At 45.5% G+C, this 136,312-nt stretch overlaps 2 protein-coding genes across 2 annotated transcripts; one reads left to right on the forward strand and one right to left on the reverse strand.

Annotated features, from left to right (window-relative positions):
- Nucleotides 1-14,206: 14,206 nt before the first annotated feature.
- On the forward strand, nucleotides 14,207-92,532 carry LOC147628375 (protein FMP32, mitochondrial-like). Its single transcript, XM_086813458.1, has 8 exons — nucleotides 14,207-14,614; nucleotides 14,959-15,090; nucleotides 42,736-42,795; nucleotides 91,472-91,548; nucleotides 91,628-91,684; nucleotides 91,776-91,842; nucleotides 91,928-91,991; nucleotides 92,147-92,532. The coding sequence occupies exons 1-8, from the start codon at nucleotides 14,321-14,323 to the stop codon at nucleotides 92,200-92,202; spliced, it is 807 nt and encodes a 268-aa protein (XP_086669584.1). The 5' UTR covers nucleotides 14,207-14,320; the 3' UTR covers nucleotides 92,203-92,532.
- A 27,173-nt stretch (nucleotides 92,533-119,705) lies between these two features.
- Nucleotides 119,706-122,000, reverse strand: LOC147628376 (GDSL esterase/lipase At5g03820-like). Its single transcript, XM_086813459.1, has 5 exons — nucleotides 121,483-122,000; nucleotides 121,210-121,340; nucleotides 120,860-121,093; nucleotides 120,160-120,412; nucleotides 119,706-120,039 (listed from the first exon to the last, which is right to left on the reverse strand). Exons 1-5 carry the CDS (start codon nucleotides 121,730-121,732, stop codon nucleotides 119,846-119,848), a joined length of 1,062 nt encoding a protein of 353 aa, XP_086669585.1. The 5' UTR covers nucleotides 121,733-122,000; the 3' UTR covers nucleotides 119,706-119,845.
- Nucleotides 122,001-136,312: the final 14,312 nt, after the last annotated feature.

Consider the following 136,312-nt stretch of genomic DNA (forward strand, 5'->3'; position numbering starts at 1 on the left):
TTGGTATGTTGATGAAGACTCTAAGGAAGATTGAAGAGAGAGAGAAAATCCAATCTCCAATTTGTAGAGGATTTTTAAAGGATAATAGAAAAATATCATTATTTTAGTATAATACTGGCATGGTATGGTTCTCATATTTCTTTACAAAGGGCTAAGGATCTATTTATAGGTGAGGGAGGCATCTAACCAAGTCCAACTAGTTTCTAGAATTTTCTAGGTTCAGTTTGGCTAAATTTGGACAAGATTTGGACCTAGTTTGGCTCCCTTTTGATTTGGTTTAATCCAAGAGAGAGGAGAGATAAAAATATCACAATATTTTTGAGTTTAAAGCTCCACCACACATGTGAAATAGGCGCCTCCTTGAAGATCCCCCTTCTCCTTACCAAGGTGTCAAAATTGAATCATTATACCCAAAATATCTCAATTTCTTAGTAATATTCATAGTTTTTAACTAATAAACCTTGTACTTAGTAAACTCTTCATCTTAAGTGGGCATTTACTCATTTTTGGGTATTTTTCTTTTATAAATTGGATTTATCTTCTCCCCACACTTGGATTGATCCAATTGGCCCATAGGAATCTTAATTGGACCATAATCCAATTTTTTTTGAAATTCTAGACCCTTAGGCTAAGGTCCTTTATACTTATTTTCAATTAATTCCAAATGCACATTGGAAAGTTCTTTTTGAATTTCTGTTTCAAGGAAAACCATTTTAGACACTAGGAGGATTTTTATATCCAAAAATATCTCAAGTTTGGATTATCTCTCTCTAGATATTTTCTCTCTCTAGGTCAAAACATGGTAAAACAGAATCTTTCTTTTATTTCAAAGAGGGAAATAATTACAAGATCAGAAGGGGAGGTTCTTACACCTGTACACCTCAAAAGCTAGAGGGAGGAATCTTACATCCTACCCCACTTAAAAAACGTGAGATATCCTCATCTCGTATAGGTGGAGTATGATCTCTTTCATCATCATCTTCTTCTTCTTCTTCTTCAATCACTTCCAGCGTTATTGCCTTGGAAGTGGACGGCCGATTTAGGAACATCTCTCTTTGACTTCCCCTATTCTGAGGGCGGAGGTCTTGCATTACTTTGGATTAAAATTGTGGGTTGGTTAGAGGTCTACCTCTGGGATTTCTTTGATTTTGACGGAAAGAAACTTGATTACTCTGGAAGGAAGGAGCTGGAGTCTGGAATCTTGATCCCTGATTTTCTCGCCCTGAAAACCTTGTTCCAAAAGGAGTTGGGTAATCCATACTGCGATGTCCAAATCCTTGACAGTTATAGCATTTCACTCCCTTGTTCAAGGGTGGAACTTCTGAAGTTGAATTCCAAGGGATCGAGTTCTAGAAAAATGATATTTCTTCCATTCTAAAACTTCCCATATCCAAGGCTTGACTCTTATATCTCTTAGACAGTGGAAGGTTGGAATCACCTTCTGGAGCTAAAAACCTTTTGAAAGGTGATGGTGCTGGCTTTGACGGGACCTTGACATCAAAAGCCTTGGCGAAATCCTTCGCCATCCGCACTGCTTCCGCCATGGAAACTGGCTTGGCATTCTTCACTAGGATATTCAAAGGTTCGTTCAGTCTCCAAATGAACCTAGCCACCATCAGCTGTTCTTCATCTAGCGGTGGTGAGTATTTGAGGAGGAGAGCGAATGTTTAGTGATATACTTCAATAGTTATGCTCCCCTGGGTTAACTCCAAGAATTCGTTCATCTTTGTTTCCAAAAAGCTGGGAGGACAGAATCTCTTCCTTAGGTAAATTTTGAGATTCATATTCTTAACATAATAATGGTCCATCAGACCAAAAATTCCATCTGAACATTCCTCCATGGAAGTTTCAGTTATTCAGGTTTTTAATTTGTCATCCCATAACTGGATCCATTAGGTCAAGTGTTAACAGTAGCAATCTGTGAGCACAATCCACTAATCTCGTAGTGATTTGCTGAAGTCATTATCGTCATTTCAATTTACGAACATCATCACAGCGGGGACTCGTCCTATTCATCCTCATTGTCGCTTTGTTCAACTGATCGCTTTTCAACCAAAATTTAGGAATCATCTTTTTTTTTTTCAATCAAAATCCAAATCAACTCATCAATTCTCAACCAGAATTTTAAAATCATATCAACTACATTCGAAATCCTAATCTGGATAGCATTTTTACTTATAATTTCAAGGTCTTAGATTTACTCGTATATACTGCCAATAAAGAGCTGCAGTTATACCCTCGGTGTATACGAGTAGTAACGATCCTTCGAATTATAAGGTAAATACCATCATGACTAGGCCTCAAGCAAGTCAGGGATTTCCATACAATTGCGGTACATCATCTGAAGACCCACTTTCAGTTTTATGAATCTTCATTCTGAATATCAATTTATATGAATTTTATCGCACAATTACAATCTTTTACTGTTACTTCATAATTTTTTGACATTTTTGGCTTTTCAGTTGATTCTTTTTAGTCAATTTGCTCTGATAGCTGAAAGATCCCTGCTCCCTCTGTGCAACGGATTCGGGGGTGCTAGCAGCGAAAGTAGCACTTCTTGTGCAGGGCAGGATCCCTCACTCGGGGCCTCGCCCACCACAGATATCCGGACGAGAGACTAATCCCTTGGTTCTTCACAAAACGAACCCGAAAAAACTTCCCCTACCAGAAAGCACGGCGGGGGATTCCTCCAAGATATTTGTACTCTAACGTAGTCAGCTTCATTACTGACCAAACTGATCCGACCGAACTTGTGAGTCACTTGGTCAGATCAAGGAAGAAACTTGCACTTGGATCATAGAAACCAACGCTTTTTTCTCCATCGAGAGGAGGCACAGCTGTTGATTCTTTTTCCATAGAACAATTACTATCCGGGATTTACTTCATCTATCGTACTATAACAGATCTGAGTCTAATTTTAAGGATCCATCAGTCCAGGCAAACCCCATCTAGTCCCATGGATTAGCCAACCGCCCAACCACTGTAGTGATGGGATCCAATTAGGAATTTGGTTAGGTTTTGTCCCAAGGTACCAGGGAAAAGAGTTCCCAGGTCCCCTAGCTGGATATTCATGCAAATTTAACGCCAGTCACACCACTTACACACCCAATATGAAATTGCCTTTTTTTATAGATTCAGCTATCTTTAAAACAATCATTTAATGAAACCATAGTGTCACTGAAGTTGCCTTTTTCATAGATTCGGCTATCTTTAAAACAATCATTTAATGAAACCATAGTCTCACTGATCATAATACTCCAAAATATCCGGTTGAATTCCTAATTTCCAATCATTCCTTCATCGGTGTACCTATGGCATCATTGGCAACCAGAACACTCACCACCTATCCCTCAGGGGCCTTTTTGATAGTTCCTAGCTCATAGTACCCGACAATATATTCACTTATAAAAATCAAGATGGAATCTCCGTTGAAGATCAACAAGATCAATCAACAGATCCATATAAAAGAGCCAAGGACTCATCCGTTGAGGACCAACAAGGTCAATCAACCAGATCCATGCCCGGTTTCAGAAAACCACTCTTACTCCTTGTTCCAATATCTTCCCCGACGCACGTGTGGGTATCTTCGGTGAAATAGAGCCCGAGCACTGTATGGTCAGCACCCTCTAGGATCCTTCGCAGGTCACCTAGCGCTTCACTCATAGGCCGCTTCCTTGGTTCCTTATCCACCATACCAAAAGCTCACCATTTAAATCAAACCCAGGTTGGTCAAGACCTCGACCGAGACCTTGCTACACGAGACATCCTCCGTTGACTCTCCGTCGTCAGCTATTGCAAATTTATCAGTTAGGTCTCCACGACCTCATTCTCAAGACGGCCAAAATGCTTCCCCAGCATTATTGACATAAAACTGTCATTTAAAAACAAGTCATAAATACAGTTTCTATAATGAACTTTCGTCTTTCACATTGTTCCACATCTCTCCACATTGCTTAATCCATATCCAATTCATATGTATTCCTATTCTCATCTAATCACATCATTTTTTATCTCATGACATCTTTCCTCATTTATCCTCATCACATCTCATCCACTCGCATCTACCCATATTCACATCCCATCACACCTCATTAATTTACATCACATATCATTCATTCACATCTATCTCAATTTATATCTTATCTCATCACATTCATTTCACATTTCATCTCATTCATTCTTATCCCAATTCACATCACATCACATCTCATCCATTCACATCCCATATCATTCATTTACATCCGATTCACATGACATCACATCTCGTTCATTCACATCCTGATTCACATCACATTACATCTCATCCATTCACTCACATTGACATCACATCCTTTCACATACACATCCACATCCATACTTCCACATACACATTCACATCCATTCTTCCACATACACATCCACATCCATTCTTTCGCATACATATCCACATCCATTCTTTCACATACACATTCACATCCATTCTTTAAATACACATCTACATCCATTCTTTCACATGCACATGCACATTCATTCTTCTACGTACACATCCGCGTATCCATTCTTTCACATACACATCTATATCCATTCTTTCACATACACATCCACATCCATTCTTTCGCATACACATCCACATCCATTCCTCCATACATACACATCCACATCTGTTATTTCACATACACATCCACATCCATTCTTTTGCATACACATCCACATTCATTTTCATTACATCACATCTTATTTTCATCTTATCACATCCTATCACATCTCATACACATCTTATCACGTCCCATTAACATCTTATCACATTCTACTTTCATCTTATTACATCCATTCACATCTTATTGCATCCTATTTACATCTTATCACATTCATTCACATGTTATCGCATGCTATTTACATCTTATGACATGCTATTCCCATTTAGTAGCTTTTTCTAGTTTGATTCCGATAATGGAACTTTTTCTAAATTTCTACCAATTACTTGGCCTAATTAGAGGTTCCTTTTCTCGAACGACTATTTCTATATAATATGCTAAAAATTACACTTTTCTCATTTAAATATTTGAATTCCAATATAGTGGGAATTCCTCTTTCATCATTTAAATTTATCTATGCAAAAAGATAAATTTAACTAAAATCTTTCTTTAATTTTTAAATAAAATATACATTATTTTAGCATCCCAATTTTTCTCTTACTTCATTGGAATACATGGATTGTCATGGGGATTACTCTTTTAACATAAAAATAAATTACTAAAAATTCCTCTTTTTCTTAATTAACTATTTATGCATAAACATAAAAATCAAATTTTCCATGATTATAATGAGAATCATTCAATTAATCTAGGATGATTAATCCTAGAATATGGTAGGAAGTCCTCTTTTCATATTATGAATGAAAATGATTTATGTGTTAATTTTTTAGAAATTTTGCCATTGCTTTGGTGCTATTACTCATAATTCTCAATAATTTTGATAACATAAAGTTTAGTAATATCATACGATAGAATAACCATTAATTGGATCAATATCAAATTATGGACTTGATTCCTAATTTTTCCATGAATTAAATAGCATAGAAGCATTAAAAAGCCACTTATTTGGCCTCAATTTGACAAGCATAGAAATTACTTTTAGATTAGAGAATTGCTTCATGAGAAGCTTCATTTGAATATAGAAAGGTCAGGAATGACCATTCTTTGGGGGAGAGAGAGACATGCTTTAAAAAAAAACATTTAATTTAAGCATAAATGGAAATTTATGTGTTTTATCACTACAATTCATTAAAGAACTTCAATTGTATTAAAAAGCCATTCAATTGAATGCTTCTCAAGCTTGAGAGGGGTTAAGAAGAGAACATTTGGAGATTTAAAAAAAAGACCATAAACCACACTTTACCTCCTAGATTGCTTGATTCTTTAATCAATGTAGAGTCCCCCAACCAATCAATTGGTTTGGTATGTTGATGAAGACTCCAAGGAAGATTGAAGATCATTCTCTCATTCTCCGTGAGACTCATGAGCCTCTTCCAATTCCAATCCAACGCTGAGGGGAGAAAAGTCACCTAGGTAGCCCACTGGATATATATGGCTACTCTAAGAGGTCTACCATATTCATCAAGATCAAGTCATTCCACACAATGGGTTGCCTATTGTTAGCCTCCTCAACTGACCGTCGTGGGAGGAATATAAACCAAGAAGCTCCTCATGTAATCCCAGGCTCGTAGAAGATATCTCACCACCAAGGGTAAAGAAGGTGGTCGGTGCTCTACATCTAAGAAGGTGGTTGGTGCTCTACATCTAAGAAGATAAAATGTGGGTTGTAAATCCATTCGTCCTAATCGAAGTGCACCTCATAAGCTACTCTATAGAAGAGAGTCCTTCCAAGGTTCAATGCCAGGAAGAAATCCTTAGACTCTACCAGCTTACAAAGTAAAGCCTTACACTATACCTCATGCCAATGATGTTCAATCCTCCCTCTTTTTTAGGCATAATAATGGTATCCCAAAAACACTCTCACCCTGGTGTGTAGAGTGCCATCTAATCCTAACCAAAGAAAGTTTTGAATAAGCCAAGGAAGCTGACCAATGCATCCCTTATGAAAAACTCAGCACGATATGACAAACTAAGCAGTCGCTAGCAGCGCCACTTGGTTAGCTACCAAGGCTCTAGGGGCCAAATCAAGCTTCATGCTAGTCCAATGCTAAAGTTTGCTTTTAATTCTCATGAGCATATGAGCAAACTATTGTGCAAGCGAGATATGAATGCTAACCTGATATCCAAGGTATCTGCTATCCTCTCTCAATCCAAGTAAGTACCACATCCAAACCCCAATATATACCCCAATTTGCCACCCCACACTAATCCAAAATCCCATTGATTTGTGCCAATTGATGGTGGCACCTACTAATGCCAAACAAAATAACTCCAAGGTAGTGTGGAAAGCATAGAGGCATGCATGTGAGGCCTCCAAAAACAAAGCAGTATCCTCTGTTAACTATGAGTTCATTAACTCTTCCTTTATGCGAAGAGGAAGAGGCAGCCTGAGGCCTAAAACCCTTGGAGTAACCTTGAGAAACCTACTCATAGACTCCATTACTATAAGGTAAAGTAGTGGAGCTAAGGGCATCATTTCCATGAGATTTAAAAGTGCTCACCACGCTCCCTGCAGGCCAAAATTGTGCTATGGGTTTCCTATATATGCAAGAGACCCCTCTGAACCACTCATGGGAGAAACCCATCCATGCTATCATGCATTCCAAGAAGTCCCAATCCTCTCTGTCATAATCTTTTTCAAAGTCTAGCAAGAGTATGGAAAGGCGTAGTTGGTTAGATTTAGCCCACTCAACAACTTCCCATAATAAAAGATATTATGAAAAATACTCCTTCCTTAGAGGAAACATTCTCTGTATTATGAATAGCTCTTTGAAGAACAAGCTAAAGCCTCATACTCACTGCCTTTGCTAAGATTTTATAAGCAAATCCAAGCACAACTTTGGGCCCTCCCCTCCACTATTTAATATTGGTCTTGTCACCACCACTTGGGATAAGGTGGATACAACCCTCTATGAGAAAAGGGGGCATCATACCAATACACCACATCTCCTATAGAGTAGTAGTAACATAATTACTAATGTAATCCCAAAACCCCAAAAAGAAGTATGGAGAGATACCATCATCCCCATTTGCCTTTCGAGAGGGCATGCAAAACATGGCTCAGCTCATTCTAGGGCATCCAAAGAGGTGCACATATCATCTGTAATAAGCCTGGGCATGCGCTCCCAAACTTTCTTTTGTGCAACATCTCTATTCAAAGAGTGTGACTTTTAGTAAGATCTAATAAAATTTTGAGGCAATACTCCTTACCTTATTTAAATCAGTGTGAAATTCTCCCTGAGAATCTTGTAAGCATCTCAAACTATCCCTATTGTGCATAGGTCCATGTGCTGAGAAAAATAGTTTGTTACATCTATCACCCATATGTGTCATACGATTTTCATTTTTCATGAAAAAAACATGGTTTTAAGGGGTGAAAATAACAAGCTTCTAAGCTTATAGGCATAAAAGTCACTTTTTAGAGCTGTTTCTTGCCAAATCTTCAGGCTAGAAATTTCTATGAGCTTCACATAGAATTAGAAATATTCTCTTGAATTTTAAAATTTTCATTAATTTTTTTTACCCCAAAAAGCTTTTAAATTACCCCAAAATATATAGGAAAATTTTAAAGCTTCTCCAATAATTCTCAATGCTTTCCTTCACTTTTCTTGAACCTATACCATGGAATCTACTCCCAATTCTATTGGAACCACGAACATCAACACCAACAATCAAGATGATATAGTTCAAGATGGTGGATTTTCCAATTCTCCACTTTTGCCACCAACATTTGTTGAGCGAATACGACTTCTTGAGCAATTACTTCAGTATGAGCAATAAATAAAAAGTCTTGACCTCAAGCAATTACTTCAATATGAGCAATAAATAAAAAGTCTTGACCTTAAGCAATTACTTCAATATGAGCAATAAATAAAAAGTCTTGATCTCAAGCAATTACTTCGATATTACTTCTTGAGAAATTACTTCAATATGAGAAATAAATAAAAAGTCTTGACCTCAAGCAATAACTTGTCAATATTAATGAAGTTCCTGCTCTCGATTTCCAAGATACATGCATCACCAAGATCATCAAGGCTACCTTCAATGCTTAAGCAACTAAAATGACAATAAGATTAGCCGTCACACTTTTTATTTTATTAAATTTAATGGCAAGAAAGATGATCATCTTGGGATCTCATGGTTGAGGCTAGATGACTACTATGAGGAGACTTTTTTAGAAAAAGATAAGGTTAAGTGTGCTTTGATCATGCTTTAATTTGGTGGAATGTTCTGTAATAGTATGTGAAAGCAAGATTTTTAACATTGCAATTTACACTCAAAGCTCATCATACATGGGACACTTTGTCTTTGTCCAATCGAGAGACTATACTTCAGTACACCGAAAAGTATCGATAAACTCTCCTATAACTTTGCATGCTTGAAGTGGTGCTTAAACATACTATTCAACATCTATACGAATTTGGTCTTGAAGAAACCAAAAAAGTCAAGGTAAATATGTTTAAGACTACATCACTTGATGATGCTATTGCTTCAGCTCATGATGTAGAAAGAAAGAATGGCTTAAATATACATGTTCACCAATCTAATGCTTCTTACTCAAATAACCACCAAGTCTTGAGCTTCAATAACAATCGATAACCATTTCCTCATCCCTTCTTAGTGCTCCTATTAAAGCTCATTCTTTTAATGGTTTTGATGTAAATAGGAAGCCTTGGGTTAGAAATAGTAATGCCTGCACTCCTCTTGTTTAAAATGTAAAAAACTCTAATGGATCAAAGCAATGTAATTCATCCTAAGCCTATTAGTTATAACACTAATATTGACAAAAAGCCTTGCCCCCCCTACATGTTACAAGTGAAATTAAATGGGCCACTTTTTTACTGATCGATGTTGAAGAATTTCAAACCATCAGTTGCTCAAATACTAATAGGTATTAGGGTTTAATCACTAGGTTCACAACCGTGATTTAGCAAGAGGGGGCATAAGATGAACGTAAAGAGTAGGCATGCTTAATCATTATGAAAATGGTCCTTTATAGTAGAGAGCCCCCTGTACAAGGTGCATACATATGCTGCCACCACACATGCCAGGTGTCAAGGCATGATGCCAAGTATCCCTAAGAGGTGTCATCTTTACACATCATTCATTGCTTACATAATATCCTCTTAAGGGCATATTCCCAGACATAAATGAACCTACATTAGCTGTTCACACTAGAGTCGGTTTAACACACACTAGAGTCTAGTTTAGAAAACCACCTAGCATTAGTTTATTCCCACATTAATCACTATTAATATTTAACATTCTCCCACATAGTGAAAATGTGGCTAGAAAGCTCAATCATCACTGGCTAGGTTTGCTTTTTCTTCTAGCTACTGCTTTTTGTCTTTGGAGGTAGAAGTGGCAGAGTTTGCAGAGTCTTCATCAGCTTGCTACTTCGCAAGACTCTTCCAACGCTCTTTGATGTAGTGCTTTAGCTTATGGGAGTAATGACGCTTTCATTTCTTCTTCTTGGTGTCACCCTGTGATACTTTGCCTTTGTTCCTAGAGAAGAAGGCCTAGTCTCCTATGCTTGCATCACCCCTGGATCTGTTCTTTCTTGTCTACTCCTCATGGTGGAGAAGCGATTCAACTAGCTCCTCAGGATATAGGATTGCCTCCTCGTTACATAGAGAGATTCATAGAAGTATGAAAACTCTAATAAGACTCAGGCAAGGAGTGAAGAATGGTGGTGCCTAATTTCAAGTTTATCAACTATCTCATCTATATTCAAACGTTATTCATTTAGGTTTTTTACCTTGGTAAGGTGATTTGCAAATGGAATCACCCTTGTTCATAGTCAAGTTGTCCAGCTCCTACATCAAGTAAATGTGCTTCATTACATGACTAGAACATGGTCTCGAGGACCACCTAGGCAGCTCTATCAGAACTGCAAGATTGAATGTGAGGTATGCTAGACCGCTTGACTAAGAAAGTGATAATGGACATTACCTAGACATCATGAGAATCTCACCAACGTTGTTCTTAAGTAGGAGTAGGAGGAACCTGGAATTCTTATAATTCCAACAACCACCTAAGTAATTGTTATGGCTCCACCTACTACTACTAAGGAAGGATGGGGTTCATCCCTAGAACAATCTCCCATAAACCCCTGCTTTTCATCATAAAGCTCCACCATGAATAATTAGAGCCGACAATTCTATCCTCAATGGCCATATACCCAAAGAAATCAACTTCTCTCTATGCCATCTCTCCTTACAATGTTGGATTTCTAAAAGAAAATGCACTTAAAAAAGCCCCCCCCCCCCCCCCCCTTGAAGAGAACCCTTGATGCACCCTATATGCTTGTAAGAAAATATTGAACGATGACTATAATGTGTACACAAGACATCAAGATTGTCGAGATTTAGGATGATATCATTGAAGTATACCAAGAATAAAATGTATGTAAGCGGAGGTGAGCAACATGATCTGAATGGAAAGAGGCTGATCACTGGTATGTGAGGCTTGGGATTTCTATCTGACCTCACAAGGGGAGCTTTCTTGTACCATATTTCATGCATCTATATGGGAGAACCTTAAGCTAGGCATACTTGAATTATTATGAAAATGATACTTTTATGGGGAGAGATCCCCTTTACAAGGTGAATACATATGCTACCACCACACATGCCATTATCAAAACGGTCCTTTTATAGGAGAGACCCCCCTTTACAAGGTGCATACATATGCTACCACCACACATACAACATGTCAAGGCATGATGCAAAGTGTCCCTAAGATGTGTCACCTTTAAACATCATCACGTACATGAGATCCTTCTAAGGGGCTGTTCCCACACATAAATGAACCTACACACTAGTGGTGGATGCACACTAGAGCCGCTTTATTTAAACCTAAGATTACACACATGATTTATTCCCCATTCATCACTATTCATATTTAACCATCAACTTTACAACAATAATTTAACAATGATAGTGGCTATGCTCTAGAATATTGGTCCGAGGATACACTACATGATGATGATAATGAAGACCAAGCGATATGCCAGGTAACCCTAATTTAGCTTATTTATTACAATGGTCATAATATCATAATATTGTATGATGATGGGAATACCCAAGTTTTAATGTAATATTAAGAAGTTGCAATTAGAGATGCATCCATCTCTTATTTATAAGGTCAAGTATACATTTCAAGATACATGTTATAATGGCACTAAAGACATTCATCAATTAGAAGTCATAATTGGTCCTTATAAAAAGAAAAAAAATCTTAATTGTACCTTTGCACACTAGTGATACTAGCTTAGGCATGCCTTTCTATCATCACTTTAACCCATAAATCGATTATAACACTCACATAATGACAAAACTTTAACACTTAAAAGTGATCTTACACAATGTGGATTATACATAATGATGAAACTTTAACACTCAAAAGTGGATTATACATAATGATGAAACTTTAACACTCAAAAGTGGTCTTAAACATGAATTCCATCCATTACACACACAAGAAAAGTAAGCACTAAGAAAATGTGAAAAAACTTACTTAATTTCTGTGAATGAAATTGAAGTAACTCAGCACAAATGGTCACCTAGTTAGCAAGCTTTTCTCACTCAATTTTAAAGATTCTTTTGTTGATGATTTACCACCGGGCCCACTTGCCTCTCTTACCCAGAAGACTATACTATTGAGCTCATTTGTGGTAGTTAACCACCTCATAAAGCACCTTATAGACAAAACCAGATTCAACAAAAAGAAGTTCAATAGTAAATAGAAGAACTCTTAGACTGTCGACTTATCTGACCTAGTAGTTCACCCTTTGGCATGCTCAGTCCTCCTAGTATAGAAAAAGGAGAAATCCTATTGCATGTGCATAGACTATAGGGCATCGAATAATCTTTATGTGAAAAGCAGATGCTTATTTCTCATGTGGATGATCTGTTAGATAAACTTTGTGGTGCATGGGTGTTAAGTAAAATTAACTTGAAATTCAAATATCATCGAGTTTGAATCCATGCTTTTAATGTGTATAAATCACACATGAAAAATGATACTATGAATTCCTTGTAATGCCTTTGAATGTCACAAACACACTTGTTACATTTAGTGGAATGATGAGTTGCATATTCTTAAAATACTAGCATTTTGTCATTATTTTCTTTGATGATATTCTTGTAGTCAATCAAAATGAAGAACACAAACAACATTTAGTGCTTGTTTTGAGACTTTTGAAAGAAAACAAATTGTATGCCAATCTTGAGAAAAGTTTCTTCTTTTAGAAAGAAATCGAATATCTAGGTCATATTATCTCTGCTGTTAGAGTACAGCCCAAAAAGGTTTTAGCCATAAAAACTTGGCCTAGTTGGGATGAACACACCAACATAAATTCTTTGACTTGCTCAAGCATATCTTGATGCATGCCTCTGTACTATAATTGCCATATTTTTCTTGACCCTTTTTTCGTGTAATCACTTAACGCTAGTGGATCAGGCATCAGTGTGGTCCTTATGCAAGATGTAGTGTTGAAATCTCAAACCTTCTAAGACCACCTATAGCACTTACGAGATAAAAACATTATTGTTGTTGTTGTTCATACACTTCATATGTGGAAACATTATTTGACGGGATGATTAAATCTGATCAACGCATTTACTTAGTCAACCTTTGTTTTCTGATTGTCGTATTAAATGGACATCACTCATTCAAAGTTTTCATCCTCTCATTCAATATTAACCAAGTAAAGAAAATGTTGTAGTTGATGTATTAAGTACCACAAAGAAATCCAAATATATCTATAAAACACACAACATATACAAATTGTAGCTAAGAAGCAATTCATGGAGCACCCCCTATTTAGAACAAATGTAATGTTGCTTGCATTTATAATTCTCCCAATGCTACACCACAAGAAATTATTAAATACATTTACAATTCTCCCAATGCTACACCACAAGAAATTATTAAATACATTGAAGCAACTTTGTAAACAATTAAATCTTTAAAACCTTATATCAGTGCAAAAGATTTCAATAAAGACCCTATATCTCAAATACATAATCACAAGTGAGACAAACCATCTTTGTGGAATGTATCATACCATTAATGTATCATGTTTCTATGAAACATTTTGTGAAGAAATTATTCCATAAGCCTAATTATTCCAACAACTTTAGTTTGGCGAGTTAGGTACAAACCCCATCTTTACAAAGCACCACCTCAAGTGGCCAGCGTGGTTTGAACCTACAACCTCATGCATGGACTTCAAACACCCTAACAATTGGGCTATGTGCTTGGTGCTACACCCTTCGGAATTCCACTCATCTATTACATATTAACCATGGACAACCAAGGCACAAGGAGAGGAGAGAAGAGAAATCTTGGATTTCTAAAAAATAAGAGGAAAAATCCCTTCGATTAACTCTTTGTATTCCGACTTCCATTCTTGCATTTCGCTTCTTAATATCTTTTACATACCACAACAACGCGCGCATTGAGTACTAGTAATTCCAATCTACGAACTACTGACTCATTTCTCGAATTTTTGCCTTTGAGAGATTACTACTATACCATCAAAAGGGGAAGTTAAGACCTGAAGTTCGGTTTCAATTACGCGATACGTTGAAGTTAGGTTTTTCACCAATGGAAGTTGCTACATAATTTTGAAAGTGTGAGGCGCTGAGGTATTCGCTTAAGCCGTTGACGTGAACGTGTTCATGGCAGCTTGCCACGCTGCTGCAAAGAAGCTGTGCTTTCACCGCGCCATCGGCCTCTTCACCTCCCGTATCAGGCACAGACTACCCCTCCCGCCCTCGCCCTTGCCCTTGCCGTTGCCCTCGGAAAGCCCTCCTGCTTTACATCGCATCACCGCCACAGGCTTTGCCTCACCTGCTCAGTTCGCCTCTTCCAACTATGCCACCGACAGAGGCATCTACCTGCGCCAGATCTCGCAACTTGTATCCGCTTCAAAGGGCAGCAAGAAGGTCATGTTCGTCGATACACTTGCCCTGGTAAGAGATCGCATCCCCTCGCTTTGCCCTGATTTGTGCTGTGTGCCATGATCGATTTGGCGTACTTTTGCCATAATTTTCGTAGCATTTCTTTCCTAGCCCTAGTTTTTCTCATCTTCATGCAGTTTTTTGACCTTTTCATACCGTACTTCTGCCCTAATATGATTAGAACTCTGTTGTTTTACCCTAGTATAATCAGAACTCTTTGATTTTCCCTATTGTGTGCAGGACTCTTGGTTTTGCCGTTGTTTTGCCATAGTATGAACAGCACACTGTTTTGCCCTGTATTTTGATGTTTTCCAATGAACAATACTGAGAAATGATGTGTTGTTTGTTCACCTCAGGTCCGTAGGCTTGAGTCCCAAGGTTTGACTCCCAAGCAAGCAGAGGCTGTAACTGCAGCCATCATTGAAGTGCTCAATGACAGCATGGACAATGTTTCACAAACATTTGTGTCCAAGCCTGACATGCAGAAGGTATGGCCAACTTCCTTGCCATTATAGAGATTAGAGATAGCTGTATGCGTTAGGTATTTGCCATTATATAGATGGACTGAAATGATGCCAAAAGCTATATATAAAAACATTGAGGTGTAATCTGCATAAGGTATTGTCATAGCTATGCTCAACTTTCTTGCCATCATATGAGTATGCCCAAGCATGCTCAACTCTCTTGCTAGGCTTATTGGTTAGGTCTAAGGCCATATGGATCACCAATACCAAAATTGCCCTCACTACTTAAAAGAGGATGATATTGTATGTCGCCTTTTTTTGACTTGTAAACAGAGCTTAGAAATTATGGGGGACATGTAGGAAAGTACTCTACGGTGCCAATTTAAAGGATTGACGATGGCAACAACAGGTGTTACTATGTAGAGCAAACAAGGTCTTAGCCAAAACCATTTTCCAAGAAAGATACAGTTCTTGCTTTTGGCTTTCCATAATCTTCTTAGCCTCTCGATCATATGACCTGTATGCTTTTGATTCTTGGGTGTATCCAAGAAAGATACACTTCTAGCTTTTGGCTTCAAGCTATGTATAAAGCAATCACACCCAAATGTTCTGAAATGAGAAATGGAAGGCTTCTTACCCGAATAGGCCTCTTGCGGCATAATGTCCTTGAGCGCCTTTGTGTAAGACTGGTTGAGGATGTAAATTGTTGTGTTGAATGCCTCTGCCCAAAAGGAGTTTGGAAGCCTCTGTCCCTTCAGCATACACCTTGCCATCTCCATGACTGTGCGGTTATGACATTCTACAACTGTAACTTGGTTGAACACAATGCTAATCAATACACTTAAATACACTAAGATTTGATGGATACTTGCTCAAATATAAGAAGTAAATTCTTGAATTGATAAGAGACACACTATGAGCCGGAACGGTCGACCCCTCCCTCAAATAAAGTATATTGATCTTGGGAGAATCAAGTACATAGTGTCATGGGCATTTCTGACCAGATTTCTATGCCAATGCATATGAATACAGTATTGCAAACAAGTGGTTGTCGATGTAGACTTGCAATCCACACTACCCTCTCAAGTGCCCATGTTCCCTACCATTTGCTCTCTATTGTTCCACCAACACATGGTAGCAACAATCTGCAAGAGAGCACGTAGGACAAGAGAACACTACACAGGGTATGTGATCTTGTAAGCCGGTTCCTCCCTCCTGCTACTTGCTTCCATATTTAAGCATTAAAGCTTATCAATTGCAAGTAGAGTCGATGATAGCGGAAGTCTTCGCGGTGATGGAAGTCCTTGGAGTGAAGAGATCTTCGATTTGTCGCATTTCTTCGCGACAAAAGTCTTCAAGAGGATGAAGGGAACCTTGGGAAAGCTTCCCCTATGTTTCAACTTGAGAAAAGAGGGCTGAAATTAGGGTTTTCAGTTAAAAGACCAAAAATTACAGCAATAAAGAGAGCTGTTTTACTGAATTTTAATCATTGGGAGTGTGCAGGAGAGTGATTAGCATCCGGAAACACTCTTGGAAGCTTGAGAAACACCTTAGCAAGCTTGGAAATGGAGTTGGGAAGGAGAAAGTGCAGAAAATGCAGTGCAACCGCTCTCATGAAGGAGGCGCCAATCTCTAGGGAGAGGAGGAAGAGTGAGGTGGTGAGTTGTCCAGTGTAGGTGGCAAGCAAGTGCTTTGTGGAGCAAGCTAGAGTGGACACATGGCTGGTTACTCCCTTTCATAGTCACAAGAATATTGGGGATGGCAGCATCTTCCCGTTCCCATTCCCGTTCCATGTCACTCTATAGTCACAGGGAATGGTCATTTTCAATCTTTTCCGTCCCCGTTCTCCGTCCCCATTTCGCGTCCCATGTGACTATGCTCCCTTTGTACAAAGGGGATAAGGTTTGGGCGCGTGATGGACATTGGGTTATGCCCACCTTGGGACATCAGTGTGTGTGAACATCGGGCTGGTCATAATTTATAAGTGAGTTTTGGTTGCCCAAAACTTAAAGAAGTGTGTATACACTTACTTATAAATTAGTGCTAACTCCTAAGGCCAGGTTTATGACCAATACTTACCACCTATCACATGTCACATAACCATGTCAGTAGACAGTTTCACACGCACGGTTCGCGGGCGGGCATCCCCTTACCCGAAACTACACATTGGTCAAGCAAGCATGAAAACAGCATGCAATTTCAATTGCAAGCAAGCACATAAAGATGCTATGCAATGCAGCATTGGTATGGACAATCCCTGTTCATGAGACTCTACCAAAATAGACGTGCTCCAGGCAAGTACACGAGGTACCAGACCCAATGGAACACCAATCCACCAAGCATTTCCGGGCATGTACACGGAGACAAGTCCCAATGGAAAGCCAAGTCCACAGTATCACATGAGTGGCATCAATCCCCGGCATATACAACTGCCATGGACACCAGTCCAATGTACATACATGATGAGAAAGCACGGGTGGACCAATTGGGTGGCCAAATGGTGACATCTCCCCTGGCTTCGAAATAGTTGCCTACAACCGAAAAGCATCCAAATATGTTTGAAGCACATGCGGGCAATCTCTGAAGAACTCTTCATCTACCCGTTTAGCATCAATGGGAAGATAGTTCTTAAATTTCACAAGGAAACGCTTGACAACTTTGCGTGCAGTAAGCTTGCGTTCCTTGTGACACACAATCTGCTCTGGCTGCAAGATCTCCTCGAGCTCATCCACTTTTGGTGGATCCTCAATGACGGTTTCACTGGGCTCCGGCCCTACATAATTGCGAAGGAGACTCACATGAAAAGCATTGTGTATGTGCCAATGACTAGGTAATGCCAATTTGAAAGCCACTTCATTGATCTTCTCGATCACTCGAAAAGGCCCATAGTACCTGGTTGCGAGCTTAGGATATGCATCCTCTTTGCCAGGCCTTTTCGCAAGTCTTGCTTTCTCAAATTTCATCAATACCCAATCCTTCGTAGTAGGCATTATGCCTCTATGACCAGCATATGGAGGAGCATGGCACTCATCCAAAACCTTTTGCCTCATGTCAGACACCACACATAGGCAATTATGAGATAACCCTCTTTGATCACATATGAGGCAATTATCTTTCATGAGATAACCCTCTTTGATCACATATGAGGCATGTGCATGACCAGCCATCAAATCAGTCCAAATAGTGGCCAAATCAGCATCCATATGATACAAATCACGCATGGTAGACAAGTCTCCATGAGAGGCAACTGACATAGCTGCTACATACGGCTTTCGTGACAATGCATTGGCCACTACATTCTTCTTTTCTGGGGTGTGCAAGATCTGAAAATGAAACATAGAGAGGAAATTGCCATCCTCGTATGCTTCTCTGACAACTTAGTTTGGGTAAGAAAATGCCTCAAACTCTGGTGATCTGTCTTCACAGTGAAATCAGCCCCAAGAAGGTAATGTTTCCATATAGTAAGTGCATGAATTACAGCCAAGAGCTCTTTCTCATAAATGCCAAAAGATAGCTCTCCATCATGCAATCTACGGCTCTCATAAGCCACGGCATGTCTCTCTTGATTAAGGACAGCTCCTATGCAATTTCCAGATGCATCACATTCCACACTAAAAGGCTTTTGCAAATCCGGAATGACCAACATTGGACCATGAATAGTTGTATCTTTCAATTTGAGGAATGCATCCCTCTCTATATTAGTCCATTTGAACACGGTCTTCTTCTTTGTCAAATCATGCAAAGGAGAAGCAATCCATGCAAAGTGCTGAATGAACCTATAGTAGTAAGAGCATAATCGAGGAAAACTACGGATCTCATGCACCGAACTCAATTCGGGCCAATTCCGAATTGCATCAATCTTTGCAGGATCCATCCGCACTCCATCTTTGGACACAATATGTCTAAGATAATGTATCTCTGATAAGAAGAACTCGCTCTTTGCATTTATGAAGAGTTTATGCTTACGGAGTTCTTAAAAAACAATGGCCAAATGAGCTATATGCTCTTCTTCGGTCTTCGAGAGACTAGGATGTCATCAAAGAAGACACCTGTAAATTTTCTGTATCCACGGAATATGCGATCCATCATTCTATTGAATGTAGCCGGGGCATTTGTAAGACCAAAAGGCATAACAAGATACTCATAAAGCCCAAATGCTGTCCTGAAAGCAATTTTGTGTACATCCTCAAGCACTACACACACTTCATGATACCCACTCTTGAGATCAATTCGGCTAAAGCATGCCGATCCATCCAACTTGTCAAGGATGTCGTCTATGCGTGGAATCGAAAACCGATTCTTGATGGTAAGCTTATTCAAAGCTCTATAATCCACACACATAACGAAAGGATCCATCCTTCTTTTGAACCAAGAGGATGGGTGAACAATACGGGGAAAAGCTTGGCTGAACCAAACCCTTCTCAAGAAGCTCATTCACCTGCTTCATGATCTTCTCTTTTTGGGATGCACTTACACGATAGGCTGGCCTATTAGGTGGTGAGCTACCCGGCACGAGATCAATGCGATGATCTTTTGGTCTTACGGGTTTGGTAACTCATCAGCAAAACAATCATTGTGCTCTTGCAAAAATTTCAGCCTATCATTACTAAGAGTGCTTACATGTACATTATTTTCTTCAACATAATCTCGTACAAAAATCAAGTATGCAAAAACACTCTTTTTTATTACTTTCTTAATTTGTACATAAGATACAAGGGGAATGGTATCACCCTCACCAGCATCAATTACATGCTCTCGGCCTTTATGCATGAAGGTGATCCTGTTGGTCTTGTAAGCCTTGCACGGATCAATATGTGTATGCCAAGGGTTTCCAAGCAATACGTCACAGCTATTCAAAGGCGCCACAAGAAAATCCTCATGACCCACATAGCCTTGAATGTGTATGCGCAACTTGCCAGGCATGACTTGCACTTCTCTACCAACAAAGGCAGCCCCTGCTTCAATTTGAGGACCCATGTCCTCCACTTCAATACCCAAAGCAACTGTGTGGATATGAAATTTTCAGATGCATAATCATCAAATATGAATAAAGCGGGCTGATCCTTGAGCTGTCCCCAAGCTTTACGTACAACCCGTCTTTGCTATCATGTGAAGTGTTGCCCTGCACTCTCGGAACCGTATGCACATTAGGCTTTGATGCATTTACATTATCACGCTTCTTCTTGTTTGGGCATGCCTTTGCAATATGCTCGGTGCTACCACAAGTAAAGCATTTCTCCTCGCTGCTCCGGAGTGAGACCATAGTCTCTCAGTTTGAAGGGACGCTTCTTGGTAGTGTTATTTTCAACCTTTGGATCATTTTTATCTTGGTTTTGGTCCTTTTTAGGTGGCTGTCCATCATTTTGTAGGTTTTGGACGGCCCTCTCTTTGCCTTGAAATGAGGGTTTAGCCTTATTGGATCGACTCAATTTGAGTTCCAATTTCTCGGTGGCGGTGGCGGTTGCGATCAATTGGTGTAAGGTATGACTAGGATACACTTGTAGTCCCGCTTTGTACACGGGTTGCAATCCCGATTGAAACCTTCTCTTCCTTGCCGCCTCGGTGACATGCATAAATGGAGACACCTCCAAAAGCACTTTCCAAAACTTTTGTACATATGCATTTATCGATTCCCCCTCATTTTGCTTCACCCAATCCCACTTCATTGTTATCTCATTCAATGCATTGGGAGGCAAGAATTGAGGATAGAACCTCTCCTTGAACTCTTTCCATGATCTAACAAGATTCGGTGAGAGCTTCTCTGTGAGCCACCAATGGGCAGCAGTACCTTTCATGAACATGCTTACATATCGTATCATGGATTTCTGAGTGAAATCCTCATCACTGAAAGCAATATCAAACTGGGCAATAAAAGCAAGTGCCTTTGATGCGTCATATTCCCCATAATATGTGTCAAACTTCACAGATTTGTCTCCGGCTTTGAAGTCACGAGACTTTGATGCATGTGCTTGCATCTCAACATGTTTTCCCCCATGTTTGTCCATTGGGACAGCCCCTGTGATTGTGATTGGCATCATTTTAGGACCAAAAGGTGATGCATAAGGCATAGATACATGTGCCCTGTAAGCATGAGGCATGGCTGCTCCCTCTACATGCATTGATACATTGTCAGCCATAGCTTCTCCCTCACGAGCACACTCGAAAAGGCATGAGTGACATGAGAGATACGCGGAATACTTGCACCAACAGAAAATTGCAGCCCATGTTGCATGTGTTGTGCATGCACATTTTCAGCTGGCAATGGCATTTGACATACATTTTGATCACTGCCATAAACATTGTATCCTTCACGGGCTACATAAGGTATTCTTGTTCAGGCACTTGTGGGGATTCCAAGACATGTGGAATGGTTGCCTTTTCTGCATAGGCATCCTCGGTACGAGCCAAGTATGCACGTGCTGCATCCCTCGGTTGCATATGCAACTCTTGAGCAATCATTGCCAGGCACTTGTGGGGATTCCAAGACATGTGGAATGGTTGCCTTTTCTGCATAGGCATCCTCGGTACGAGCCAAGTATGCACGTGCTGCATCCCTCGGTTGCATATGCAACTCTTGAGCAATCATTGCCATTGCATGATCCATATAAGATTTAGCTTTCTTGGCCTTCAAACGGTCATGTACCAATGGATCCTCGCGGCGGCGGTAGAGATTCAATTCTTCTTGTTGTGCATGGAGAAGAGCCTGCATATGAGTAAGTTCAGTCCTTAAGACTATGGACTCTTCTTCTTGTATCTTCTCTTTGCCACGGGACGGCTGTCCCACATATTCATGTTCCCTATTGTACAACACATGAGTTTGCTCATCCTATAAAGCATTGGAAGCATGCATTTCATTGTCTCTGTCTCTTGTGTTAGCATCTCCAACATTCATTGTATGGTTGTCCATAATGTTCTAAGTGTAGAGATAGCTAGTGTTCACGGTGATTTTCTCTCACGATAGAAGTGAAAGAGAACCGTATGCTCTGATACCAATGTAACTTGGTAGAACACAATGCTAATCAATACACTTAAATACACTAAGATTTGATGGACACTTGCTCAAATACAAGAAGTAAATTGCTGAATTCACAAGAGACATACAATGAGCCGGAACGGCCGACCTCTCCCTCAAATAAAGTATATTGATCTTGGGAAAATCAAGTACATAGTGTCATGGGTATTTTTGACCAGATTTCCATACCAATGCATATGAATACAGTATTGCAAACAAGTGGTTGTCGATGTAGACTTGCAATCCACGCTACTCTCTCAAGTGTCCATGTTCCCTATTGTTCCACCAACACATGGTAGCAACAATCTGCAAGAGAGCACGTAGGATAAGAGAACACTATACAGGGTATGTGATCTTGTAATCCGGTTCCTCCCTCCTGCTACTTGCTTCCAAATTAAGCATTAAAGCGTATCAATTGCAAGTAGAGTCCATGACAGCGGAAGTCTTCGTGATGGAAGTCCTTGGAGTGAAGAGATCTTTGATTTGTCGCATTTCTTCGCGACAAAAGTCTTCAAGAGGATGAAGGGAACCTTGGGAAAGTTTCCCCTATGGTTCAACTTGAGAAAGGAGGGTTGAAATTAGAGTTTTCAACAAAAAGACCAGAAATTACAACAATAAAGAGAATTGTTTTGCTGAATTTTAGTCATTGGGAGTGTGTAGGAGAGTGATTAGCATCTGGAAACACTCTTGGAAGCTTAAGAAATAGCTTAGCAAGCTTGGAAATGAAGCTGGGAAGGAGAAAGTGCAGAAAATGCAACGCAATCGCTCTCATGAAGGAGGCGCCAATCTCTAGAGAGAGGAGGAAGAGTGAGGTGGTGAGTTGTCCAGTGTAGGTGTGGCAGGCAGGTGCTTTGTGGAGCAAGCTAGAGTGAACACATGGCTGGTTACTCCCTTTGTACAAGGGGGATAAGGTCTGGGTGGTGGACATTGGGTTATGTCCACCTCGGGACATTAGTGTGCCTGAACACCAGGCTGGTCATAATTTATAAGTGAGTTTTGGTCACCCAAAACTTAATGAAGTGTGTACACACTCACTTATAAATTAGTGCTAACTCCTAAGGCCAGGTTTATGACCAATACTTACCAGCTGTCACATGCCACATAACCATGTCAGCAGACAATTTCACACGCACGGTTTGCGGGTGGGCGTCCCCTTACCCGGAACTACACATTGGTCAAGCAAGCATGAAAACAACATGCAATTTCAATTGCAAGCAAGCACATAAAGCAAGCACATAAAGCAAGCACATAACGATGCTATGCAATGTAGCATTGGTATGGACAATCCCTGTTCATGAGACTATACCAAAATAGACGTGCTCCAAGCAAGTACACGAGGTACCAGACCCAATGGAACACCAATCCACCAAGCATTTCCGGGCATGTACACGGAGGCACATTTCCCAATGGAAAGCCAAGTCCACAGTATCACATGAGTGGCATCAATCCCTGGTATATACAATTGCCATGGACACCAGTGTAATGTACATACATGATGAGAAAGCACGGGTGGGCCAATTGGGTGGCCAAATGGTGACAACACCACCATTTTGCTGAGGTGTATGCGTAATAGTTAGTTGACGATTGATGCCATGCTACTTGCAGTTAATCATTGAACTCACTTGAAGCATAGTTGTCACGGTACGAACATACAATACCGTACGAGAATTTTTGGTATGATATGAAATTTTGGGATACTGTACGATAAAATATGGTTTTTATAAAACACTTACTTACAAACTATGGAGCTTCAACCTTGAATGTGAGGGAAGGTTTGGGAGGGAGGAGTCTACAGTGCTTGAGGAACTAGAACATGGAGATGTGTCTCTCCTAGTTGGATCTCCTGATTGTCTCCAAAAAAGAGCCTGCATGGGTAATGCGATACCAAAGGTCTCCCATTGTAGCGTTTATGACTAAGGGACCGTCCTTGCACAAATACGGATAGTGTATCTAGGGTGATAGGTTTAGGGACTCCTCTGTAGATCAAAATGGCCCTGTCCAAATCTTCTCCCTCGTACATAACTTGAGGATCTGACTGTCTAGCCTACCTATACCAGGGATCTCCAAGTGATGTAGCAAGATTCTCTCATTCTACCATAGTCACAGGGGACGGAAGCGACGACTGCTTGGAATGGAGGGACGCCGAAACGGGACGGACAGGCGACGGGAACGGCAGGGGACGTCCCCTAAGTGGCGTTTCTCACAGGGGATGGCGATTGGGACGGCTCAGGAACGGGGGACGCCGATGGGGGACGGTTCTGTGAGGGGATGGCAGAGAGCCGTTTGCAGCCGTTGCGCCCGCCGTTTATAGCCGTTGCGCTTGCCGGTCCATCCACGACGCCGGCACCCTCCATCTCCACGGCCTCTCAACCATTACGTGGCCCACGACAACAATCTACACTTGGGGAGAATCGGAACCCCAAGTTGAAGGAGGAGGTGGATATGGCGGTGGCCCGCTTCTTCTTCCACGACCACATTGCCTTTCAAGCGGCTAGGTAAGTGCAATCGATCATTGCCAATTCATCATTCATGTTTTCATCATCCTAGTCCCCTTCTCATTAGTAAATTACTTTCTTGAATAGGTCGGAATACTTCAAGGTCATGGTTAAGAAGATACACAAAGCGGCAATTGGAGAGGAACGGAGTCTCCCTCATTGTGGATGGATGGAGTGACACCCGCAAGAGGAGTATTCACGGCATGGTTGCATATTCCCGCGGCAAGATGTACTTCATCTCATCTCATGATGCATGCGGCACTGGGAAGAGCGCAGATGTGCTTGCGGTGGAGTGGGCTACCACCTTGGAGATCGTTGGCCTCGAGCATATAGTGGGCTTTGTTGCGGATGGGGAGCCTTCCAATAGGGCGGCGGCAGCTATTCTCCAAGGTATGTATGGACATGTCACGGTGTCCTTTTGTATGGCTCATTGCCTAAACAACCTCCTCAAGGACATCGGCCCTCGGGGCATTACCATGGATCAGCCCGCTCATTGAGGAGGCCAACACCATGGTCTCCTTTGTCCTCAACCACCAAAGACTTCGGCATGAGTTCAACAAGAGGTCCTGTCTCTCTCTCTCTCTCCTCAAATATTCCGACACTCGGTTTGCCTACAACTTTCTCATGTTGGGCCGGTTGAAGGATTGTAGCGGTGCTTTGAGGGGGCTTTTCCTTAGCGACGAGTTTGTCGCCATGCAAGAGTCCCATACAAACACTGGCCAAGAGTGTAGGCTACGGGCGGATGACGCCTCTTGGTGGGAGCGCGTGAAGACCACAGATGCTATGGTGAGGCCCATAGTCCACCTATTGAGGATTGTAGACGCTATGCAACCATACATAGGCAAGGTCTACGAGGCCATGGATCGCATGATAGAGAAGTTGAAAGACTTCGTGCTTGACGAAGACAGATACGAGGAGATCCATGCCTTGTGTCTAGGAAGGTGGAATTCCTACTACTCTCCATTGCATGCAGCAGCTTATGTGGTGGACCCAGAATTTCAAGGCAACAAGCAGGAGAGCGACCGGGAGGTGAGCGCTGGATGGAGGATCATCTTGGATCGTCTTGTGCCTGATGCATCGGTTAGGCGCAAGATCAGGGACCAGCTTTCGATGTACAGGTCATTTCATGGCTCCTATGGCTGTCATGATGCATAGGTTGACCGCTCCAAAGTTGGTGCTGCTCTATGGTGGGAGGACTTTGGTTCAGATGGACCGGAGCTACAGCAGCTTGCCATCCGCATACTTAGCCAGGCTGTCAGCTCCTCTTGCTTGGAGCAACTTTGGAGTACCTATAGCCACATTGCCTCTAGGAAGAGGAACGGACTCGGGGTAGAGTGTGCCAATGGCCTTGTCTTCGTCAGCGCGAACTTGCGAATGCTTTGCAAGAGCGTGACCAAGAAGGCAGATTCCTTCACCGAGTGGGAGATGAGTCAACAAGAAGAGCAACAAGAGGATGAGGTGCAGGAGCAGCATGCCAGTGAGGATGAGACTGAGGATGAGCTTGATGCTTCTTTGGCACAAGCTACCCATGATCATGAGGCGAGCACTTCACGTGGATGATCATTCATGGATCATGATTCATGGGCCTTACTACTTAGCTCTAGCCTCTAGCCTCTAGTCTTCAGCACTTTTTTGTCATTGACTCATTTGAGTCCGTCCATGTATTCTGCCTCCTTAAGGCTTAGTTCGGACTCCTGACTCTTGAGTCATGACTCATTTTGTATCTACTTAATTATTAATATGACTCAAAAGCTTACCATTTTAGTGTAAATTTGTGCTCCTTTTGATGTACTTCCAAAGTAGAATAAGTGTAGAGTAGAAAAATTAAAAAAAAAAAGTATTTTTTGAGTGCGGGTCTCTCCCCCGTCCCCATTCCCTACTTATGGCCGTCCCCCGTCCCGTCCCGTCCCGTCCCCATCCCCGTCCCCGTGCCCGTCCCCGGTCACCGTTCCCCGTCCCTTGTGACTATGCATTCTACCAAATCAAGTGTACACTACCGGTCTACCTTGTTAGATTTTTAAGATCTCTCTGTCAAATCCCCATAGGATCTCCTTGTAGAACGCTCGTGGTACAAGACTTGAAACCTGCAAACAAACCAAGCAAACGTGAAGGGGGTGCAGGCTTGATTCATCTCCCAACCTTGACAGTCGTGGGCAAGCCCACAAGTCTTGGTTGTCCCCACCGAGCCACGAGTTGAGCTAACTAGATGGATGTACCGACCAATCTCTATCTCGTGACGTCCCATACCGCCACGAAGCTATCCTCGTGGGTCTCGAGACTGCTGCCGGCCTCGGTTGCATAAAGCAGGTGCACGTCTGCACTAGATCCAGGCTCTTGACCATAGAGCTCTCACAAAGACACGCGAGACTTTATGAACTAATGACTAACCTTGGCCACCCTTTTATAGACTCTTGGTCGGTGCCCGCCCGTCCATACTTGGGTGCCCGCCCGTTAGTCTATCCCTAACTCAGCTCGCCAATCAGCTTGCCTATCTCCAAGCTTCCCCAAACCTCGAAGCTAGTCTTGTGTGCGTGTAGCACACGGTCAGCAACCCCATGTGGAATATTGAGCGGACACAGAAGTTGCGAAGTATTGCGGGCATTTGGGATCTTTGTTCAGCAGAATTCCTATCTTTTTTGAGCATTTGGAATTTTTTTTCTCAAGGTGGGGGGGTAAATAAATCATACCGTACCGTACGAATCGTAGGGTACGAATAGGTTCGTACCGGTACGAGAAACAACCTTGACTTGAAGTGAATTCTCCTCCTCGATTCGTGTGAAACTTCTTTACCTTCGATAGTGATGCTCCATTTCAATGCCATCTTAGAGATGTTTTGCTTAACTATCATTGGAGATTAGGGATTGCCTAATATATGTTTACTTCTTTTGCCATCATAGAGATGTTGAAATTAGGGTTAGGGTTGCAACAATACACACACACAAGATAGAGAAGCTTGAGAGCACACAAACTCACTAGATTAGAGTGAAAAAATGTGTGCCCGATATAAAAGATAAGTACACACCCCAAAATGAGTAGATAAGAGGGTGTACATGCGCTCGGGGGAGAAAAAACCTTCCTAGTGACGAAAAAAGTGCCCTGGCGGTCCTAAGTGTGTTCACACACATCACTACCATATAATGCTACAAATCTCTCCTGGAAAAATGATGCGAACATGTGCAGGGTATGGTCGATCAATCCTGAAAAGGTAGTAAGTGCAAAGCTTTACGAAAAGCTTCGAACTTTTTACGAGGAAGAGCCTTTGTGAATAAATTTGCCATGTTGTCATGTGTAGGCACATAGACCAAGCTGATCTCTGCTATAGAGAGTCTTTCCCTCACATAGTGGTAATGCACCTCAATGTGCTTAGTGAGCATGAAACACTGGGTTTCTCGCAATTGCTAATGTGCTCTGGCTGTCAGTGAAAATCGCAGTGCCAGACGATTGTCCAACACCCAAATCAGCCATAAGACGTTTAAGCCACACACACACACTCAATTGTAGTTGTAAAAGCTGCCCTGTACTGAGCTTCACAGTTGGAAGTGGCCATTGTAGATTGCTTCTTGCTGAGCCATGATATACATGAATCACCAAGGCGAAAGCAAAACCCAATAGTGGACACTCGTGTGTCATAACATCCAGCCCAATGTGAATCACTGAAAGCATTCAGTTGTGACTCATCTCCCTTTGGATAAAATAATCCAAAATATTGAGTGCCTTGTAAATAGCGAAAAACCCGCTTAACGGTCTACCAATGCTTCGTGCCTGGGCTATGCATAAATTTGCTTAACTATGAGACCGTATACTATATATTTGGTCTCATGTTGCACACATAAAGAAGGGATTCAACAGCCTGTTGATACAAACTAGCATCAAGAGAGTCTCTTGCATCTTGAAGAATAAGTCGAGTACCTGTCTCCATAGTGTAGCCACAGGTTTACAGTCTTCAAGATTAAACCTCTTCAATAGCTTCTGTATATATTTAGACTGCAACATAACAATGTCATCATTGCGCTGCAGAAACTGAATCCCCAAATAGTAATGCAAGGGTTCCAAATCTGACATCTCAAACGATGACTGCAAATTAGCCTTAATCTTGGGCTTTCACCATACATCGTGCCATCTCCATGAGAGACATGTTCTTCCTCGTAGCCACACCATTTTGCTGAGGTGTGTTTGGCACTGTACATTGATGCCTTATGCCTTTTTCAGCCATATATGCATGAAATTCCTTGGACATATACTCCCTCCCTCGATTTGAACGAAGGGTGTCAACTTTACTTTCACATGCATGGATACAAAGTGCCTAAAGTACATAAAAACCTCTGACTTTTGCTTTAATGGATACACCCAACTATATCTGGAGCATAGTTGCCAGGCGTTTCAGAAACGGCAGGTATGAAACGGGTTTCATACGTTTTGAAACGTTTCATAAAAGGTAAGAAACGGGTACAAAAAGGTTTCATACAAAATAGAAAAAACATGTATATTTTTAACTTGAAATATAGAAAAGAAAAAACTGTTGACATAACTTATAAGAGACCACATTGAATTCATTTCAATAAAAACAAAATACATGTAAGATATGATGATATCACAAATCACGTGGGTGATCACTGATGACTAAGCAGAAATCAAAAGGATCACCACGTGGGTGATGAGTCATGACTCAAAATCCAAGATCAAAATAAATAGCATGTCCAAAGTTCAAACTAAATAACATGTCCAAATAAAATGATACTGGCAGCAGCTGCTAGCTACTATCTGCATCCTCATCTGCATCCTCATGCTCATCCTCATCTGCATCTTTTGCCTTTGCAGCCTCACTCTCAAGGTCATTGCCGGTAGCCGAGTCCTCAAATGCCTCATCCTCTAGAGGTGCAGGTGCACCACTAGTACTAGCCTCTCGAGAAGATCGTGTAGTGCGAGCCGGAGCCATGATCTCCTCGTAGAGCATAGAATAGATGTCTCTCTCCTCCTGAGGAATGTCGGGAATCTCCTTGCACTTCATGATATCAATCTTATCTGGATTCACTTGGCGAGGCTCAATAGGATGACCCTTTTGTTCTAGCAATCAGAGATTGCAATGACAAAAGACAAGCCTCTCCAATTGTGCTGAGGAGAGTCTATTTCTCTTTTTCGTGTGAAAAAGAGCCCATGTACTCTAGTTTCTCTCACAAGGCCCTGAACTGCAATCCTGGGAGAGAACTCTCAATGCAATCCGTCTCTACATTGTACACAAAAAAAAATAAAAAAATAAAAAAAAAATAAAAAAATAAAAAAAAAAACAAAAAAAAAATTTGGATGATGAAAAAAACGCGTTTCATACAGGACGAAACGTTTCGAAACGTTTCGTACGTTTCGAACCTGTATGAAACGCGTTTCTATGCAACTGTGATCTGGAGTAATCATCAATAAAAGTTACGAAGTAGAGATATCCCCCAATAGATGGTGTCCTCATAGGACAACATACATCACTGTGTATAAGCTGTAATTTCTTAACAGCTCTCACAGATCCATCCTTTGGAAATGATGCCCGATGCATTATACCAAGAATACACCCCTCACATACATGTCTAGCAGGGGTCTCAAGATTTGGCAACTCAGACACCATATCATGTCTTTGAAGACGTAACAAACTGCCATAATTCAGATGGCCAAATCGTGTATGTCATAATTTTGCATCACTCATAGCACGAGTCGTAGAGACTGAGTATCATGCTACAACTTCTCAAATACATCCATCTTGTATAGACCATGAAACAAGGCACCTAAGACAATGATAGAATAACCATCATTTCTATCATGAACTGTATATCTATCATTCATAAATTTCACCATCAAGCTTGACAAGGCTAAGGTTGAAACTGACAGCAAGTTCTTCTTAATGCCTGGCACATTTAAGACTTTAGAAAGAGTAAATGCATCTCCATTTGCAGCAGTGAGCACAACTCTACCAACTCCTTTGACAGGATATGAGGAACCATTTGCACATGTGACGGTTCCTGCACTTGGGACAGATTCCAGAGATGAGAATAATTTTTTTTGTGAACTAATGTGCTTACTAGCACCACTGTCAAAGTACCAAGCATCTGATTTTGCCACTGACATGCATACATCATGAACAGAAGAGTCATAACTGCAATGTACAGTCCATGCCCAATCATCTTGAGCAAAACTTGCAGATTCCTTCTTCTCTGCACTTGGTGCAGATGTATCAGCCACAACCATGTCCGATTCTTTCTTTTCTCCTTCTCTAGTCTTTTTTTGCACTCACTTATGTAGTGCCTTGGTTTCCTGCAATAGTGACACTTGCCCTTCTTTTTAGGCTTATCACCTTCTTTCTCTGCATCCTTACTTGAGGATTTTGATTTTGGCTTATAGCCACCGTGCAAAGAAGCTTTATCTTTGCCTTTCTGATTGGCAACAAAAGCTTGGTCACTAACTCGCATAACATATCTGTTTTACTGCTCTTCTTGCAAGAGTACTGAAACCAGCTCATCAAATGTAAGGGCATTTGGATTTCCTTTCATCATGAGTCTAAGCGTAGAGGCAAAACTCTGATAAGAATCTGGCAAAGCATTGAGAACTGTGGACACCAATATACTATCAGGATATATCTCATCCACACTAGCGAGCTACTTCTTAAAATATTTGATCTTGGTCAAGAAGCTGTCCATTGAGTCTCCCTCATTCATGTGCTCAAACTCCAAGTGTTTGCGTAGATATGCAACACGTGTTTCATTGCGCACCTGGTATAACGTAGCAAGTGCATCCCATGCTTTTTTTGAAGTCTTACATGACCGAATATGAGGAATAATGCTTCGCTGCACAGAAAGTGCAAGCAATGTATGTGCCTGTGCATCTCTTCCATCCCATCTCGTTTGAGGAGCAGTGGGAGGTACTGGTTGTCACCAGCCTCGACATTTCCTAGTATGAAAGGGGTCTGATGGACTCCAGGATGTCTAAATATTTGGAAAGTACAAGCTTTGGGAATGGGGGATTATCCTAGAATACAAAGGACCATACTCCTAAAATTCAGGAGAGTTGCTATTTTTGATCCGACTTCGATGGAAATTCTGTTCGCGTCATTACATCTGGAATTGAGCAGATACCAAGAGTTGGCAAAGTGCCTATGACAGAATGTCTACCAGTTCGGATATTTTTAGAGATAAAGTTTATGGAAGGACCCATCTCTTAGATTGGGACATGTGGCAAGAAAGTGGACCAAAGTGAGACAAGTGGCCTGACACTTGTTAGAAAATGGATCAAAGTGAGACAAGTTGCGTCACACTTGTCAGTTCAGCTATTGTGTGGCTCTCCACTTGTCATTGTAGCCTTCTCTTGCCATTTTAGCTCATGGGAGGCCCAAATCTATAAATTGGAGCTCTCTCTCTTCATTAATGGAGGCTCTCTTGCTGCACACTAGCCTCTACTACCGTTACAGGCTGCCCTAATGATGGCTACTCTCTTTCTCTCTCTCTTGAAGGCTGCCCATGAAGAATACCGGCTGTTGGGGACTGTTTTGGAGGCTTCCATCGCGAAGAAATACTAAAGGCAAGGGCATTTAATCATTTATTATGATTTCTAGCCATTGCACTTGTTGTACCAGCCTTTGTACCTACTGTACCAGCCATTGTATTGGTTGTATCAGTCCTTGTACTTGTTGTACCACCCATTGTACCGATTGTATCAGCTTTTATACTTGTCGTACCAGCCATTGTACCTGCTGTACTAGTCACTATACATGCTGTACCAGCATTTGTACTTGTTGTACCAACCATCGTACCTACTACACCAGCCACCGTACCTACTGTACCAACTATCGTATCGATTGTACCAGCGACCACTATACTTGGTGTACCAGCCATTGTACTTGTTGTACCGGCTGAATGGAGAGTTGTACTTGTTATACCAGCTCTATTGCATGAAGACCCGTGGTTTTTGGGGAAGAATCAGTATCCACACGGAGGTATATGGATTATATTGTTGGTTTGCCATTTCTACAGCTTGTGTTCCGGCTTGGTAGCCTCGTGTTGGGTTGTCTTATGGCATTTGTATATGGATAATCCGGCATCTCCCGTGGGGAGAGTAAGGCCCTCAAAGCTTGTACATGATATTATTCTCCTTGGGTAATAAAATACTCCCGGGGGGGGGGGGGGGGGGGGGGGGGTGGCTCATTCCGGCCTCTATGTGGTGTCACACGTGCAAGCTTCATTTTCAGCATTTGTGGATGTTTTGTCCAGCTTTTATGTTTTATGCAAAGTGATGATGGATATGTGTTAAGGCTGTGGCCATGTTTAAGTGTTTTAATATGCATTGATGGTATCAACAAGTGTGTCAAAGGCCCTAGTCCCCTCGGGCACTTGCCGCGAGTCACACTGGTGGTGCATGTGGAGGAGCCACATCTGTATCAGATTCTACTTCAGATGTACTTGCAGCACCTGGTTGCACTAGTAATTGTGAAACAGAACGAGTTTCACTATCATTGGCCACATTCCAAAGGCCTTTAGCAACCAATACATGCCTCATCATATAGGACCACGATGGGTAGTTAGTCCCATCAAGTTTGTCCTCGGTAGACAACATGTTGAATACATCACTACTATCAGCCATGACTGTCTACCAAATGCAAAATCTTTCAACACACTGCAAGTACTCAATATTCATTGAATGCAACCCCGGATGGCTGCCAACTGACTTATTCACCTGCAAAAGTATGATGGTCAATGTTGTTGAAGACATTGTAGATGCTGCTGCACACGAAATCTTTGTCGCTGCACAGCCCAAACATCTAAGATCGAGCAGAACCAATCCAAAGTGACGCCTCTCCAGAACGTCTGCAGAAACCTTGCGGTGTCCAAAATGCACCCGAAACGCGCTTGCAAACCCCGAAAACTTTGTATACAACACATTATAGTATATACCTTTTTCTCCTAAGAGGGTATCTCAGTCGGAGACAGAAAAATAGGGTTGTGAGGAGGGAGGCAGACTACTAAATCAAGTGTCAAGGAAGCTAGCTCTGATACCAATTGTTGGAATTAGGGTTAGGGTTGTAACAATGCACACACACAAGATAGAGAAGCTTGAGAGCACACAAACTCACTAGATTAGAATGAACAAATGTGTGCCGGAAACAAAAGATAAGTATCCCAAAATGAGTAGATAAGAGGATGTACATACGCACAGGAGGAAAAACCTCCTAGTGAGGGAAAAAGTGCCCCGGCGGTCCTAAGTGTGTTCACACACATCACTACCATATAATGCTACAAGACATTCCACCATAGACCATGAAGTACATGTTTTGAATCTTGGTCATCATGTCTTCCATTGGCTCCAACATGCACATACTTGTTTCCTCCTGTCCCATGCGGAGTAGATGCATGGCGAGAAGGGACTGACACCTCTTCCGTGTGCACATAAGATCTCATCCGTTGTGATACTGGGCCACCATGCTTCAAACGTGGTGGATTCTTGAACATCAACTCCCCATCCTCTCCCTCTTTGAGATCGCCCTTTCGGATGAGATAGGAGAGTGCCAACTCCCTTGGGCCTTGGCTTCTTGCCCACTTCACGAGCCATGGACTCAAAGGTCATATTCACCATAGCATCGGCTTTCTTTGCTTCAATGACACTTTGTACATGAGGATCTTTGTGCGAAAAATTTAGCTCTTGCTCCTTTGTCTGCAAAAGCTTCTTCTTGTGTTCCAATTCAACCCTAAATGCATCAGGCTCATCCTAATGCATAGGACCTTTTCCACGGGATGGCTTTCCCAACAAAACACTGTCATAAACCCTCTCAAGGGACTTGTGTCTTCCCTGCAATGCATCAGAATCTCGCGAGGCACTTGTTTGACCCCTTGAATTTCACACTTCCAAAGGATTGCCTTGGCTGTCCATTAGGTCAAGTGTTTATGTGATTGCTTCTGATTTCAAAACACTGTGTCCCCTCTTGAGAAAGAGAGACGATTGGGCTCTGATACCAATGCAATTGCTCCCCACGGAAGACCAACCACAATCGGAAAACAAATGCACAAACTTAGATCACTTAATCTTGATAATTAACTACCAACATAAGCATCCACAAATCTGAAAATGACAATACACAACTTGATACCACTAGTGGGGCCGACACCCCCCCCTCCCTCCCCCTCAATACGAAATGTATTTCTTGGAGTACTTGATGATTACAAGTTTCATGGGCTTGTGAGCCAGATTGTCCAAAACATGGAGTGAATACAAGTACCAAAATAGTGTATGTGTCGGTGAAGAAGTCCCTTGATCAAGACCAATCTCGGGCAATCCTCAACACTTGCACGAAACTGGTGTTCCGGGATTGTGCACAAATAGGCACTCCCGTTCTAACGCGTGGCAAAAGTGCTAAACCACGGTGACAGGATAGCTGGTTCTCCTAGAGAAATACTCCTAGCTTCAATGCCGGTCTCTTGTCTCGTCTTCTAGCACCCTGGCTATTGTATCCTCAAGAGATCCACTAGGGTAAAGAGAGAGAAGGAACATTTGCAAGAGAAACTCTTCAAAATAGAATAGAGAGGATTAACTAGCATAGAAATCTTGCAAGACAAGAGAGGAGAAAACCTGGTTTTTATTGTATGAATGAACCACTGCCGTTTCCACATGGAGCTCAGCAATTCAGCGAACTAGCTGGTATGAAATCAGATATAGGCTGTCCATACATGGCCGGTTAGCTGTTTAGGACAGGTCCCGACTCCCATTGGTCCGTGGCTGATTTATGCTGTGCAAAGCAAAATTTACGGTGGCGTAGGTTGTTAGAAGTCATCTTCTGTCTTTATGTAGACACCAGGGCCTTTGTTGTGGGTGTGCCCGCCCTTGTAGGTGTTTTCTCATTTTTCCTCACTCCCCGTATTTTTCCCCATATTTTTTCCCATTTTTCCTGTGGCTTGGGTGGCATTTCTGTGGTGGTAGGAGGTCTTGGTAGGTGGCCGACTGTAGTTGTGAGCCTATTGGTACTGGTCGACTGGGTGCTACAGGTCGTGGACACCTTTCTCCATGTTGGCCGACTGTACACCACTGACCGACTGGTGTTTATGCTAGTCGTGGTGGACATGCCCCTATCGGCTGTCATTTAGCTGGCCGACTGCTGTATGGGGGCCATATAAAATGGCCCCACAGCCCCTTGCCAATCTTGTATCATTATTTCGGGATCTTCTTGTGTATATAGAGCAGAGTTACACGCCTCTATCTCTCTCCCTCTCTTGTGCTGTTTTTTTGCATTGCGGTTGCTTGTGTTCCCAGATTTGGTCATCATCTCCGCTGCGTATTCTGACATGGTATCAGAGCCCTAGGCTCATGATAGTTCTTGGGATTTGTGTGAGTAAGAAGGGGACTGTTGTGTTGCTGATTAGTGGACTGTACGGGACTGTTCGGGAAGAGGAGAAGCAAGAGAACGGCGGGCTGATTTGCTGGACAGCCACTTGCAGGTGTAAGTTCTTCTTTGTTCCCACCCACCCACCCTTTTTCAGAGTACATCCCCACAATGGCAGATTTGTTAGAGATGGCCAAGAGGCATGTGAAGATCCCTACACTCCCCACGTTCCAGTGGACCGTCTGTTGGACGGGAACAACTACGACATATGGAAGGTCATGATGGAATTTGTTTTAGAGTCTTACGACCTTGCTGATTTCATCGTTGTTGGGGTTCCATGGCCGGAAGTAGAGGAAGGTGAGTTAACACCGTCGATTCGTAAGGACCGGGAGGCACAGGCACAGTTGGGGGATCGTGTCAACACCAGGGTCCGTTCATTTATCTTCCTCAATTGCACACCGTAGGTAATCAATCATATCAAGCATATGACATTGGCCAGAGGTATATGGCAGCATTTGGCTTCTCTTTACAATAGGGTATCGCCCATGAAGAGGATTTCCTTGGAAGTACAGATGCGGGTTATGAGCCCTGCAAAGTCATCTACGATGCGGGAGCATATTAACAAGCCCGCAGGCTCTTTAGCAGGAAGTTCTCCAGGCTGGGAAGGAGATATCATCGGAGGACATGGCCATAACGTTGCTGTCGCATTTGCCCTCTGAGTACTGAGCATTCTACTTGTCTTTGATTACCAGTGGATGCTTCATTTTCTTCATGCAGGGTGGAGGTTGGAGGACTCGCTGGAACGGATACTTGAGAGTGGATTCTAGACAGTGGTGCTTCCAGGCACATGACTCCTTCCCGTTCAAATTTACAGGATCTCTACAGGTATTCTAGTCACATTCTTACTGGGGATACATCCACTATCCCAGTTCACAGTGAGGGCAGGTTGGAGATAGTTCCCGATGGCAAAGGGGGGAAGCATTCCTCCCCGATGTTGTATGTTCCGTCACTTAGTTTTCATCTGTTGTCAGTGCATCAGGTTTGCAAGACTGGCATACGGGTGGAGTTTGATGAGCATTTTGTTGCTCTCCAGGACAAAGCAACATGCCAGGTAGTTTGGGAATGCGGAGTGGAGAATGGAGTTTACAAGCTTTCAGCACTCTCTCCCAGGTCCTTAGTTTTTTGATGAGTGGCAGTTTGGTAATGGCCACTTAAGTGTGGATACGTTGCAGGTGCAGGCTCTCCGGGACCAGATGGAGGATAGCTTGCCAATTGATGGCAGCAGTTGGCAGGAACTTTCCAGTACTGATGTTGGTGGTTCTTGTGTTCGTCAGTCAGAGGAAACTAAACAGGTAACTTATCCTTTGATGTCTCGTAGCATTCGGGACAAAGAAACTCCTATAGATGAGGATGTTCTTTCCACGGGGACCTTCGGAAAGCCAAGCAGGTGGCAGTTGATTACTTGCAGAAGGAGGTGGATTTTCCAAGCTTTGTGGTTCCGGATTCAGAGGGGGTGGTTGACAGGTTTCAGAAGGCCTTGCGTGGTCTTCAGCAGGTTTCCAGGACTTGGCTTTCTACCGTAACTAGTGTTGATCCTTGTGAGCAGTGTTATGTCTCTTTGACTCGGAAGCAGAATGGTCCATTGATTTGGTTGATGGATACCGGATTGGATGGTTGCCTCTTGATGAGGCAGTTGAGCTCATGGTTGCAGATGACTCTTTGGGAGGCAGGATTGCGTATGTTGTATTTTTTGCGGCATGCGAAGGATCATGGACTCTTTTACACAGGAGGGGGATTGATGGATGGAGTTCAACTCCACGGTTGGAGTGACTCAGATTGGGGAGGAGATCTACTTCATACCTAGGAGCAGTTCTACGGAGCAGTAAGAGGCAGTCATCTTTTGCCTTGTCGTTGACAGAGGCAGAGTATCGGGCTGCTTGTGATGGTGCTTGTGAGGTGGTGAGGTTGCAGAGGTTGCATTGCAGGATTGGGCTTCCACTGGAGGAACCCACGGTCATCCAGAGGCACTTTGTTCGTGAACAGATCGTTGCTGATGACATCTTGCTAGAGTTCTGTTCGACGGAGGACAATACGGTGGACCTCTTCACGCAGTCGCTACCTCAGGCTTTGCTCAGGCGGCACCCCAGCTTTCTGTGGTTGGTTTCACAGCCAGGAGCTGAGAGGGGGTGTTAGAAGTCATCTCCTGTCTTTATGTAGACACCAGGGCCTTTGTTGTGGGTGTGCCCGCCCTTGTAGGTGTTTTCTCATTTTTCCTCACTCCCCGTATTTTTTGCCATATTTTTTTCCATTTTTCCTGTGGCTTGGGTGGCATTTCTGTGGTGGCAAGAGGTCTTGGTAGGTGGCCGACTGTAGCTATGAGCCTATTGGTATTGGCCGATTGGGTGCTACAGGTCGTGGACACCTTTCTCCATGCTGGCCAATTGTACACCATAGGCCGATTGGTGTTTATGCTAGTCGTGGTGGACATGCCCCTGTCGGCTGTCATTTAGTTGGTCGATTGCTGTATGGGGCCCATATTTTATATGGCCCCAGAGCCCCTTGCCAATCTTGTATCATTATTTTGGGATCTTCTTTGTGTATATAGAGCAGAGTTACACGCCTCTCTCTCTCTCCCTCTCTTGTGCTGTTTTTCTGCATTGCGTTTGCTCTCGTGTTTTCAAATTTGGTCATCATCTTTGTTGCGTATTCTGACATAGGTTGACATAGGTTGTGCAGTACAAGTACACAGTGTTCGAAGCAGGTACCAACAATGAATGAGACCTGTAGGTTGTATGGTTGGTAGAGGCTGAGATACATGCTGAGGTATAGGTGCACCGTGTTCGAAGCAGGTAGTCGCCTTCCCTTCTACGCGTGTTGGTCCCGGAAAAGAGAACTGAAAGTTGGCAAAGATCGCTTCAATACGCCTGGTGAGAGAAGAGTTAGGTTTGCTTCATCTGCCCCAGAAGAGAGAGAGAGAGAGAGAGAGAGAGAGAGAGAGAGAGAGAGAGAGAGAGAGAGAGAGAGTTTATTAACGTCTTCCAAAAGACTGAACTCGGCCTATGAGACAAATCGGAGTACCTGTATGGGGTATCCTCTGTCATCCCAACAAAATGAAAAAGCACTGAATAAAAAAAGCTGAATCTGGGTGTGCAGGGGATGGAGCTCTACTATTAGGAGAATGCAAAGTTATATGCATGGAGTATACAATCATGATATGCAACCTAGCTAGCTCCATCCTGTACCATACTGGGGGTATAAAATGGTATATATCAGTGAAGGGGGTGTCCACAGCTCCCTGAAGAACATGCCTGGGTGTGCTCTGAAGCGAGCCAGTCGCTCCGCACCCTCTCTGTGAAACTGAGCTCTGATCTCTGTCATCTCTCTCTGGTATAGGCGTGGTGTCCGAAAGCCAGGTGTCCTCTGTCTCCTGCGGGCTCTAAGTGTCTCTGCTCTCTGGAGAGTAATTCCTTGCCGTGTAGGGGCTGGGGGGAGAGAGAGAGAGAGAGAGAGAGAGAGAGAGAGAGAGAGAGAGAGAGAGAGAGAGAGAGAGTTGGTGAAGGTTCTTTCCTCCACGCCTTCCTCTAATGTGGCCTTCGTCCAGCCTACTTACGTGTAACAAATCTTCATGGCAAGTTCTATTTACACAAGACTTTGGGCACCCACACTTATTCTTACCCATTTGCCAATGGTTTAATGAATATGAACTCATAACCTTATAAATACAAGGGTTAGCATAAGTTAAAAAATATACTCTTAGAAAATGGGTTAAAAAAGAATACTTACCACCTGTTCACATGCCACACCAACGCGTCAGCAAACAAGCACACCCACGGTACACTGGAGGGCGTCCCCGTCCAGGGCATTGGCACGACATAGTAGGCAGTCACATGAAAACAAGTCCCGCGAAAGCAAATCCAGTATACAAACACGTGCACATGTAATGGATAGAATCTCCCTTTGGTGAAACTTGTACGAGACATTTTGGTCGGGCATGAATCTGGCGCGATAGAATGTGAAAACCCTGGCCTTCCTATGGAGTGGCCATAACATGGGATGCTCCTAATTGGAAGGAGAAAAGATTCTAGCTAATCCATATCAGCTTCTATGACATTGAGCTGCTGACGCACACATTGAATGAAGAAGCAAGAAGTACCACTGTCATTGTGCATTGCAAGCTCGGTGCCATGGCGGGTGGCAGATTGCACAGTTTGGAATACTTCCATGCCCATAGTCACTGACACTTTGCGGCCCATTGATCACATGTTCCAAGATTACCCCAAGACGACTTGCCTCACAAAATACAACTCTTAACATCTTAAGTGTACAAAACGAGCAATTGTCTACAGTATCCTTAAATGTGCTTACAAGCTTACAAGCAAAGGTACGAGAGACGGTCAGAAAGGACACAAAAGACACTATCTCAACATGGGTAGAAGAACATGCTTTAAAGCAGAACCCAAAACAGAAAACAAAACCTTTTAAACCCAATAAAGATAAGGATTATTTTTTAAGTTATATGTATGGATTTTTAGTATTTTTGGAAGTTGGTTAGCTTTGGGATTTTGGAAGGTAGAGAGTCGTGGGAAGTCTATATAGTTGGAGCCGTTTTGTTCAGTGGTACATGAATATGGTTCTTGACATATTTTGTGCTTCATCTCTTCTAGTCATTTCATTCTGTATTCTGTGTATTGAGAGTAGTGCAAGTGTAGCAGTGTTGTGTGAGACGTGTGTAGAGTTGTTGTGAATTTCGGAGTAAGATGAAACTGTGTTGGTTTGTCAGAGTGAGTGTCATTGTGAAATGTCAGACCTAGGAATGGAGAAGAAAACTGCTCTGCTCAGGCAACAATAAGCAGATGGCCAAATAAACCTACAGGAGCTTATTGAGGCTGATTTTGATGGTTGGAGGATTCAAGTGGAATGCCAAATTCATCAATGGGAAGTTGCAAAAGTTGTTGAGGGTCAAAGTTTTGGTTTTGAAGTGTCTCAATCTCTGATTTTGGTGTCAAAGGTTCAATCTAATCTTAAATATGTTTTCATTGTGAAGAAAGTTGGTGATCAAATTGACTATTTGGCAGATTTGGGTGATTTATTTGACGAAGGTTGTTTTGATAGCATTCAACTTGGAGGATGTCAAGTGCAGATATTTGATGGATGTGAAGCAAGTTTTACAAATCTGACTATGTCACAACAGGTGTGGAAGATTAGATCGGATTCAAGGCAGAATTATGTGGTGAAATTTTCAAGTGTTCCAGAAGTGTTGTCTAATTTGCCAATCAAGTTTCTTTCATTCAGCTTGACAAGGGAGTAGGTCCGATTTTCAAAATGCGGAGGAAGCAATATTTCAATGAACGGATAGGAAGTCAGATTAGCAAAAAGTCAGTAGTGCCGCAGATTAGTCAGAAATCAGTAGAGCATTATGATTCAAATGGAAAGTCAGCGGATATGCAAAATTTCAAAGAGGAGGATGTTCTGATGGCGTTTATGTTGATTTTGTTTAATCTTTGCAAGATTCTTTGCTTGTCTAGTTTACGGATCAAGGGATTGTGGGTCCGATGTCAGCCGTTGGCTCAAGCCACCGAGCTGTGCCAGGTGTTTGGGATAGACCTTACGCGGATTATTTTTTAAGTTATATGTATGGATTTTTAGTATTTTTGGAAGTTGGTTAGCTTTGGGATCTTGGAAGGTAGAGAGTCGTGGGAAGCCTATATAGCTGGAGCCGTTTTGTTCAGTTGTACATGAATACGGTTCTTGGCGGATTTTATGTGTATCTATGGCGGATTCTGTAATGACAATATAGTTGATAGATTTTGTGCTTCATCTCTTCTAGTCATTTCATTCTGTATTCTGTGTATTGAGAGTAGTGCAAGTGTAGCAGTGTTGTGTGAGACGTGTGTAGAGTTGTAGTGAATTTCGGAGTAAGATGAAACTGTGTTGGTTTGTCAGAGTGAGTGTCATTGTGAAATGTTAGACCTGGGAATGGAGAAGAAAACTGCTCTGCTCAGGCAACAATAAAAAGTTAATGTCTCAAATGGATGACAAGTGTGCTCTGGATGTTAATTCTCTGTCATGGGTTCAACAGAGATGGGAGGGAAAAAATCAAGTAGCGCTACAGAATCTCGAGAAAGTCCGGTCTTGGGCCAATCAATTGGCAATCATCGAAAGCAGTCTAGTGGATTACTATTCCCAATCAATTGGGTTGACATCGGGACTTGAGATTTGCAACTTGGTAGAGGTGGCTCCCTGGACTGGATTGATGAGTATTGGGAAGACCTTTAGGTCTTCTTTATTGGTCTGTAGTAAAAGCATCTTTTGTACTAATCCCGATATTGGGTTAGGTGTACTTGACTCTGAACTGTCTCAGATGAAACTATTTGTATTTCCTTTTTGAAAAATCGATTAGTATAAGTGCCTTTGTTATAAAAAAAAACCCATGGGTAGAGACAAGGGTGAGTTGGATAGATAGAGGATGCCTTTATGGCAAGATGGCAAGTCTTTGAGGTGGGTTGCTCTCGGAGCCCTACATATATTGTTGTATTTGGCTATCATTCATCAATAGAATTTGAGTGTGTTTTAAGCTCGATTAGTGTCTTCTTGTCTTAGCTATTCATAATCCATGTTAATTATGGTCTTTCAATCATGAGGTACTTTGCTTGCCATGATCCTCCCTACTTTTTGCAAATTCCAATTCCTTTTTGAATTTGTATTTTGTAGTTGACACATGCTACTATCCTTTTAGATTCATCATGGATTTTCTTTGGGCAAGGCTATTGGTTGCTTATTTTGTTTAACTTCTGATCAATGCTTTGCTTCTTGTGCTGCAGAATGAAATGACTCAGGAAGCTGCCTTGGCAAAGCTTACAGCAGAGATACAAAATGCTCAAGTAAGGTTTCTTCTCTCTCTCTCTCTCTCTCTCTCTCTCTCTCTCTCTCTCTCTCTCTCTCTTTCTCTCCCCCCCCCCCCCCCTACCTGATGTATCACATATTTCGCGCCCATCATCATCCACCCTCTTCACAACATCGACCATCACAACAAAGCTTCACAAAGGTAGAGCCAGAGATCACGAGGACCTCCACATGGAGCACTTGGCACATGGTGGAGAGGCCCGACGCCTATCCTAGCTCATCTCTTGAATGGGCCTCTTTGTGAAGGCTTGCTTGCCTCATGGACCTGCCATACCATAGTCCCTATTCTTATGCCTGCCTTCAAGATGATTGATCTGAGCTACACAAACATCAAAGGTGAGGCTCACAAAGCAGGATATGCCTTGGACCCCAATAACTGTTGGAGTATCATGATTGGTCACACATTGGCCAAACTTTAAAGGGCAATTTTGGGTAGAGGGACACAGATTGATAGCCATAGGTCAGGCAGGCTCCAGGAAGGATTACTCTACATTGGATCACATTTTCACCCTTCGGGCAGTCATGGCACGGAGGCAGCGGGTCTATTGCTGTTTTATGGATTTCAGGAAAGCCTTTCACTGAAAGGCTATTATGAGGAGTGATGGCATTATATGATTAAGGTGATCGGATGTGTGAGAGGACCTGAGGCATGTCAGGTGAGATGTGGAACACTATTGGGGCCAAACAGGCCTGCACGCTCTCTCCCACTCTTTTTGGGCTATATATTGACGAGATCTTAGATTTCACGGCCTTTTGTATATCGATGATATTGTGCTTATGTCAAAGTCAGCTGAGGGTTTCCAATGGCTGTTGGGTGCACTTCAGACATTTTGTGAGTGAATCTTGGCAAGTGTCATCATTTGGTCATTTATATGGTTTTCCCAAGGTTCTCATGCCCAAATGTGGCTAGTGTGGGGATCTGAGTGTTCTGGGTCCGAGTTCCGCGCTTTTCGATGTGCCAAATTCGTGCCCGAAAATGCCAGTGATGTACATGCTCCATGAACGGGAGATTTGTCCATAAATCAAGTGCACATGCACACATGTTCGCAAGCTTGACATTATTTTTGCGTGACTTATATGCTTGCGTTTGCCTGCTATGAATGTCCAGTTCACTGGCTTGGGCCGCCTACCCGTGAACCATGAGAGTGCCTTGTATTCTGACATGTTTTGTGGCCTGTGAACTGGTAAGTATGCCTAAAACCTTTGTTTATTTCGTTAAAATTTCTATGTAGTGTTATAACCTTGGCAGGTTCACATTGGGAGTAAGTGAGTGGGCATTTAATAAAATGTGTCTGGGACGCAACCTGGTGGGCACTCCCTTGGGCACCCACACCACCAAAGCATATGGGGAAGGCCTTTCACCTATACGTGGACCATCCACGTGTGGGAAGGTTGGTGGAAAACACTCAACATAAGCATGCACGAGGGGATTTTTCGAAAGGGAGGAGGCGATTGAAGGAGGTGTTGGTTTTTGGCTACTGGCTCTCTATTCGCAGGCCGACCCCTATAGGATGCTTGTCGGCTGATGGTCTTTGCTACAATTCATTGGTCGGTCGAATCACCTTTTTCTGCTAGTCGTTTCCCTACACGTGTTGCTGCTGGTCGCTTCTCTACACATGCTGCCTATGTAGCCAAATGTCTTGAGCACCTCATTTCGCTCATACTCTTGGGTATGGTTGCCCTTATACTTATCCCGGTTGACAATGGCGCCAATTGTGAGATTTGGAGTTGGAGAACTAGCAACACTTTGGGGGGTTGGTGTGGGAGGTTGGCTCACCATAGAAGCCGTTGAGGCGGGGGTGGTGGTCCGTGTTGGGGCCTTCTTAGGGCATGCCCTAGAAGTATGTTTTGTATAACAAAAGAAACAAAAGCCGTTGAGGCGGGGGTGGTGGTCCGTGTTGGGGCCTTCTTAGGGCATGCCCTAGAAGTATGTTTTTTTGTATAACAAAAGAAACATTGTCCCTCCTTATACTGGTCTTCCTCCTCAAAGCTGAGCTTACCACTTGTCTTGTCGGCCTGAGCCTTTTCGTTTGGAGTAAGGTGAGGTGCATTGTCCGAGTCTTGGAGCCAGAGGCTCCTGGGGTAGACCCCGATTGGTTTTGGTTTTGGCCCTTGCCATTGGCAGCTGCTGCCTTGGCCACTCTGGGCTGGGAGGTCTTCGGTTTTTCACTGTTGTATTTCATCTCAACACTTTGTGCAAGCGCAAGTGCAAGTGCTCGATTAAAGGTTTGTGGCTCAAACACCCGCATATCCCATTAGATTTACGTGTCCAAACATAAAGGAATTGTTCTGTGTTGTCTGTCACGGTCCTCGGAGTTCTTCAATCGTAACACTAGGTTAGTGACTTTGTTTGCAAATTGGAGGATTGGTTGTGCATTCTAGCACAAACCCCGGAACTCATCTTCAAGTCGCTCAAGATATCGAGGGGGTAAGAACCTTGCTTGAGGTCTTTGACAAGGTCCCAAGACATAGTTAGCAACTCCGAACTTGGAGCTTGCCTGGGCTCACTGAGTCCACCATGGAATGGGATGTACTAACTAGCTATTACCACCTTGTCCACATTTGGCTTCTTTCGTGCAACACTTGAGGAAGTCGCCGGTATTGTCCTTTCGTTGAGAGCTGCAAGGTATCTCTCATGTTCCATGTGTCTTTGTTGTTCGTTGAGTGCGGTGGCACGAGCTGCTGTGTCACGGTCCTCCTTTAGCTAAAAAGTACGTGCAATTCAAGTAGGGAAAGAGATTGTTGGGGTTCCTCCTTAGTGGAGGTAGTGAAAAGAGAATCTAGGGTAGGTGTCTGGGTGGGAATCTGGGTGGAAGAGTGAAGAAGAAATCGTAGCAAGAGTAGGAATAGGGGTAGAAGAGGTCTGAGGAGGTAACCGATTCTCTAGGGACCAGATCGAAGCCTGTTGCTCGTGTACTTTGGAAGCAACATCCTCCAAGGTCTTCATAAGAATTTGGAACGTGCTTGGTGAAAATTGTTCTCCATTGAGAGTTGTGCTCCCGGATCTAGTGCCTCCATATTCCGTTGCTCTCTCTCATCTTCCGAGGTCGCCTTAGTGGGAGTGGTCAAGTTTTTCCCCTGATCGTAAGTAAACCATCCATTGTGTGTGTGGGAGACGTTTCCGATTGCTTCCAGAGGCTATAAACCACCCACCCATCCTTTGAGGGAGGGGAAGTCACACTGGAATGGGGATTGCTATTGGTGTCGATAAACCAACCACACAAGCATTTTTTTTTCTTTCTTTCTTTTTGGGCTGAATTTCTTAAGCAAAAGTCAAAGCTCTAATACCAATGTCACATGCGTGGAAGCTTTGTGTGTCTTCTTTCAGCCCTAAGGAATTGAATAGGAACCTTGATGCAAATCACCAACAAACACAGAGAGAGAAGAGAGAGAGAGCTGGATTTTCAATATATTATATAGTACATAAAATGTACAACATCTGTGGCCTTTGGCCTTCCAAAAGGAATAATCTAAAGCCTATCTATGACCTGCCCCATCTGAGGGGTAGATGATCTACAATGAACACCAGCATTGCCTTTTATAGGCTCTTGGATGACATTATCAACTAGCCGACTGCCGGTTGGCCAGTTCTATGGACATGAAATATTACATCAACTATTGACAAGAAGTATACCACCGCCTAAGCTTGGACCCCAGTCCACAGATCCACCTTTCCTTGCTTGTCAAAGCAGCTACTGCCCTAAACAAAATGTTTGTTTGTTGCTAACTTCAGGGATTATCTTGGGAAAACCAGCCATGTCCATGTGTACACATGACAATGATCGCATCCTACATGTTGAATCAAAGGGAGATTGCCCAACACATTCTTATGCATGGCATACTTGCATGCTCGGAATTGTTTTCGCGTGAAATGTTTCATTGCCTGCAAGATCAATGTGTCTAGTTTACGGACAGGGAACACCCTCCAACGCACGGCAGGTGGTAGGTGTGACTCTAAACTCTTTGTTTAAGCTTGCTAGAGTTATAGCTCACACTGCTATTTTGCAAGTCCACACTTCATTAGAGTACGATGACGATCAAACAACTATAAGTGAGTTTGGGCATCCACACGTCATTAAAGCGTGGACGGACATGCTATAAGTGAGTTTGGGCACTTATTGAATGGTGGGCCGGCCAGGCTCTCATAAATCAAGCACTCTTTCAATTAAAAGAGTGTGGAGATGCTGAGCTTATAAAGTGATGCTCTAAAATGATGTAAAGTTATTGATGTGATATATAATACAATCATACTTCATCTCCAAAAAAAAAGGAGTGTGGAGAGGTGTGGCCTATGCTGAAGTGGCCCAATGGCCACCTTCTCTCACAGTGGAAAGGCTTATTCTCTCTCTCTCTCTCTCTCTCTCTCTCTCTCTCGGGTGTGCCTTTTTCATGAGGTAGAAGAAGACAATTTTCAGCATATCCAGTCCATACACATACTTTTTGGCATGGTTTCTTGCTTCTCCAACTGTTGGCTCAGTTGGTAAATGAGTGCTACACTGTTGTCCAGCCCTTGGGAGTCCTTTTCAGTTGCCATCTCTTGGATATGTACCTGCTGAAAATGCTTTGGAGCATTTCTGTTGCCGACAACTTGACCAAAAGCTGATTTCTCTTACAAATTCAGCGAATTCATTGGTAAGAGCTTCTCCAAGTTCTTTTAACCTACTCTATATCCACGTGTTTGCCCATTAGGGTCTTCTATGTCTTGGCTTGTCGGCTGAGTGCTGTGTCGTTATATTATTGTGGTTTTCCGCTGAGTTCATACCCTGTTTCGATACTTGAACTGTTTGTCTAATGTTCCGAGTCCCCGGTCGGTTACAACAAGAAACTAGTGCCTCCCACAGAAACATGTGCTATGCACACAAACTGGTGTCATTCCAAAGCACAAACCATGATGATAGAAAAGCTAGTTCTCCATAGTTCTGGCAATCCTTTCTCCCAATCCCAACGGTCCCCATGTTCAAACCTGGTGTGGAAACAATGAAGCACTCACTCCACAATACCAACACGAATCCATGTGTATGGTGGAGCGTTCATTGAATTGCTCTCTCACAACCCAACACGAATCCACATGTATGGCGAGATGAACAATGAACCTCTTGGCCTCCGTATGGGGAGAGTGTTTGCCTTGATACCTAGGAGTAACTTATTGTTCTAGAATATTGTTATTCGATAAGTGATTCAATCCAATATCACAAGTATACATTGGTTCTCCTAGTTTATAGGCATTTCGGCCAAATGAGAAACCATAGATATAATCCATAAAATCCTTGCCTGTTACTTGCGGAAGCTCTGAGATTCTTCTTTCAGCCCTAAACACCACTTACAACATGTTGATGCAAAAACGCAGACAGAAGGGAGAGTAGAGAGAGAGAGAGAGATAGTTGGAAATTCAGTATATTCATATGGTACAAAAAGGTACATCTAAATCTTGCAGCCATGGGCTGCCTTCCATGAAAAGGTAGAACACCTATTCTAGTCCTAGTCTAGACCCACACCCAAAGGGGGAGTGAATGAATAACACAATGAGCCATGAGTGTCTTATATAGGCCTTTGGACAAACTAGAGAGCTGAGCGACTACTGGTCGGCCAGCTGACTGGACATATTGCAAAAAACTGTACACAACTTGCCTTCTCTTGCAGCTGACAGCACATCATGCAGCCGACAGGCTTTTCTTTCATTCCATGCAGCCGACAGGTCATCTTGTCCATTCCTAGTCCAACACATTCCATGTTTTGCACTCCTTTGCTCCAAAATTTGGTTCTAACTGATTCTTAATTCCTTCTTTATCTGTTGCCCTTCAGGACTAGCCTCGGAGAATGTCCATGGCAAATCTTGCACATGACAATGCCACCATATAACCCAGAGAGAAATCCTCGATCCATGAGATATCCAAATATTTCTTCTTTATAAACTCAGGCAGATTCGTCCATAGAAATTACTTGTAAAGCCAATATCTATTGCCTAGGAAGCGCGGGAGTGGGTGTGCACCTCTTGATCATGAGCACAATTAAACATTTCGACATTTAATCACTGCCATTAAACAATCCACAAAGCTGAAAATAAAAGTTGCACATATAACACCACATTGAGCCCGGAATGGGCCGACCCCCCTTGGAGTATTTCATTATCCAAGGATAAGTATAACATGCACAAGCTTTGAGGGCCTTACTCTCCCCATGGGAGGTGCTGGATTATCCATATACAACTATAAAAACACTCGCACACAAAACACTTCATCACCCATGAGAACCTGGAAAAGGAAAACAAAAATGGGAGCTAGAATGCTCCTGCAAATAGTACAAGGACACCGATTGGCCCCAAAACGCAGTGGCGCTGTCATGACCCTGTGAAAATGGAACAGCACAAGTGTGGGCATGGTGGTTGCCGAGCAAAATAAATATTAAATGATTCATATTTGGGGTGCCCGGACAAAGGGAATGATGTGTGGACATCTTCAGGTGTGAAGGGGGACCAAGAACATCAATATTTTTAATGTTCTAACCATGGGTGACCCCTAGGCCTAAGTGGCCCAAATATTAAAGTAAGGGCCTTGGGATATTTTTGGAGAGAGGAAACTCCACTTTTGGAGTTACACGTCTCTCTCTCTCTCTCTCTCTCTCTCTCTCTCTCTCTCTCTCTCTCTCTCTCGCTTTTTGGGAGGCGTGCAAGAAAACCTGCGTGGAGGAGAAGAGAGCTTGGTCGACTAGCTGTGTTGAGGAGTGTGTGCTGTTGGTTTTGTTGTGAAGAGTGTAGGCTGTACTGATTACAGGCCGTACAGACCACGTGGTTGCAGGCCGTACAATCAGGCGGCTGCAGTACTATTGGTTACTGGCTCAGGCGGCGTTTGCAGGTACAGACAGCAGGCTGAAAACAATACAGACAGTACTGTACGAACAGAGCAGGTGGCTGCAGTTCCGTACAGCCAGTACAGGCGGCGTTTGCTGTCATACAGCAGGTACAGTCTACTGGGTATCATCTGGTTCAGGTGGCGCAGGTGACTAGAGTCCAGACAGCAGGCGGGCAGATTCAGGCGATTGTAGGTGCAGTCCGTACAGTCCTGTACAGACAGGTACAGTCAAGTACTGCTGACCTGTACGGACAGGTACAGGCAGAATCAGTTATGTTCAGTCCTGAACAGACTGCAGGCGGCACATCTCCAGCTGCTGCAGGCGGGACTTTATCAGAGCATACTTGGTGCATCAGTCAAGTGGTTGCAGGGAGGAAAGTACAGACAGTCTTTGGCAAGTACAGACTGGTACATTCAGGTCCTTTGGTGCAGATCCACGCATTGAATTGGTAAGCTCTGAACTTGTCCATCTTTCTTTCTTTCCACTGCAGAGTTGTGTTATCTGGCCCCTTGTGAGAGGAGGGGTATGGCAGTTTGAAAGGGTGGAAACAGAGATTGGACAGTGGATGTATAGATGAACTGAGTTGGGAACAATGCTCATGGAATATGCCAGATGTGTGCTCAAGACTGCCCTGCTGAATGGTCTTGGTTGATCAAAGGGAAGCACAATGTGTTGCTTTTGTGGGACACAGATCTGTGTGTGAATCCTCTGTGCTAAGAGGTCTTAAGGGCTACCAGATTGGACATACAGGTTTATTCCTCTGGCTGGCTTTGTTGTATTCAGTTTTACATCTCTTTGAATTTGAATAAAGAAATACCGAAAGGGGCGCCAAGCTTTGTGGCCAACCAGGTGTCGACTTCATTTCAGATTTGGGGCATTCTAGCTCCAGTTAATTTTGTTATTTATTTGGACTACAAGTGGAAGGGTGACTGCAAGTGTACCGCACTTTGGTTTCTACCAGAGGCCGGTTTCAAGGTTCCGTTGCCGGGACCCATCATCAACTTTTTGAAGGGGGTGAGCTTGTGGTTGACTCGAGGAAAGTCATTGCTGAAAAATTCAGCAACATGTCAGACACAGAAGAAGAATATTTTTATAATGAAGAGGAAGAGCAAGAGACCTCTCCTGAGAGAAATGAATATGAGGATATTCTTGCTGCTGCAGATGATGAACAATATGAGGATGTAACACAGCCAGAAGATATGCCTAGTAAAGAGGAAGATGATGCTGAGTTTAAAAATTGTTTGGCCGGTGTGATGGATGTGTTTATGCAGCTCACACAAAGTGAGAAGTTTACTGAATTTATGAGATCCCGTTTTGAGCCTGAAAAGAAGAAGAAGAAGGTGCGTTCTAAGAACCTTCCTCAGGGTCATAGTGGTGCCTTCCCACAGGATCCATCTTTTGGACAGTTTCCGAACATGCAACATGCTTTTGGTGCTAACTCACAGAGTTCCTTTTTCGGACAGCCATCTATTCCTTAGCAGTCTATGCATCTAGGTTATTTTGGTGGTGGCTCTGTGTTCCAATCCATGACTGGGGGTTACCCTCAGGGAGGCATGGGTATGCCAGGGACTTTTGGAGCAAATTTTCAGCCTGGTATGCAAGGGAATATGTATGGTGGTATGCAGTCCGGTATGCAAGGAAACATGTTTGGGGGCATGCAACCTGGAATGCAAGGAAATATGTATGGGGGCATGCAGTCCGGTATGCATAATGGTATGTTTGGAAACATGGCTGGAATGTATGGCATGCCAGGTGTGGGAATTGGTAATGTTGACCCTATGATGGGCATGAATGTCGGGGGTAACAATCTTGTGAAGCCACTTCCTTACGATAATCTAACGCCTATGGGAAAGGCGAAGGATTATAAGGAAGGGGGAGCTGCTGTGAAATTTGACACGTTTAGTGGGGCCAAAGATAAGTTAAAGGCACTTACCTTTTTACAGCAGTTTGATGCTGCTTTTTCTGGTGGTAATTACACGGAGTTCTCTAAGGTGAGAAAAGCTGTGACTTTTCTCAAAGGCAATGCATTGCAGTGGTGGTCTACTCTTCTTCTGCAGGGCATAGCACCATCTACTTGGGTACAGTTTAAACAGGTGTTCTCTTCCGTATGGCTCACATCTACTTTTGAGGTGGATGTAATGACAGCATGGCACAAGTTGGATGCATCAAAGTGTGAAAATCTTGAAGATTACAATAAGAAGTTTTGGGAGGCTTTACTCCCAATTACTTCTTATCGTGCAGTGCCTTTGTCAGAGCAGGTGGAGAAGTATTGTTGTGGGCTGCCCAAGGAAGTGCGTGACTATTGCATAAAGACTCGAGTAACAAATATGTCACAGATGATAGAGAATGCTATGACAGCAAATGCGTTACTCACTGGAGTCTCATTTGGAATTAAAGGCAGTAAGAACTCAAGCAAGAAATCTGAAAAGTCAGGGCATGCTTCGCGTGATGCAAAAGGGTCTAAAGAGAAGCGGTATAAGAAGTTGCCAATGTCCAAGAGAACTCCTGAGGAGAGACAGGCTTTGATGGATGCTCGGAAATGTTTTTACTGTACAGAGGAGGGACATATGTCTTTTAATTGTCCCAAGCGAAAGTCCCAAAAGGACTTTGACACCAAAGGAGAGCCCAAGTCAAAGAAACCAAAACCTTCTGCAGGGTTAGTTCCTGATCTTGTTGGTTAACAGCCAGGTGGTGAAGAGACTGAGTTAGGACATGGGGCAAAGTGAGAGATCAAAATGCCTTGATATTCTTTGACACAGGTGCTAGAGCCAACTTTATTTCACCGGATTTGGCTGGCCGATTGGGGATTCGTGCAGAGGAGATGGGGCCTTTATATGAGGCTAAACATGGCTTGTCCTGGGTATGCAGAACCCGTCACTCCTATTACTGGGAAGCTCAGGCTTCATTTGCAGGGTTATGTGGACAGCGAAGAGTTTTTCACCATGCCACTTGACGGATGTGATGTTTTGTTGGGAATGCCATGGTGCCACAGAGTACATGCGGTGGTGGATACATACAATAGGAACATCACTTTGACTCATAGAGGGAAAAAACATGTTTTGGATGTAAAGTTAAAAGGGGAATCTGTTCCTATTGTATCAGCTTCGACAATTTCATCAGTAATGAAAAAGCATCTTTTCGCGTACTTGATTTATGTAAAGGATGCAAAAGATGATGAGTCTAAGTCTAATTTGTCTATGTTAGATAAGGACAGGACTGATTTCTTATGTGGGTTCCAAGATTGTTTTTCCGAGTCATTGCCAGGGCAACTTCCTCCGGAAAGGCCAGAAGATCATGCCATTGATCTAATTCCGGGTAGTACTCCACCAAATAGACCGTCGTACCGTGTTAGTGTAGCTCAACAAGAAGAAATTATGAGTCAGGTACAGGAGCTCTTGAATAAAGGGTTGATACAGCCTAGCTCATCACCCATTTGCTCACCTGTGCTCTTAGTGCAAAAGAAAGATGGTTCTTGGCGCATGTGTATTGATTACAGGGCGCTGAACAAGAATACCATCAAGAATCGATTCCCCATTCCGAGGATCGATGACATTTTGGACCGCTTACAGGGCTCCACAGTCTTTAGTCGGATTGACTTGAAAAGCGGGTATCATCAGATACGTATTAGACCCGAGGATGTGCATAAGACAGCATTCCGAACCACGTTTGGGTTATATGAGTTCTTGGTTAAGCCCTTTGGTTTGACAAATGCACCTGCCACATTTAACAGAATGATGGACAGGATTTTCCAGCCTCATAGAGCGTTTGTGGACACATTTTTTGATGATATGATTGTGCATTCACACACTGAGGAGGAGCATAGAAGGCATTTGACCATTGTGTTTGCAGAACTCCGGAACCATAGGTTGGTTATTAATGGCAAGAAGAGTGAGTTTTTCTTGCAAGAGATACACTTGGGGCATATTGTGTCTAAGCATGGAGTCCGTATGGATCCATCGAAGGTGGAAGCAATTCTTAATTGGCCAGATTTGAGGACCGTGCATGATGTACGCAGCTTTTTGGGATTGTGTTCCTATTACAGGCGGTACATACGGTATTTTGCTGAAATTGCTTCGCCCCTTCATGCCTTAACAAAAAACGCAACTCCGTTTAGATGGGCTGATCAAGAAATTACAGCCTTTAAAAAGCTTAAAGAAAAGCTTACTTCGGATCCAGTATTGGTATTTTTTTTTTTCTCCGGGAAAAAGATCCTTCTATTAGTTAATGAGAAAACGCCATAGGGCTACAAAGCTCACCTCGCAAGGAGGGATAAAAACACAGTGAACTCCTGAGCTCCACCCCCGTGGCTGGCCGCTCTCTGGGGGGGGCTACCTAGTAGTACATATGGGAGGTGAGAAAAGCCAGACTGGAGGCTTGTAGTGCCAAGTGACATCCTCGCCCCTCGCGGTGAGGAAAGGGCCAGGCTGCCAAGTGCGGAGGAAAGCCTTGCGGCGCCCTCTCATGCGATCCGAGTCGCCCTGGAGTTTCCCCCAGTGTCCTCTCAAGGTGTGAATGATGTCCACCCAGAGGGCCTGTATGACCTCCGCCGGTGGAGTCGCCTGGCGGTCAATGGCCTCCCTGCATCGGGCTCTCCATATGTGCCAAGCCGTCATGTTGCTGATCATCTCCCATCTGTGCGCGACCCCCTCCTGAGGGGCTGCCGAAGAGAAGTCTGGCGTCGGAACCACCGCCATCGCCCTGTCAGAGACCTGGATGGTCGCACTGCCAGGGACGTCCTCATATCCAAGGGCCGGGCCGCTGTCCGTGGCCCACGCCACCGCACCCCACGTCACCAGCATCTCACCTGGTGAGCCTGCAAAAACCATCCTGAGAGCGCGCTGCCAGACCTGCTGTGCCTGTGGGCAATCCCATAAGCAGTGCCGCTGCGACTCCTGTGCATGGCCGCACCGAGGGCAGGACGCTGGGTGTCTGCCAAAAGCTAGCCAAGCCCCCACAGCCAGTCCTCTATGCGCTGTGAGCCAGAGAAAAAGCGTCACCTTCCGGGGCCGGAAGCTGGCCCAAAGGCGCTGCCAGAAGTCCCTAAGAAAGGCATGGGAGAGCCCCTGTCGCCGCCAATGCTCGGCCGCCGCTGGGGTGCTCGCTATCCTGTGCCTCTGAATCCGCCGCCCCAGCCTCGCTGTGTACTGAAAAAAGGGGATGCCTGGGCTAGTAGGGGCCAAGTAGGGATCTCGCCAAAACCACTCACCTGGATCCCACTGAAGGCGAATAAGAGGCCTGCTGTCCCAAGCCCATAATCTCCAAGAACAGTCCTCCCCTATCGAGGCCGGTGAGGGGTCTACATGCCACTGTCTCTGATGAAAGCCGACCACCCGCACCCTCTGAAGAATACAACCCTGGAGCCCATCCAAATCTAGTCGTGTCCTCTGAAGCTGGCCACCCTCTCCCACCTCGAAAGTGAGTGGGGCGACTCTCTCCGCTGTGCCGCAGACCGCTAGAAGGATCTCATGCCGAGTAAAGACACCCATCCACTGTGGAGGTGGAGGGTCCTGTACTGGGGTCCGCCACTCCCGGGGGATGGCCGCCTCAATGTCCTGTCTCATCAACTCTCTGCCCCTCATCCCACTGAGTCTCCTCTCCTGAGCCTCTAGAGGCAGCTGCTGAAAACATATCCAGTCGTCTAGGGACTGGGCTGGGCCGGAGCTCAATGGGCCCCACGACACGTGAGACCGCGATCCAACCATATGGCCACTGGGAAGTCGAATCAAGGGGTTCCAGATCAATGGCTGCCTCAGGCGCTCCTCATCGGTGCCCGGAGGAGTCTGGAAGAGTGACGGCCTCAGATGCGACCAGGCCCTCAGAAGGCTAGCTGCAAAACGCTCCTCGAAGCCAAGGCCCACTCCTCTGGATCGCTGCTCTGTAAAGATCCACCTGATGCTGGGGTCCAGGGGCCGCTAAGAGAAGGGGTGCGGCTGAGCATCCTGGAAACAAGAAACTCCTTCCACGGCTCAGCGCCTGGCAGGAGGCCACGAACTACCAACTTGCCAAGCAATGCTCGGCTTTGGCAAATAGGATCAACAATGCCCAGGCCGCCTCTCTCCCTCGGCTGAGTGATCACCGCCCATGCCACCTTGGCCCTGGCGGGCCGCCCGTCGCCACCGGACCAAAGAAAGTTCTTGATGAGCCTCTGCACCTGGCCAATGCATGCCCGAGAGAAGGCCCAGCAAGAAGTGATGTACCACATAGTAGCAAGCAGAACCTGGTTGGCCACAACTACTCGGCCAGCCAGAGATAAACGAGCGGTACTCCAATACAGAAGCTTCTTCCGAATGCTCAGAAGAAGGGGGGCTATCTGCTGCTCCGGAGATATGTCAATGCCCACATAACATCCCAAATAACGCACTGTAGTGCCGGGGGGCAGCCACTCAAAACCGTCAACTGGCCTCCAAGTCGGGGGGGGCATAGAGCTGACCCACAGCCCACACGACTTGTGCCAGTTGATCAAAGCGCCCGAAGCTCTGCAAAACCTGTCCATGGCTAAGGCGAAGCAGCGGAGGTTCTCCTCACCTCCCTGAAGATAGACAGCAGTGTCATCCGCAAACTCCGAGTCTAGGAGCTCCTCCGAGGTGCGGATGGGAAGCTGGAGGCCCCGCAAACCTGTATCCTGTGCCGTCAAAAAAGTGCTCATGGCCTCCGCCACAAAAAGAAAAAGAAAGGGCGCCAAGGGGCACCCCTGCCGCACCGAGCGCGAGAGCTGGAACCTCTCTCCGTGCACGCCCTGTATCAGCACCTGGCTATGAGCCGATGAGTAGAGTGCAGAGACCCCACGGATCCACTGAGGGGGGAAGCCCATCCTCTCCATAGTGCCTTCCAAGAAGGCCCAGTCCACCCGATCATATGCCTTCTCGAAGTCGAGAAGGAGCACTGCCAGATCCTCCTGTCGAAATCTAGCCAGAGCCGTAGCCTCCCAGAAAGAGAAAATGTTATCCAGAATGCTCCTATCCTGGATGAAGCCAGTCTGCGTGGAGTGGATGATGTCCGGAAGGTGAGGCTGAAGCCGCCTGCTGATCGCCTTAGCTAGGACCTTGTAGGCCGTGCCTAGCAAGGTGATCGGTCTCCACTGTCTAATCTCCAGTCTGTCTCCTCCCTCTTTGGGGATCAAGTGGATCAACCCCTCAGCCATGCTGTCCGGCATGACTCCTGACTCCATAATCTCCTGGAATGCCAATCTGAAGCCCTTGTGTAAGAGGCCCCAGTACCTCTGGAAGAAAGCCACCGAAAGACCGTCCTCTCCTGGACATTTGCCCCGAGGTAATGCCTGAAGAGCCTCCTCCAGTTCCGTATCCGAGAAGGGGGAGAGAAGGGAGTGCTGTAAATGGGCCGGCACAACCGGTCTCGTGAAGCTCCAGACTGCCTCCCGAGCCTCTCTCACCCTGTCATCTGCTGGCTCAGCAGAGAGAAGGTCCCTGTAAAAATCTGTGGCTATAGCCCGAACCCTGGGGGGATCCACCACAACCTGGCCATCAGCCTGCCGGAGACGCCTGAGACCCTCTCGTCTGAAGCGAGGCCCTGTCGCCTCAAAGAAATCTCGAGTCACTCTGTCTCCAGCCTGTGTCCAAAAGGAAGCCTGAGCATGGAATCGGAACTCCACCCTCCTCTCCTCGATGGATCTGATCTCCGTGCGAGCTGACTCCATCTGCTCTGTGATCCAAGGGCTCGTAGGATTCCTCTCCTGGAGTCTCTGGAGGGACGCTAGACTCCTCCGTAGGCTCCTCTCCTGCTCTCTGAAGGCCTCCAGCCGGTCCAAGGCAGCCTGTCTGAGCATCTGGCTGATCTCCTGCAAGCCACTGGCAAGATCGCTGGCTGCCGATCCTCTCCTGAACTGCAGCTCCTGCTAGACCTGCTCAACTCTGATCGCAATCTCGGGCTCCTCTATGAGACAATCTGGAATCCGGACGCTCTGGCCCTGCTCTCCTCTCGTGGGGTCCTCGATCTGGAGAAGCACTGGATAGTGGTCTGAAAACGAGGAGCCTGCAAGTATGCCCACTGTTGCCACCTCTATCACAGGCCCACTCATCAATGTAAAACCTGTCGATGCGGGATAGGTTAACTCCTGTGGCCCGTCTATCCGAGCGCGAGAAAGATAGACTCCCCTGCAACCTGCCAAACTCCGGGAGAGTCCACGGATCCTGGCCTCTCACCTGAAGCACTAGTTCCTCCCAGGCAGCGAGCTCCGGCCCATGAATGGTCTCCTGGCTGCTCCCCATCCTGTCCTCTGCATCCTCCAGCATGTTGCAATCCCCTCCGAGGCACCAGTGGTCTGCCAAGGGGAGGGACTGCCTAATGGTGCTCCAGAACTCGGCTCTCCCGGTCGCCCCATTAGGGGCGTAGAAGTTGAGGAAGCCAATGCGGTCTTCCCCAACCCGAAGGATGATCCACTGCGCACGACCCTGGACCAGAATGCCAGAGTCCACAACCTCGGATAGAAGCTGCTCGCTGACTGAGATGCATACTCCACCCTGGTTCCCCTGGGAGCCATATGCCGGTGACCAAAAAGTGTGACTCCTGCCTGGCAAGATCTTCCCGCAGGTGCGGGTACGCCCGGCAGAAAGGTGGTGCTCCTGGATGAAAAGGATATCTATGGGTCCTCCAACGAGAGCCCTCTGGATCTCCTGGCGAAGTCTGCCCCGGCCAATGTAGCAGCGATGTCCACCGAGACCCTGGATGTTCCATGAGAGGATCCTCATGGATGAGCTATGGCAAGTGAAGCAGCCTCCACTGGCTCACCCCTCTCAGCCGGCCCGGATGATCTGCCCTCCACTCTGTGAGTCTTGGGCGCCGGCTTGGAGGGAGAATAATCACTGTCTGTCCGGGTGCGGAGTCTCTCCAAAAAGAGGGTGACCTGTCTCTGTGTCCAGCCCCACTCCGCCTTCGCCCTGTCCAGGGCATAGGCGTGAGACCAATCCTCTGCATATATGTATCTAAAGGTAGGCTGCACCCTCGGGGCGGCATGGAGGAGAATCAGAAGCACCGCCTCAACTGAGGTGTGGACCGGATCCGCCCGCCAGTCTCCTATACCAAACAAGCTCATGCGGGCTGAGTGTAATCGGGTCTGCAATAGGTCCGTGAGCCCCAAGTCACTGAAGTGGTGAGAAAACTCCAGTATCTGATCACGCAAAACTTCCTCTACAGAGTTGCAATCCCATGCCGTGTCTGGGGCAACATTGAGAGGAAAGGAGAAAGCCACCATGCTGCTCACCACAGAGGGAGAACGAGAGGGATGGCACACCACGCAAACTCGCAAGGGCGCGACCAGTGTCTCGAACGGGCCAGCGTCCAGCTGGAGGCACCTGAAAAAACTGTAATCCACTGGTAGCCCCATCACTCGCGGGGGCCCCCCAGGGGAGGCTGGAGAGAACTCTGTGGCGGGCGAGGCGAGGATCGCCATCTCCACCGGCCCGGAGTGGTGGTGGAACAGCCGCTGGACTGAGCTCTGGCCTACCCAGCTGCGCTGCCCCGGGGCAGTGGGTGGTCTGGCGAAGTATCCTGGAGAGGCCGAGGGAGGGATGGGGGCTCGTGGCGAGGAGGGGGGAGAGCGAGGAGAGGATGGAGAGGCATCTGCCAGAGGATAGGTGTCAGGGGGGGCCGTCGGGGGAGGCGGGAGGGGGGGGCTGGGGGGGGGAGAAGGGAGGGTGGAAGGAGTGCTCTCCGGGTGAGGGGAAGGGGAGCCGGGGGTCGAAGAGTGCGGCCCAGGATCCTCAGGAATCTGCTCCAAGGAGGGGGGGGCCCCCCCGCGGGGAGAGGCGGGAGCGGGGTCTCCACGTGGGAGGCTCCACCAGCGGCCTCAACGGGCACTGAGTCTGAATCCTCGTCCATCGGGGTGGGACCTGCTGGCCGCCTATCCCTGACAGGAGAATAAGTGCGGATAGGTGCCTGTACGCCAGTCGGAGTCGCCTGTCCGCCAGCCTGTGCTGCCTGCTGGCGTCTGCGACGACGGTCCCTGTGGGCCGGGCGTTTCCGCGGCGAACCTCCTGCCATCCGCCAGCCTCCTGGGACTGCGCGGCATCCTCCGCCGGGGCTTGCTCGTCAGATGATGGCGCCTGCTGTGACGAGCCAGGGATGTCCGGTCTCTGAAGTGGATGGCCACCCCTCGGGTCTCCTGCAGGGGGTCCGGAGGCGGCATAACGTGAAGGATGAGCCCCCTTGCGGGGACAGGCGCGTGCGAGATGGCCCATCTCCCGACATATGTAACACTGGCCGGGGAGGCCCGAATACTCCACGCGCTGGATCATATGTCCTCCAGAAAGACAAGGGAGAAGGATCGTCTTCGGGGAGGGACTCCGGTGACGGAACCACAACCCGAATGGCCGGGAGTCTTGCTGCCCGAGCAATCACTGAAGCCGCTGTCTGAGGCGTCTCCACCACCTGCCCGAACGCCTTGCCAATGGATGACAAGAGGGGCAAGTACTCCCTACGGAGTCCAGGAAAACAGATAGTGACGGGGAAACCTGTCGCGCCTGCTCTAGCGGGTCAGAAGCAGGGTCGAAACCATGAGTCCATCGCGCCAGGAACGCCCGGGAAGAGCGGAGGGCAATGGGGCTCCGAGCCAGCACCATCTGAGCTGCCTGTGGGGACTCGAAATCCACCTGATAGTAGCCACATCCCAAAAAATCCACGCTGACGATCTTGGCGGGCACGCCAACAAGGCTGCCTTGCAGAAGGTCGCGAAGCTCTCTCCGCATCGGACGGCTACCCACTATCTTGCAGACCAAGGAGGAGGCCTCAAGAGCGGAAACTGTGGAAACAAACAACTGAAGATCTTCAGCTGTGAACTCCAGATGGAGACCGGAATCGGCAGGGTTAGTCGGAGCGGCTTCCATGGAGTCCTCCAGAGGGAAAAAGCCAGAAACCGGGGTCACCAACGGGAGGGACACAGCCCTGCGAGGAAAAAAGAGAAGCGGAGGGCTACAGGATAGCGGAGGCGGGGGGGGGGGGGGGGGGGAGCTGAGGCGGGGAGGAGTTAGCGGTGGGCGGAGGGGCGAGACGGAAGGGAGGAGAGAGAAGGCGGAGGGGGGAGAGGTGGCGGGGGAGAGAAGAGAGAGGGAGGCGAAGGTGGTTAGAGAGGCGGAGGAAAAAGGATGGGGGAATGAAGCAAACGGCGGGGGGAGAGGCGGGGAAGGCAGCGGGGAAGGTGGCGAAGGAAAAGAAGGCGGGGGGAAAGAAAGCGGAAAAGAGGAGGGAGGTGGGGGAGTGAAGGCGGGGGAGTACGCGAGGCAGAAGGCGGTGGAGAGATGGCGTAAAGGGGCGCGATGAAGAAGGCGGGGGAGAGGGCGGAGGAGACAGCGGAGGACTGGCGGGGGGGAGAGTGAGGCGCGATGGCGAGAAGCAGTGGGGGGGGGGGGGGGGGAGAGGGGCGGAGCTCACAGGCGAGTCAAATCAGTTGATCACAAGGATTGGATCCAGTATTGGTATTACCGGATCTCCGAAAGGCTTTTGTTGTCCAATGTGATACATGTGGAAACAGCATTGGGGCAGTTCTCATACAGGAAGGACATGTGATAGCCTATGAGAGTCGAATATTGCAAGATGCCGAGAAGCATTTACAGGTTTATGAGAAAGAGATGTTGGCTGTAATTCATGCTCTTTCTACATGGAAACACTATTTGCTTGGGGCTGATTTCACTGTGCAGACAGATCATCATACTTTGCGTTATTTCCTCACGCAAACTAAGCTTTCAGAGAAGCATATGTGATGGGCAAACTTTTTGTCGATGTTTCATTTCCAGATCGTGCATGTGGAAGGCAAAAAGAATGTTGTGGCAGATGCTTTGTCACGCAAGCCACAGGTCTCAGCAGTTTCACTTGCTTATCATCATGAGCTTGATGAAATGAAAGAGCAGTATGCCCATGATGAGGACTTTGAAAGGTTGTATGATCAGATGTCTGAGGGTCAGCGGCATGATCATTATGCTCTCAGAGATGGGTTTTTGTTGATGCATGGTAAATTGTGTGTTACCAGGAAATTGCGACTCAAGGTTATGATTGAAAGTCATGCCCCACCGTATGTAGGTCGTAGAGGTATTGACGCCACGGTAAAAGCAGTGGAGACTTTCTTTTATTGGCCAACCTTGAGAAGAGATGTTGATGCTTTTGTTAGGCAATGCATTGTATATCAGAAGGTAAAGTTTGACCGTCAAAAGACACCAGGGTTATTACAGCCTTTACCTATTCCAGATAGACCATGGGAGAGCATTGCCATGGATTTTATATTTGATCTTCCATGGACACAAACGGGAAATGATGGTATTTGGACTATCATATGCAGGTTCAGTAAGCAGGCTCATTTCATTCCCGTGCGTAAGACGATCAAAGTTGATCATATGGTGAAGTTGTTCATGGGGTGGCGGCGAACATCTTCAAGTATCATGGCTTGCCTACGTCTATCATTAGTGACCGTGATCCACGGATGACAAGTTTATTCTGGAGAGGGTTGTTTGACAACACGGGTACAACTCTCAAGTTTTCATCTTCATTTCATCCACAAACAGATGGTCAATCGGAAGAGGCTAACTCTACAGTGTTAGATCTTCTTAAGTGTTATGTGTCAGAGCACAAGCAACAATGCAAAAGTATCTTCCTTGGTGGAGTTTGCATATAACAACACTGTCCATACCTCGACGGGCAAGGCGCCTTTTGAGATTGTGGAAGGAGGGAAGAAGGTACCACCCATTTCGCACACAAAGGATAGGATCTTTAGGTTGATCAGTATGTGGAAAACATGGATGAAGCTTATTGGAGAGTTAAGTTGGCACTCCAGAAAACTCAGCAAAAGCAAAAGAAAGTAGCAGACCGTCACAGACGTGCATTAGAGTTTGCATTGGGTGATTGGGTTCTTTTGCGATTTGAAAAGGCTAGGCTCAAGAAGATGAAGGGTAAAGAGGGCTTATTCCCTAAGTTGAGCATGTGCTATTATGGGCCTTTTCAGGTATTGGAAAAGATTGGTGAGGTGGCCTATCGCTTGAAGCTACCAGATCACTAGAGGATTCACAATGCATTTCACGTGAGTCTCCTTAGACCTTTCCGTGGGGATGTGCCTGAGGATGTATCAGATGAGGTTCAGCCGGAAGTTGAGGAAGTTGATGAGGTTCTTATTCCAGAGCAGATACTGGCACATAAGGAAAGAAAGGTACGAGGTAAAGTTTCTCGTCGCTATCTTGTGAAGTTCAAGAACTTTTCATCGATGGATGCGAAGTGGATGGAGAAAGGTGACTTAATAGATTCACCTCAGGTTTTGCAGCTTTATCTCGATGCCTTTGAGTTGGAGCCGACTCTTGTTATGGCTCATTCAGGTTCAGCAAAGCATGGGTCTGGAGCATTGCCTGATGCTCAAGAGGGGGGTAGCACCTCCACTGCCTTGGTACAGACAGGCTCAGATGACATCTAGAGGTCGCTTGGTGCGGTTTTTGTCTGACCCGAAGGTACTGATGGCTGACAGTACATCTGTTTATGGGACTTCTATGATATATGTGTACTAGTCACATTGGATGTTGTGGTTGTGTATGGTTCACAGTGGTATACAACTTGGACTACTACTACACCATTGGTTTGTAGTGAATGTTGTTACATGTGCATGGCTTAGAGAGATTGGGACGTTGATCTTGCCATATTGTACATCTCACTTTGGTTATTTTGCTGTATCACCAGAATGCAATCGAGGATGCTTACCATTTTTCAAGAGGGGGGTATGTCATGACCCTGTGAAAATGGAACAGCACAAGTGTGGGCATGGTGGTCGCTGAGCAAAATAAATATTAAATGATTCATATTTGGGGTGCCCGGACAAAGGGAATGATGTGTGGACATCTTCAGGTGTGAAGGGGGACCAAGAACATTAATATTTTTAATGTTCTAACCATGGGTGACCCCTAGGCCTAAGTGGCCCAAATATGAAAGTAAGGGCCTTAGGATATTTTTGGAGAGAGGAAACTCCACTTTTGGAGTTACACGTCTCTCTCTCTCTCTCTCTCTCTCTCTCTCTCTCTCTCTCTCTCTCGCTTTTTGGGAGGCGTGCAAGAAAACCTGCGTGGAGGAGAAGAGAGCCTGGTCGACTAGCTGCACATTTTGTCGAATCCTTTACCAATAGGATCCCTTTTAGCTTTTCACCCAGGACTTTCCAAATAAGAACTCTCGTTACTACAGCAAAGCTTCCATAGAGAAGGCACACATGTACGACTCCTCCCTGCTTAAAAAGGTCTTCTCCATCTCAACCATGGATCTCACGAACCCTTTCCCAGATAGCAGTAGGGTTGAACCAAACCATATGTCCTTCCTATAGTCACAGCTTGCGTGTAACCTCGAGAAAAACTAGAACCTGTTCACATGAATCCAGAGACATGCTTTCCTCAACCATAGACTTGTATCCCATAAACCATAGGCCTCTTTCCTTGATACCAAAGTCGTGTTTCTTCTCGAAAGACCAATGTCCTGTTTCCATGACAGATAAACCATAAGATCATGGTTGCCAAAACCTAGAGGGTGAAAGATAGAGGACCTGTCAAGCAATCCTTGAGTCCAAGTCGAAGAGCAACACACCTTTCTTCCAAGAACATCATCGTGTGCATATGTAGCTTGATCCTCTGTATCCCAATCTGGTATACAAGGCCTGCAATCCATGATACCAAAGTTCGCCTGCCTGGCTGCTTCCACACATGCATGTAACCTGCTCCATGACCACCAGTACCTGGTCAAATTCATTGTTGTGTGCCCATCCTCTGCATTGCTTTCCCAGACCTGGCGTCCATTTGACTGCCCAACTGAATGTCCACCTAATTGATAGCTAGCCTGGCTGCCCACCTATCTGGTCGCTGGATGGTGGCAGCCCGTGCATATAGTACTCCTGATATCCATGCGCTGGCAGCAATCCATCTAGTAGCAGTAGCAGCATCACCCTGTGGCAGCAGCAGTAGCGGCCAATAGCAGCGGCAGCAGCATTGCCCACCAGCAGTAGTCCGTGCGCGCAAGTGCAGCAGCACTCGACGGAGGTTGCAGCAGTACCCAACAGCAACGGCAGTAACTGCAGCACCACTGCCCCATGCGCAGCAGCGTGGTTGCACACCTGGCGGCAGCAACACCCAACAGCAGCGGCGGCAGCAGCTCTTGGTGGCGGCGGCAGCCGCAACTCCTGGTGGTGGCAGTAATACCCGACGGAGGTGGCAACGGCAACTCCTGGCGGCGGCGGCGGCGGTGCCATTACCCGACGGCGACAGTACTAGGCGGCGGTGGTTGTACTTGGTGGCGGCAGCACCTGTACCCAACGACGGCACCTCTGTACCCAAGTAGCAGCGCCTGGCTCCTGCGCAGCAGCACCACCCGTAAAGGGTCATACGGCAGCACTTGGCGGCTGCAGCAGCACTGCCCGCCAGCAGTAGTCCATGCGTGCAAGTGCAGCAGCACCCGACAGAGGTGGCAGCAATACCCAACAGCAACGACAGTAACCGCAACACCACCATCCCATGCGCAGCAGCGTGGTTGCACCTAGCGGCAGCAACACCCAACAGCAGTGGCAGTTTCTGGCGGTCAGCGGCAACTCCTGGTGGTGGCAGTAATAACCGGCGGAGGTGGCAGCGGCAGCTCCTGGCGGTGGCAGTACCTGGCGGTGGCGGCGGTACATGGCGGCAGCAGTAGTTGGCGGCGGCGGTTCTGTACTCGGCGGCGACAGTACATGGCGGCGGCGGCTGTACTCGGTGGCGGCGGCTGCTGTACCCAGCGGCAGCACCTCTGTACCCAAGTAGCAGTGCCCGGCTCCTGCGCAGCAGCACCACCCGTAAAGGGTCATACGGCGATCTCCCATACGGCCTCCTTCTTGTACGGCTCGCCACCCTTTATAAAGATGCGATTCTGCTTTCTCTAAAACGCCAAAAGCAACTTTAGCAAAAACGCATGTCTCAAAAATAATAAGATTTTTTTAAGCCTTCAAAGGTTACTAAACCTTGTAAACTTAAAATCTCTTTTGTCTCCTTTCACACTTGGGCTGGCCACTAGCATGGGTTTCCTTTTCACATTCAGTTGATGCCTGTCCACACTGTGCGTCCTGTGCTCGTGCTCGTTGTCCAGAGGGAAAAACAGAGGGTCGTAACAAAACCCACATGATCAAGGAAACTATGAACAATTTGGACACCATTCTCCAAGATCCCGACTTGATGAGAATTTTTGAGCAACTATTTGAGAAGATCGAGCAATTGACATGACCAATTTAGGCTTACTCCACTTCTTGGGATTGGAGATCTGGCAGACCCAGAGGGGGTTCTTTGTCTCTTAGCAGCGGTATGTCCATGAGTTGCTTGAGGCCTTTGGAATGGAGAATTGCAAACCTATCACGTCACCAATGGACCTGAACACAAAACTTATAGTTAATGATCTTGTGAGCGAGTTGATAGCTCTCTGTACCAAAAGCTGGTTGGTTCATTGATCTGGTTGCTGAACACCAGATTGAACTTGAGCTTTCTTGTAGGGCAATTGAGCTCGTTTATGCAGACGCCATTGAAGTCTCATTGGAATATAGGATTGCGGATCTTGCGGTATCTGCAGGGTATGAAGGATCTTGGACTCTTCTACACCACTAGAGGTGAAATGAAGGAATGAGTTCGACTCCAAGGTTGGAGTGACTCAGATTGGGGAGGAGATCTAGACACGAGGAGATCTACATCAGGCTACAGTTTTACACTCGGCTCAAGACTTGTTTCATGGAGCACCAAGTGGCAGCAAACTATTGCCTTGTCGTCTACAGAGGCAGAGTACTGGGCGGCTTGTGGTGCTCCTTGCGAGGTTGTGTGGCTGCGGAGGTTGCTTGGTGAGATTGAGTTTCCACAAAAGGAGCCCACGGTCATCCAGTGCGATAACCAGAGCTGTATCGCTATTGCTCGGAACCCGGTCTTCCATGCCCGGACCAAGCAGATAGCGATACAATATCACTTTGTTCGTGAGAAGATCTTGGCTGATGACTGTTAGCAATCATCTCCTGTCTGTATATTTACACTAGGGCCTCTGTTGTGGGTGTGCCCGCTCGATTTAGGTGTTTTCTCATTTTTCCTCCCTCCCCCTATTTTTTCCTATTTTTACCATGTGTGGGAGGCTGTTCCGTGGCTCGTGGTTGATCTAGACATTGGCTGACTGCTCGTCTGGGTGTCCTGGATGCTGGCCGATTGCTCCTACTGGTCCCCGACTGGTCCTGTGTGCTGGCTGACTGGAGGACTGACCTGGTCGTGGACATTTTGGTCCTGTAGGCTGTCTTTTGAGCTGACTGGCTGATGGGGCCATATAAAATGGCCCCATGGCCCCCCACACTTTGTATTTGGGTATTCGGGTTTTCTCTTGTGTATATAGTAGAGTTACACGCCTCTCTCTCTCCTTCTCTATTGTTGTATTTTTCCTGCAATGTGCTTGCTCGTGTTCTCAGATTTTGTCTTCATCTCCACTGCATATTCTGACATGGTATCAGAGCTCTAGGCTCTTGGAAGATCTTGGGAACTGTGTGAGCAAGAGGGGGGTTGTTTTGTTGCTGATTGGTGGGCTGTTTTGGACTGTTCGGGAAGAGGATAAGCAAGAGGAAGGCAGGCTGATTTGCTGGACAGCCACTTGCAGGTTTAAGTTTTCTTTTTTCCCACCCCTTTTCAGTTACTCCCCCGCAATGGCAAATTTACTTGAGATAGCTGAGAGGCATGTGAAGATCTTGACACTCCCCACGTTCCCAGTGGACCGTCAGTTGGACGGAAACAACTACGGCATATGGAAGGTAATGATGGAATCTGTTCTGGAGTCTTACGACCTTGCTGATTTCATTGTTGTTGGGGTTCCACAGCCGGAGTTAGAGGAAGGGGAGTTACCCTCGATTCGGAAGGAACACGAGGCACAGGCACAGTTATGGGATCGTGTCAATGCCAGGGTCCATTCTTTCATTTTCCTCAATTGCACACCGTAGGTAACCAATCATATCAAGCATATGACACTGGCCAAAGGTATATGGCATCATTTGGCTTCTCTTTACAACAGGGTATCACCCATGAAGAGGATCTCCTTGGAAGTATAGATGCGGGTGATGAATCTTGCAAAGTCGTCGATGATGCGGGAGTACATCAACAAGCTGCAAGCTCTTCAACAGGAAGTTCTCCAGGCTGAGAAGGAGATATCATCAGAGGATACGGCCATCATGTTGCTGTCACACTTGCCCTCTCAGTACTCAGCATTCTACTCTTCTTTGATTACTAGTGGCAGGCTCCTCACCATCACATGAGAGGAGCTTGTGCCCATGGTCTTGGACCAGGAGGAAAGATTCACGAACCCTCCATAGAGTAGAGGTTCGGAGGCCTTAACTGGCCAACGGTCGAAAGGTTGTAATAAGAAGGGAAGGCTTCGACTAAGTGCACAGACTCTGAGTGAATTGCTGCTCGCTCGCTGAAGCTCCCGCCCCCCCCCCTGCTCTGCGCACCTTCGATCCCCCCCCCCTCCTCGCGCCCCTTCTCGCCTCTGCCCCCCGTTTGTCCCCTCTGCTCGCCACTGCGCCCCCCCCCCCTTTCCTCGCTGCTGCGCCGCCCCCCCCTCCTTCAGCGCTTCTGCGCCTCCACCCCCCCTCTTCGCCAGGTCGCCCCCCTCCCCGCTGCCGCCTTTCGCCCTCCCTCCCTGCTGCCGCCATTCCGCCCCCCCCCCCCCCCCCCCCGCCTCTTCGCTTCTTCATTCTCGCCGCCTCTCAGCAGCGCCCCCCCCCTTCCCTCTCGCGTTGTCGCCGCCTCCCCCCCCTCTGGGCCTCTCCTCCGATTTCCGCCCCCCCTTCCCTCCTCTGTCGTGCTGCTTCTTCCCTTAGGGGTTTTTTTTTGTTTTTTTCCTTATCGTCACCCGTCCTTCCGCCTCTTGGTGTGCAGCCCGCTTCTTGCAAGGGTTTTCCGCTTTCGCCTCGCCTTCGCTTGAGCTTCAGACTCTGATGGAGTCTCCTCCCGCCTCGCCTCAGAGGGACTCTTCTGCAGCCCCCTCGCCCGCCCCCGAGGTCATCCCCATCAGGCTTTCTCTTTCGCCGGAAGAGGAAGCGAGCCTCACCGCAGAGGTGGAGCGCCTTCAGGCTCACTCCACCATCTGCCGTATAGTCGGCACTCGCCCCAGCAGAGGGGAGATCAGGGATCTTCTACAGGCCCGCCTTCTTGCAGATGTGGGCAAGATCCTGGATGTACAGCTCTTGGGCCGGGGACATTATCAGATCGAGTTCGAGGCCGCCCAGAGCGTTGCCAAGGTCCTTGCCATGAGTCCTCTGGATATCAGGGGTGCTCGGGCTTTCTTCAGGCCTTGGCAGCATGGATTTGACCCAGCAGCGGCGGAGCAGGGAGAGCGCCTCTTCCATATTACAGTTTGTTTCCCTGGTCTCCGCCGGGAGTATCTTCCGCTCCTCCCCAGACTCGGAGCTTTGGTGGGCTCGGTTCTTGAGACGGGCCCCTCAGCAGCTTCAGTGGTGGCCAGAGCAGCTGGGTTACCTTCGGTCAGAGTGTTGGTATCTGACATCTCCTCCCTTCCTAAGGTCATTCAGCTACCTAGGATAGGGGGGGGGTGGATAGATCAGAGAGTGGAGTTCTCGGGGCTCCCGAACCAGTGCTTCATTTGTAGGCAGGTCGGCCATTTGGCCAAGGCCTGCCCTCGCAGGAGACCTCGGCCCTCACCACAGCAGCAGGCCACGGATGGCCCGCCCGCAGATTCGGCCCGGCAGGCTGCCTCAGGGACACCTGCTCAGGCCACAGAGACCTCGGAGTGGCAGCCAGGACAGGGGCGCCGTCGAGGGAGACAGCCTCAGCAGCGCGCCCAGGTACCGCTGCAGCAGCAGCCACAGCCTCAGCCTCACTGGGTTCCCGTGAGGAACAGATTTGCTCCCCTTCAGGAGGAGACCCCTGCAGCGACCGAGGACCAGGAGATGCCAGCTCCCCCTCCTTCACCTCCCCCACACCCACCCCCTCCCACCGCCTCGCGTCCACCATCGCCTCCTCCCGCCCCCGCTCCGGTCTCGGCAGCGGCTCCCTCTCCTCCTCCCTCGCCTCCCCCTCCTCCCCCTCCGCCCGCCTCGCCTTCCCGGGAGGTCCTGGCAGTTCCCTGGCGCTCACCTGCAGTCCGGAGGGCGCTGAGCACTGACCTCGCTCGAGCATCACAGAGGAGACCTATGCCGATTAGGGCTTCACGGATTTCATCTATCCGCAGTCGGCTGAGTCGCCTCGGTATTCGTCAGCGCTCGGAGGCGTTTGATTATACCTTTACACGGCTTTTTGGAGCCGAGGGCCCCCATGAGCCAGCACCCATCCGAGTGCATGTAGTGATACCTCCGGCCCGCGGGGAGGAGGCACTAGACTCAGCGGTGGCCTTCTCATTCCCTCTTTGTGGACCTTGTGACCGGGAGTGGACTCTAGAGCTCGCTCTCAGCACGTTGAAGACTCAGGCAGTTGAGTTTTCTCATCACATGAGCGATTTGGAGGTTACAGATGTGATAGGCCGACTTTGGGAGTTGGCTCATTTTTTCTTGGATCCCGGGAGTGTGGATACATCCGGGATTCGGCATTTGGTCGTGCGCATAGTTGCAGATTTGGCACGCGACCCAGGATATGTGAGTATACATGAGGTTACTATGTCAGAGCAGGAGGCAGTCGCCATGGGTCACAGCCATTGGCGCCTGATCCGGGATTCTTGCAGTACACCGGGTGGGCAGACTCGCAGCCGTTCGGATGGGGACTACTCTCCATCCAAGCCGCTTGCGAAGGCTCGCCGCACGGCTGAGACAGCATCCACCTCAGTAGGACATCCATGAGGATCATCTCATGGAATGTTCAGGGCCTTGGCGGAGCACACTTTATACGTTATCGAGGCTGCTTGAGGCAGGAGCTACAGAGATGCCTGGTTGGTGGTAGCATAGACATTCTGATGATGCAGGAGCACCACTTGGGTGAGAGCAGGATCCGGAGATATGGTTCGGTGATGCCTGGTAGATGGGACACTTTCTGGTCTGCAGGGTTTGGTCCTTTGGGTGGACAGGGAGGAGTATGCATGGTTATTGCAGATGCATGGCGGCAGGCCATTGTGGATCGAGGGATCATTGTGCCTGGCAGAGCACAGTATGTCATTCTGAGGATGCATGATGAGCTATTGGGTGTGCTCAACATCTATGCGCCCAATCATGCTAGTGCCAGAGCAGAGTTTTGGACTCAGGTTACAGATGCATTGCCAGAGGCCGCACATTGGTGTGTTGGGGGAGACTTCAACATGCTTGAGGACCCGGCAGATAGGGTGGGAGGCAGTCATGTTACAGTGCACGGCACGGAGCTTGCAGCTTGGGACCGGTTTTGCATGTCACTGAGGATCACTGATGCATGGCAGCATGGGGCTTTCTCCCGGTCTCAGGACAGTCTTAGTTTCTCTCGGTCGGATCGTCGACAGGGAGGGACTAATCTATCTCGGATTGATCGCTTTTATGTGGGCGATTGGTTGGGGGAGCGAGGGGGCTCCGTCGGCATTCTTGCTGGCACCTCATTTTCAGATCATGCGCCAGTTATATTGACTTTGGAGGAGGGGACTCGGGAGCCCAGCTTGCAGTTGAGGATCCCAGAGCGGGTACTTGCAGACCCCAGTCTCGCTGAGGACATTGAGAGGATCTGGCAGGATAGTCAGTGCTCTGACCAGGATGCAGCGGGCCAGTGTGCCCAGGGACTCATTGATCTTAGCTCTTTTCTGCACGCTGCAGCTTTGACACGACTGGGAGAGATTCGAGAGCGGGAGCAACGGCTGAGACGTAGCCTTGCTTCGCTACAGCGACTTCAGGAGCAGCAGCCAGCATGTGAGTGGGTGGCGTCCCAGCTGAGCCAGGCCCGCCAGGAGGTTAGAGAGGCAGAGGAGCAGAGACATGAGTTTTACTATCGTCGTCAGGCCTCTCAGTGGACGCAGCTTGGTGATAGAGTGACTGGGGAGTTTTTTGAGATCACTGGACCCCGTCATGCGCGAGCAGGGGTTCGTCAGCTTGGTAGACCGGATGGATCGATAGCTACTGAGCTCGGGGAGATCAGAGACATTGCCACAGCTTTTTATAGTGACTTGCTTTCAGCGGAGCCAGCCACTGAGGATCGGGATGTATGCAGACAGACTGTGTGGGCCCATGTGCAGAGGAGGGTCACAGACCATATGCGCACAGTTTTAGGTGCGCCTCTGTCAGAGACTGAGCTTGCCGAGGCCTTGAGGGTCCTGCCGCGACATAGTTGCCCAGGGGAGGACGGACTGACGCCGGCCTTCTTTATGCGCTACTGGGACCTTTTGGGGCCAGGCCTCCGCAGGGGCTTTCAGCATGTTTTGGACACTGGGATGATGCCGCAGAGCTTTTCAGAGGGCTTGATCTATCTTATCCCCAAGGGGGAGGGAGTATCAGATGATATTCGGCATTGGAGGCCTATTACGATCCTCAATACTGTCTACAAGGTCTTGGCAAAGGCCTTGAGTTTGAGGATCCAGCCCTTCCTGGGGGAATTGATTCATGCTACTCAGACCGGATTTGTCAAGGAGCGCAGTATCCTTGACAACATCTTTACTTTCTGGGAGGCGACGGCCCGAGCCAGGTTTCTTGGTGAGGACTTGGTCGTGATGCTTCTCGATTTTGAGAAGGCATACGACAGAGTCGATTGGGGATTCTTAGAGGGCACTATGCTACGCCTGGGCTTTGAGCCAGGATGGATCAGAGGGGTGGCAGCTTTGTATTCCACAGCTCGCAGCCAGGTGCTGATTGCAGGAGGTCGGGGGCCGAGTTTTGAGCTGACCAGATCAGTCCGTCAGGGGTGTCCTCTCGCTCCTTTCCTTTTTCTCTTCTTTGCGGAGGCTATGAGTATGTATTTGTCGGCAGAGGAGGTTGGTTTGAGAGGACTTCAGCTCCCAGTCCGGGGGGAGGATTTGCTTGATGCTGAGTTTGCAGACGACACGGGCTTATTTTTGCATGGCCAAGAGGCCAATCTTATTCGGGCAGAGCAGTCGCTCCAGGTTTTTAGTGCAGCTTCGGGAGCATTGATCAATTGGCGCAAGACAGTGGCCTTTTGGATCAGTAGTGCTCCCACTCCGGCATGGAGTCCGGACCCCGGTTTTAGATGGATTCCTCCCGGCACAGCAGTGCGGTATTTGGGATGCCAGATCGGCCTCGATTTGTCACCTGAGCAGCAGATTGCCCCGCTTCTTCTGAGCATTCGGAAGAAGCTATTGTATTGGAGTACAGCTCAACTATCCTTGGCTGGTAGGGTGGTGGTGGCAAATCAGGTGCTGTTAGCGACTATGTGGTACATTATTCTTGCTGGATTTTCTCGAGCTCTTGCATCAGCCAGGTACAGAGGCTGATCAGGAACTTTCTGTGGTCTGGGCGGGACGGTCAGCCAGCTCGGGCAAAGGTTGCATGGGCAGTTATTACACTTCCGCTGGCTCAGGGCGGTTTGGGCATTATAGATCCAGTCGATCAGAGTAGAGCCTTATTGGGGAAGCTTATTGTTCGGGGGTTGCTTCCAGGCGCTGAGCCTTGGAAAGAGCTCCTCTTGCAGCGACTGCAGGCCCGGGCGCCTCCTGCAGGGGGTACTTGGGCACCAGAGATTCGCTGGATCTTCATAGAGATGAGGAGGACAGGCCTCAGTAGAGGATGGGAGGACAGATTTGCTTTGAGTATCCTGCGAGCTTGGGAGCTGTTGAGACCGGGGCTCTCTCAGCGGCCTCCTTCTTGTGTTGAGGAGCGGGCCAGGCAGCCGCTCATCTGGAGCCCAGCGGTTCGTACAGAGCAGGGTCATATGCTGGGTTCTCGGCCTCGTCTAGCCTGGGGACCTTTAGCGGCAGGCCCGGCTCGTAGTTTTGGAGACTGGCAGGCTTTCTGCAGTCTACCAGAGGAGACCCAGGTGGAGAGGCTGAGTCACTTCAGAGGGGGATTGATTATGAGGGATGATATTCAGGAGGCACTTTCAGAGGAGTGGTTCACACCTCTCGAGCCAGTGGCCCCACGGTGGATGGGAGCCTTTACACAGTTGGAGATCCTGATTGCTGTCAGAGCTAGCACTGAGGATGGCAGATGCCTCTATTATGAGATTCAGGATGAGGGCAGACTCCAGAGAGTGGAGGTGGAGTCGCCTTTGGTTGCAGAGTGCACCTTTCAGAGGATTCGGGTAGTGGCTGCCGCTTCTCGGAAGTGGCATATTGACCCCGACCCTGCGGACGTGCTCCCGGATTGGCGCATCTGGGCATATGCAGCGCGCCCCTTGGCCCGGCTGCAGTGGGACCCCGGAGAGTACGAGTGGCATGATCCTTATGCATCCCTTGAGGCCACAGAGATCACATTTTTCCAGTATACTGTCAGGTTGGGACGGCATATCTTGACGGCGAGGAGGACGGTGTCTCCAGCGGCAGCGGGGCATTGGCGATTGCAGGGACTATCACAGGAGTTCCTGGAGGATTTCTGGGCTCGGCTCTGGGCTAGTCGACAGGCCCGCAGGATCTCGGCTTTTCAGTGGCTGGTCGCCCACAGGGGCTCAGCAGTTGGCACTTGGCTTGTTTACAGCGGTCTTCCGGCGGCCTGCGTCCGATGCGGCCACCCTATGGAGACACAGAGACACTGCCTGTGGGACTGCCCTCAGGCACAGCAGATTTGGCTGCGGATGCTGCGTATTCTGGCCCCCCTCTCTCCAGAGGGTATGTTTACGTGGGGTGCCGCCGCTTGGTCGACTTCGTCAGGGCCTGCTATGGGCTATGAGATGGAGCAGGGCAGTCAGGCCATCAGATTTATTAGGGGCCAGCCTCGCTTGGTTCCGGCACCGGATTTCTCGTCCGCCAGCTGGACACAGGAGAGGGATTTACGATGGGAGCTCCTCAGCAGCCTCACCATCTGGTTCACCTGGAGGGCCCGATGCTTCACGGCCTTTGAGGGGAGATTGGAGCCACCAGCAGAGACTGTTCGGGGTATTTGGCAGGAGTTGATCCACACCCTGCGAGGACAGTACGACCGCATCCGGGGAGACTCGGATGAGGCGATCTTACGGCGCCAGGCCTTTCATACCACTTGGCGCTGCGGCCCGTTCTATACCCTACACACGGGATCCCCCCGTTGGCACTACAGGCCACCTGTTTGGCTCTTTCCCCCCCCATTGTATGATTTAGCCACTCAGTCCTTTAGGCTGATGCTTGTATTTTGCAGCACCTAGGGAGAGTCTCCCGGGCTGCCATGATGTATTCACTGCTCTTCTCTCTGGTAGGAGCAGGAGAGATCTCTTTTGTAGCCCTCCGGGCGTTTTTTACATAACTAATGAAAGGATCTTTTCTCGGAAAAAAAAAAAAAAAGAAGGGAAGGCTTCATCGGAGAAGTCTTCTAAGAAGAAGTCCGACTGAGATCGCGAGAAACTAAAGGCAGAGAGGAACTGTAGTGATTGTGGCGAGAAAGGCCACTATTGGAGGCTGTGTCCCAAGCGGGGCATCGAGAAGGGTGCAGAATCCTTAGCAGCAACCGTGAAGACTCCAGCTTTTGTGCACCTGGAGGTTATGGACACTGATGTTTCATTTTCTTCTTGTAGGGAGGAGGTTGGAGGACTTTCTGCTACGGATACTTGGGAGTGGATTCTAGAAAGTAGTGCTTCCAGGCACATGACTCCTTCCCGTTCGGCTTTACAGGATCTTTGCAGGTATTTTGGTCACATACTTACTGGGGATACATCCACTATCCCAGTTCACAGTGAGGGCAAGTTGGAGATAGTTCCCTATGGCAAAGGGGGAAGCATTCCTCCCAGGTGTTGTATGTTCCATCACTTGGTTTTCATCTGTTGTCAGTGCATCGGGTTTGCAAGACTGGCGTACAGGTGGAGTTTGATGAGCATTTTGTTGCTCTCCGAGACAAAGCAACAGGCCGGGTAGTTTGGGAAGGCGGAGTGGAGAATGGAGTTTACAAACTTTCAGCACTCACTCTCCCAGGCCCTCAGTTTTGTGATGAGTGGCAGTCTGGTAATGGCCACTTAAGTGTGGATACGCTGCAGGTGCAAGCTTTCCCAGACTCGATGGTGGATAGCTTGCCAATTGATGTGGCAGTAGTTGGCAGGAACTTTCCAGTACAGATGATGGTAGTTCTTGTGTTTGTCAGTCAGAGAAAACTTTACAGGTAACCTATGCTTTGATGTCTCGTAGTATTCGGGACAAAGAAGTTCCTGTAGTTGAGGAAGCTCTTTTCACCGGGACCTATTGGAAAGCCAGGCAAGCGGCAGTTAATTACTTGTAGAAGGAGGTGGATGTTGCACATTCTCCAGGCTTTGTGGTTCCGGATGCAAATGGGGGTGGTTTACAGGTTTACGAAGGCCTTGAGTGGTCTTCAACAGGTTTCCAGGACTTGGCATCCCACCGTAACAGTTGTTGATCCTTGTGAGCAGTATGATGCCTCCTTGACTCGGAAGCAGAATGGTTCATTGATCTGGTTGCTGGTTTCAGATTGGACGGGAGCTTCCCGATGAGGCTGTTGAGCTCATGTTTGCAGAGGACTCTTTGGGAGGCAGGATTGCGTATCTTGTGGTTTCTGCAGCATGCGAAGGGTCTTGGACTCTTTTACACAGGAGGGGGATTGATGGATGGAGTCAGACTCCACGGTTGGAGTGACTCAGATTGGGGAGGAAAGCATTTTCACGGAGCAGTAAGAGGCAGCTATCTATTGCCTTGTCGTCGCGACAGAGGCAGAGTATCGGGCTGCTTGTGGTGCTGCTTCCGAGGTGGTGAGGTTGCAGAGGTTACTTGGCGAGATTGGGTTGCCATTGGTGGAACCCATGGTCATCCAGAGGCATTTTGTTCGTGAAAAGATCTTTGCTGATGATATCTTGCTAGAGTTTTGTTCGACAGAGGACAGTGCAGTGGACCTCTTCACGAAGTCTCTATCTTGGGCTATGCTGTGGCGGCACTCCAGCTCTTGGGGTTGGTTTCACATCCAGGAGCTAAGAGGGGGTGTCAGCAGTCATCTCCTGTCTGTATATTTACACCAAGGCCTCTGTTGTGGGTGTGCTCGCTCGATTTAGGTGTTTTCTCATTTTTTCCCACCCCATATTTTTTCCTATTTTTTCCTATTTTTACCATGTGTTGTTTCGTGGCTCCTGGTTGATCCAGACACTGGCCGACTGTGCTGGTATGGGTGTCCGGGATGTTGGCCGACTGCTCCTACTGGTCGTGTGCGTTGGCCGACTCTGAGCAGTTGGCCGACTGGAGGACTGACCTGGTCGTGGACATTTTGGTCTTGTTGGCTATCTTTTGAGCAGGCCGACTGGCTGATGGGGCCATATAAAATGGCCCCATGGCCCCCCACACTTTGTATTGTGTATTCGGGTTTTCTCTTGTGTATATAGTAGAGTTACACGCCTCTCTCTCTCCTTCTCTATTGTTGTATTTTTCTTGCAGTGCACTTGCTCTCGTGTTCTCAGATTTTGTCATCATCCCGTTGCATATTCTGATAGTGACATCTTGCTTCTTTATTGTTCGACGGAGGACAATGCGGCGGACCTCTTCACGAAGTCTCTACCTGAGGCTATGGTCCGGCGGCACTCCAGCTCACTGGGGTTGGTTGCACATCGAGGAGCTGAGAGGGGGTGTTAGCAGTCATCTCCTGTCTTTACACACTGTCAAGGCCTCTCTTGTGGGTGTGCCCGCCCGTTTTAGTGTCTTCCCATTTTTCTTCACTCGCCGTATATTTTTCCTATTTTTCTGGAGGAGTGGATGGGTTGTCGGCTGGCCAATTGTGTTTTTTTTTTCCCCAAAAAAAGATCCTTTCATTAGTTATAAAAACGCCCGTAAGGCTACAAAAGATCCCCTCCTGCTCATAAGAAAACAGAGCAGAGATCCAAGCAAGGCAGCTAGGGAGACTCTCCCTAGGTGCAGAGAAATACAAATATCAGTACAGAGACTGAGGGGCTATATCATACAATAGGAGGGGGGAAAAGCCAAACAGGTGGCCTGTAGTGCCAGCGGGGGGAGCCTGCGTGTAGGGTATAGAAGGGGCAGCTGCGCCAAGTGGTGTGGAAGGCCTGGCGTCGCAAGATCGCCTCATCCGAGTCGCCCCAGATGTGGTCATACTGTCCTCGCAGAGTGTGGATCAACTCCTGCCAAATCCCCTGAACAGTCTCTTCTGGTGGCTCCAGTCTCGCCTCAAAGGCCCTGAAACACCGGGCTCTCCAGGTGAACCATATGGTGAGGCTGCTGAGGAGCTCCCATCGTAGATCCCTCTCGTGTGTCCAGCCGGCGGACGAGAAATCCGGTGAAGGAACCAGGCGAGGCTGGCCCCTAATGAATCTGATGGCTTGGCTGCCCTACTCCGTCTCATAGCCCATAGCAGGCCCTGACGAAGTCGACCAAGCAGCGGCACCCCACGTATACATACCCTCTGGAGAGAGGGGGGCCAGAATGCGCAGCATCCGCAGCCAGATCTGCTGCGCCTGGGGACAGTCCCATAGGCAATGTCTCTGTGTCTCCATAGGGTGGCCGCATCGGACGCAGGCCGTCGGAAGACCGCTGTAGACAAGCCAGGTGCCAACTGCAGAACCCCTGTGGGCGACCAGCCCCCACTGGAAAGTCGAGATTCTGCGTGCCTGTCGACTAGCCCAGAGCCTGGTCCAAAAATCCTCTAGGAACTCCTGTGAGAGTCCCTGTAGCCGCCAATGTCTGATGCAGCTGGAGAGACCATCCTCCTCGCCATCAAAATATGTCCCCCAACCGAACAGTATACTGGAAAAAGGTGATCTCTGTGGCCTCGGGGGATGCATAAGGATCATGCCACTCGTACTCGCCAGGGTCCCACTGGAGCCGGGCCAAAGGGCGCGCTGCATAAGCCCATATGCGCGAATCAGAGTCCACATCTGCAGGGTCTGGGTCAATATGCCACTTTCGAGAAGCGGCGGCCACTACCCGTATCCTCTGAAAAATGCACTCTGCAACCAAAGGCGACTCCACCTCCACTCTCTGAAGTCTGCCCTCATCGTGGATCTCATAGTAGAGGCATCTACCATCCTCAGTGCAAGCTCTGACAGCAATCAGGATCTCCAACTGTGTAAAGGCTCCCATCCATCGTGGGGCCACTGGCTCAAGAGGTGTGAACCACTCCTCTGTGAGTGCCTCTTGAATGTCATCCCTCATAATCAGTCCCCCTCTGAAGTGACTCAGCCTCTCCACCTGGATCTCCTCTGGGAGACTGCAGAAGGCCTACCAGTCTCCAAAACTACGTGCTGGGCGTGCCGCCAATGGTCCCCAAGCTAGACGAGGCCGAGAACCCAGCATATGACTCTGCTCTGTGGGAACCGTTGGGCTCCAGATGAGCGGCTGTCTGGCCGGCTCCTCGTCACAAGAAGGAGGTCTTTGAGAGAGTCCCGGTCTCAGCAACTCCCAAGCTCGCAGGATGCTCAAGGCAAATCTGTCCTCCCATCCTCTACTGAGGCCCGTCCTCCTCATCTCTATGAAGATCCATCGTATCTCCGGTGCCCAAGTGCCCCCTGCTGGAGGAGCCCGAGCTTGCAGCCGTTGCAAAAGAAGCTCTTTCCAAGGCTCAGCACCTGGAAGCAGCCCCCGAACAATAAGCTTCCCCAATAAGGCTCTACTTTGATCAACTGGATCTATAATGCCCAAGCCTCCCTGGGGGCCAGCGGAAGTGTAATAACTGCCCAAGCGACCTTAGCCCGGGCTGACTGACCGTCCCGCCCAGACGAAAGAAAGTTCCTTATCAGCCTCTGTACCTGGCTGATGCAAGAGCTCGAGAAGATCCAGCAAGACGTGATGTACCACATGGTCGCTAAAAGCACCTGATTCGCCACCACCACCCTCCCAGCCAAGGATAGCCGAGCTGTACTCCAATACAAAAGCTTCCTCCGAATGCTCAGAAGAAGCGGGGCAATCTGCTGCTCAGGTGACAAATCTAGTCCAATCTGGCATCCCAAATACCGCACTGTTGTGCCAGGAGGAATCCATCGAAAGCCCGGGTCTGGGCTCCATGTCGGAGTGGGAGCGCTACTGATCCAAAAGGCCATTGTCTTGCGCCAATTGATCAATGCTCCCGAAGCTGCACTAAAAACCTGAAGCGACTGCTCTGTGAATGGGAGAGTTAATTAGGGTTAGGAATTCATGTGGGAGACATACACAGAGAGAAGAAGGGAGAGAGAGAGAGAGAGAGAGAGAGAGAGAGTTGTGGGGATAAGTCAACTCATGGGAATGAGTGTGTGACTCCCCTATCACACATGTATATTTGCTCTAGTACACATAGTGCACTTAGTACATTAAAAGTACTAAGTGTACTATGTACTATAACTTATGGGCTTGTACACACTATAAGGGTGGGCATAATGCCTTTACCCCAACAACCTCCCACTTAAAGGCAAAGTGCCCTTAAGTAAAGGAAAAGAAAAAAATCAGCATGTACATGATAATATACAAGGCCATATCAAGGCTAAAACTGGCCTCATCCAATGCCCATCAAGTGTCTGTAATGAGCAAACCGCTCCGGAGGCAAACTCTTTGTCAACAGATCAGCCGGGTTGTCATCCGTATGAATCTTAACAAGCTGAATTTGCTTGTTCTCTATCACCTCTGATGAAGTGATACTTCACATCCACATGCTTCGTCTTTGCATGAAAGACAGGGTTCTTTGCCAACTGGATGGCACTTTGACTGTCACAATGCAACAATGGAATATCCCCTGTATAACCCAAATCAACCACTAACCGAGATAGCCATAATGCCTCCTTGCAAGCCTCTGTGGCTGCAACATACTCGGCCTCTGTAGTAGATAAGGCTGTGCACTTCTGCATCCTGGATATCCATGACACAGCACCTCCTGTGAATGTGAACACATAACCGGTAGTAGACTTCCGGTTATCTGGATGACCGGCATAATCCGAATCCGTGTAACCATGCACTAATGCATCCTGTTTGCCAAAACAAATGCACATATCTTGTGTGCCCTTCAGGTATCTCATGACACCTTTCACTGCTTCCCAATGCTTCTTGCCAGGTTTGGCCATGTATCTAGAAACCACTCCCACTGCAAATGCAATGTCCGTCCTAGTAGCAACCATGGCATACATGAGACTGCCACAAGCTGAAGCATACGGAATCTTGGCCATATCAGCCCTGTCACTATCCGACTGTGGGCTGTCCATAGCACTAAGTTTCACATATGGAGGCAAAGGAGTACTAGTCTTCTTCCCCCCGTCCATATTGAACCTCTGCAAAACTTTGCCAATGTATTCCTTCTGAGACAAATACAACACATGCTGATTTCTGTCCCGAAGTATCCGCATACCCAAAATGTGATTTGCATCACCCAAAATCCTTCATATCAGAGGTTTGATGCAGCCTCTTTTTCAAGGCATCCATCTCTTACGAGATTTCCCGGCAATCAGCATATCATCAACATACAAGATGAGGATCAATAGACTACCATCCAAAGCTTTCTTGGTGTATAAGCAGTGATCTATGTCGCTTCTCTTGAAATCCTGGGATTTCATGAATGTATCAAATTTATGATACCATTCCCTTGGTGCCTGTTTGAGCCCATAAAGACTCTTTTTCAGCTTGCATACAAGCTTCTCCTTTCCACTCACTTAATAACCCTCTGGCTGTTACATATATATCTCCTCATGGAGATCACCATGAAGAAAAGCAGTCTTCACATCCATCTGAATCAAGTCCAGATCATCATGTGCAACCAAAGCTAACACAGCTCTAAGTGTGGTCATTTTGACCACTGGAGAGAAGATCTCATCAAAGTCCACACCATATTCCTGCTTGAAGCCCTTAGCCACTAACCTGGCTTTGTACCTTGGCTTTGCATCAAGTGCAACTTTGAGCCTGTAAACCCACTTGCATGGCAAAACCTTCTTGCCTGCAGGCAAATGCACCAACTTCCACGTTCCATTTTTGTGCAGAGAATCCATCTCTGACTTCATGGCACGCTCCCAAAGAGCTTTGTCTGCCCTCTGTAAAGCCTCCTTGTAACATGAGGGTTCCCCACAGTCAGTGAGCATCAAGTAGTCAACCCCTGGAACAAACCTGTCAGGGGCTCTGGAGGGTCTTGTGGACCTCCGTACCCAATGACCATCATTTGCAGGTTGCTGTCCAGCCTGCATATCACCCATTGGTGGCTCCTGTTCCATGCCATAAGGCTGAAATATCATGCCCGGTATCTCCTCTAACTGTGGGATATCCATAGGGATATCTTCTGCCATCTCTGGCTGTCCATTTGGACCATTTTCAGAACCATTTAAGGGCTGGTTTTGATGCTGTAATGGCTGATTTACAGCCCTTGGTTGTTGTCCATGATGTCCATCATCATCAAAGATGACTCTGCCAGGCTCCTGTTGCCTTGCAGGCTCCTTATACATGCATGTTTCATCAAAAATGACATCATTGCTGCGTATAATCTTTCTATTCACGGGATCCCAAAGTCTATACCCCATTTCACCTGTGTCACCATATCCTAGGAATATGCATTTGTGAGACTTAGGATCAAGTTTGGTGTGCATTTCCCTGCATATGTGCACGTACGCAACGCAACCAAACACTCTCAAGTGCTTGTATGACGGAGGCTTCCTTGTCCATACTTCCTCTGGCACTTTTCCACCAAGCCTCGTGTTAGGTGACCTGTTTATAAGATGAACAGCTGTCATAACAGCTTCAGCCCAAAAACCATCAGGTAACGTAGCATGTGACAACATAGAACGGGCCTTCTCCTAAATGGTCCTGTTCATCCTCTCTGCTGTCCCGTTTTGTGGAGGATCATAAGGAGTAGAGAGCTCCCTCTTGATGCCTTTAGCATCACAAAGTCTTGATGCCTTTAGCATCTCACATACATTTGTATGCACAAGCTCTAACTGAGCATCTTTCTGTCCAAGAGCTTTCTTGTGGGGGCACTGGAGTTGCCTGCCATATATACAATGCTCACAAAACTGAAAACTTGAAAACTTTAGAGAAGGCAAGTAATCCAAACGAGACAATTGCTCCATTCCTTTGACACTCATGTGTCCCAACCGGCTATGCCACATAGAAATTTCCGGCAGCTCGGTTGCATTTACATTAGCATGGTGACAAACACCAGCATGCATGAAATAAAGAGTATCCACCTTAGAGCCTCTGGCAACAACCAGTGAGCCCTTACTAATCTTCCACTTTCCACGACCAAATGTGGTAACATAATCAGCATCATCAAGCTGTCCAGTCGAAAGCAGGTTCTTCTTGATCTCAGGCACATGCCTGACATCATGGAGCATAAGTTGTGAGCCATCTGAAAACACAAGCCTCACATCACCTCTGCCAAGAATCTTGCATGCATGGTTATCACCCAAATAAACTACTCCTTCATTGCCAGCAGTATACCTGACAAACAAGTCTCTGCAACCTGTGACATGAAAGGAGGCACCTGAATCAATGATCCATGAGTGCATACCATGACCACCTGTAAGAAGTGAATGGGCATCAAGTGAAGACGTAAATAGGACCTCATCCTCACTGTCACCTGCATGTGACACATTGATTTCTTCAATCTTGACTCCACTTTTGCCCTTTGGCTTTACATCTTTGGCTTCATCTTTGTCTTTGTCTTTGCCTTTTCCCTTTTCCTTTTGATCATTTTTCCATTTGTAGCATTGCTTTTTAATGTGTCCCTTCTTGCCACAATAATGGCATTCCAAGTCCTTTTGGGAGCGAGACTTGCTCCTTCCCCGTTCTTGGCTTTTACCCCTTTGCTGGGATCTCCCACGTGCATTCATTGCATTGGACTTTCCAACAGAGTTGTTTTTCTTGTTCATCTCCTCTTGAAGAAGAGCACCCTCAACATCTACATATGACAGCATAGCATTCGAATTGCTAGTGGCTGTCCTGAATGTGTCCCAACTCTTTGGCAAAGTGCATAAGAGAAAAGTGGCTTTGAACTCATCGTCCATTGCCAACTTTTGATTAATGACTTGGCTGACAATACCATTAAACTCATTTAGATGGGCTGTCATAGACGCCCCTTCCTTCATCTGAAGACCTATGAGTTTCTTCAACCAATACACTTTACTTGAGGCACTTTGCTGGGCATACAAGTCCTGCAATCTCCGCCACATTCCCCAAGCTGTCTTCTCTTCACGAATGCTGAAAAGTAAAGTGTCTGACACAGACAACATGATGGTGGATCTTGCCAGCTCATCCATATCTTCCCACTCTTCAGCAGTAAGAGAAGCGGGCATTACACCCCTTTCTTTGATAGGCTTGTGCTGCTTCTTCTGGAGCAACACATTATAGCACTGGGTTTGCCAAATATTATAGTTATGTGAGCCTTCAAGCTTCTTGATGTGAAGCAATGAAGAGCTCTCACCTGTGGTTGCCATAGCAATATGCTACCTGTCAATGCATGACTCCCTGCAAAATGTGCAAACACTGCACCAAAAACACACAAAGTGCTCACAGTTATTCTCCCAAAGTATATCTCCCACTGCGGAAGCACAAATGCAACTTTTCTCCCACTGTATGTGATAAAATCACCAAAATCTGGTTGCTGCAGATTTAGGACAGCACCTTAAATGTGCTCTGTTGCCCTTCCAAAGTGCTGTACAACAGTACCAAGTGCTCACCAATGATGTACCAAACTTGTACCGGCAAGTACAGCAGCTGAAATTGAACCTTTTCCTCACTCAAATCAGTGTACAGCCATGCCAAAACTTGCACAAAGCTGTGCCAAATCTGTACCAGCAGGTACAGTAGCAATAAATGCTCTCTTGGCTGTCCAAATGAGTGAAGATCAAACTCTTACAGTCTCGAACACTGCATACAACAGTCCCGAACAGAAATTGGGCAAAAGTCCCTTGACTGCAAGCTGATTTCTGAGGATTCAAGGCATAAAAGTCTTGCTTGCTGCTTTGCCAAGCTCAACAAGCATACGATCTTGAAAAGCCCCTTGACTTAAGATCAATTGCTGATCATACATGGTACATTGACGCACATGAAGGCATCCAGAGTGTTCACAATGCTTCCCCCTGGCCACATATACATCCAATACATAAAAGCCCCTTGATTTACAGGCACATTGAGTGCTTGACAGGCATCAACACATTGCCCAAAGCATTAAATGCCAGTGCCTGCATGCAAATCAACCCAATCGGCACAAAAGCCCTTTGATTTGCGTTGCAATTTCCTGCAATTTTGCCCAAATGTGAGATTGCTCACATCATACAGCATGTATGAATGCCCAATGGCTCAATTACATCAAAAGCCCCAAATTTTGACATCCAATTTGCTACAAATTGACCAGGAATGTGACCAATGTCACCCAATGTTGCCAATTTTGCTCAAAATCTGAGCAATTTTGACGTGTTCCTGCTCAATTGATGAATGTACCTGTTCAATTGATAATTGGACATGCAAATTTCAAAATTGAAGCAAAATACCTCTGATTTCTGATTTCTGTTGCAGGAAAGGGGGGAGTCGTATTTACACGTGAAGGAGATGATGCTTCTGTCACTGTGCAGGTACGGATTCAGGTGTGCAGGTTGGGAGCTGGCTGCGCTTGAGATTTAGGTCACTTGCAGGTACTGTACGGGCTGGGCGACTGTACTTGCAGCTGACGGGTACAGTCGTGCAAAGAACGTGGCCGCTGTTGTGCGCCTGGCTGAACATTCAGTGCTGCACACGGCACCACGCAGGCGACCAGTTCTTCGTACAGCACAGCAGGCGGTTGTGAGGGGATCAAATTGACTACGCAGGAAAGGTAATGGGCGACGGGACCTCCACGTGGACACGTAAACGTGTTCTTTTGTCACGGCTTGGGGTCCCTGCGCGTGCTGGTGATGGCTGAGCCGGGCGGAAATACTGCGCTGCCCTCGCCTCTTGCCTGCGAGACTGACGGCGCTGCTAAACGCCTACGCCTCCCTACGCGTGCTGGTGAGGCGCCGTTGCCTTTCCTTCTCGCTCGCCGGCTTTTTGTTGCCGCCCTCTACCACGTGTTTTGGGCACACTGCCTTTAGTCCAGCGCTGTCTCCAAAGCTCACACGCACAGGCTGCCACTCCCTCTCACTGTCTTGCAGCGCACGTGCTCCTTGCTGAGCACCAGAAAGCTCCAAGCAATCTCCTCTGCTCGTGCCAAGCTCAAGGCTCCATAGCCGAGCTTCTTTTTCGCGATGAAGACGACTCCGCACACACACGGATACTACCGTGGCTCTGATACCAGTTGAATGGGAGAGTTAATTAGGGTTAGGAATTCATGTGGGAGACATACACAGAGAGAAGAAGGGGGAGAGAGAGAGAGAGAGAGAGAGAGAGTTGTGGGGATAAGTCAACTCATGGGAATGAGTGTGTGACTCCCCTATCACACATGTATATTTGCTCTAGTACACATAGTGCACTTAGTACATGAAAAGTACTAAGTGTACTATGTACTATAACTTATGGGCTTGTACACACTATAAGGGTGGGCATAATGCCTTTACCCCAACACTCTGCCCTCTGGAGATTGGCCTCCTGGCCATGCAAAAATAAACCCGTGTCATCAGCAAACTCAGCATCGAGCATGTCCTCCCTCCGGACTGGGAGCTGGAGTCCTCTCAAACCAACTTCCTCTGCCATCAGATACATGCTCATAGCCTCAGCAAAGAAGAGAAAAAGAAACGGGGCGAGAGGACACCCCTGACGGACTGATCTGGTCAACTCAAAACTCGGCCCCCGTCTGCTTGCCATCAGCACCTGGCTACGAGCTCTGGAATATAGAGCTGCCACTCCTCGAATCCAAACTGGCTCAAAGCCCAGGCGAAGCATCGTGCCCTCCAAGAAACTCCAATCGACTCGATCGTATGTCTTCTCAAAATCAAGAAGCATCACGACCAGGTCCTCACCGAGAAATCTAGCTCGGGCCGTTGCCTCCCAGAAGGTGAAAATGTTGTCAAGGATACTACGCTCCTTGACGAATCCTGTCTGGGTAGCATGAATCAACTCCCCCAGGAAGAGCTGGATCCTCAAACTCAAGGCCTTTGCTAAGACCTTGTAGACAGTATTGAGGATCGTAATAGGTCTCCAATGCCGAATATCATCTGATACTCCCTCCCCCTTGGGGATAAGAAAGATCAAGCCCTCTGAAAAGCTCTGTGGCAACACCCCAGTGTCCAAAACATACTGAAAGCCCCTGCGGAGGCCTGGCCCCAAAAGGTCCCAATAGCGCATAAAAAAGGCAGGTGTCAATCCGTCCTCCCCAGGGCAACTATGGCGCGGAAGGACTCTCAAGGCCTCAGCAAGCTCAACCTCTGAAAGAGACTCACCTAGAACTGTACGCATACGATCTGTGACCCTTCTCTGCACATGGACCCACACAGTCTGTCTGCAAGCATCCCGAGCCTCAGTGGCTGGCTTCGTTGAAAGCAGGTCTCTATAGAACTCAGTGGCAATGGCTCTGATCTCCTCGGGCTCAGTGGCTACCGATCCGTCCTGCCTCCTAAGCTGGCAGACTCCTGCTCGAGCATGGCGAGTTCCAGTAATCTCAAAAAACTCCCCAGTCACTCTATCACCAAGCTGCATCCACTGAGAGGCCTGGCGGTGATAGTAAAACTCATGTCTCTGCTCCTCTGCCTCTCTAACCTCCTGGCGTGCCTGGCTCAGTTGGGACGGCACCCACTCACATGTAGGCTGCGGCTCTTGAAGGTGCTGAAGCGAAGCAAGGCTATGTCTCAACTGCCGCTCCCACTTGCGCGTCTCTCCCAGCCATGTCAAGGTTGCAGCGTGCAAAAAAGAGCTAAGCTCGATGAGTCCCTGGGCACACTGGCCTGCTGCATCCTGGTCAGAGCTCTGGTTATCATGCCATATCCTCTCAATGTCCTCAGCGAGACTAGGATTTGTAAGTATCCTCTCTGGGATTCTCAACTGCAAGCTGGTCTCCCGTGTCCTCTCCTCAAGTGTCAAAATAACTGGCGCATGGTCTGAAAAAGAGGTGCCATCGAGAATGCCAACGGAGCCCCCTCGCTCTCCTAACCTGTCGCCCACATAGAAGCGATCAATCCATGATAGATTAGTCCCTCCTTGCCGGCGATACGACCGAGAGAAACTAAGACTGTCCTGAGAGCGGGAGAAAGCCTCATGCTGCCATGCATCAGTGATCCTTAGTGTCATGCAAAATCACTCCCAAGCTGCAAGTTCTGTGCCGTGCACTGTAACATGACTGCCTCCCACCCAATTGGCCGGGTCCTCAAGCATGTTGAAGTCTCCCCCGACACACTAATGTGCGGCCTCTAGCAATGCATCCGTAACCTGGGTCTAGAACTCTGCTCTGGCACTAGCATGGTTGGGCGCATAGACATTGAGCACGCCAAAGAGCTCATGATGCATCCTCAGAATGACATACTGTGCTCTACCAGGCACAATGATCCCACGGTCCACAATGGCCTGCCGCCATACATCCGCAATGACCATACATACTCCTCCCTGCCCACCCAAGGGGCCAAACCTTGCAGACCAAAAGGTGTCCCATCTACCAGGCATCACCGAACCGTATCTCCGGATCCTGCTCTCACCCAAATGGTGCTCCTGCATCATCAAAATGTCAATACTGCCCCCAACTAGGCATCTCTGAAGCTCTTGCCTCAAGCAACCACGGTAACGTATATAGTGTGCGCCGCCAAGGCCTTGTACATTCCATGAGATGATCCTCATGGATGACCTGCTGAGGTGGATGCTGTCTTAGCCGTACGGCGGGCCTTCGTAAGCGGCTTGGATGGAGAATAGTCCCCATCCGAGCGGCGACGAATCTGCCCACCCGGTGTGCTGCAAGAATCTCGGACCAGGCGCCAGTGGCTGTGTCCCATGGCGACTGCCTCCCGCTTAGACAGAGCAACGTCGTGTATGCATACATATCCAAGGTCGCGTGCTAAGTCTGCCACTATGCGAACCACCAAATGTCGAATCCCGGAGGCATCCACACTCCCGAGATGAAAGAAAAAATGAGCCAACTCCCATGGTCGGCCTATCACATCTGTCACCTCCAGATCGCTCACATGGTGGGAAAACTCAACTCCCTGAGTCTTCAAAGTGCTAAGAGCGAGATCCATAGTCCACTCCCGGCCTCTAGGGCCACAGAGAGAGAATGAGAAGGCCACCGCTGAATCAAGTGCCTCCTCCCCTCGGGCCGGAGGCATCACTACATGAACTCTGATGGGTGCTGGCTCATAGGGGCCCTCCGCTCCAAAAAGCCGTGTGAAGGAATAATCAAAACCCTCCGAGCGCTGTCTAGTGTCGAGACAACTCAGCCGACTACGGATAGAGGATATCTGTGAAGCCCGAATCGGCATGGTAAGTCTCCTCTGCGGTGCTCGAGCAAGGTCAGTGCTCAGTGTCCGCCGGACTGCAGGTGAGTGCCAGGGAACTGCCAGGGCCTCTCGGGGAGCTGAGGCGAGCGGGGGGGGGGGGGGGGGGGGGGGGGGGAGGGGAGGAGGGGGGGAGAAGGGGGTGGAGAAGGAGCCGTTGCCAAAACCGGAGTGGGGACGGGAGGAGGCGCAGGTGGAAGTGAGGCGGGAAGGGGGTAGGGGGAGGGGGGGTAGGGGGGGTGCTGGCATCTCCTGGTCCTCAATCGGCGCTGGGGTCTCCTCCTGTAGGGGAGCAAAGCTGTTCCTCACGGGAACCCAGTGATGCTGAGACTGTGGCTGCTGCTGCATCGGTCTCTGGGCGTGCTGCTGGGGCTGTCTCCCTCGACGGCGCCCCTGACCAGGCTGCCACTCCGAGGTCTTTGTGGGTTGAGCAGGTATCTCGGAGGCTGCCTGCCCAGCCGCATCTGTGGGCGGGCCATCGGGGGCCTGCCGCTGCGGTGAAGGTCGGGGTCTCCTGCGAGGGCAAGCCTTGGTGAGGTGGCCGACCTGCCTGCAGATAAAGCACTGGTTCGGGAGCCCCGAAAACTCCACTCGCTGATCAATCCATCCCCCCCCCCCTATCCTAGGTAGCTGAATGACCTTCGGAAGGGAGGAGATGTCAGGAACCAAAACTCTAACTGAAGGTAGTCCAGCTGCTCTGGCCACCACTGAAGCTGCTGTGGGGCCAGCCTCAAGCACCGAACCCACCAATGCTCCTAGCCTAGAAAGGAGCGGGAGGTACTCACGGCGGAGCCCAGGGAAGCAAACTGTAACACGGAAAAGGCGCTCTCCCTGCTCGGTCGTTGCTGGGTCAAAGCCATGCTGCCAAGGTCTGAAGAATGCCCGAGCGCCCTTGATGTCAAGGGGACTCATGGCAAGGACCTTGGCCACGCTCTGGGCTGTCTCGAACTCGATCTGGTAGTGTCCACGGCCCAGTAGCTGAACGTCCAGGATCTTGCCCACATCTGCAAGAAGGCGGGCCTGGAGAAGATCTCGGATCTCCCCTCTGTTGGGGCGAGTGCCGACTATACGGCAGATGGTGGAATGTGCTTGGAGGCGTTCCACCTCTGTGGCGAGGCTCGCTTCCTCTTTTGGCGAAAGAGAAAACCTGATGGGGGTATCATCAGGGGCGGGCGAGGGGGCTGCGGGAGAGTCCCTCTGAGGGGGGGCGGGAGGAGCCTCCATCAGAGTCTGAAGCTACGTCGAAGGCGGAGCGAATGCGGAGAGTCCTTCAAGAACCGAGCTGCACACAAAGGGCGGAGGGGGGAGGCGGAAGGCAAAAAAACACCCCAGGGGACGAAAAACACACAAAGAAGGGGAGGGAGGGATAAGGCGGCGAGGACAGAAAAAAACCCCCCGGGGGGGGGGGGGGGGCGCGGGGACTGAAGCAGCGTGCAGAGGGGGGGGGTGGGGGGGAAGAGAGGGCGACGGCTGGCAGAGGGGGGGCGGGGCGCTGATGAAGGGAGGGGGGGCGCGAAGGCGAGGAGCAGGGGACGGGCGCACTGGGGCGCACAAGAAAGCCAGGCTGAGGAGGGGGAGCTTGCGTGAGGGGGGGGGGGGGGGGGGGGGGGGCGCGTGGGCGAGAAGGGGGGGAGTGTGCGCAGGCAGCAGCGCGAGCAGGGGGGGAGCATGAGAGCTTCAGCGAGCGATGCTGGCCAATTGTGTTTCTTTGCTGCCCGACTGTATTGGTGCTTCCTGACCACTCCCTAAGTGCTGGCCGACTTGGTTTATCACTCTTATTTGCCAATTTGACATTGCTTTTGGTTTTGAAAACTGTTTAGCTAGTTTACATTTTATGCAGACAATGCTACCCTTTATTCTCTCCCAATAGATACTTCTCACCTTTTCTCGCCTTTTCACAGGTTCTCTCACATTTATAGATTCTCTTTTACAGCCTCTTGCTAAGGGCTTGTTCCCGTACACACCCTATTCACTTGTATATTTCAACACCTCCCCTCAAGTGAAAACTTTGCCACCATAGCTGCTCCATTGCGTGATCTAACCACAAACATTGCGTGATCTAACCACAAAGAAAGTAATGTTTGGATGGGGTGTGCGGCAGAGACATGCCTTCAACTTATTGAAGGAGAAGCTAACTACTGGACTGGTATTGGGCATTCCAGACCCAGTGAAACCTTTTGTGGTGGGATTGTATAGGGGCATTTTTGCAACAAGACAGGCATGTGGTTGCCTTTGAGAGCTGAAGGTTGCAACATGCCGAGAAACACTTGCAGGTTTATGAGAAAGAACTTCTAGCCGCAATTCATGCTCTTACTTCCTGGAAGCATTATTTGCTTGGAACTGATTTCATGGTGAAGATGAGTCTTCAAGTTCATGGATGTCATGGACTGTCATGTTATTTGTGAAGCAGTGAGCCATGATCTTATGTAGGGACACTGTAGTTAACAGGATCCACCAATACTCACGTCTGATACTGCCTAATGCTGAAACATTTTGGTTCATAAAACAGGAGTATAAAGTCTCGTTACTCCAGCGAGAGGTAGAAAGGATACGGACGGATGTGGAGAAAATGCGAAGTGATTTGAGGTTTGTAAAAGGTGAAAAGTGACTTATTTGAACACGCTGCTCCAGTCTATTTTTCTTAGAGGCTCATTTGTGGCTGCAGGTATGAAATTGATAAGGTTACAGCAGGCCAGAGGCTTGACATCAATCTAGAAAGGGGGTAAGCATATTGCATGGAACTTATAGCCGTCACACTAGGCCAGGCGCCTGTGGGCTACAGGGTCTGTAACATGGAGCTTTGGTTTTTTCAGGCGGACGAGGGATGACTTAGCAAAGCAGAGTGCAGAGACATCTGAGTTGACAAATAAGCTCGACAGGGTAAGCAGTGTGAAGGCTACTTCTAAATGAGTACAGAGTCTGATGCCTTTTCTAACGTGCTTTACCGTTTCTCATATGTGAACAGGAGATTCATTCCTTGAAAACTCAAGTTGAGGCAGCCAAGTATGAAGTCATCAAGTATGGGATTGGTAAGATAAACCTGCCCGTGTATCTTCGTTCTGAAGCTTTTCTTGAAGTATGAACTCAGCAGTATCTGGGTGGGAACTGACTCAGGGTCTACGTTTCTGTTGTCTGCCTGGTTTTCCTAACAACAAGCTCATACTTTTCTGTATGACCTGTGCAGGTACCATTGTCTCTCTAACTGCTGTTGGTCTTGGTTTACTTCGTATTCTAATGTGACATGGAAAACATGGTTTCATTCATTCTTGGGGTCTAGATAAGAGACACCCATTTGATGGCAAGGGTGAGAGCATGAGCCGTCTCACGGCCATCATTACATTTTAGGTGATGCCTTTTTTTTGGTCAGAAAATTGATTGTAGTTACACATGCCTTTCGCTTGCATTTTTGAAAGTAAAAGTAAGAGTAATTTGAGGCATTGCTCAAGCTTGAAAACATATTCTAGGAAAGCTCATCTCTGTATTGATGAGTACCTCTCTTGATTCAAACACATTTTCCTACCATCTGCACCACATGAGACTGTGTAAGCTATTGCTGTTTTCTCTCGCTCCATGTTATCACGTGCCCTTGTTCTTACGGAGTAATACTATCCCCTTTCCTTGGTGTGCAACTAAGTGGAACCATAGTTGTATTCTGTACGCTTATGGATCCCATCAATCCATGTGAAACGCGCAGAGTAAAGAACAACCTGCATGTGTTTTGCAACAGCTGTACCATACATTCTTTGATTATTTTCCCTTTTTTTATAGCTTTCTTAATTAGTAGCTTCCAAAAATCCAAAATTTTCCAATTCTTGTTCAATTTCTCACAATTTTCCAGTTTCCCCCAAATTCCAATTTCGACTGATTTCCTGTTTTTCGTAGTTTGTCCAATGTCTTCTAAAATTTCCTAGTTTTCTCAATTTCTTTTTTTATATACATTTTAATTTTCCCTTTCTTAAAATAAAAAAGGTGAAGGCACTTAATGTATCTTGTCCTGATGCCTGTACTCCTTAGAAACTGTTCAAATGTATTGTACCTGACATTTCTATCCTCTTTGAGTAAACAACACTACTAGGTATTTTCTTTGTAATTGTCTTTCCTCCCTTATGCAGGGTCGCATTGGCATCCTATCTATAATATCCATAGTCATAGCCATGTCAGGTACATGGGCACCTCCAAATATGGATCCCAGGAAAAAAGCCTCCTTTTGTATCATTTGGATTTGGATAAAATATAGGAGTGACTGCAACAAGTGTAGGGCCTTGATCCACACCCTTGGTGTGTGTGAAACTGGTACCATGGTTGGGAGTTGTATTGAATTTTTCTTTGGGTATTGTCACTAGGATTGGTATCACTGTCATCAATTGTAATGGCAGTAAATTTATGGTCTTGCCGAGCTTTGATTTGTTCTTCTTTTAAAAAACTTAAGGAGCTCTTTAGCTCAATGCACATTGGAAAAGACCAGTCTTACATGGACCATTTGCAAGACGTGCTATGTTTTTATTTGAAAAACGAAGGGAGCTCCTGTACTTGTTCCATTTTAGAAAAGACCAGCCGTACATGGACTAATGAAGTAGTTTTCAAATGTGAAGACTAGATCAAAATGATACGAGCTTTATTATCTCTTACGGTTCTTCATTGAACACCCATTGGAAGAGTTAGTAAAAAACAATCTAGATTAACGTGATTCTAGTGGGGTTGGATAATAGCACGTGTGAACTGGTCCTCTGGCATTAGGGTGTTGTGTCATGTGCAAATTGCTCCATGAAGTGCCGTTCGCTCTTTGGGACAGGAATACCTTGTACCACACCTTGATTGTGTATCGAGATGAGGTCTAAGGTCAAGAAAATAATAGCGACGTTGAATAGTTCAAGAAAGTGGCCCATGTGATAAACGTGTCAGCCTCGAGGAAAGACACTATAGGATAATTATTAAAATGTTCTAGTGTCTATAGTTTGACATTGACCTGAGTCTAAATTTTAATGAATGTTTACCACACAAAGTGTGTGTGAACATCCAACTTATAAATCCTCAGACATCTGGACATGATTTTGGCCTAGAAACGAGACCTTGTAAAACTGCAATCGCTCGTCAGCATACACGAGGTTGACAGGTAGGTGCCCTCAACCTGCTGGGGCTAGCCACATCAAGGTAGGCATAGGCATCCACAAAAATACAAATCATTCAACTACCAAATCTCCACATCCAAGTATGCACTCCAAGGTGCCTCAACTATGACCATGGATCAGGACCAAGTGGTGACAACACCCCCCCGCCCCCCGGCCCTCCTCCTAAATTGTTGACCTCAACTGAGAAATCCCGCTTACTTAAGTTAGAAAGCAAGGTTATTTTTTTGGGGTTTTGCATCACCAACGTCCTCTTAAAATTAAGTGATCCCAATCACAAAGTACTGTTGTCATTCAAATCGACTGTCCTAGTCACGTGAGGCAGTTAGTTATACTAACCAGCTCCAGGCAAACTCGAAAAGAAAGAATCCCAAGGACTCTAGTCACACACGGAGTGTGTTGCTTGTCGCGTGAGCATCAAATCAAACTAGCACTCCAAAAAGGGTCTCTCCCCACCAAGCTACTAAGCAAGGTCACACAAGTCGCTCAATGTCACCATTTTGGATTATCCCTGATTATCTTTCTAAGTGCTGGGAGCCTAGTTCAGTAAGATAGGTTAAGTTGTATGATCCTCCTCCTTGGATTTACGCCAGAACCAAGTGGTACGAAGTACTATGATTGCCATCCTTTGTTCGAGTAGCATGATTCCTGTACTCTATGGCCCAGTGGTACGACTCTCGGACTAGTGTAGGGACGAGCTCTTGTTTGTAGAACAAAGATCTCTTGCACGATGAGTGTTTTGCACTACCATAAGTATGTGATACTAGATTTATGCTTGAGGATGTACGTGCACTATGGTGGTTTGCCTGAACTATGTTTATGTTATCCTGAGGAGCCAAGGACGCCCGAAACTATGCAACCCCAAGGCGTGTGGAATGGCTTGTTTGTTGACGTGTTGGCTTTCAGTAGGGAAATTCCACTAGTATCATGATGTAAATGTTTAAACCTCCGATTTCCTCTTGTGAAAGTGATCACATTCATTTTAGAGATCGCCCATTTCACGTGTGGGCACCCCATTATTTTATTTTATAAATTAAGAGGATTACATACATTGCAATGTTTGGGGTGGAAGCTGTTATTAATCAAAAGAAAAGCACACTTATCTCCAAATTAATAGCTCAAATTGGTTTCGGATCTTTGGAACCTCGAAACGACAGAAATAGCCTAGGAGTTTCACGAGTGGAACCACAAACAGGTGCGTAAACACTTGGGTATGTACAAACAGTCGCTGCGCAACAATTTTGCAGCAGGCGCAATCAGACAGTACAAAATTTTTTACGGATTCGTGCAATCTACGGATCTCTGCAGACTTGCGCTCCTGTGAAGAATGCGAAGATGAGGTTGATGCACTTTTCATGAAGAGCCAAGACCCATGTACATCTCCTCTTCTCTAGTTTCCAGTCATATACTCTTATATTTTCTTGCATCTCCATGTATGTTTCTTCTCCCTCTTCTCCCTTCGTTGATGTGGTGTTTTGCCATCTCAACCTTCTCAAAACTGACATTCTTGTTTCTATTTTCTGGTTTCCCATAACCATGGTCTGTACCCTGACGTACTTTTGTATCTGTTGTTGAAGGTGTCCGTACCTTGTCATACTCCTATACATGCTACTGAAAGTGTCCGTACACTGCAGGGCTGATTGTTGTGTGCACCGTGTAATGCTGATGTACATATATGTACTACACCTTAATGCTATCGATGTCATTGCTTTATTGTTTGTTATATCTTCTAGTCAAGAGTTTACCTAACCTTGAAGTCATTGCCTTCTTGTTGTTTATGTTCAAGTTAAGGGCTTACCTCAGTCTTGAAGAATCAGGTGTATATTTACAAGCTATTGACATCATAAGTATTCTACTGCAAGAGAATGAATGTGTATTACAAGGGAATGAATATGTATTGGTTAGTGTCAAAAATGACTAGTATTCACATAGACCAGTCAAACTTAAAAATAATCCAACCTCTATTACTAGTCTTACACAAGTATGTATGCGTAGTCCGCGGTGTTAACCTATGAAGTGGTTAATATACGTTTGTTCTTAATGGTTCATGTCATCTAAGTTAATGGTGAAGCTGTTGGGGTGGAAATGTGTGTCCTAGATACGCCATGAAGTTGGCATGCGATGCTAAGTGGTATGGTTCGGGACCAATCGGATGCCGGGCGTATTGGTGATAAGTTTTGGGTAGTCCTAATGGTAGGTAGCTTATCGAGATGGAAGTAATGTAGAAGTTCTTCATGTGAGGCCTCCTATTGGCATTCGATTTTGTCGCCTTCCTCTTGCCATGTGGCAACCAATATCCCACATGGTGGGTTCCGATCTTCACAACCCTTCTATAAGGGGCATTGTGTCCCGTGGTCTCCGTGATTCCACTTTTAGTGGTTTCCAAGATTTGGGGGTGGGGAGACCCTTCCGCCAGGCTAGGCCACTTCCATCCTCTTTCGCTAATGCTTTCTAAAGCAGGTACGACATTGGTTTCATACACTTTTATTTTGCTTAAGCTTTTTTTTGTAACATAAAAATAAGTTTTTTGATTCTTAAACTCTATTTTTTTGGGCCTATGTCTCTAGGTTCACATCTCTAGACTTACATGTCAAAGCTTAATTTCGTAGGTTCATGTCCAAGATCACGTCTATAGGCTCACTCGTTTTTTGTGTGAACTAGACTTACATATTTTATTTTTTTGAAATATGCCTACATCAAGAAAGTGTTCTTCCTCGATAAAGAGTAGAATTTAGGAATAGGTGGCACCATGCAGCGAGACTAGACACAATCAGATGGGATTCAATGGAGTACAAAAAGTGTGGTGAGAACCAAGAAGAAGATGTCTTGGTCGATTCAAAAGAAGAAAAGGATGGAGAGGGTGGGTTACTGCACATTGTTGATATAGACTAAGATGGTATAGAAGGTGGAGGAGGAGATAAAGTATGATTGAAACAAATAAAGGACCAAGGTACAGTTGATGAGGATAAGGGTATCCATGGGAGGGACCAGCTCATGGTTGGCAAGGTGTCGATGTCGGTGGCCCATGAGAGAAGCATCCTTTCAATGGGTTATCATCCGAGGGAATGGTTTCTCTCTATGGCATGAGCACGAGTGATGAGGGATTCTTTGTGTGGTGGAGGAGTTCTTGGTAGGCTTGGTAAATTGCTTCTCGAGCAGGCCCTTTGGCCATGGCTTAGTTGTACTCCTCATGGAAATGGGTGAGGGCTTGGTTGTACTCTTCAAGGAAATGGTTCAAGGCTTTGTTTGCCTCTTCTATTGCTGTAAGGGCAGCATTACACTTCTGTAAATTGGTTAGTTTCATGGATGGCTTGATCTTCTTTGTCTTTATCTTAGTTGAGCTCATCTAGGAGTCAATTTCTTTGGGCTTCATGTGCCTGGGCTATTGTGATCTTGGCAGTTCTAGTGCTTAGTATTATAGCTAAAGGGCATCCATGTCGGTGGCCCATGAGAGAAGCATCCTTTCAATGGGTTATCATCCGAGGCAATGGTTTCTCTCTATGGCATGAGCACGAGTGATGAGGGATTCTTTGTGGTGGAGGAGTTCTTGGTAGGCTTGGTACATTGCTTCTCGAGCGGGCCCTTTGGCCATGGCTTAGTTGTACTCCTCATGGAAATGGGTGGGAAATGGGTGAGGGCTTGGTTGTACTCTTCAAGGAAATGGTTGTTGTTGTAAGGGCAGCATTACACTTCTGTAAATTGGTTAGTTTCATGGATGGCTTGATCTTCTTTGTCTTTATCATCTTAGTTGAGCTCATCTAGGAGTCAATTTCTTTGGGCTTCATGTGCCTGGGCTATTGTTTTCATGTGTTAAATTTGAAAGCTTGGTTTATGTTGAATTTATAACAATAGTCTAAGTTGAATGGTTGAATAATTATTTTACTTGAGAAATTATCTCCCACAAATTCCTAGATAAGTATCCTTGTGTAAATGGTACAAGAGTATGGGCTAGTCAATTTGTGGAAGAGATTGAAAAGGAGTGAAGAAATTAAAGACTAAAGGCAAAGGTTGAAGAGTAGAGGCTTTTGTGACCATTGGGTAATAAAACCAAAGGGAAAAGGAAGATCGAAAACTACTTCTGTATACTCAAAACCACTTCAAATACCAAAATCACTTTTTAATCCCTTAATCCTCTTCTTAATCATGGATCACCATAGATGTGATTAGCAAGCAAAGGAGGCTTCAAAACCACTTCAAGCTCATCAGATCAAGCAATTTCATCTTCTCCACTTTATCAAGGGATCTAAGTGACTTCAATAAGTTCTCTCTCTTCACATATGTGTCTATATTCAGTTTACATGCTTTTGATTAATTGGGATTTAACCTTTATAATCTAAAAAGCTCCAAAAATACTTAAAAAGGCTCAAAATCTCAAATTTTGGAGTTTTCAGTGGTCAAAAGGGTTGCTATGAATTTTTGGTGGGTACTTAGAGGTTCAACCAAAATTTTGGATTTTAAAAAGAATTTTTGGTGATTTGTTCAGTAATTTTTGTGGCCCAAAACTCAAATTTTAACCAATTTTGAGTATAAAATGCCTAAAAACAGCCAAGAAATGCCATAAATCCAAAAAAGTTTCTTAAAAAGTTCTTTCAACTTTCAAGACTAGAATTGACGTTCAAGCTTGTGCATACTCACACAGACTTTGTTAGAATTATTGTGTAAAGCAAGACTCCGTTGGAATTATTGTGTGAAGTAAGACTCGAGTTTAACCTTCCACATTTTATTTTTTTTTGTTCAACTTCAATCCGAATTCAAGCCATCTTGGAAGTATTAAGCTAAGTCAATTTGTTTGCTAGCTTTCTGAAGTTCGGTTAAAGAATGTGTAAAATATGTAAAATTTCTAACGAACTTCCTATAGTAGCTACACAAGCCAAGAAAAGATCAAAGTTCATGAATATCATGCGGTTTGGTCCAATTAACAATGCCTTTGATATTTTTAGGATCTACTCGTATACCATCAATAGATACAATACGTTCTAAGTATTAAATTTCCTCTTGAAAGAAATTGCTTTTATCAGAATTGAGATAGAGTTGATTCTTTTGAAGAAGTGAGAACACTTTCTCTAAATGGTATTCATGCTCTTGATGATTCTTACTAAAAAACTAAGATATCATTAAAAAACACAACATTTTGATGTTTTATTGTTCTATTGAAAGTAGCCATAGCATTAGTCAAACTAAATGGCATAATTATAAACTCATAGTGGACGGTTTCGGTTCTAAAAGCACTCTTAAAAATGTCTCCTTCATCTGTATGAATTTGATGGTAACTAGACTTGAGGTCAATTTTACTAAAGACTTATGCTCCCTCATCAATATGAATCTGATGGTAACTAGATTTGAGGTCAATTTTACTAAAAAGTTAATGCTCCCTTGAGCATATCTAGCAAGTAATCCATTCGTGGAATTGGATATATCAGTTCTTCATAATAATCTTGTTTAAAGCACAATAATCGATACACATTTAATATATTTCATTCTTCTTTTTTGTAAGAAGAACTGAAGCACCAAATGGAGAACTATTTTGTCTAATCAGTTCTTTCTCTATAATTCTTCTACTTGTTTCTAAATCTCTTTCTGCTAAGCATGTTAACACGATAAGGAGCTTACATAGCGAAGAGCTTCCAAGGATTATCTCAATTTTATGATCTTTTAGACGGGATTTTGGTACTTTAACTCATGTCTATGATCCCACTCATTAGGTACATATAAATTCGCCATTTTGTGCAAACAAACAAGAAGTCCAGTAAATAATTTATAAACACTTTGACTAGACTAGTAGATAGAACCATTTCTTTTCTGAGCTTAAAAAAGGTTTGACTCATGCAACAGTTCTTATAATACCGAATTTTCAATGACCATTCCTTATGGTAGTTATTAATGCAAGTGGGCAAGGTTTTGGTGCTATTCTCTTATAGGATGGACATCTGATTGCCTACACTTCTACAAATCCCTAATGCTACTTGTTAGGACAATGGTCTTAAACAACACAGGTTTGCCTACTATATATATTCGGTCATAATGACATGATTTAGACTATAATGACATGATTTAGACTATAGTGGACCATCTTAATAAGCAAGCCTATTTCTTCCCTTGTAAGAAAACATTTACTTATCAACAAACCATGATCATGTTTATCAAGCAAATCTTTATGCATCATGGCTTGCTAAAAGTTAGTTTCTGATAGAGACTCTAGATTTTACAATACTTTTTGGAACACTCTTTTTGCCAACTTGGGCACTAAGACTTCTCCACCACTTTCCATCTAGAAACAAATGGACAGACTGAGGTTACCAAATAGCACTATCTTATATCTACTTAGAGACTATGTTGCCCAACAACCTACTAGTTCATGGAAGTACATTCATCTTTTTATGTTTGCATACAATAATACTCCCCATTCGACTACTGGTTGAGGACCTTTTAAGATTGTGTATGCAAAAGCTTTGCCTATTGCGGCTACACAACTTTCCCACAAAATGGAAGCTATTGATTAATTCACTATCAATTTTAGTCACATTTTGAGTGAGGTAGTACTTAAGAACTCTACTACACATCATGATGTCAATAAAGCAAGCCCAAATGTAAAGCGTTGTCTTTTGAAATTGGAGATTATGTACTTTTGAGAATTAAAAAATGTCGACTGTTGAAAAATTTCAGCTACTATTAAGCTCGCCTCAAGATTTTATGGACCTTTTTAGGTGATTCACAAAATAAATGATGTTTCTTGCAGATTCGAATTACCTTCTCATTGGTAGATTCATAATTCATTTCATGTTTGTCTAGTTAAACCTTTCAGGGGATCACTTCCCACTCTTCTTGTTTATGAGGATCCACCTCTTATTGTGCAAGCAAGAAAGAAGCATTGATTCCAGATACTATCATTGACCAATAGATTACATTGACTTGTACTGCCAATCAATATATCAAATATTTGTTGACTTTTAAAAATCATCCTTGTGAACAAGAAATATGGGGACTTGAGAAATATTTTTCCAATTCTTTCCTGAGATCCTCCATTCTTTTCAGAGTAATTACAAACTCAAACAAGAGGGAATATTATGAGAATGTATTTTAAGCCCTCTTAAAAGTATTGTTCTACCCCTTAAGATAATTCACGGACACTTGGATTGTCTTTGCGTCATGCTAAATTATGTTAATATGGCGGGTTATGCCATTTTAAATATTCATACATTTGCTGCACATTGGCATATGCTTACCACTTCCTATGTTTTTTGTAGTTGGTTTGTATGGTAGGGTGATTCGTGGGAGTACTTACGCTTGATGAACATGAGTGTGGTGATCGTTTGTTTGCCTATGGAATAATTGTTTACCAATTCATTGTTAGATATTTTATAGGTGAAGAGGAATCAAAAGATTGAGGTAAAAACACACAAATCATTATTTTTGGAAGGCATACGTAATTTTGGACAAGCTTTATATTTATGTACTAGCTTACAAGCTTAGAGTTGAAGTATAGAATTTCAAATATTTATTTTTTAAAACTTAAAAGCTTTCCCCTAGCCCCAAGTAATTTAATATTTAAGAACTATTGATTTTAGGTAAAGAGAGAGAGCACTGTGTAAGAAAAGGCACAACTTTTATATTTTTGGAGGCTATGGCCTATTTTGGCAATTGAATGCTAAAAAATACTCATGTGTGGAGAATACGCCACACACGAGGGGGAAATATTGCACCCAATGTTTGTGTCGCATAGGAGCTAAGTATTTTCACGTGCTGAAATTGAAAGCTTGGTTTATGTTGAATTTGTAGCAATAGCTGAAGTTGAATCATTGTTGGATAACTATTTTTCTTGAGAAATTATCTCCCACAAATTCCGAGATGGGAATCCTTGTATCAGAGATGGTCTATGAGAGACCAATCTATGGCATCCTTGAGAGTTTTGCGGAGGTGGGTATGAAGTGGGTGACGAATTTGTGGAGGGTGGGCGGAAGTTGCTTATGGGTTTCTCTTAGGCTCCAAGCACCTCTCCCGGATGTGGGTCTTGTGCAAAGAAGTCATGTGGCTCAAACATATCATTTGCGGAGCCCAAAGGAACGTATGGGGATTGTGGCTTCTGGAGGCAGTGGGGTTGTGGCTGTGGGCTTGTGCTAAAGGTGTATGGATGGGTAATTGAAGGTTCCTCCATGGTTAGCCTTGGTGTGTGGGCTTGTGCTAAAGGTGTGTGGGTGGTTGAAAGCTCTTCCATTGGTGAGAAAATTGATGGGTTTCATGATGTCTCCTGCTTTTGCCTCTTTAGGGGAGGTTGGGGCTTAGGGTTGTCAAACAGACGTGTTATAAATCGGAAAACATGCATAAGGGGTGGAAGGTCTTTACCAAAGTCATAATAAAGCATCTTTGTAATATAAGCATATGGATGCAATGTACCTTACATGTCTAGTTGCATGAGCTTTGGAAGTCAGTGTGGTAAAGAATTCATCCCAATTTGCTAGTTGGTTGAGGGATACCGTTTGTGTCAGTTCCTAGCCTTATGGTGAGTGAGGAAAGTGAGCACACGGGCTAGGGGCACCCATTCAAGGGCTATGATGGCCTCAAATTTAACCCCATTAGAATTGAGACCATCTTTGGGGGCAATCAAGTGCCAAAGCTCTCTCGGCCATGGCTCCCTTCGCATTGTGAAATTTGATGCAATGCTTGGAAGGTGTATGGCTCTTCTAAACAAGATCCTCGATAAGAGAGTGTTGTCATTGCATTGCCAACAGGAAATTAACAAACAGAGAATCACCATTGAAACTTGCTCATTGTATTGCATGATAGTATATGTCAATTACAATCGTGTGTGGGAGAGATAAAGGGTTGTCCTCCCAAAAGGCACATATGAATGGATGCCATATCTCCTAAGGTTAAATGACCATATAAATGTTAATAGTGTTTATAGTTAATGTATGTTGTGCATCCCCTAACACTTGGCACACCCGGTGGGTCAGATTCCCAATCCAAAGATCAATCCCACAAGTATGATAGTGGTATGCCAGAAATAAAATCCCATGAGGTAAATGCAATACCATGATATATCATACAATATGAATATATGGAACCATGAATGAATAATGATGTCCACACTCCAAGAGCATGGAGTGGACCATGTAAGACTGCCACATAATAATCTGCATGAAGCTCCAACATCTGCATCATATGCCAAAAATAGCCTATCACCATAAAGATATATCGATGAAGATCTTTCTCAGCATGTGTCCTAGCTGTTGGAAGAAAGGAATGCTATTATCAAAAGAAAGGAATGCTATTATCAAAAGAATAAGTTGATGAAGCACATGGTGAAAGATCATCACCATAAAGCCATGCCAAATAAGATCTTAGCAACTGCATCAACAACTCATGGATGGTCGAATCATCCACCAAGGAAATCATCATAATCCACCATAATAGAATTTGTATTTGGAACATCCTCATCATGTACATCATACACATGATCACCAAGCACTAGAACCATATCATCCAATGAAGCACATTGTGGAGGATAACTATGCTGGCCATCAATAGAAGTATCATCACTATGATGTAGAGAATCATCATAAGTAAGCACATCATTCATGCACAATGCATGATCCATAAGAATAAGAGAAATCTGCTCCATCTTGCATGTGTGTGGCTAAGCACCAAAAGAGCCTTCAAGGACTTTATCCTGCATGTCAATATCAAAGAATCTGAACAAATAGAACCATAGGGCGAATGATGTCCCCATGATAATAGCATAGGAAAATCCATGCTCTCCTGCTATAACATATAATCCATAAGCATAAGCATGAACATCCATCAATATGAGCATGGAAAGATATAGAAATCCCATCACACCTAGCATAAGAAATCATAGCATGGATAGGAAAATCAGCCCCATCGTGCATCATAAAACAATGGGATAAACCCTCCATCACAATGAAAAATCCATCAACATGGATCCCATCATGCATGGAACACATCATCAATAATAATATCATGAGAAACACCAAGATGTGAACCATCATCACACAAAGGATCCTCATGAAGATAAACATCGTGTGAACGTGGAGAATCAAATAAGATCATATCAAAGAGATCATTACCATAATCGGTGTTATGGATCACCCTAACCCCCCTTGAAACACATCCAATAAGAGATTACCTGGTGAACCGCAATTGTCATGAGATGATCTTTCCAATGGTCGAGCTTGTAACCCTTGAGGTCTCCAAGCTCAACAACTCCTTGAGAAGAAATTCCATTGCGCCTCCTGCAAGCATTGTCACACCGCCGTGTTACACTACGGGTACTCGTCCCTCCTCTCACCTCACTTCACTCACACACACTCACTAGCATGCATTAGGGAGAGAGATTAGCAAGAGAAAGACTCAAAATTGCACAAAGGGAGAGTCTGTTGTATTATGAGAGATATTCACTTATATACATGGCCATAAGTGTTCACACTCACTTAAACTGTGGCCAACCGAGCACTTTAGGCTCATAAGAGGCCTAATGCTATTACAATGACTACTCTTATAATATATCCATGAAGTACATCACTTAGGACTTCATCCGAACTTGCTACCACATGCTCTTGAAGCTTTAATTGCCATAAATACTCTGTTACACCATTATGGGTGCTCGTCCAAGTTGTAGCTTTGGACACCATTGCTTCATATCTTGAATGTATGACTCTTTGGTGTATCTACCTTGACTCCTTGATGTAAGACTTTTGTGTGGGAGAATGGACATGCTTTGTCGATGACTTTGATGTTGATTGACACTCAATGGTCTTAGTTCCTCCGAAAGGAATAAGAAAAGCTAGTTAGTGAATGAAAAGATTAGCAGTTATTGGAAATTCCTAACGGGGTGGGGGATGGGGGTTTTTGCGAATGATTGCATTTTTATATTTATGTGAGCATTCTTTTTTTTTGGATTTTTTGCTCACTTTATTTTTTGCAATCATAAGCAAGGTTACATATGATGTGTGTTAGTGGGGATGTTAAGAGAGATGTTAATCATAATGGGAGAGAAGAGAGGAAAGGATCCGAAGAAACGTAGACTTAATCATCAGAGCGAGATGGTGATTCTTAGTTCCTCATTTGATTCATTGAAGCGACATTCATCATTTGAAGAAATTGGCCTTCGATGATGTTCCTTTGGTGGCAGGATTCTTGTTAAATGTTGTTGAATAGGACCCATTCCTTCTCTATTTTGCCCATGTGCTTTTTATGTTTTTATATATATTTAAGTGCTCTTATGAAGCAGATATACATGAAGTACAAGAATTGAGTCATATAGACTCTTATTGAACTGCACTGTGTTGAAGTAGCCACTTGTTGGTGAGGATTGAAAGAATTACGTCGACTTGCGAGGTTAATATAAATATCTTTACTAAGGATTGAAGATCATTGATTTGTGAAGATGGTAGCATTGTTTGGAGAGGTTTGTAATTTGAAGGAAAATTCCGGGCAGTGGGTTGTACCATTAACCAGGATTTCGTCCACCATGGCCCCCCATCCAGAGATGTACCTGGAAGTTGTCGATGGTAAGGCTTTGGTGCAAATGTTCTTCAGTGCTTGAGTATGGATATGTACTTAATGGAGAAGCTCTACTACATTAATTTAGCCAAAATAATAGTAAGCTATAAGCTTAACAATTATATAATGGCTATTGAAGATCATTAGGAAGGTGTTAATGTGTAAGATGGCTTAACCCATGCTATGGCTTAAATTGTGAAAGTGCAGGTTCTTAAGCCATGAGACTATTAATTCGTGAGAGGGGTTAACCCGTTTTGACAAGCTTAACTTGTGAAAGTGTAGGTTCTTAAGCTGTGAGACTCTTAACTCGTGAGATAGCAGGTTTTTTGGCCGTGAAGGGTTATTCCGTGAAATGGTCTAAACCTGTGAAAGGTAACCCCGTGAAATGGTTTAAAGCTGTAAAATGGTGTCGCCGTGAAAGTGCAGGGTTTTAGGTTGTGTGAAGGGTTATTCCATTGTGAAATGGTGTCTTTGTGAAAGTGCAGGTTTTTAGGCCGTGTGTGAAGGGTTATTCCGTGAAATGGTGTCTCCATGTGAAAGTGCAGGTTTTGACCCTGTAAAGGGTTATTTCGTGTAAAATGGTGTCTCCGTGAAAATGTAGGTTTTTACCTCGTGAAGTTGCAGGTTTTAACCTCGTTGGTTTTTTATTTGAAATGATTCTATGGGTCAGCTAGGGCATGACCCATAGAAATGATTCTATGGGTTAGCTAGGGCATGACGTGCGAGCAACAGGTTCTTGTGCCCTTATGCGTCACATCCAAAGGGGTGACAAGAGCTTTGTTATTTTGTTTTTGATGTGCTCATAAGTCTCCGTTGTTGTAGGTGTGGGTATTGATTCTTGAATTTGTTACTCAAATGTTGTCGAGGCGGTAGGTAAGAATACTAGTTGGTTACCACTGGGGCTGCTTGAACACACAAGCTCTTGTGCAGGTGTGCTGAATGCACGAGAGTGGTTGAGTGACTTGCTTGGTATTGCTTGGGCCTCCATTCTTGTTGAACTTTAGGTGAAGCTGTTGGGGTGGTTGAAGTCGGTGGTGAGGCTTTTTTCACGTTGTGTGATTTTGGCAACCATATGATGGGATTACCATCATAGTATCCTTGTTATTGAAGCATATGCATAGGCACCCATCTTTGATAAACCTTATAAATTGGTGGGCTAATGTGTTTGGTGCTGAGGTTTCCTTCTTTGTGCAAGCTTAGGAGGCTTTGTGATGCGCTTGGAAATCCAAGTTTTGGTATTGTCATGGTAGTACCCTTATGCTTGCAGTAATCTTTTTGGTACCCACACTTGATGACTTGGTGGAGTTCTTTGAGGAACTTGCATAGGCTTTTGTGGGACAGTGTTGTGGAGTACTTTTTCCTTGGCCTCTCAGTGCTGCCTTGAGGAAGAGGCATTGACTTTCGAGGCACCCAAATTTGATTAGCACCTTCGTAGAAGCTTTGAGCTACAAGTAGCTACTTCTCCACCCACATTTTGATACCATTAAGATACCTTGATTTGTGGTCTTGAATTTTTCTTTTTGGTGGAAGTGGAAGGTTTTGGGGCCTCCTTCACATTGGTTGGCGCTGAGGCTGCAAGTTTGAGACTCATGGGCATTGTTGACGATGATAAGGCTAGAGTCTCTTGTGGAGTGGCTGTCGATGATGAGGCTTTCGAGCATGCGGTTTTCTCCTTTGGTGAGGTTTATCGATGAAGAGGCATAGGCTCCGGGGATTTTCCTTTGAATTCCTTGTTAGAGATAGATGGTTGCGATGGTTGTGCGGGGGAAACTTCTTCAGGAATGGCTATTGATTGCGAGGTTTTGGCATCAAACTTTGTTGTTGGTGAGGATGGGGTTGAAGGAGTAGATGCTTCATCAGAGTTGGTTGTAGATGCAGATGGTAGGTCATTGTGTAGAGGGGCTTTTATGGAAAAGAGGCTTGTAACCTTTTGCATTCAGCATCATAGAAATCCATTAAAGTTGGATTATCTTCCTTGCAATATGGTATTGTCAACTTTTTGTCGTTGACTACCATGATGACTCTACTATCGCTAGCAAAGCACAGTGGTGCTTGGATAGCAATAGTCCATTTATGTCCCAAGATCAAATTTGCTTCCAACACATACTCAACCACAAAAAACTTGGAAGTAAGGGAGTTAGTTTTAATATATATTGTATGTTCAAAGTACCCCAAACTTGGAAGTAAGGGAGTTAGTTTTAATATATATTGTATGTTCAAAGTACCCCAAACATGGCATGTTCAAGTCTTGTGTAAAGGGAATTCTTTCAGGATGAGCCGTGAGTATTGGTTGTCCTTACAAATCCCGTAACTCGAGGGTCATGAGATTGTGTTCTCGTGTTGGATAAATCTGTGCTTAAGCTGTGGTGATTTTATTTGAAATTTTCAATCCAACCAGAATCCTAGGGATCTTTTCAGTAAGATATGTTGGAAGTTCCCACTCCTCCAAGGTCCCTTCCTCCCGTAATAGCAATTTTACAATGCCTGCAGGAGTGTTCAAGGTGACTGTTTGCATGGATTCATCAATTGAATACATCGAGTCACGTATCCAAGTTCCACCAAGGACGACATTATACTCAACGCAATCTAGGGGTAACATGGAATGTAAATTCCACATCTCCATCGATGGTTTGAGTAGCATAGCTAAAGTAACCAAAAACTTCAATGTTTTGTCCATTGGCTTCTCTTGCAAGACCATTGTCTTTAGGGATACGTTTAGGTTGTCCCAATGACACCCAAGTGTCTATTGTCATGATGTTATGACTAGCTCGAGGGCTAATCAACGCGCGTTTATGCTTAATATCATTGCCTGTAGGAAAATACCATACTATGATAGAATCTTCAAAAGAAAACATGGATGTTATAGTTTTTGTTTCAACTTCAGATGTCATTTTTGTTTCATATTTCCATTCACTTTCATCCTCTTTTTGGCTCTTACCTTTTTCAAGAGTACCCAATGTGTACACTGGCACATTTGGCCCTCTGACAATTCTAAATGAGGTATGTTTGGAAACTTGCAAATCCTTGCAGTCTTGTTCTATGGACCTCTTTATGTCTTGGTATAACTCATGTTAAGCCCTTAAAGGTGCAAGTGCTGATGTTATGCTGGCTTCACCACCATGAGTGAAGAGCATTTCTCCAAATGAGGTTTTGAGAGATTGCTTTAATTTTGTAAGGGAATTATCGAATTCCTTATGTGCTTTCTCAATGACATAATTCGTGCAATGTGTCTCTAATGACTCTTATGTAGAGAGTATGTCTTCCTCTTGAAAGGGAAAGCGGTACGCCTCTGGGTTTTGTATTTTGGTTGCTCTTTTAGGTTTGGCATTATTAGGCTCAATCATAACCAGTGATCCTATAAGACACTCAACCAAGCTAAGCATGCTCTCCTAAGATTGCTTTTTGCATTCCGCATATATCATATGATCATGATTTTTAATTTGGGGTGATTGGGTGGGTTCTAGTTTCTTGATTGGTCTATGAGGTGCATTGAGTGAAGAGTCAGAACTTGTTTCATCTTCACTATTAACGTACTAGAACGTCTTCCATCTTCTGACTTTCTTTGGATCGTTAGGTTTTCTTTATGTTTGCCCATGTGACGGGATCGAATTTTCTTTTGGGCTTTTGTATCCTATGTCGCACATATGGGTTTTGTGGTTTATGTGGTGGCTTTTGATGCAGATGCTTCTGCATCATGTAGCTTTTAGTTCTTTTGGGTTTATGTGCTCCACAGGCTACTTTTCCCTGTCCTTTAATTCAACCTTGGTTTTGATGGTTTGTTGTCCCTTGGTTTTGATGGTTTGTTGTCCCTTGTTTTTCTTGGGTTTAGAACATTTTGTTTTCTCTTTTGGGTTCTGCTGTAAAGCATGTTGTTCTACCCATATTGAGGTATTATCTTTTACGTTCTTTTTTACCATTTCTCATGCCTTGGCTTGTAAGTGTGTAATCACATTCAAGGATACTGTAGACAATTGCCCGTTTTGTACACTTAAGATGTTAAGAGTTGTATTTTGTGAGACAAGGTGCATTGAAGCAACACGTCTTGGGCAATCTTGGAACATGTAATCAATGCCACATCGTTCACACATGGGTTGCAAAGTGTTAGTGACTATGGGCATGGAAGTATTCCAAACTGTGTAGTCTACCACTTTGTGAGGTCCATGACAATAGAAACACTGAAGTGTTTGATTAATTGCTTCCTGAGCAGTTTCTACCCTTTGGATTGTTTCTGTTTGGTGCACGGGAGATGGAGGTTTTGAGTCAATTGTTGATGAATTGGAACACTTCTTAGTATCATGATCAAAAGATTTACAATATATACAGTATAAAAAGACAGGTGCCTTGAATGCACAATGGGGATTGGGATGGTCATAGTGATTGCACTGAACACAAGGCATTTCGCCCCTCAATTGTAGAGGCATTAAGGATGGTTGGTTTTGAAGGAGCTCATCTTCTCTTGAAGGATGGTTGGTTTTGAAGGAGCTCATCTTCTCTTAGAGATGTCGATTGAAAGCTTTTAAGCAAGGTTTCACAGAATTCAGGGAATGACAATTTCGAGATCAATCTTTCTTTTGCCATTGCTTCACTTGGTTTAGATGAGGAACACCTCGTAGCATGATCGTCTTCCAACATGTTGCCATCTAAACGTACTGCTTCTTTACAACATTGATTGAATGTTTTCGGATTGGATATAGAATTAAGTTGTGTAAGCTGTTTTTCTTTAAGCCCATCATGAAACATCGCTTCAATTGAAAATCATTTAATTTTTCCCATGACACATTGTGAGTCCAAGAGTTTTATTCGTAGGATAAAGTCTCTAATGGATTCATTTGGTTTATGCTCAATTGAATAGAGTTCTTTTGCTTCACTCCATCGATCACCTTGTCTTGAAAAACTATGGATAAAGGCTATTTTCAAGGTTCTAAAGTTGGTCTTGATCACCCGGCATCAATGTGATGAACCATTAACTAGATTTTTCCTCTAAGCATAAGTTCAAAATAGAGATGTGATGAACCATTAACTAGATTTTTCCTCTAAGCATGTACCTTGTTGGTGGGATAGTTTGGGTTTCTAAAGGCTTCATATCTCTGTTTAAACATTTGTATAAATTGAACAGGATCTATTGTTCCATCGAATTTGTCCATATTGTTGGAAATTTTCACAACTGTATGTTTGTATGAGTCATTGAGGCCGTATGTGAGTGCTCTTGTGGTGGGTAGGGACTCACTTAGTCCTTGGGCTACCCCCCCTTCCTAGACTACTTAATATGTCCAAGGTGTGGGCATCCAGAAAAGGGTTGGTATCTATAGGATTTGTGGAGATGTTAGGTAAAGGACCAAAGCCCGGTGGCATTGAAGTGACAGGGGGTGTAAAACCCGATGACACGCTTGTTATAGACATGGCCAATGGTATTGGGAGGTGCATTTGGGGCATAGATCTCAATGGCTCGAAGATGTCAGCCATTGGGGTCAGTCCTTGTGTGATCCCTGGCAATCTCTCTATCGTTGCCATGTTTGATTGCCTAAATGCTTCTTAATAAACAAGCACACGTTTTTTTTTAACTTTTTATACAGTCAGCCTCAAGCGGCATGGTGTTCTCTTTGTTGGTTCAAACGAGTGTCCGTTCACCCTAATTAGCTTAGGCGCTATACGCACGTGAATGACCTGAGATAATTTTCTCGAAAAAGTGCATGCTAGTAACTTTCTAGATGGAAGAGGAGGTCCTAAAACCTATTTTCTATCATTATCTCAAGACGAAATGAGAGAGTTGTAGTAATTTTGGAGTACTACAACTTTGTTTCCCTGAGTCGTTCGTGATTTTGTCGTTTAGACCCTCAAAAGGTAGCCCGAATATGGTTTAACGTCGTTTTCACGCTTTTTTTAAAAACGATTTTTCATACTTTTCGCACTATTTTTTGCCTCGATTTGTAAGTCAAATTTTGAGGCTGCTGGTCGTAGTCCAAAATGGTCGATTTTGACTTCGGACGACTAGAGTCAAAGTTAAAGAGCTCGATGTCAACTTTCCGATGAGCCCTAGAGCGTCTTCATCCGATATACGATTTAGGAGATACGAGCCTCCAAACAGAGAGTGTTTTCTAGAGTTCCTTTTTTTAAACGGATGGACCTCCTTTCACGTCGTGAACTAGTTTTTTTTATTTTTTTATTTTTTACCGATGGACCCTCTTTCATGTCGTGAACTGGCAGGGTACAGTTCACGGGGTGTGAACTGGGACTTCACGAATTTTATCAATTTTGATTATTTTTTTTTGCGTGAACGAAGTGTTTCACGCCGTGAAACCTTAGGGTTTCATGCCTTCATGGAAAAATTAACTTTCGTTTTTTTTTTTGGCCAGACGAACCCCCTTTCAAGTCGTGAACCAGCATGACGCAGTTCACGGCATGAAACGGACTTCACGAATTTTATCAATTTTGATTTTATTTATTGGGACGTGAACGAAGTGTTTCACGTCGTGAAATCTTAGGGTTTCACACCAGGAATCGGACTTCACGGAAAAATTAACTTTGGATTTTTTTAAAGCTGACAGACTCCCTTTCACGTCGTGAACTAGCAGGGTGCAGTTCACGGAATGAAGCGGACTTCACGAATTTTATCAATTTCGATTTTATTTATTTATTTTGGGTGTGAACGAAGTGTTTCACGCCGTGAATTGGACTTTACAGAAAAATTAACTTGGGATTATTTTTTTTGGGCATGAACGAAGTGTTTCATGCCATGAAACCTTAGGGTTCCACGCTATGAACTAGACTTCATGGAGCAATTAAATTCAATTTTTTTTTGGCACGAACTCTTAGGGCAAAAAAACTTAGGCCGTGAAAGTGCAGAAATGGTTCACGATGTGAACCTTTTTTTTTAGTCTAATGGGAAATATAAATTTTCTTTTTTGGGGAAATATTGTTTGAATTTGAAATTAAGGAGATATGGGCATTTTTCCAAAAAGGTAAGTGAAAATTAAAAATGTCAACCTTTTTTTATGACACCCCTTACACCCTTCATAATGACTCCTAAAATGGATAATTTGACAATTCATGAGCATCTACTTATTGAAATCTCATTAGCTTTAATGAGTTATATAAAAAAGTGATTAAAAATTAATCAAAGATTAATTCTTTCACTAATATTTTTCTCTTTTATACTAATCAAGGACTCTAATTAATCACTAATCCTTGATTTATTCACACAATTGAGCACCTCATTAGATTGAGCAAGGGAATGCTAATCTATGTGCATCAACAAATATGAAAATTATTCTAAAATAAGAGATTAATTAGACTCTTAATTTTAGTCTCCTCTTTTTTAAGGTAAAATTAAGCAAAGAGAGTCAAATTTCTCCAATCAATGAAGAATATGATATAATTAGGTGTTTTGATGCATCTAGATGCTCTCAAAACACTCAAAAATACTAATTTTGACTACTCACATGATCAATTTAGACCCCAATTAACATATTTTTTAATTTTTGAGCCTCTTGAACAAGATTAATCACCCTTAATGATAAAAACTAGTCCATTAAAAAAAAATTAGTCGAATTCAAAGGTTTTTTTATGGCTTTAAGAAAATTTTTGAAAGATTAAGCTACTCCTAATGTTTGCTAACACTTTAATGCAAACAATTTCAACAAAAAACACACAATTAAGCTAGAATTAATAATTTTAGTTCTATGTTTAACACTAAACAGAGCTAACATTCACTAAAAATTACATTCTATTGCATTGTTTGATGCAACGGATGCAAACAAAACCTAACACGAACTATGTGCAAGCCCTAAGAAAAACCACAATAAAAACAACAAATTAAGCTAAAAATTAAGCAAAAAGCATTCTTTACAAAAACAAAAAAGAGAGCTATTCTACACCAAATCACATACAAATTACCACATCAAAACCATATCTTTTTCATGGAAAACCATTAATCAAGATAATGGGCAATGGGTAATGTGTAGATTAGAGAAAAAACGATAGAAAAAGCCAAGGGATGGCTCCTCGGCAATGGTGCCAAAAATGTAATGGCTCACCCTAACCCCCCTTGAAACACATCCAATAAAAGATTACCTGGTGAACCGCAACTGTCGTGAGGATCTTTCTAATAACCGAACTCGTAACCCTTAAGGTCTCCAATCTCTACAAGTCCTTGAGAAGCAATTCCCCCATGCCTCTCGTCGCGCGAGCGTTGTCACACCGCTGCATTGCACTACGGATACTCGTCCCTCCTCGCACCTCACTTCACTCACACACACTCACTAGTATGCATTAGGGAGAGATATTAGCAAGAGCAAGACTTAATTGCACAATGGGAGAGTATGTTGTATTATGAGAGATATTCACTTATATACATGGCCATAAGTGTTCACACTCACTTAAACTGTGGCCGACCGAGCACTTTAGGCTCATAAGAGACCTAATGCTATTACAATGACTACTCTCATAATATACCCATGAATTACATCACTTAGGACTTTATCTCATAACTTGCTACCACACGTTCTTGAAGCGGGATTTTCCATAAATACTCCGTTACACCATTACGGACGCTCGTCCAAGTTGTAGCTTTGGACACCATTGCTTCATATCTTGAATGTATGACCCTTTGGTGAAGGGAGAGTTGCCATAAATACTCCGTTACACCATTACGGGCGCCCATCCAAGTTGTATAGCTTTGGACACCATTGCTTCATATCTTGAATGTATCATTGCACTACGGGTACTCGTCCCTCCTCTCACCTCACTTCACTCACACACACTCACTAGCATGCATTAGGGAGAGATATTAGCAAGAGGATTAGCAAGAGCAAGACTTAATTGCACAATGGGAGAGTCTGTTGTATTATGAGAGATATTCACTTATATACATGGCTATAAGTGTTCACACTCACTCAAACTGTGGCCGATCGAGCACTTTAGGCTCATAATAGGCCTAATGCTATTACAATGACTACTCTCATAATATATCCATGAATCACATCACTTACGACTTCATCCTAACTTACTACCACACGTTCTTGAAGCGGGAATTGCCATAAATACTCTGTTACACCATTATGGGAGCCCGTCCAAGTTGTAGCTTTGGACACCATTGCTTCATATCTTGAATGTATGACCCTTTGGTGAAGTGGGAATTGCCATAAATACTCCGTTACACCATTACGGGCCCCCGTCCAAGTTGTAGCTTTGGACACCATTGCTTTATATCTTGAATGGATCATTACACTACGGGTACTCGTCCCTCCTCTCACCTCACTTCACTCACACACACTCACTAGTATGCATTAGAGAGAGATATTAGAGCAAGAGGATTAGCAAGACCAAGACTTAATTTCACAATGGGAGAGTCTGTTGTATTATGAGAGATATTCACGTATATACATGGCCATAAGTGTTCATACTCACTTAAACTGTGGCCGACTGAGCACTTTAGGCTCATAAGACGCCTAATGCTATTACAATGACTACTCTCATAATATATCCATGAATTACATCACTTAGGACTTTATCCTAACTTGCTACCACATGTCCAAGATAATGGTGGTAGCTCTTGTTAACCCTAGGAATGGGCTCAATCAATGGAACCTCGAAAACTGGATCGTGTGTAGTAGACTCAATGTGAGTCTCCACACCTGCATGAAGAACTGGATCACCATAAATAGACTGAAAGATACATATGTGCATCAATATCAATACTAGCTAAAGCTAGCTCCTCTGGATCATCATCAAGAATCCGGATGAGATCATCATCCACCATATCACTATGCATCACCGCATCATGTGTGTGTGTATATACTTCTTAGGTTTTTATGTGGTTTTCTCTTGGCTTAAAGTACTTGGGCACTTGCCTAAGATCTTCATCCTAAGGCTTGGTGATCTCCTTGAGTTTGGCTTCTTTTTTTGCCTTAGCCTTGACTTTATTGAGCTTGTGTTTGGTAGCTCAATAGAGCTTGGCTTGCTCTGAGCTTGTGGGCTCCTCGTCACCTTTATTGGCCATTGTCTTGGCCTAAAGGATGATCTTGTTTAGGTTAGCTTCCCATAGTCTGGAGTAGGTCTCATTGTTATGGCTCACCCTAACCCTCCTTGAAACACATCCAAAACAAGATTACTTGGTGAACTGCAACTGTCGTGAGGATCTTTCCAATGGTCGAGCTCGTAACCCTTGAGGTCTCCAAGCTCTATAACTCCTTGATGAGAAGCAATTCCACCACGTCTCCCGCGAGCGTTGTCACACCGCCCCGCGTTGCACTACGGGTCCTCGTCCCTCCTCTCACTTCACTTCACTCACACCACACACTCACTAGCATGCATTAGGGAGAGAGATTAGCAAGAGGATTAGCAAGAGCAAGACTCAATTGCACAATGGGAGAGTATGTTGTATTATGAGGGAAATTCACTTATATACATGGCCATAAGTGTTCACACTCACTTAAACTATGGCCGACCGAGCACTTTAGGATCATAAGAGGCCTAATGCTATTACAATGACTGCTCTCATAATATATCCATGAAGTACATCACTTAGGACTACATGGATACCACACGCTCTTAAGCGGGAATTGCCATAAATACTTCGTCACACCATTAACGGGCGCTCGTCCGAGTTGTAGCTTTGGACACTATTACTTCATATCTTGAATGTATGACCCTTTGGTGTATCTACCATAACTCCTTGATGTATGACCCTTTGGTGTATCTACCATAACTCCTTGATGTAAGATAATGGCGGTAGCTCTTGTGCCATCCCAAGGTAAGACTCTCCCTCATAGCCATTCTAATTTCCACACTTGATGGAATGGGAGATCCCTATAGCCATTTGGCTGCTTTTAAGCAAGTCGTACAACAGAAAGGGTGACTAATCCTAGAACAAAGATATATGCTTTTGGCTTGACCTTAGAAAGCAATACTTTGTAGTGGTTTTAAATATTAGAGGATTCACAAAAATAAACCGTGGAATACTTGGAGCTAGTGTTTACAACAGTTGGATTCTCCAAGACAAGTGTCAAGCGTAGCTCTATGACACAAATATCAAGTAGCTTGAACATGAAACTATGAGAGATTACATCAATTATCTCAAGAACTGAACATTAGGTGTCCTACGAAGGAGAAATCGAGCCAACCAGACTGATCTCATTTTGGAAGGGTTAAGAAGCAAGCAATTGCAAGATACCTTGGATGCTATAGACTTTGGTGGTAACCTTTCGGGTATCCCATTTACATATAGCCTAAGGTCGGACTGGCAAAAACTAAACCTAGTGTGAAAAGACAAGATTCAAGGAAGGCTGAAGAGCTCAAGAGTGTGGAAGATATGGCAAATGTTGTGATCAAAGGACTCAAAGCGGTATTCAAAACGAGTCCAAGAGAGACTGGCCATCCTCATTTGACTCCTAGACGTGAAATGACATGGTGTGATGTTTTTAGAAGCAACCACACTACTCTAAGAGCTAGATCAAGCTAATGGTGTGGATATTCCAGATGATATGGAAATCGTGAATCATCTAATTGCTACCATGCCCAAAGAATGATGAGAATGACAAGAGCACCCAAAGAATGATGAGAATCGCAAAGCACGAGCTCATGAATGTTAGTTGTAAGAGCTAGATCAAACCAATGTTGTGGAAATCATCACGTAATTGCTATCATGCCCGTAGAATGATGAGAATGGAAAGAGCGCCAGCTATACCAGTGCCTCCTTAACCACCATTAGCCTTGCCATTGGCACCACCTCCCACTGGTACTGATATGTAGCTTATGCCAATACGAACTTAATCATTGTTAGAATCCTTATAGGGACACAGAGTTTCCATCTCCAGTGTTATCGCCTTAAATAACTCTGCCAAGAATAACTCCTATGAGGCTTGTTGAGAGTGAGCCTACCAAGAATAACTCCTACCAAGCCAGTGGAGAGTAGGCCGACCATAGAAGAACCTCCTAACCCATTGGATTTCTATGTCGAATACGTAGGAAGCCCACCAAGGAGTGAACACCACATGGCCCAACCAAAACATTTGATTCTAGGCACACCCAACTGACAACATTTCATAGGGGCATCAGTATGCCAAAGCAAGTGTTAAGGACCTCATAGAGTGGTTAACTTCCCTATGAAAGCCATCCCAAAAGGCATGATAGCCAACCCACCACCATTGGATAGATGGTGTACACAGTGTGGCTTTGATCATTAATTAGTGATTGTCCTCTTAAGCTAACAACTTTAAATTCTACAATAAATACATCATCGATTGTCAACAGGTCGGGAATCGTTAGTGTGACAACATGTTCGTCGTTATCTTGAATGAAAAAAAGAAAGTACCGTTGAAGGTTGTGACAAGGGCCCAAGCCAGGCAATTGTAAGATCAAGCAGCCCTATCCACAACATTGTTGGCATTAGAATCTCCTAAGAGTAAAAAAGGAAAAAGAAAAAACATAGACCATAACTAAAGAAATGAAAGTGTCCCTCCAACCGAACCAATTACACCAAGGACTTCTCAAAGTCCTAAGGAAGTTAAAGAAACAAAAGCGAAGGATCCTCAAGGGTATTTTGAGATTAAGGGTAGTCCATATTTCTCCACTCAAATCACCTTAGAAAAAAAAATGGGGAGTAGAAAACCCGGTAGGGACAATTCTAACGGACCAAATTGAAGAACTTTGGGAGAAATCCAAAAAAGTATCACAAACTCATTGGGATGAGAGACAAACCAACCAAGGATTGAAGACGTTCCGGAACCTCCAATTCACATCACGTTGCGAAAATTCCTATTCGACTGCCAAGTGTGGCTCTTCAATTCTTAGAGGTCGTCATCTCCTCCATCGATCCAGCTATCCTGCTGCTGATTGTGCACGAGAGGTCTTTCTATGGAGCTGTAACCCGTTCTTTGCTGCTCCTGCATCGTGTCCATAGTCACCAGCTGGCTCTAAGCGCACTGCTACTGGATGTGGAAAACGCGTCGCGACGAGGAGCCATGCTCTTGCACGCATCGCGGAAGATTGTCCACGCTAATTATTTATACCCCCAAGGGTGTGAACGTCGCTATTCGCAACTTGCTTACAGTGAAACATACTGCACTATTGTTCTGTTGAATATTGTTATGCCTCTTTCCTCTCAACTTAATAATTAGCTTATTCAAAATTCTTAATTACATCACTTGGAGGGATGCAAATTTCAGACTTTCAAACAAGTTCTCCTTTCTTTTCTCTGTTCGTAAGGTGAAGCTTAATCTTAGTCTTAGAGAAGTCAATATTACTGTTAATTCTTTTCCTCAGGTTTGTGACGTGAATCTTCTGCCGAGCACACGAAAGAGAAGAAAGGCGAATTAGGTGCTTCTGTGCAAAACTCCTCATCTTGGTCATTGAAGATATATGACTCGGATTCCCACCAAAGAAGGAAAAACAAAACTCCTCAAGGTTTCTTTCAACCATGGGTGTTGGGCAAGGTTAAAATTGAAGGCCTACTCTAAACTTCAATTGGAAGGCTAGAATTTTCAAGAATCTGTGTGTTCTTTTTTTTGTTTTTTTGTTTTTGCTTTCTCTAGGCAGGTTTCAAGGGCTTTTATGGCTCTTTCTCCTTGGAAGTACTTTAAATAAACCACCTCTATTTTGAGAAGGTTATTCAAACTAATGTCCGCCTCATTATAGATCAATAAAATCTCTTTAAGCATTTGAGCTAGAAACGGAACCATTAGTTGCTTACTAGCTGTAGAGGGGGTGTTTTAAGATTAGGGACAAAATAAACCTATATGATGAAAATACAATTTTCATATGTAAATAAATCTTAAGCTAAGCATCTTATATCCTATAATTTCGAGTCCCGGGTGTGAACTTGAGCACTCCGCGGCTAACACATGCACCAACCAATCAGATTATTCACTAATTAGACAAATTGATCGTAAGTACAATATACTGTATGCTCTTTTGGCAACTAAATCATCGTTTCATTATGATTGATTCTTCGTAAAGTATCGAGGAATGTTTTGTTAAGGATTATTGAACGGATTATATAATTAATAAATGGAAACCAGAAACTCTCATGGAATTAAGCTTTACCAGAGTGAAGCAAGTCACAAAAGCGAATCGATTAGACCCACACGCTACTCCATCTAAAATATGTACTATGAATACGCTTAACCAAATGAAGCCGTGAGGCTTTTCCACACGTTATTGGGGGCAAAAGAATTGATTAAGCAGGTTATCTGCAAGATGCAGGGAAATTAGAGACAATTACGTGAGAAGAATTACGAATGCTAAGTGACAAGGCTGATTCCAGCTAGGAGCAAATTGTTGGCAAGAATCTCATTGGCAGCTTGGGAAGGATGCACACTGTCAAAGAAGACATACTGGGAGGCGTTGGTGCAGGTGCCTGGAGTATACTTGTTGCATAGGATGGCAGTTTCCACGGTTCCTGTCCCGCAGCAAGATCTTCGGGCTTCAGTGAAACCTAACAAACAACACCTCCGACTGGTTAAAAAACTGCAAATTAAACCAGTTCCTGAGATACTTGACACAATTAATCATTATTAAGCCCAATATTATAGACAATCCTCGTGAGAGCTCTTACCATTGGACGCTGGATCCTTGATGATATCAAGCAGACCGGTGTAGATGTCGAAGTAGGCAATCTTGAGCCCTGGAAAGGTTCCTCCAAAGCGGTTGATAGTAGTGTTAAGAGCCATATTGTAGTTATGGGCTACTTGGTTCAGGCTCTCCGCACACCCAGAAGAAGTGCGAGTGACTGTGAGCTCCAGAGGGACGCAGCCAAACGGGGCCAGTGACACCACGCCTATCCTCCTTGCACCCAGAGAGTAGAGGTCCTGATGCACGCACAAATCAGATTAAATTGCTATTGTTTCAGACTTCAGAATTTGATAAAAATTGCTCACTTTCTAACACTAATTATGTTCAAACTCCAACCAAGAAAAGGATCACTTAATTTACTACACACAAAAAAATGTGAAAAAGATGTACCCGTACATATTGTTCACAAATCGGGTATTTATTGCTCACCTATAAGGTCAGAGTCTCTACAGAGCCTCGTAATACCTAGCCAGCTCACATCGCTTTTATTATAATAAATGTGTATATACGTTACATTTGAAATATTTAGATTAACATTAAGTTTCAAAAACCTTAAACGCTGATCTAACACACAGATATGGAAAAGATAACGAATTAGCGAGATAAGGGCATTATATAATTGGCTACACTACATATCATTAATTAATAGCTTACAGATTGTGGCTTGGGGGAGTTGAACTCACCTGTATGAACTTGGCCTGAAGGTCCAGCACAATTTGGCTGAACTGGGTGACGGTGTAGAGTTTCTTGAGCCGGGGGTTGATGTAGTAGTTCTGCAGGAAATCACTGTTTCCTGCACTGATAACATAGAGGGAGCCGTTCACAATGCTGGTGGCATTCTTAGAGCCCACCAGCCCCGCCAGTTTGCCTTTGTATTCTTGGAAAAGCTCGAGCTGCTTGGACATGGTGATTACATTCTGCACACAACATGACATTGGCCTAAGAAACATTGAACTGAATATTGGAGAAGGACTCGAGGTAATCATCAAGATTATAATGGAGAGAGAGAGAGAGAGAGAGAGAGAGAGATTACAAAGTGTTGGGCTGTGCTATCATAGAAGCCAGATCCACCAGAACCAAAGTTAACTCCTGTGGTTAAGTTAATCCCAGTGGAGCGAGCAGAGAGGTAGGGTAGTGGGAAGCTTTCAAACCCTAACAGAGAAGCTGGAGGCAAGCAAAGCACGAGTTTGAGGGACAAAATCAGCTGCATTATTCAATCCAACAAGCTCCACTCACTAGCTTTGAGTGAATTTTTAGCGTATACTGAGAAAATCTAGACTTCAGTAATGTAGGTGATGATCAATACCAGTGAAGTCAGTGGCTATCCTTCCATCGCAGAAGCGGCCTGTGGGTTTCTTGGTATCAAAGTCCCTGCCGTAGGGCAAGAAGTCTGCCTTCAAGATGGTATCGAGGTAGTTATTGTTGCCCACATCCACGGTAGAATCACCAAACACGAAGAGAGCAGGGACCAGGGGCTGGGAGTTGCACTGAAATGCAAGAAGCAGAATGGTAAGCAAAGCTACAAAGCAAAGCATAAGATGAAGGGAGACCCCCATGGTGGCGGGACACTGTCAAAGGCTCTGAAGCAGAGAGCGGAGGTATGAGGAACGATGGGGGGAGAATACAGGAGACTTTTTTCCCCTTTAAAAATGTGGGGTTTTTGGTTATAGTGTGTGTGCGGCCTAACCAGCGAGTATTGAATAAAAGAGCCTTCCAGCTGTTGGAGTGAATTGTGAGTGAACCCCTTTGAGGTTCCCACTATTAAAAGCTCGGTGGCTTTGCGCGCGCCGCTTACGTTCAAAAGCTCACACAGACCATAGGAAACCCCTCCCCCCCCCCCCGCCCAAAAAAAACCAACCAACAGTCGCTTCACAAACTCAGGCTACAGCGCTCTCTCCTCACACGACGACGCTCGTATATATGTAAAAAAACCCAACCCCTCCGCGCACACCAGCTACATCCTGACACCCTCATTTATTGTCACCTCCCCTCCGCCATGTTCAACAATCCATCACCCGCCCCGTCCCCATCCCCAACAACAAAGATTCACCCACTTTGCACACACCGCGTCGCTAACTCGCTGCTGTGCCATCCCAAAATTTAAAAAAAAAACTTTCCCAAGCTTCACCCACGCCTGAAAAATTATACCTTCATTTAAATCCTCCCTTTCTCCCTCGCCCCTTTTTTTTTCCCTAGAGTAAGTTGTCTTAAATAAAGAATAAATAGCCCTTTTTCACCCCTAGTAAGTTGTCTTTAATAAAGAGTAGATCGATAAAACTTGTCTTTAATAAAAAGTAGATCGATATAAAGATTTTTATTTTTCTTCTTGAAAGTAAGTTGTGTTTAATAAAAAGTAAATAAATAGCAAGATTTTTATTTTTCTACCCTTCTATAATAGAGATGTTCTCATTCAACATGGAATGTCCACTTAGTGGATGCGTGACATGAACCAGCCCTTTGCCCTTCCTACTTCAAAATACCACACATTGCCTAATGGGCTATCGCTCAGCACTAGCACCCATGCCTCCTTACCAAGAGCTACCAGTTTCAAATCCACCCATCTCTCTTGGGGCTGGCATTCTAAATTTCGTACCCTTCCTTGCAAAACGAGAAAAAAATATCACCTTAAATCTACCCACATCTCAAAGTGTTGGCATTGAAATTCCAGTGCCCACCCTTGCAATACAAAAAAAAAGATACCTATTCCAAACAATGCTAAAAAAAGGTTCTTTTCAATAGTCAAATATAGGTGACTTAGGATTTAATAATAAAAATTAGACATATGCCATAATTATAATTAAAATCTATGATTTTGACCCTTTAAAATAAAGACAAGACCAAATCTCAACTTGAATTTTTAAATTTTATCTAGGAAATTAGGTTTTTTGAAGCACCACTCATGGCAACAAGTGCTTCTTCTACTTTGTGTGCACTTTTCAAAGAATTGCATGGTAATTAATGCTTATTTTCATGCTTTCGATACCACCATTGGCCATTTTCGTAAAAACAAACATGGGAATAGCTTCTAAAGAAGTTTCCACCCTTCAAATCAAGGTATCTTGGACCAAAGCACTAGCCTCCCTACCCTAGGCATGCATGCAACACACTACACATGAATGTGCTAGTACAAATTAAAGATTAAGGATGCAAAGTGAAGATGTAAGATGCTATGTCTATTTCTATGTTGTTCAAATGTCTATGTCTCCCACAGGAAAATCAATTACCTTATATAAAGCACATATATGTTATGATGATGTTTAGATGTGAAAAAACGCCACTAATGGCCCTCCATAATTGCTTTTGCATGGTTAAAAAGGACTTTAAATACAAAATGGTCAAAAAGTTGCAACATCATTATGAGTTATGCGAGAGATGCCTCATTAAAAAAAACACATCGAGGGTATTTTTAACAAAAGGTGCAGGAGCTGCCTTACATCAATGGTATTTTTAATAAAGGGTGGGAGGATTGTGCAAAAATACCACCATCCACCACTTAAACATTACACAATGTGTGAGAACTAGCCCTATGCCTCCCATAATGGGTAGCACAAAAAGCTAATTACCATGTGTAAATAGCTAAAGGGAAAAATGTAACTACTCTTCAAACACTTGAGTCTCCATTACTAATGACTGAATTCAAATCAATCAAGCACATTGAGCATGTGTTAGAGTCGAGCGAAGTTGTGATGAGTAATGAAACATTGGGCAATTGAAAATTTAGAGCTAAAAGCGAAAATGTGATTTACTTTTTGAACACTTGGGTCTCCATTACTAATGAATAAATCAAAACAATCAAGCACATTTAGCATACATTAAAGTCGAGCAAAGTTGTGATAGGTTGTGATGAGTAATTCCCAAAAATAGCAAATTGATGCTGTTATGTGTATATCTAATCTAAGATCTATCCAAATTAGATAGCTAACCCACATAGTTAGGTACTTCAAATATACCGTGTATATCTAATCTAAGTCATCTATCCCAATTAGATAACTAACCCACATAGTTAGGTACTTCAGGTATACTATGCAAGATTGGTAATCTGATGAACTAGATCATTGATCTTGATCTCTAAGGATATACACAACTAGATAATCCATCATGATTTCAAAGGATATAAGCAATGGTAAAAGTTGAGCTAAGACCAAGTTGGAAAAGCTACTTTTTAGGTGAGAGTCAAGCTTTATCACACTATGCACAAAGCCTCTACAATGTAACTAATAGGACTAGTCACACGATAGAGTTAAGTCCCTAATTGACTAGGGAGGTTTTGTATCTATGGGATGCACAAAGTAGTTTACTACACTTGTGATGTACATCCATAGATATTATCCTTTGTATTGGGTAATGAGATGCAAGAATGATGTCTAGATAACAAATTGCATTACACAATGGAAGCTTAACACAAAGCAAGACATTAAAGCGTACATAAAGTGAATTGCTATGTGGCCCCTCCTCTATGAAGGTTCTTCTAGCTCATTCTCATTCATACATTAACCAAAAACACTACACTTCTATTCGTGTGATAATGAAAATGTACATTAAAATTTACTCCTAGATCTACCTACCTCCTCCTAAATCATCTCCATATCCATGATTTGAAGGTACTCCACCTAATATGTACATGACTTTTCATATAAACGTTAACCTTAAATTTTCTCTTGATGGGCTCCTCTTAATTGCTATTAAAATCCTCACATGGACTTGAAGGTACTCCACCTAATATGTACACGACTTTTCATATAAACTTTAACCTTAAATTTTCTCTCAATGGGCTCCCCTTAATTGCTATTAAAATCCTCACATGGACTCAAACTCATAAGGGTGGTTAATCATCCATATTTTAACACTTTCACTTGATCACACCTCCATAACATGTCAATTATGCTTGACCACTCACAAAGTGAACACTAGTGCGTACCAGTCACACTTAAATTTCATGCATATTATAGCTTTGCAAAACAAAAGACTGTCACTCCAATTTCTTCAAGATAATTACGTACATTTGAAAATGGTCACAAAGGTCAAGAAGCCATGTAATCAATGTCAATGAAGTTTTTCCACACGAGTTTTGTGGGGATGAAGAATCCCTGTAGAGCTAAACAATGGGTAGGTGCTAATAAAGAGCCAAGGTTATTGCCACCAATAATACAATCACAAAGTGGGTCCAAATATCACAAAGGCAACACCACTTTCATAACAATTTGACAATGTCCACAAATAATAGTGTTATGACTCCATGCAAGGCAACCTACATCTTGGATTTAAGCCTCATGCAAAAAATGTGTGAGAGAAGAAGATGAACTCAAGAATAGCAAAAATAAACCTAGCTTGGCATACCATGTTTAACCACCCAACCATTATATATACCAGTGGCCTTGAGCGTCTAGTGTGTACCTTCCCGGGGTCACACACCATACTCACGCGCCCCCTATGTCTTGGTATTGCGATGGTAGTGTTGTGCTCTGTTTGGTGTTTTGTCTATCTCTTTGCGTGAGCGAGGTGAGTGAGGTGTGAGTGGTGTGTGTGGTGTGAGTGAGAGGCCTGTAGGGGTGCTGCGGTGCTAGGTGAGTGGTGTGTGTGGTGTGAGTGAGAGGCCTGTAGGGGTACTGCGGTGCTAGGTGGTGGTCGGAGAGCACGGTAGACAGTGTAGAGCCTAGGTCTTGCATGTCTAGCCAGTGAGGTTGACTCATCCTTGGTGGTATACTTCCCTAAGAGGATCCACGCTCCCTTCTTCCCCAACCATAGTGTTTATGGTGGTTGTCTTCGAGTTCCCTAGCAAGGACCGACGGAGTCATCCACGGTTTGGGATTCTCCTAGAGGTCAAGGATAGTCTCAAATTTTTTTTCTTTTTCTTTTTTGGTGATTTTTGATCGTGGTGGTGAGAGGAGGGTTGTGCATGCCCCCTAAGACGAGCTTCTAGAGATGATTCACCCCTTCATTCTCCTCTTCGAACTAGTCGTAGGGTTCTTCCTCATTCCCTTACTCTTCCCTCAGCATCTTCCTCTTCTAACCCTATGGTAGCTTCGGCCAGAGCCATTGGCTGTCCTTAACCGAGTGCAAGTTAAGCTACCAACCTTCAAAGGTACCATCACACTGAAGATGTAGAAGACCATGTGCGGCGGTTCCTCAATATGTGTGACTCAAGAGGTCTCAACTGAGATGATGCACACTTGGTCTTATTCCCACTGCTGAAAGAAAGTGCCGACCGGTGGTATAGTCAATTCCCATCAACCACTTCCTGGATTGGGCCACCCTCAGGCTACGGTTCTTGGCTACCTTTCGGCCAAGGAACGACTTTGACCTCATCACTCAAGAGCTCAATCAACTCTCCATAAAGGCGGGGGAGTCAGTGGCCCCCCAACTTGTCACAAGAGCTAAAGTTATAGTTTCTCGGCTACCCCAAGATCCTGGAAACTACATGCATGCTACAATAGTGGGTGCTTCGAGCAGTCCCTACTCAAACGGTGATGAAGATGAGAGAGACTTTTCCACCCCAAGGCGCCCTGCAAGACTTCCAAGATAGAGCTAAACAACTAGAGAATGATCGCCTCATGGTGGCGGGGCGTAGTACCTCTTGGCCCCCCAATTATCCTCGGCATGTCTTCAGCTCCTCCAATCGTTCCTCTAGCCTTGACTGTAGCTTCTACATTTGCTTCCATGGATGAGCTAGCCAAGATCAAGAAGGAGCTTGAAGATTTCAAAAGGTCACAAACAACAAGAGGACGCGGCCGTGGCGGCGCTCCAGAAGGAGATTGAGTAGCTCAAGGTCAAAGATCCCAAGATGAGTCCATGGTGCCCGGTATGTAGCTCGCAAGGCCATCTTCCAAATGATTGTCCCTCCGAGAAATATTGCTCATTTTGCTCAAAGGCGCAGGCCATGAGGACAAGGAGTGTTACTACCTCAAGGGACTTCGCCTTATGCAACAACAACTTAAGCAAGGTGCCTCCCCGCTTAATCCCTTTATCGAAGACTACATGGTGACCACAACCAATAGTGCTTTAACTTCTTCCCGGGCTCCTAACCACCAACCAAACCCAACACCCTTCTTGAACCCTCAATCAGCCCCCCCAATCCCAAGCTTATATTAGCCCTGCCCCCGCTGGTCCCTCCTACTTAGCTACTCGACATAACCTTTCCCCCCCATGGCTACTTTTGTACAAGACCCTCCACAGCCCCAAACTTCTTCATCTCAACAGGGAGCTCAAGTAGCCACGGTAGCATACACCAATACCCCTCATCTCGGAGCAACCCTAACATACAACCCCCTGCCTATGCAAATTCCATATCAAGCAAGCACTCTCCCAACCTATCAGCAGTACCTCCCACTAGTGCCTGTCCCACAAACACCTCAAATCTATGAAAATCCACCTCCGGTGATCTATGCAGCAGCCCCTCCAATACCTCCGACTGTTAACATGTATGGGGCTTGGCCTAACCAAAGGTACCCCAATAGCCGTCCTCCCAACAAAAGGTATGGGGCTTGGCCTAACCAAAGGTACCCCAATAGCCGTCCTCCCAACACAACCCCACCCAACCTCTTATCGTTGTGGGGGGAGCGGCCACATGCAAGCTCAATGCATTGTACCAGAGGGCTCGCCCCCATGTATCCATTGCCTAGAGAGCCGAGACTACTACACCCGGGATTGTCCTAGAACCCCATTGGTTAACATGGTGGAAGCTGTGGTGCCATCTCCCAAGGTTGACACTCCAATAGTGGCAGTGGTGCCACCTCCCATTGCTGGCACTCCAATAGTGGCGGCCGTCACCTGGTCCCAAGGAGCCCCAAAGACACCAACTTCTCTCTCTGATGGTGCAATCTACCCATTCATTGTGGACCAAGCTTATAAGGAGGCTGTGGAGGGATTCATTCAAACACCACCCATGGAGAAGGAAGCGGCGCCTACCTTGGTCATTCCCCCAACCACCACACCTTCAAAGGTGGATGAGGAGTCTACCCAGCCCCCCAAGGTTAGTAATTTAAGTTGGGAGGAAAAGTTGGCAAGAGTAAAGGTGGAAATTACCCTTCCTCAGTTATGGGGTTTGAGCCAGGAAATAGGAGAGCAACTGCTAGGCTTGGTCTAGCATTGGATGGTTCTAAAGGCAACTAGGGGTGAAGCCACATCTAGTAGTAGTGGGCGATGGCCCAAGAGGCAGCAAGCAAGGGTATGCCTCACTGTCCCAGGAGTGGCCGATCATCGAAGCCCAAGGGTGACAGTCTTCGTGGGAGGAACTCAAATTACAGGAGCCATTGTGGATGGTGGTTCTAGTGTGAACATCATGCCCGAAGCTATTAGGAAAGTCCCAAATTATTGAGCCAGCTCCCTTCGCCACCCAAGTGGCAGAACAAAGAGAAGTGATGCCTTGGGACTAGTCAGGCAAGTTTCGATCAGTTTTGAAGGATTAGTATGTGAAATGATTTTTGTGGTGTTAGACCTCCCACCAGCTCGAGGGGCCTACAGCTTACTCATTGGAAGGCCTTGGTTGAGGGCAGCAGCTCAAGTGATCCATGATTGGGGTCGGGACAACTTGCGTATCCCTAACCCAGAGGGGACAGTGACCTTGCCCTTGGAAAAAGGAGAGTGCTCGGGGTACTGCCCTACATGACATGATTCCCATTCGGGAGGAAGGACCCAATGACGAGGAAGAACAGGAGGAATGGCAAGGCTTACCAGTGGATGAGGCCTAGGATCCATTCGGTTCAGAGGGAGAGGTGGCAGAACCTCTATGGAACTGGTTAAATTCCTATGAGGGGTTCTAGTGCAACATGGTGGACATAGTTGAGTTGGACCCCGACCCTATTCAAGAGCTGTCCCAAGAAGAAGAGCTCTCAAAAGAAGCAGGAGTACGGGATTGGACATAATCTTTGCTCACTCTGGCTCCTCCTCTGCAGCAACAATGTCTCAACAGGAAGAGATAGAGGTCATAGTCTAGGGGAACGTGAGTTCTCTCAACAACCTTGCAAGAAGGTCTCTCAAGAGGAGTCGTCAGAGGCACCTATAACCCCTCCTAGATGCACCCGCAAGGAGAGGCGGGCAGAGCACCTCAAGGCTCGGGAAGAAGCCTTGCTACTAGAAGAGATACCCGCCGCTGGGGCTGGACGGAGGAATGCATTGGTGATTTTCCTCTAGACAACACCCCAACTTATGACCCCATAGCTCTCCATGAAGCAACACTCAGCACCGCTCCTCTTCCACCAACCACTTACCACGAGGAGGTGAGAGAGCTGAACCTGGGCACAAAAGAGGAGCCACGCCCCATCTTGGTGGCAGCTTGGGTCTAGGAGGACCCTTCCACTCTGTAGAGAATCACCAAATTTTTCAAAGAGCACCAAGATGTGTTTGCATGGACTTACAAGGATCTCCAATGGATAGACCCAACCATTTGCACTCACAGAATTCCACTCAAAGAAGGCAGTCGGCCAGTCAGGAAGGGCATTTACCACATGAACCCAAAATATTCTGAGGTAGTGAAGAAAGAGCTGGACAAGATGGAAGAGGCAGGTATCATCGTTCCCATTGAGCACTTTGAACCTATAGTGGTGATTCCAAAAAAGAAGACCAACAAGATTAGAATATGTGTCAACTTCATACCCCTCAATCAGTGCTACACAATCAAAGATGGGTTTCCTTTGCCTTTCATAAAGCGGGTTCTAGAAGATGTGGTGGGCCATGTGCTTTATTCTTTCATGGATGGGTTCAGCGGCGGCTACAACCAGGTAGTAATTGACGAGAAAGATCAGCTCAAGACAGCATTTGTCACACAGTGGGGAACATATGCCTACAAGATGATGCCCTTTGGTCTTTGCAATGCCCTAGCCTCATTCTAGAGGACCGCCACCAAGATTTTCTAGGATTATTTGAATGATTTTTTACGCATCTTTTTGGATGACTTCTCTAACTTCAGTGGGAAAAAAGGCATGCTTAGGGTGGTGGTTCTAGAACCCCCCGTCCAATCCTAAAGGTGTGCAGGAGTTGCTCGAGCATACAGGCTACCAGCGTCGGTTTGTCCGCATGTATGCAGATATTTGTTTTCCACTCAACCATTTGCTCCACTTGGATGTTCCCTTCCATTGGGGCCTAGATCAAGAGAGAGCCTTCACTTTTCTCAAGTACATGCTTGTGCATGCTCCCGTCCTATCACTCCGAATTGGGAGTTGATCTTCCATGTGCACACGGATGCCACTGCAATAGCAATAGGAGCAGCACTAGTGCAGCCAGATGTGGATTTAAAGATGGATAGGCCTATTCACTATGCAAGCAGGCAACTCAATCGGGCCGAGAGAAACTACTCCACCACAGAGCGGGAGGGTTTGGCCATAGTCTACTCATTTTAGAAATTCAGGCATTACTTATTAGGACATCACTTTGTGGTGATCACTGACCCCATCAAGCACTGAAGTATTTGTTGAATAAAGCCCAAGTTGCTGGTGGCAGGATCTGGAGATGGCTCCTTCTCTTTCAAGAATTTGACTTTGAGATTATGGTCCACCACCCAAGACCATGTCATGGCTAATCATCTGTCCAGAATCCTGAGTGGGGAGCTAGCCTCGGATGAGGGGATTTGTGATGATCTCCCAAACAACATGTTGTTTGCTGTGGATGCCACCCCTACTTGGAATGAGGACATAGTGATGCTGCTGACCACAGCGAGGTTTCCCTAGAATGCTGATGCCAAGGCAAAAAGGAGGCTTTTACTTAAGAGTAGGCCTTATCTGCTCATTGCCGGGGACAGTTGTACAAGAGGGGCAAGGATGAAGTGTTGAGGAGATGTGTCAACCCTCATGAGGTTCCCCTCATCATGGAAGATGTGCATTCTAGAGCAGGTGGTGGTCACTCGTCTGGCCTTGTCACCGCCCGAAAGATCATGCAGTCTAGTCTATGGTGGCCCTCCCTATTCTCTAACTGCAGAAAGTGGGTGCAACAATGCGACATATGTCAAAGGTCTGGACCCCAAACTAGATAGTAGGCACTACTTGCCTCTCCATGCTACAGTACCCTGGGAGCCTTTTGAGAAGTGGGGCATTGATTTTGTGGGCCCCATCACCCCAAAGTCTCACCCCACGCACTGTGAGTACATTTTGGTGGCCACTGACTATGCGACCAAATGGGTTGAGGCCAGAGCCACTTGAGACAACACCGCTCTCTTACTGTGGCCAAGTTCCTGTATGAGAGCATCTTCACCAGGTTTAGGTGTCCCATAGAAATTATCAGTGTGATAGGGGGAAACATTTTGTGAATTAAGTCATAGATACCCTACTAGCACGTTACCAAATCTTCCATCGGAGGTCCTGTGCATACTACCCCAAAGCTAACGGCGGGCAAGTAGAGAGCACCAACAAGGTCTTGTGCACTCTCACCAATGGGACCAAGCCCTTTTGGGGGGGTATGTATGAGTAGCCAAGGAGCACTCTCACCAATGGAACCAAGCCCTTTTGGGGGTATTGTGGGCCTATCACACATCCTACAAGGCAACCACCTTACAAACTCCTTTCCAACTTGCTTTTGGGCTTGAGGCAGTGTTACCCTTTGAATTTAATGCAGGCTCATCCAGAGTGGGGTAGCATAGGGTGGCCACCTATCACCCCGCATACTCCGCTCGGCAGGAGCAACTTCGAAATCTTGGAAGAGACCCGTTAGCTCGCTCGGATGGCTGCAGAGGTGGAGCAACTTCGACATAAAGCATGGCATGATCGACACTTGAGACTTCCTCAATTCTCCAAAGGTGACTTGGCTTTGGTTTACAACTCTAAATATTTAAAAATGGCTAGGAAGTTGGTGAATGCTTGGCAGGGTCCTTTCCGAGTGGTGGAGATCTTGCCCATGGGTGCGGTACAGCTAGAAACTCTCCAAGGTGCTGCCCTTCCATTGGTGAATGGATCTAGGGTCAAGAAGTATTGGCTTCCTCGAGGGTGACAAGCAAGCTAGTGGGCATAAGAAGGCAAGGGATTGTACATATTTTTTATACATTTTTTGTATCATTTTTTTTCTCCTTCTTTTTTAGAGGGCTAGAGGGTGGCTTCACCACCCCTTCCTCATTGACCCCCTCTCCTCTCACTTCTCCCCTCGGCCTTCTTCACCGCCCAAAAAAAAAACAATATCCCCATCGCACCCACCGACCATCCCCCTCTTGCTTTCTCTCCCTCTTGCTCACCCCACTGACAACCCCTCCCCACCGACCATCCCCTCTCTCGGTCTCTTCCTCTCCCTCACCCACTGACCACCCTTTTCCTCTCTCTTCTCCCCTTCCCTCTCTCTTCTCACCTCAACTCTCATCACCGACCAACTCAACCTCCCCTTCTCCCGGATCAAGCAAAAATTAAAAGATAAAAAATCTCCCCTTTGTATTTTTTTTCCTTTCCCAAAAAAAACCCTCCCTCAATATTTTTTTTCTTTCCCAAAAAACCCCTCAATATTTATTTTATTTTATTTTTTCCAAAAAAGAACAAAAATTGTTTTTTCCAAAAAATAAAAAAATATCGACTCCTCCATCTTAGTTTTCTTTTTTCTATTTAAAAACAAAACAACCCCCCCCCCCAAATTTTTTTAAAAAAACAAACAAACAAAACCCAAAAACCCCACCCTGTCACCCCCCCTCTCTCTCGTTTTCTCACCCCCCTAGCTCCTCTCTCACTCTCTCTCTCGGCTCCCTCTCACGCGCCACCTCCCTGCCCAGCCTGACCCCCCCTTTCCTCACCCCACCAACCTTCACCACCTCACCCCCCTTTTTTTGGTCGCTCACCCGTGCTCCCCCTCTTGTCTAAATTTTTTTTTAAAAAAATCTCCCCACCAACCGACCATCCCCCCCTCTCTCTCTCTCGCTCTCTCTCTCTCTCTCTCTCCCCCTCTTGCTCACCCCACCAACAACCCCTCCCCACTGACCAACGTCATCTCCCTCTCCCTTTGCACCCACCGACCATCCCCCTCTCTCTTTCTCTCCCTCTCGCTCACCCCACTGACACTCCCTCAACCCACCGACCATCCCCCTCTCTCGGTCTCCCCTATCGCTCACCCCACCTCACTCCCTCTACCCACCGACACCCCTTTCACTCACCGACCACCCCTCCGACCCCACTAGCACCCTTCCTTGTTTCCTCATCCCACCAACCTAACACTCTCCCCTCTGGCCCGCAACCCTCTCCCTACTCATCGACTACACACTCCCCCACACCCCACTGATGACCCCCTCACTCACTCACCCCACCGACCACCTACCTCGCTCCCTCTCCCCACTGAACCACCCCTCTCCTCACTCACTCACCCCATCGACCCCCCCCCCTTATCTCAGTCCCTCTTCCCACCGACACCCCTTTCACTCACCGACCACCCCTTTATCTCAGTCCCTCTTCCCACCGACACCCATTTCACTCACCGACCACCCCTATCCCCCTACCACCCCCCCTTTATCTCACTCCCTCTACCCACGGACACCCCTTTCACTCACCGACCACCCCTATCCCCCCCTTGACCCCTCCAACGCCCCCCCTTGTTCACTCATCCCAACAACCCAACCCTCTTCCCTCTCGCCCGCCGCAACTCTCTCCCTCCCACTCCTCACACTGACTAGCACCCCCCCTCACTCGTGTGTAGCATCCCCCCCTCTCCTCTCTTGTGCGCGACACCCCAGCATCCCCCCTCCTCACCCTCGCGAGACCCCACACTTACTAGCAACCCCCTCACCCCCCGGGCGCCCCAGCCCCCCACTCTCCTCACCCCACTGACTAGGCCCTCACCCGACCACCCCCTCACCCCACCGACCACCCCCAGCCCCCACAGCTCTTGTTCCCCCCTCACATCATGCCTCATCGAGCATCACTCAACCCCCCCTCTCTCTCTCACCCCACCATCAACCACCTCCTCGCCCCTTCATCAACTCACCACCAGCCCACAAATAACGCAGCCGATTGCAAGGATATATAGGAGACACTTGCCACCACTACAGTCGTCTCACTAGTCGGATGAGCACTTGCCAGGAGCGGCATCGACATATATAAAATCAACCACTGCGATGTGACACCCCCTTAGTGTTTGCTTCTGGCGGCGGCGCACAAATAATGCAACCCCTCATCGACTATGCACCAACCCCCTCACTCTCTCGGGCATAGCCGCGACTCCACCCTCTCTTTCCCCTCTCTCCTTGTGACCCTGCACTCCTTGCCCCACTCCCACGGATTTATTTAAAAAAAAAATCAACAACGTCTCTCTCCCTCTCACCGACCCCCCCTCTCTCCCCCTCACCTTACCGACCACACGCTCCTCACCCTCTCACCCCACCGACCACCATCCCTCTCCTCTCCCCCTTCCCTCAGGCAACCCCACCACCTTCTCTCCCTCACCGTCCAGCGCCCCCCCTTTGTTCGCTCACCCGGCCCCACCCTATCGCTCGACCCCCCTCGTCTTCCCCTTCCTCTGCTCTGCGTACTCACCAACCAACCCTCTTCTCCTCTTCCCCTTCCTTCTACCGACCCCACTCTCCTCTCCCCCCCACTTTCCTCACCACTCCCCCACTGGTGCGCAACGGTCACTCGTCACCCCCACGTGCTTCACCGACACCCCCACCCCTTCTTCCTCACGAACCCCCTCTCACCGACCAATTCCCCCCCCTCGCTTACCCATTGTACACCCAAGCCTTCCCCCTCTCTCACCTCACCACTAGCCGCCCCCGTTGCCTGCTCTAGGGTGCGCAGCAGCCCCCCCCTCTCTCACCTCACCACTAGCCCCCCCCTCTCTCACCTCACCACTAGCCCCCCCCCCCCCCCCCCCTTCGTTTTCCCTTGTGCCCCCTTCTCCACCTCACGACTGCAAAAAGAAAACAAAAAAACAAAAAAAACCCACCTTCCCAACTCTTTTCTCTCTCACACTCTTGGTTATTTTTCATTTTTTTCTTTTATTTTATTCTTATTATTAATTATTTGGTGCCTTTAGCATGCTTCCAGTAAAATGTGATGTATTTGACACCCTATGGTTCTTTAAATGTGGGCAAAGTTCATTAACACACTTCAAACTACCTATATAATGGCTTACTGACATACCCCAAGGAAGGCAATGTTAGAGGTTTGCGATTTTGACCACCAGTGGGGATCATACTTATGCTCCATGGAGTCCATTCTTGGACGTGTTTCCATGGTCGGTAGGAACTCAAATGCAATATCACCATTGTATTGTCTAGGAATCTCCCACGGCCTTGATAATGTCTTTGACACTTAGCAAAATCTTTGTTAATGTTTTTTCCTTCTTCATGCTGAAAAGGTATTTTAAAATGCTCTTACCTTGTTCTCTTGTAACACTGGATGAGCCTGATGCATCGGTATCCTTGTTATCTTGAAAGGGACTGCATAAATCTATCACATTCTAAAATGCACTTACCTTGTTCTCTTGTAACACTGGATGAGCCTGATGCATCGATATCCTTGTTATCTTGAAAGGGACTGCATAAATCTATCACATTCTTCAGAGTTGGAAGACCTCTGGGCGGCGGACTGTCTAAGATGGCTATTGGTTCTGGGTTTGACTTCAATGAAGAATCAACTATTGTCGAGTAGTTGGCTAATAGAGAGTCCTCAAGTATGTAGAACTCCTCTCCCTCATGATTAGAAGTTTCCTCAAGAGGGATGTGCAACTCTTGGGTCCCAATACATACTAAGTCTTGCAATAATCCACAAAATGAGCGGGGAGCTACTTGCTCATGTAAAAACTTTGCACTCACCCCACAACCCATCCATTGATGAAACTCAATTCTTTCTTAGAAGATGGGAATGTGATTGTGCAACTCACTGTAAAGAGGAGCAAAAATGAAGTACACAAGAACAAAAAAGAATGGTACAATAATAGGAAGGGAGTACACAAGTATTGAATGGTGTTTAAGATCCTTAAGTAAGTTGGTCGTTTTTAATTAGACCGTTATGATTTAATTATTTTTTTTATTATTTTAAAAATTTAAAAATAAATATATATTAATTTTTTTTATTTTTCCTGAAATTAGCATCCAGTCATCTCTCTCCTATTTCTCTCCGTACTCTCCTTCATCATGGTTTACAAGATGAACATCAAAAAACATAACCATCTAAAAAACTTGATAAATACATTAAAGAAGCTAGCACTATGAAGTTTCTACATCAAAGAAGTTGCATTATGAAGTA

This window comes from Cibotium barometz, chromosome 19 (assembly GCF_041138505.1).
Source record: "Cibotium barometz isolate CiBa-2024 chromosome 19, ASM4113850v1, whole genome shotgun sequence".
NCBI lineage: Eukaryota > Viridiplantae > Streptophyta > Polypodiopsida > Cyatheales > Cibotiaceae > Cibotium > Cibotium barometz.

Coding starts and splice junctions, on each gene's coding strand:
- LOC147628376 (XM_086813459.1), bottom strand. CDS start 121,732: ATGGGGGTCTCCCTTCATCTTATGCTTTGCTTTGTAGCTTTGCTTACC. Junction 121,341..121,482: donor GATAGCCACTGACTTCACTG/GTATTGATCATC, acceptor GCTTGCCTCCAG/CTTCTCTGTTAGGGTTTGAA. Junction 121,094..121,209: donor ATAGCACAGCCCAACACTTT/GTAATCTCTCTC, acceptor TGTTGTGTGCAG/AATGTAATCACCATGTCCAA.
- LOC147628375 (XM_086813458.1), top strand. CDS start 14,321: ATGGCAGCTTGCCACGCTGCTGCAAAGAAGCTGTGCTTTCACCGCGCC. Junction 15,091..42,735: donor CCAAGCCTGACATGCAGAAG/GTATGGCCAACT, acceptor CTTGTGCTGCAG/AATGAAATGACTCAGGAAGC. Junction 42,796..91,471: donor CAGAGATACAAAATGCTCAA/GTAAGGTTTCTT, acceptor TTCATAAAACAG/GAGTATAAAGTCTCGTTACT.